The sequence below is a fragment of the Chionomys nivalis genome, chromosome 14 (genome assembly GCF_950005125.1).
Source record: "Chionomys nivalis chromosome 14, mChiNiv1.1, whole genome shotgun sequence".
NCBI lineage: Eukaryota > Metazoa > Chordata > Mammalia > Rodentia > Cricetidae > Chionomys > Chionomys nivalis.
Genome location: NC_080099.1, coordinates 40,352,908 through 40,474,803, shown reverse-complemented (window position 1 = coordinate 40,474,803; position 121,896 = coordinate 40,352,908). Strand labels below are relative to the sequence as shown.

The 121,896-nt window shown below is 41.0% G+C and overlaps 1 protein-coding gene across 2 annotated transcripts; it reads left to right on the top strand.

Annotated features, from left to right (window-relative positions):
• The first annotated feature begins 627 nt into the window (after positions 1-627).
• Rbm27 (RNA binding motif protein 27) lies at positions 628-74,311 on the top strand. Of its 2 annotated transcripts, XM_057788705.1 has the most exons (21): positions 628-848; positions 21,206-21,324; positions 25,491-25,615; positions 33,170-33,261; positions 33,827-34,020; positions 34,628-34,888; positions 35,872-36,165; positions 40,599-40,733; positions 47,726-47,890; positions 51,797-51,946; positions 54,483-54,627; positions 54,927-55,080; positions 56,150-56,446; positions 58,193-58,333; positions 60,215-60,334; positions 62,032-62,106; positions 62,235-62,399; positions 63,477-63,581; positions 63,676-63,864; positions 69,600-69,710; positions 71,141-74,311. In XM_057788705.1, exons 1-21 carry the CDS (start codon positions 790-792, stop codon positions 71,222-71,224), a joined length of 3,180 nt encoding a protein of 1,059 aa, XP_057644688.1. In that variant the 5' UTR covers positions 628-789; the 3' UTR covers positions 71,225-74,311. The 2 variants fall into 2 exon arrangements, with proteins under 2 accessions (XP_057644688.1, XP_057644690.1); XM_057788707.1 differs by lacking the exon at positions 47,726-47,890.
• The last annotated feature ends 47,585 nt before the right edge of the window (positions 74,312-121,896 follow it).

Here is a 121,896-nt window from a genome sequence, read left to right as displayed (position 1 = left end):
GAGGGAGATTTTTTCTGTGTAACTGAAGCTTAGCAGAAAAAAAAAACCCACAAACCAAAAAAACAAACCAAAAACCAAAACACACAACAACAACAACAAAAACAGAAGCATGAGCGCCGGTCATCAAAATGAGTGTGAAAGGAAGAAAAAAATTAGCAAGATCTTGCTTCTTTGCAATGTGTCCAACGTGAACGCATTGCACGTTGTGCTGCAGATTTACTACAGCTGAGTCATTTCGGGACACCGGAGTGAGTTTCCAGGAAAAAAAAAAAGACGAGCGGAAGGAAGCTGGAATAGGGGCTCTCCGGGTTCCCCCAGGCACTGCTAGCAGCAGACACCGGTATTCCGGGCGTGGATGGCGGCGTGGTCAAAAAAAGGCGCCGCGGACCCTTTAAGAGGCACAGCACCTTCTCCAAGATACCATCTTGCACCGGGAGTTCACTGAACTCTCCACCTACCTTGCTAGGTCCCTCCGCCCTCACTGGATACGGCCGGCGGGCGGGGCGGGAGAGTCTTACAATTGGCCGGCCGCGCGCGGCCCTCTCTCGCCTATTGGTGCGTACACCCGTCACTCCACATTATCTCCCGCCTACTGGAGCCTCCTGGCTAGGTTGACTGGGGCTCTTGGGTTAGTTCCTGTTAGGCCCCGGCCCAGGGAGTAGGTGAAGTCTCTAAGATGCCCGGTGGGTCAGGGCACCCGGAGCTGTGAGGGAACGTGAGGCGGCGGCGAGCGGAGACCCGCGGCGGGCCTTGGGAGGAGCGGCGGCCCGAGCCCGCCTTCCCTGCACCATGCTCATAGAGGATGTGGATGCCCTCAAGTCCTGGCTGGCCAAGTTACTGGAGCCGATGTGAGTGCGCCGGGCCGCGCCGGGCCGGCGGCATGGGCGTTGGGGACCCGCGGGGGCGTGGGGGAGGGGAGGCGGGAGTCCGGGCCGCCCGCCTGGTACTCGTCCACGGTGTTGTGAGGTGAGGAGGGAAGGGGCCGGGCACGGGCGGCGGGGGTTCCCCGAGTACCCGGGGAGCCGGCCCGGGCTGCAGGCCGGCGGGAGACTGAAGGACGCCGACCTGGGAGCAGGGGCGGGTGGCGCGGCTGTCGAGGGATTTTTAAATGTGTGAGCTGAGGTGCGGGACGGCAGAGCCGGCTGCAGGACTTTGCAAACAGTGTCCGGGAGCCCGGTGTCGAGGGCCTTCTCGGGGTGCCGGGGGTCCTGAAGCTTAGCCGTCGTTAGGGGTGAGCGCCTAGGGGTGAGAACAGGGAAGGGGCTGAACGACCGAGGGCTGAAGTGAATGTGCGGGCATGGAGGGGTTTTGTTAAATTACTGGGAAGCTCGTGAGGATGAGAGCAAGGATACTGAGGGATTTTAAGGTGTTCCTGAGGAGTTGATGGCAGAATTGATTATTTTTTAGATACCGCAGGATGTTGGGGGAAGAGTCGAGATTTTTATGTCTGATTGAGGGTTGAAGGACTGATTAGTTAATAGTATGGATGATGAGGTTGAAGTGGGTAGAGTTGAAGCTTCTTCTTCTTCTTCTTCTTTTTTTTTTAAAAGATCCAGGTATTAGGAAAATAAAAGGGGCCCACGAATAAATAAGGATCTTGTAAACATTTCGGAAAGATGACAGGGCCGCTGTAATTGGGGCATAGGGTGACGGGTGAGGGACCAGGGGAATGAGAGACCTGTCCTCTCAAGACGTTTTGAGGAGTGTCAATTGTGGACATACCACTGAGAGGCTTGACAGGGACAGCAGGGACATCATCAACTTCTCGTTTTTTAACTTTTAAGAAAGTAAAGGTTGTGTTTAGAGTTTGGGGATCCTCGGGTGTAGCTAGTCTCTGCCTCCCTCGGCCTTCTGGGGAGGAAAGGATGGAAGGCAGGAGAGAGTCTTTGAAGAGAGCATGGGAAACCGAATGGGAGGGAACAAGAGCATTTCCTGCTCTCTCTCTCTCTCTCTCTCTCTCTCTCTCTCTCTCTCGCTCTCGCTCTCTCGCTCTCTCTCCCTCTCTCTCCCCCTCTCGCTCTCGCTCTCTCTCTTTCTCTTTCTCTCTCTCTCCCTCCTTCCCTCCCTCCCTCTTCCCCATTACTGTTTTTGCCTACCCCCCCCCCCCCAGGATGGTTCGAGGAGGAAAAAGGCGGGCCTTGAATCATGAAATCAGATTACCCTAGTTAAAAAGAAAAGAAAAGAAAAGAAAGAAAAAAGGTTTTCAGGGGCTGGAACTGGGAAGTAGCCCCACAGGTGTGGAGGTACCGTAAAGTTGAGGCTGTTGGGGACATTGTCAGCTTGCTCTCCTCATCTGTTATTTCCTCACCATCACCCTCTTCCCCCCAAGAAACTTGGTAAACTAACTTTTTGTTTTTGTTTTGCTACTTTGTTTTTGGGGGCGGGGTGGGGGTGAGAAGGCACCTCAGGAGGGAGGGTCATCTATGGAGGCAGGATGGTAAAGGGGTGTTTGGATGTCTAGTTTGTTATTTGCCTTCTGGGAGTGAATGAATAGAGCATAGGGACAAATGAATGAGTAAATAATTGTGCTGTAAGGGCTTCTCAGGTTTAGATGAACGGTCGTCCAGTTAGAATGAAAATGACTTCTGGGCATACTCGGAAGTTTGGTAGAATATTTGCATCCCTTTTCTACAGTGGAAAGTTTTAGGGCACTAAGATGGAAATGGATTATGATGTGCAATTTGGGAATAAGATAGAACTATTCAATTATACTGTATGTGAAAAGAACTAAAAAAGGCGGGAAAATCTATATGTTTTTAAAAATTAGTTATATTTTTCTTTTTTGGTTTTTTGAGACAGTATTTCTCCATGGAGCCTGTCCTGAAACTGGCTCTGTAGACCAGGCTGGCCTTGAACTCACAGAGATCCACCTGCCTCTGCCCCTTGAGTGCTTGTGCTACCACCTGTTCCACCTGTTTATTTTTCTTACCAGCTCTTGAAAGGTCTGTTTTGAATGCCTTTTGTGTAGTAGCATTTCATTTGTATATTTTTTTTTGTTTTGTTTTTTTTTTTTTTGGTTTTTTCAAGACAGGGTTTCTCTTTAGCTTTTTGGTGCCTGTCCCAGAACTAGCTCTTGTAGACCAGGCTGGCCTCGAACTCCCAGAGATCCGCCTGCCTCTGCCTCCCAAGTGCTGGAATTAAAGGCATGCACCACCACCGCCTGGCTCTTTTGTATTTTAACAAATAAAGCTTTCTTGAAGATCAGAAAAGTAAAACAGCCACATTGACCAGCCTTACTGACCAGGCAGTAATGACACACACCTTTAATCCCAGTAGCCACACTAGTTTGCCATAGAAACCAGGTAGTAGTGCTGCACGCCCTTAATCCCAGAACTAGAGAGGATTATAAAACAGGAGAGACAGCTCTCAGTCTCATTCTAAGATTCCTGGAGGCAGGATTTCCATTTCAGACTGAGGTAGAGCCAGTGACTGGCTGTTTTGCTTTTCTGACCTTCAGGTTGAACCCCAATTTCTGTCACTTGAGTTTTTAATAATTGTGCTTCAATGTTGTCTTTTCTTGCATTGTAGAATTGAACCCAGGGCCAGACCAGCCCATCTTTTATTTTCTCCTCAATTTTCCCTGATAAGCTCTCATTCTCTTTGTTAGTAGAGATCTTGTTTACTGTCTTTTTAAAATTTGAAAGTATTAAATGTATGTTTTATGTCTCGGGTAGATAGTAACAACTTTTAGCATTATAGCTTCTTTTTAGTTTTGTTGTTGTTGTTGTTGTTTGTTTGTTTTTGTTTTTCGAGAGGTTTTGCTGTAGCTCTCAAGCTCTTGTAGACCAGACTGGCCTTGAACTCGCAAAGATCCACCTGTCTCTACCTCTGGTGTGCAGGGATTAAAGGCATACACCACCACAGCCTGGTTTAATTTAGTTTTTCTTTTTTTAAGCACCCTAAAAATGTATTACTGGGTAGTAATAGCCCTAGCTAGTACTTTTTTTTTTCTTCTTCAAGATAGGGTTTCTCTTCACAGCCCGTGCTGTCCTTGAACTCTGTAGACCAGGCTGGTCTCCAATTTACAGGGATCTGCCTGCTTTTGCCTCTTGAGTGCTGGGATTAAAGACCTGCACAATCACTGACTAGTTCTTTTCTTTTTTTAATATTTATTTATTTATTATGTATACAATATTCTGTCTGTGTGTATGCCTGAAGGCCAGAAGAGGGCACCAGACTTCATTGCAGATGGTTGTGAGCCACCATGTGGTTGCTGGGAATTGAACTCAGGACCTTTGGAAGAGCAGGCAATGCTCTTAACCACTGAGCCATCTCTTTAGTCCCTGACCAGTTCTTTTCTTTTTATTAAGGTAAACATTAGTGTAGGAATGTCATCTTTCTTGCTAGTGATGTTTTTGTTAGGGTTTTTTTTTTTTTTATGAACTGACAATTTTAATTATTCTGTGATCTTGATCGAAAATTATACTTTAAAATGAATGAGAGCTTGAGAGATGGCTCAGTGCTTAAGAGTATTTACTGCTCTTCCAAAGGACCTGAATTTGTTTTCCAGAACCCATGTAAAGTAGTTCAGTCTGTAACTTGGCTCCAGAGGATTCAACATCTCTGGCATCTGAAGGTATCTGCACTCACACGTACATAACAAAATACAGACATACACCTACAAATAATTAAAAATATAATAAGGATAAATCTTCAAAAAAACAAACGAATACTTGAAAGCTGGGCATGGCATTGTGCACTTGTAAGAGGCTGAGGCAAGAGATTGCCATGATTTCCAGGCTAGCTAGGACTGTGTAACGGAGACCTTGTCTCAAAAGAAGAACACCAACCAAACAAAAGATTACTTGAACTTAGTGTTAAAACTTGTTTTGTGTTGTTTTTTTCAAGTCAAATTGAAACACACATCATTCTTTTTTTTTTAAGATTTGTTTATTTATTAAGTATACAACATTCTGCCTCCCTGTATGCCTGCACACCAGAGGAGGGTGCTAGATCTCATTACAGATGGTTGTGAGCCACCATGTGGTTGCTGGGAATTGAACTCAGGACCTCAGGAAGAGCAGCCAGTGCTCTTAACTACTGAGCCAGCTCTCCAGCCTCTGTTTTTTGTTTTGAAATAGTATTTTTCTGTGTAGCTTGTAGCTCTGACTGGCCTGGCTTTTGTACCCACACTGGCCTCAAACTCCTGAAAATCCTATTGCCTTGACCTCCTTGGTACTGGGATTAAAGTTACTCATTGAAGATTAGAAAAGAAAAAGACTTAGGCTGGTGTTATATGCTAAACTTTATAGCATATACTTTTTAATGTATGTTTGTTAAGCCCTGAGTTTGGTCTCCATCATATAAACATAAGCTAAATAAGAAAAAAAGACTTAACATCACTAATTAGACTTTAAGAATGTGTCTCTCCTATGAAAGTTTTATTTTTAACTTATAGTATTGTTTTTAGAAAGAGCTGTTGATTAAAAAATAGTAAGTGCAAATGCCGTATAGATTTTCATTCTTGGTACACTGTCATGGCTGACTACTTTTTGTCTAGATAGTCTAAAAGCATAATAAGTGATATGCTAATGTGGGTTGTGTTTGTAAATTTACTTATTTCATATTCTAGACTCAAGAACACTTTTCACGGCAGATTGACGTGTTATTACAACATAGCATTTCAGAGCAGTTGTCAGGCTTTGAGATAATGTACTTGCAGGTTGGAATCAGGCTATGGCTGAGTACATGAATTCTGTTGTACTTTTTTTTAAAAAGATTTTTATTTTATGGGTGTTTTGCCTACATGCATATCTGTGCACTCTGTGTCTTGTGCAGAGTGTGTTTGTCCAAGAGGTATTAGGTCTCCTGGAATTGGAGTTAGAGATGCTTGTGAGCCATCTAGGGTCCTGTAGAAGAGCAGCCAGTGTTCTTACCTGCTGAGCTATCTTTCCCACCCTGGAAGGGATAACCCTTTACCTCCCTTAGCTTGCTGGAGAAAGACCATTGCCACCATTTTGATGGCAGTACACTAAAAGGGGAGGAAATCAGGTCAAAAAGTCACAGACAGACTAGACTAACAGATCTTATATGGGATCCTTATTTTTCTTTACTTACAAAGAATTGTAGGGTCTGGAGAAATGGCTCAGCAGTTAAGAGCACTGGCTGCTTTTCCTGAGGTCCTGAGTTCAATTCCCAGCAACTACATGGTGGCTCACAACCATCTATAATGAGATCTGGTGCCCTCTTCTGGTGCTTAGGCATACATGCAGGCAGAACACTGTATGCATAATAAATAAATAAATCCTAAAAATAAAGAATAGGAGTTGCTAGTGAAAGTAATGGACTTGGCGTGTAGTTTCTGTGAGTTCGGGCAATTTCAGAGTCTTCAAACTATAATAGGAAATATGTTATTTTGGCGTATGATGGAAAGGGTAGCAAAAGCTGCAAGAGTAGGATTATTTCATTATTTCCTATTTATTGATTCATTAGTCATGGCAGGCATGGTTTACATCCTGGAGTAGACTGGCAATTCTTAGGACATTAAACTCTGACTAGTTATCACTGTATTCCTCAAGTGAGAAGAAACATGAGCTATTGGTCACTAGGCCTGATCTTCTGGTAAATAAACTAGTAGGGTGTAATGAGTATTTGGGACACTATTCTTGGGATGGAGAAGTATTCCTAATTTTTTAAGGTACTCTAGTGGCTTCACAGAATTCTTGTGCCTATAGCATGGCATGAGACTTGTTTAAGATGATGTTCACCGGCTTAGAGAACGGGTTATTTTCCAGATGACTTGTTGACATATTTTGGTGTACCAAGTAAGAGCATACTTGATCTTATATTCTTGTTCTGCTTCCTAAATATCTCGGACTTCATTCTTCCTGGCTTAATAACTACAGGCTAGAAGCCAGAAGTTGCTTTTATAGCCCTGAGTTTCCTATCACTGTGTTCTCTCATTCTTTTGCGGTGTTGTTGCTTTCATAGTTATTGCATGTCTTTTTGTACCATATGTGATTCTGTTCTGTAATTTTTTTCATAGTCATGTGACTTGAAGAGCAAGGTCTGTCTTACTCAGAATAATCAAAGTCATCAAACAAGAGACTTGGGTGCTACTAAGTGGTGATGAGAGGCAGGCAAATCTCTGAGTTCGAGGCCAGTTTGGTCAGCAGAGCAAGATCCAGGACAGCCAGGGTTACACAGAGAAACCCTGTCTTGAAAAATCAAAAAAGAGTTGATATTTAATTAATAGTAAATGTTGAAGCAAATGAACAGCCTTATATGTATATTTCGATTGCTTAACAATTAGAAAATTAAGTTTGGACTGGGAGTGCAGCTTAGTGATAGAGTAATGCAGAGGGCCTTGGGTTTGAGTCCCAGCATTAAAAAGATTTGTTTTTTGCTAATTTAACTTTGTGGCTATATTTAACTGGTGGTAGCTAGGATCTATGTTTCAGATATCAAAATTGCATTTGGAACTGATGGATGTGTATGGTCATGCATATTATCACAAACAAAAACAAAACAAATCTGGAGGGTATCTCTTCCATATATACTTTCGTGAAAACTCCTAATTAAGAGTAAGATAAAGAAAGAAAGAAAGAAAGAAAGAAAGAAAGAAAGAAAGAAAGAAAGAAAGAAAGAAAAGGTAAGATGAAACCAGGCATAGTGGTGCCTTTAATCCCACCATTTTAGGAGACACAGGCAGGGGCATCTCTTGTAAGTTCCAGGACAGCCTGTTCTTCATAGTGAGTTCCAGGACAGTCAGGGTTACATAGTGAAACCTTTCTCAAAAACAAAAAACAACCAACAAAGACTAGGATGAGCGAGGTGTTGTGCACTCTTTTAATCCCAGCACTTGGGAGTTTAAGGCCAGCATGATGGCTGTGTGGCGAAACCCTGTCTCAAAAAAGGGTTGTGGGTAAAGTGAGAGGAAAGTATTACACTCTTGATGTTTTAATGTCACCCAGAGTTCATGTGTTGAAACTTAATCCCCAATGTGAGGGTAGTAAGAGGTGAAACCTTTATTAGTGCACTATAGAAAATAAAATTATCAGTGTTTATTTTCAGTTTCTTTTTTATGAAGGAACTTTGTAGCTGTAAGCACTCACTGTGAAATTTTCTAGCTTAATTTCTAATTGACATTACATCGGGAAAGCACTTTCATATTTATGCAATACTTTTATAGCCATCACTGTGCATGCCAATATTTCCTATATCTCTGATAGTCAGAGTGGTTTCCCTGACTATTATTACTATTTGGTTAGAAATAATGTTGTCTCTATAATAAACTGATTTTTTTAGTGTTTAAGTCTTTTCAGTGTTTACCTTTGTTTCTTCTGTCTAATTTTTAGTAAATATGATTATTGGTGACTGTTAATACACATTAGGAGTAAGCAGCCTTTTCCCTATGATTCATTAACACTTTATTTATTAGTGGTCTTATCTCTGAAACAGAGATCACACTAAGAAGCTAAAATCAGGCCCGTGTTAACAAAAATGTAGATTTTGTCCAAGTGGAAGGAGGTCTACTAGACTTTGTCTTCTTCGTGAAGCAAAAAATGTAATGACTTTTTAGTAGTATCAAAGGTAGGACCTTTACTTTTTCATCTGGGATTAGCATATGTCTGAAATTTGAAGCTGGTGCCTTAGCTGTACAGATAGTAATGTCTACAAATAGAGAATTCATCAAAAGAGAAAAGAATTGAAATTTGAGGGCTTTGTAGATGTTTGTAGGTCAGTATTTTTGTTAGCCTTTTCTAGTAAAAATTCTGATTTATTTTTTTCTCTCTTTTCTTTTATAATGCTGGGGATTTGAACTTAGGTAATCACCACTGAGCTATAGCCACAACTTTTTAGTTTTATTTTGAGATAGGGTTTCATTAAGTTGCCTAGGCTGTTAGTTCACTCTGTATTCCAGGAAGGCCTTGAAATTATAATCCCTCTGCCTCAGCATCTCAGATAGCTGGGACTTCAGGACTGCATCAACAGGTCTGTTGTGTAATTGATCTTGTTTTCTAAGATGACTTAAAGTTTATTAAAAATGTCTTATATTGTATAGGATATGAATTTTAATGAGTTCTTATATTGGTAACACAGTTTTTGAAATTTTCTTTTGTTGATTGTTATTACAGTTAAAGGTTGAGACTTGTAACATATTAATTTGTCTTGCAGATATATGTTAGAAAAGTATATGTGATATGAAATATATTTTACTTGCATGGAGTTACAGCCTAGTTTTACTTCCCAAGGAGGGTTCTCTGCCTAATCTTTTAAAATGTTTTAAAAATTAATCTTGTTCTTGTGTGTACATTGTATGTATGTGTGTTATATGTATGGGCATTGAACTCAGCTCATCAAACTTGGCAGCAAAGGCTGTTACCCACTGAGCCATCTCACTTAGCCCTTCTCTTGAGTGGAGCATTTAGTTGCCTTGCAGATTTGCATTTTAGTGTTAGTTTTTTTTTTTTTTAATCAATTTATTTGTTTGTTGTTTTTAGGCAAGTTCTTCTGTGTAACCTTAATTGGCCTGGAACTCACTATGTAGACTAGGCTGGCCTGTAACTCAGAGATCCACCTGTTTCTGCCACTTGGCCCCTCTTACTTCTCTCCGCCTCTCCTCTGCTTCTTCATCTCTCCCTCTCTCCCCACTTCTCTTTCTCCTCTGCCCCACCTCACTTTCCACTTTCTCTCCCTTTTTCCTCTGCTTCTCCTCTCTCCTCTGCCTCTTCATCTTTCTGCCTCTTCTGCTTCTGGAATGATAGTTGTTTGTTTTTGAAACAATGTTTCTTATAGCTAAACTGAATTTGACCTCTGATCTTGTATTCCTGTCCTGCCTCCACCTACAGAGCCCTGGAGCATGTGCCACCATTTCCAGTCCAATGTAATAATCTAAGATATATATTAGTAACTTTTGTAACCTTTTCAACAGAAACCCATCTTTTTCTGGGAAATATACATGTTTAATATAGTTATAGATGCAAAAAAATTTAAAATTTTTTTCTAAGCTATGCTGTATCAGTGGTCAAGCAGAATATATGCACTTGGTTCTGTAAAAGTACTAAGGCTTTGTGTACTGTTGTTGCATACTACTCATGGATACAGGAAGGGAAAATCATTTTAGTAGGAAAAGGGGATGACCTAGGGTAGGAAAAAGGGTCTTAGGCTGTTTCTGTGATACAGTTCTGGAAAGTCTCTTGGGCTACTACTAGCTTAAGTATCATACCATGCTATTGTGTTATTGTGAATCTTTGAAAATTATGTAGTAGGAGTTGCTGTGTTAAAGGGATGAGTAAGACTTCAGAAAGGTCTGAATAGTTTCAGCACAAGACCCCCAAATGTCTTTGTTTCTTTCATCTTTCATGTAGTGTAACTTAGTTTTTCAGACTGATGATTTCCTTGATAGCCCACTTTATTGGCACATATTGGGAGATAATAGGTTTGAATGCTCTTCTTATTCCTTTGAATGTAGTATGTATTTGTATTCAGTGTATGAGTCTACCATACACTGTTATTTATTTATATTAAACAGCTCTTTAAACTGTGATCACCTTTCCTAGAGTGTTCTACTTTTTAAACTATTCACCCTAATTTTTAGCATTATTACATTGAAATGTGTTTCCTGAGATCTAGAAGGAAGTATGTGGTACATGCCTATAAATCTAGTAGTGAAACAGGAGGACAGATACAAGTTTGAGGCCAGCTTGGGCTGCATTGTGAGATCCAGGCTAGCATGGGCTAGATATTGATAACTTGTTTCAATCTCCCTAAAATGTGTTTCATCAAAAACTGCTCAATTCTGTATTTGTCTTTTAGTCTGAATACTAAATTATGTCAAAGGTACTTGGGTTTGTTTAACCCAGTAACTGGATGTTTTACCTGTTTCTGACTAGAAACTTCATATTCTTTTTTGATTTGTTTTGTCTTTTGAGCAGGGTCTCTAAATAGCCCTGGCTGTCCTAGAACTCACTATGTAGACCAGGCTGGTGTTGAACTCACAGACATGTGCCGGCCCCTAGATTAAAGGTGTAGGCCACCAGACTGGGCTTCGTAGTCTCTTACTCAGAATTATGCTTGTCAAGTATTGAGACTAAAGATGCTTTGATAATACCAGAAAAAAAGGTTGCCATTTTCTGCCACATTTATTTGTTTACTTAAATATTTTATGCTTGTGAGTTTTGTGTGTACATATATGTGTGTGTGTGTGTGCGTGCGTGCGTGCACATCTTGTGGTACCTGCAGAGACCAGAAATAGGAGTTGAATACCCTGGAACTAGAGTTGCAGTGGTGATTACCATGTGGGTGTTGGGAATCAAACCCAGGTCCTCTAAAAGAGAAATACATATTCTTTTGTTTTGTTTTGTCTTTCTTTTTTGAGACAGGGTTTCTCTGTGCAACAGCCCTAGCTGTCCTGGAACTAGCTCTGTAGACCAGGCTGACCTCAAACTCACAGAGATCTGCCTGCCTCTGCTGGGGTTAAAGGGTGTACCATCACCACCCAGCTTGAGAAATATATTCTTAACCACTTAACCATTTCTTCAATCCCTTATTTATTTTTCTGTATCCTTTTTACCTGTGTTAGAGACTATCCTTATCCATGACTGGTAAGATGGCTTAGCAGGTAAAGATGCTGGCCACCAAGCACCAAGCCTCTTAACCTGAGTTCATTCAGTCCCTAGAGCCTGTGTATTGGGAGGGGCGTGTTGGGAGGGAGAGAACCGATTTCCACATGTTGTCCTCTGATCCCCACAGGTATGTATGTACACACACACACACACACACGTAAATATTTAAACAAGAAGAGTATCTGTGTTGGCTGATTTGTGTCAACTTGTTACAAACTGTAATCATCAGAGGGGAAGAAGCCTCAGTTGAGAAATCCTCCATGAGGTCCAGCAGTAAGGCATTTTCTCAATTAGTGATCAATGGTGGAGGGCCCAGCCCATGGTGGGTGGTACCATCTCTGGGCTGGTGGTCCTAGGTTCTATAAGAAAACAGGCTGAGCAAGCCACAGGGAACAAGCCAGTAAGAGTTGCTCCTCATGACTTCTGCATCAGCTCCTGCTTCCAGAGTCTTGCCCTGTTTGAGTTCCTGTTCTGACTTTATTCAATAATGAACAGAGCAATATGGAAGTGTAAACCAAATAAACCCTTTCCTCCACAACTTGCTGTTTGGATATGGTGTTTCATCACAGCAATAGAAACCCTGAGTTTACCTTCCTTCCTTTCATTTTTTTAAAAATATTTATTTATTTATTATGTATACAATATTCTGTCTATGTGTATGTCTGCAGGCCAGAAGAGGGCAATCCAGATGGTTGTGAGCCACCATGTGGTTGCCGGGAATTGAACTCAGGACCTTTGGAAGAGCAGGCAATGCTCTTAACCGCTGAGCCATCTCTCCAGCCCCTTTCATTTTTTTTTTTTTTTTTTTTTTTTTTTGAGACAGGGTTTCTCTGTGTATCCCTGGCTGTCCTGGAACTAGCTCTGTAGACCAGGTTGACCTCTGCTTTTGAAGTGCTGGGATTAAAGCTTGGCACCACCACTGCCCAGCTGACTTTCTTTTTAAATTTTGTATTATTGTAATATGCAAATAATAATACATATTCATTCTTAGTACACTTTGACCTTTGCTTCTGATTTTGTAAATTACCTCTGTGTTTTATAAAATTGATATTGACTATATTTTTTCTTTTTTAGAGTTAGGTGCATAGTCTGTTTGTCTCTGTCTCTCTCTAGAATTAGGTACTTGGTCTCTCTCTCTGAGTATGTGTATGTGGAAGCCAGAGGTCAACATCAGGTGTTCTTCCTCTTTCCCGCTCTACCTCATCTCTTACTGAAATTTGCTGATTGGCATGCTCGGATTATAGACACACCGTTACCTCCAACTTAGGTGTGTGCTAGGGATCCGAAGTCAGGTCCTCGTGCTTGTGCTGTAAGGACTTTCCCAGTCTCTAGGTGTGTGGCTTTAAAGAATCACCCTTCCTTAAGACAATATTGGCAATGAAGAGAAGTTTTGCTCTTTTACTAATATGTAGACTTTTGTTTAGTTGCTTATTTGTTTTAAGATAGTTTGCTTGGCCCAGTGTATCCCTGAACTCAATGTGATCTTTCTGCCCTGGTCTCCCAAATTCTGGAATTCTACGTTTGAACCATCATTTCTGAAATAGAGGTACTAGTTTTTCTTTTGTTGGGAAATGTGATTGACAGTCATAAGTTGAAATGTCTTAAGCTTTCTGTTTGACAAAGGAAGCCTAAGAATTTTCAAACAAGATTATATTGAATAGCATTTATACGAGTTTGATCACTTTGCTTATACAATGACTACTATCATCCTGAATGTTCATTTTACTTTAGTAAGAATAAGGCATGGTAGCACACACTTTTCATTTCTAGCAGGCAGAAGCAGGAGGAGTTGAGGCCATACATAAAATTCCAGATGAGTGAAATCCAGTCTCAGAAATGAAACAAACAAAAAACCCTTTGAGGCCACATGGGGTATGTGTTACTTAAATATGCATGTATTAGGAGATCTAGTCTATTTTTAAAATACATACATATGTAATTGATTTTATGTATATATATATCAACATGTAAACTTTTAGTTTGCTATGACATAGATCAAATATTACGTCTGATAGATTGGTGAGGAATCAGCAAGCCAGAATCATGTGATCTCTGGCATAGGAGGTGTTTTGAGTATCAAAACAAATGAAGGTTCTTTTTTTTTTTTTTTTTTTTTTTTTTTTTTTTTCTTTTATTTATTTTTTTATTCTTTTTTAATTAAAATTTCCACCTGCTCCCCGTTTCCCATTTCCCTCCCCTCCTCCCAAATATTGCCCCCTCCCCCCACTCCCCTCCCCCTATCCCCACTCCTCTTCTCCTCCCCCCACACCATTCCCCCTCCCTCTCGATACTGAAGAGCAGTCCAAATTCTCTGCCCTGCGGGAAGACGAAGGTCTTCTATCTACGTCCAGGAAGGTGAGCTTCTAAACAGGCTAAGCTCCCACAAAGCCAGTTCATGTATTAGGATTGAAACCTAGTGCCATTGTCCTTGGCTTCTCATCAGTCTTCATTGACCGCCATGCTCAGAGAGTCCGGAATCAACCCATGCTTATTCAGTCCCAGACCAGCTGGCCTTGGTGGGCTCCTAATAAATCAGTTCCACTGTCACAGTGGGTGGGTGCATCCCTCGTGGTCCTGATTTTTTGCTCTTGTTCTCCCTCCTTCTGCTCCTCATTTGGACCTTAAGAGCTCAGACCGTTGCTCCAAATTGAGAATATGTCTCTACCTCGATCCATCGCCAGATGAAGGTTCTAAGGTGATATGCAAGAAATTCATCAGTATAGGATAGGGTCATTTCAGGTTCCCTCTCCTTAGTTGCCCAAGGTACCAGCTGGGGACATATTCCTGGACACCTGCGAACCCCTCTAGAGTCAAGTCTCTTGCCAGCCCTAAGATGGCTCCCTTAGATAGGATATATACTTCGCTGCTCCCGTATCCATCCTTCCTATATCCCAACCATCCCAATCCCCCGAGCTCCTCCCATCCTCCCCTTCTCATATTTCTCATCCCATTTCCCCTTTGCCCCATGCCACCTCACCCGCAAGTTCCCAGTTTTTGCCCTGCAATCTTGTCTACTTCCCCCTCTCCATGCGGATGACTATATGATTTTCTTTGGGTTCACTTTCTTATTTAACTTCTATAGGATCACACATTATATGCTTAATGTCTTTTATTTATGGCTAGAAACCGATTATGAGTGAGTACATCCCATGTTCCTCTTTTTGGGTCTGGGATACCTCACTCAGGATAGTGTTTTCTATTTCCATCCATTTGCACGCAAAATTCGAGAAGTCATTGTTTTTTACTGCTGAGTAGTACTCTAATATGTATATATTCCACACTTTCTTTATCCATTCCTCCATTGAAGGGCATCTAGGTTGTTTCCAGGTTTTGGCTATTACAAACAATGCTGCTATGAACATAGTTGAACAGATACTTTTGTCATTTGATGTGGCATCTCTTGGGTATATTCCCAATAGTGGTATTACTGGATCTTGGGGTAGGTTGATCCCAAATTTCCTGAGAAATCGCCACACTGATTTCCAAAGTGGTTGCACAAGTTTGCATTCCCACCAGCAATGAATGAGTGTGCCTCGTTCTCCACAACCTCTCCAGCAAAGGCTATCATTGGTGTTCTTGATTTTAGCCATTCTGACAGGTGTAAGATGGTATCTCAAAGTTGTTTTAATTTGCATTTCCCTTATCGCTAAGGAGGTTGAGCATGACCTTAGGTGTCTTTTGGCCATTTGAATTTCTTCTGTTGAGAATTCTCTGTTCAGATCAGTGCCCCATTTTTTTATTGGGTTCATTAGCATTTTAAAGTTTAGTTTCTTGAGTTCTTTATATATTTTGGTGATCAGACCTTTGTCTGTTGCAGGGTTGGTGAAGATCTTCTCCCAGTCAGTGGGTTGCCTTTTTTGTCTTAGTGACAGTGTCCTTTGCTTTACAGAAGCTACTCAGTTTCAGGAGGTCCCATTTATTCAATGTTGCCCTTAATGTCTGTGCTGCTGGGGATAAACGTAGGAAGTGATCTCCTGTACCCATATGTTGTAGAGTACTTCCAACTTTTTCTTCTATCAGGTTCAGTGTGTTCAGACTAATATTGAGGTCTTTAATCCATTTGGACTTGAGTTTTGTGCATGGTGATAGATATGGATCTATTTTCATTCTTCTACACGTTGACAACCAGTTCTGCCAGCACCATTTGTTGAAGATGCTCTCTTTTTTCCATTGAATACTTTTAGCTCCTTTATCAAAAATTAGGTGTTCATAAGTTTGTGGGTTGAAATCAGGGTCTTCTACTCGGTTCCATTGATCAACTTCTCTGTTTTTATACCAATACCAAGCTGTTTTCAATACTGAGGCTCTGTAATAGAGTTTGAGGTCAGGGATGGTAATGCCTCCAGACGATCCTTTATTATATAAGATTGTTTTGGCTATCCTGGGTTTTTTGTTTCTCCATATAAAGTTGATTATTGTCCTCTCAAGATCTGTGAAGAATTTTGATGGGATTTTAATGGGGATTGCATTGAATCTATAAATTGCCCTTGGTAGAATTGCCATTTTTACTATGTTGATCCTCCCTATCCAAGAGCAAGGGAGATCCTTCCATTTTCTGGTATCCTCCTCAATTTCTTTCTTCATTGACTTAAAGTTCTTGTCAAATAGATCCTTTACTTCCTTGGTTAGGGTTACCCCAAGATATTTTATGCTATTTGTGGCTATCGTGAAGGGTGATGCTTCTCTGATTTCCATCTCTGCTTCCTTATCCTTTGTGTATAGGAGGGCAACTGATTTTTTGGAATTGATCTTGTATCCTGCAACGCTACTAAAGGTGTTTATCAGCTGAAGGAGTTCTTTGCTGGAGTTTTTGGGGTCGCTTATGTACACTATCATATCGTCTGCAAATAATGAAAGTTTAACTTCTTCCTTTCCGATTTGAATCCCTTTGATCCCCTTATGTTGTCTTATTGCTATTGCTAGAATTTCAAGCACTATATTAAAGAGGTATGGAGAGAGTGGACAACCTTGTCGTGTTCCTGATTTTAGTGGAATAGCTTTGAGTTTCTCTCCATTTAATTTGATGTTAGCTGACGGCTTGCTATAAATTGCTTTTATTATATTTAGGAACGACCCTTGTATTCCTAATCTCTCTAAGACCTTTATCATAAAGGGATGTTGAATTTTGTCAAATGCTTTTTCCGCATCTAATGAAATGATCATATGGTTTTTTTCTTTCAGATTATTTATATGATGGATTACATTGATAGATTTTCGTATGTTGAACCAGCCCTGCATCTCTGGGATGAAGCCTACTTGATCATAATGGATAATTTTTCTAATGTGTTCTTGGATTCGGTTTGCCAGTATTTTATTGAGTATTTTTGCGTCGATGTTCATGAGTGAGATTGGCCTGTAGTTCTCTTTCTTGGTTGTGTCTTTGTGTGGTTTTGGTATCAGAGTAACTTCAGCTTCATAAAAGGAATTTGGCAATGACTTCTCTGTTTCAATATTGTGAAATACATTAAGGAGTATAGGTATTAGGTCTTCTTGGAAGTTCTGGTAGAATTCTGCATTAAAGCCGTCTGGACCTGGGCTTTTTTTGGTGGGAAGGTTTTTTATAACAACTTCTAATTCTTCGCGACTAACAGGTCTATTTAGATTGTTCACCTGGTCCTGGTTTAACTTTGGTATATGGTACTTATCTAAAAAAGTGTCCATTTCTTTTACATTTTCCAATTTTGTGGCATACAGGTTTTTGTAGTAAGATCTAATGATTCTCTGAATTTCGTCTGTGTCTGTGGTTATGTCTCCCTTTTCGTTTCTGATTTTGTTAATTTGCGTATTCTCTCTCCGCCGTTTGATTAGTTTGGATAGGGGTTTATCAATCTTATTGATTTTCTCCAAGAACCAGCTTTTTGTTTCATTGATTCTTTGGATTGTTTTCTGTGTTTCTATTTTGTTGATTTCAGCCCTCAATTTGATTATTTCCAGTCTTCTACTTCTCCTAGGTGAGTCTGCTTCTTTTCTTTCTAAAGCTTTAAGGTGGGCTATTAGGTCTCCAATGTGTGCTTTCTCCGTTTTCTTTATGTGGGCACTTAATGCTATGAACTTTCCTCTTAGCACTGCTTTCATAGTGTCCCATAGGTTTGAGTATGTTGAGTCTTCGTTTTCATTGAATTCAAGAAAGACTTTAATTTCTTTCTTTATTTCTTCCTTGATCCAGGTGTGGTTCAGTAGTTGACTGTCCAATTTCCATGAGTTCATAGGCTTTCTGGGGATAGCATTGTTGTTGAATTCTAACTTTAATCCATGGTGATCTGATAAGACACAGGTGGTTACCGATATTTTTTTGTAACTGTGTAAGTTTGCTTTGTTACCGAGTATGTGGTCTATTTTCGAGAAGGTTCCATGAGCTGCAGAGAAGAAGGTATATTCTTTCTTATTTGAGTGGAATGTTCTATAGATGTCTGTTAAGTCCATTTGATTCATTACCTCCCTTAATCCTCTTATTTCTCTGTTAGGTTTCTGTCTGATTGACCTGTCCATTGGTGAGAGAGGAGTGTTGAAATCTCCTACTATTAGTGTGTGTGGTTTGATGACTGCCTTGAGTTTTAGTAACGTTTCTTTTACATAAGTGGGTGCTTTTATATTAGGGGCATAGATATTCAGGATTGAGACTTCATCCTGGTGAATTGTTCCTGTTATGAGTAAAAAATGTCCATCTCCATCTCTTTTGATTGATTTTAGTTTGAAGTCAACTTTCTTAGAAATTAGTATGGCCACACCTGCTTGTTTCTTAGGTCCATTTGCTTGATAAACCTTTTCCCAGCCCTTTACTTTGAGTAGATGTCTGTCTTTGTGGTTGAGGTGTGTTTCTTGTAAGCAACAGAATGTTGGATCCTGTTTTCGTATCCAATCTCTTAGCCTGTGCCTCTTTATAGGTGAGTTGAGTCCATTGATATTAAGTGATATTAATGACCAGTGGTTGTTAACTCCGGTCATTTTTCCTTTCTTTCTTTCTTTCCTTCTTTTGGTAGTAGAGTTTGTGTGTTTCCCTTCTTCAAGTTGTGCTGGTGAAGGGTCATTAGATGTCTGAGTTATTGTGGGCATTGTTGGACTCCTTGGTTTGTGATTTTCCTTCAATTACTTTCTGAAGGGCTGGATTTGTGGCTACGTATTGTTTAAATTTGTTTTTATCCTGGAAAATTTTGTTTTCTCCATTTATAGTGAATGAAAGCTTGGCTGGGTATAGTAGTCTGGGCTTGCATCCATGGTCTCGTAGTTTCTGCAGTATATCTATCCAGGACCTTCTGGCTTTCATGGTTTCCATAGAGAAATCAGGTGTAAGTCTGATAGGTTTACCTTTATAGGTAACTTGACCTTTTTCCTTTGCAGCTCTTAATATTCTTTCTTTATTCTGTATGTTTTGTGTTTTGATTATTATATGACGAGGAGATGTTTTTTTTTGATCCAGTCGATTTGGTGTTCTGTATGCTTCTTGGACCTTCAAAGGAATATCTTTCTTAAGGTTGGGAAAGTTTTCTTCTATAATTTTATTAAATATATTTTCTGGACCATTGAGCTGTACTTCTTCTCCTTCTTCTATCCCTATTATTCTTAGGTTTGGTCTTTTTATTGTGTCCCAGATTTCCTGAATGTTTTGTGATGAGAATTTGTTGGTTATGCTGTTTTCTTTGATGAGAGTGTTTATTTTCTCTATGGTATCTTCAGTGTCTGAGATTCTTTCTTCTATCTCTTGTAATCTGTTGGTGGTACTTGTCTCTGTAGTTCCTGTTCGTTTATTCAAATTTTCCATCTCCATCCTTCCCTCGGTTTGTGTTTTCTTTATTCCACTTCATTCTTCAAGTCTTGAACCGTTTCCCTTACCTGTTTGATTACTTTTTCTTGTTTCTCTTGGTTTTCTTGGGTATCTTTGAGAGATTTATTCATTTCCTCTACCTTTTTGTTTGTAATCTCTAATTGGTTGTGGCAGTTTTTCACCTCCTGTTTAAGGTCCTCTATTATTTTCATAAAATTCACTTTTGAGTCGAATTCTTCTAATTCTTCTGGATTAGGGTGTACACTTCTCATTTCGGTATTCCTGGATCCTGGTGATGTCACGTTGCCTTTCAAGTTGTTGGGGGAATTCTTGCATTGGCGCCTGCCCATCTTTTCCTTCAAATGGAGCCAGGAGAGGCCTGATGTCTTGGACCAGTCTTTGCTGTGACTAACTCTCTAGGTGTATCTCCTCAGTGTAGGGGCAGGAACCGTTCCCTTCCAGATGAACTCCTCAACACCAAAACATGGATGCGTGGTATTCCAATGACCCGCGTAAAGAAGGCCGAATGCAAGGGGTCGGGCGGGGTCGAGTAGAACACAGGCGACACTGCAGTACAAGCTGGAGGTGCCTGCACTCCCTTTCGGGGGTTGCTGAGGCCTGCCCGCTAGGCAGGCACTCACTGCTCTGGTTGGGTAGCCTTAGTGTAGGGGCGTTTGTGCTCTCTACCGGGACCGTCCGCCCCAGGATAGTACACACTCACCCGTCCCGATGAAACTTCTCGGCACCTACACAGGAACTCCTGGATGCCACAATGAGCCAGGGACAAAGGGAAGTAGGGTGCAGGCAGAGCAGGTCCAGGAGATCACAGCAGAGACTGCAACCCCAGCAGCAGGGGCCCGCTTTCCCTGGCGGGGACCTTGAGGCCTGCCCTCTAGTCAGGCACTCACTGCTCTGGGCTGGTAGCCTTAGTGAAAGGGCAGGAAACTGTTCCACAGCTAAGGACCTTGCAGACAAGGCAGGCTTGGGGGTGGGGGTGGGGGGCGGGTGTGTAGGAAAGAAAGCCTTGCAGCAGGAGCTGGGGGGGGGGGCGTTTGTGCTCTCTACCGGGACAGTGCGCCCCAGGATAGCACACACTCACCCATCCAGATGGGACTTCTCAGCACCTATGCAGGGATTCCTGGTGGCCCCAATGAGCCCGGGACCAAGGGAAATAGGGGGCAGGGAGAGCAGGTCCAGGAGATCACAAGCAGAGACTGCAACCCCAGCAGCAGGGGCCTGCTTCCCCTGGTGGGGACCTTGAGGCCTGCCCTCTAGTCAGGCACTCACTGGTCTGGGCTGGTAGCCTTAGTGAAAGGCCAAATGAAGGTTCTTTCTACCACCTTTCAAGTATTTGTATACATGTTTTTAGCTCTTGGAGCTTTCTTTTGCTTGCAGCTGTGAAGCAAACTAACCAGTAATGACTAAAGAACAGGCTGTGAGGTTAATAGTAGGTTGAAAAGCTGATTTGGGATGTTGGTCCCTGTGGCTCTAGGGTAAGATACTCTGAGAAGAGAAATAATCTGTCCATCACTTTCCCTTCCTTGTTTTTTTTCCACTGGTCACATGAAACTGGGGGTGTTATTGGTGCCAGCAGTTTAGGGGTTACCCTTTCCCTGTTGCTTCCGAGAAAGCAAATAAATGTCCTGATTCAATGTTCGTGTTCTTACTAGAACCTTGGAAACAGTAGGCAAAGTAATTATTAAATAAACAGAAAAGGAAAATCTCACTTGGAGTACATATGTGCTGCTTGTTACAATAGCTGCCTGTGTTTGAAGTCACTTTAAATCTTTGATTTTCTAAAATGGGTAATTTCATTAATAACATCACTGTTTACAACCAGCGTTTTACAATTTTAATTTTCTCTTTGTCTAATTAGATGTGATGCTGACCCTTCAGCCCTAGCCAACTATGTTGTAGCACTGGTCAAGAAGGACAAACCTGAGAAGGAATTGAAAGCCTTTTGTGCTGATCAACTTGACGTCTTTTTACAAAAAGGTAATTTTTGTGGGCCTTTAAGCATTTTAGGTAAATATTTCTAATTTAAAACTTCCTGAAAGCAGCCAGGATTGCTGACACATGGCTGTAATCCCAACAGTTGGGAGACTGAGGCAGGAGAATTGTGGGTTTGAGGCCAACCTGGGCTTATCTACAGAATTTCAGGTCACTTGTACAGAGCAAGACCCTGTCTGAAACAAAACAGAAGCAACACAACCAAACTTCATGAAGGCATGAACTTAGGGGGGAAAACACTTGGGAATTTGTGTGTAGTCCTTCCTTGCATACTGCCTTGTTAATCTCTGTATCATTCTAATTTTACTGTATGTGTCTATGAAGTGAGACACTTTACAGTAAAATAGTAAGGGTCCTTTCAGTACTTTAATATGCCCATTCAGAATGCTTACTTATTTGTTATGTGTTTAGGAAGGACAGGTTCTTCCCATCCTTCTTTGTTTCTTTCCTATATTGAGACAGTGGCTCTAATACTTGTTAGATTCCTTGCAGCTTTTGGCAATATTTAGTTGATGATTGAGGGCTATTTAATGCTACTGAAGTTGCTTTCTAGTGCTTTTGTATGTGTGTGCACACACCCATGTATATATATTTATTATATTTATAATCACGCATGTGTAGTGGGTACACATAAGTACTTTTGGTGAAAAAGAGGTCAACTCTGGTGTCATTTCTCAGGAACCTTCCATCTTGTTTTTTTGAGTTTGTATCATTGGTCTGAAACTTGCAAAGTAGGCTAGGTTGGCTGACCAGCAAGCCACCAGAAATCTTCCTTCTCCAGTACTGTGGCTGCAAATAAGTGTCACTATGGCATGGATTCTGGGTTCAAATTCAGGTTCTTACACTTGTATAAGAACTATCTCCCCTGGGGCTGGAGAGATGGCTCAGAGGTTAAGAGTACTGGCTGCTCTTTCAGAGGTCCTGAGTTCAATTCCCACAACCACATGGTGGCTCACAACCATCCGTAATGGGATCTGGTGCCCTCTTCTGGCCTGAAGGCATGCTGGCAGAACATTGTATACATAATAAATAAATAAACAAGCAAATAAATAAATAAGTAAAATCTTAAAAAAAAAAAAAAAAGAACTATCTCCCCATTCCGGAAACTATGTACTCTTGCTGTTAATACAGAGAACCCAATGTTCTTTCTCTCTTGGCTGCGGTATCTTGAGGTCCAAGAAGAATGAGAATGATTCTCTTCTTTTTGTACCTTTAACTTCCCATCTTCAGTTGGACATGAGGTGCTTGCCTATGACTCAACACTTGGGAGTTGGAAGCAGGAGGATCAGAAGACCAGTTGCCCTTTACTTCATAGCCTGGGCTGCATGAGACTCTTTAGTGTCCTATCTTTTTACCAGCATCCTCCAACCAAACAGAAATGGCAGGAAGTTTTCTTGCTGTTTCCTTGATAGTTCCTGCCCTATCCCACCCTTACCCAGTCTTCCCCTACACCACACTGCCCACCTCTCTGTCTTTGAATGTCAGTGAGTGTGTCCTTACTCAGAGCCCTTGGCCGTGTTTTTTGTTTGCCTGGAAGATTCTTTCTCATGTCCTTTTGATTTCTTCAAATGTCATCTTGACAGTTTTCCCCAGTGTAGTTTGTATAATGTGGTTGTCCCATATTCCAGTTACCCTTTCCTCCTCTCAGTGATGCTTTATTCCTTTTTTTTTTTTTAGATTTTATTTATTGTATATAGTGTTCTGTCTGCATGTACACCTGCATGCAAAAAGAGAGTAGCAGATCTCATAATGGTTGTGAGCCACTGTGTGGTTGCTGGGAATTGAACTCAGGACCTCTCGAAGAGCAGCCAGTGTTCTTAACATCTGAGCCATCTGTCCATCTCCAGCCTACTTCATTCCCTTTTTGTTTTGTTTTGTTTTTTTGTTTTTTGTTTTTCGAGACAGGGTTTCTCTGTGGCTTTGGAGCCTGTCCTGGAACTAGCTCTGTAGACCAGGCTGGTCTCGAACTCACAGAGATCCTCCTGCCTCTGCCTCCTGAGTGCTGGGATTAAAGGCGTGCGCCACCATCGCCCGGCTACTTTATTCCCTTTTTAAGAAAGACTCTCACTATATATTCCTGGCTGACTTTAAACTCATAACATCTGCTTGCCTTGTGTCTCCCGAGTACTGGGATTAAAGGCAAGTACCACCATGCCCAAGTGCCTTATTTTTTTCATGGCACTTGTAACACCCTATATATTTGCCAGTTTGTTTGCTTTTTCTTTTCTTGAAACCAACAACATTTGGTATATAGATTTTGAAAACTTGCATTCATTTATTTATTTTGTGTGTGTATATGTGCCATAGCATGCATTTGGAGGTCAGAGGACAACTTTCAGGAGTGGTTTCTCTCCTACAATGTGGGTCATGGAGATTGGAGTTAGGCCAGCAGCTTTAAACCCACTCATTAGCCCTATTTTTTGTTTTCATCCATCTATCCATCCATCCATCCATCCATCCATCCATCCATCCATCCATATTGAACTGTCTTTCAAATTACAAAAGAGGTATGTGTAAAAATACAAGAGTATGAAGAAAGTTGTTTATAAAATGTTTTGAAGAGTCTTAATTTATTACCTTAAAGTTATATGTTACAGTCAACAAGAGTTAACAGTTTAATTTTTTCTTATGTGTTTCTTTCTTTGCTGATAGGGACTCATATAGCACAGGGTATTCGTGTATTAGAAAATGACCTTAGACTTTTGTGAACTCCTGTTCTTGCCTCTACCTCTGAAATACTGGGATTACAGGCATGAATCACTAAGCTTGGCTTACTGTTGATTAAACCTGGGATTTTCTACATAGTGAGCACTCAACTACATCTCCAACTATATTTTTTAGTTTTTTAAAAGTTATTTTTATTTTATACGAATGAGTGTTTTGCTTGCACATATGTCAGTGTTTTGTGTGCCTGCCTGGTGCCTGTAGAGGCCACTACAGGTTTCCAGGTCCTTTGGAACTCAGTTATGGGTGGTTATGAGCAGCTATGGGGTTTCTGGAACCAAACCTGACTCTTCTGTAAGAGCAGCAAACAAGCTCCCTTAATTGCTGAACCATCTGTCTAGCCCCTGGGTTGTGTTATTTATTTATCCTTTTGTGGGGATATCACTCTAGTACAGGCTACCCTGGAACTCATCAAGTAGTCTAGGCAGGTGATTCTTTCACCCAGCCTCCTGATTATAGTATTAAAAGTATGAACCATGTTCTATCTATTTCAGCTAAAAGTTTTGCCATTTTGAAAAAAAAAAGTTCGCTTATAAAGTTAGTATTGTAAAGGAGTTTGTCTGAAGATGCTTTTCTGAGATAAAAGTAGTTGGCATTTTAGAAATGTAGAATACATAATAATTGTGGTATCAGCAGAACCCATGTGATGCCTTCGAAATACCCAACACTCCCTTGAATTGGGAATTGAACCATCAGGGCAAGCCCTCTGCCACTGAGCAGTACCCCTTTAGGTGTTCATTAGGGGAACCTAAGGGTAACCAATGAAAGTTACATTTAATTAGAGTAAAACTAGAAATATTTTTACATTTGTGTTTTCAGCAAAACTACCTGTTTCTCTCATTTTGTTTGTCTGAGGAAGTTTCAAATAGACCAGAACATGGAGTTGAGTCAAACACAGATACTGATTTCAACCCATTCAAACCTACCTAATTCGGTCTTTGAATAGGTAGTGCAATCTATCCAACACATAAGGTTATACTATGAGATTACTTCTTCCTATTCTACATCGGCTTCTTTTCCACCTACAGTACACAGTTTGTCATTTTGGTTTCTTTGAACAGATAAACACACTAAGTATTAGTTTATATCTTTAGATCTGATATTCTTAATAGGTCAAGAGAAATTTTGTAATCTCTTATTTGATAATTTGTTAGTCTCTTGCTTATAGAAACTTTGTTTCTAATCTTTTGTTCTTAAGCAACAAAATCTTACACTTATTTCATTTGCACACATGCAATTATGTTTGAAGGATTTAAAAAGAAACAAAACCTCTACAAGTGGGGATGCCTGTTCCTTTAAGGTAAGTCTTGGTTTTAAAAGCCTGACAGCAGCTTTGAAGATACCTTGTTCATCTAAAAGCATTGACAACAGTGTTTAAACTTTGCATTTTTGTTTGTATAACATTTAAATATTTTTTTTCTCTTTAGAGACTTCAGGTTTTGTGGACAAGCTATTTGAAAGTCTTTATACTAAAAACTACCTTCCACCATTGGAACCAGTTAAACCTGAGCCAAAACCACTAGTCCAAGAAAAAGAAGAAATTAAAGAAGAGGTAATACATACACACACTTCTTAGATTTTGTTACCAGGATTCTCAAGTTTAAATTATTTTTATTTTTGTTTCTTTGTGTTGTGGTGTTTTGTTTTTTTAGACAGGGTCTGGTCTTACTATGTAGCCTGGCTGTCCTTGAACTTATAGAGACCATGCCCATCCTGAAATTTTTTTTTCAGGCATGGTTTCTCCCTACACCTAGAGGTGGATTTTCTTAGCTAGGCTACAAACCAGCAAGCCCTAATAATTTGCTTTTCAGTGTTGGGTTTCAGATGTGAACAGAATGCCACATTCATGTGGGTGCCGGATCTCAGGTCCTTGTGATCAAACAGCAAGTACTATTAACTGTAGAGCTATTTCTTCAGCCTTCAGAGAAACCCAGTGGTTTCTAAAAGAGGAAAATTTGGTTACATACAGAGGCTTAAATGAAAGTATTAGTGAAACTTCCAAGATAAATCATTAGACAATATACTGTCACATATGCAGAGAAATGATTCACTCTTTTAACTACACTGTCAACATCAGAGAAATAAACAGAAATATTGTTAAAGTATACAAACATGATTAAAGATACCGAGCTAATGGGCTAGAAATATGGCTCAGTAGTTAAGAAGTTGACAGAGCATATTGCTCTTGCAGAGGTCGTGAGTTTGGTTCCAAGCACGTTCATCTGGTGATGCCTTATAACCATGTAACTCCAGCCCCAGGGCATGTAATGCCTTTGGCCTCTGTGGGCACTGCACACATGTGCACGTACTCACTCCCACAACATAATTTTAAAAAGATACCAACCTAATTGCTTGCTTGAACCAATAAAGAAACATCATAGCTTTCATTTATAGTTCCTTTTCTATATAAAGCAAACAATATTTGATAAGAATGTGGAAAAGAGGTTTGTTTGTTTATTTTTTGAGATAGGGTTTTTCTGTGTAGTTCTGTTTGTCCTGGAACTTGCTATGGAGACCAGACTGGCCTTGACCTCAGAGATCCAGTGTTGGGACTAAGGGTGTGTGCCACTACCACCTGGTTGTAGGATAAGTTTAAAAAATATTTTATTTTTTGAGATAGGGTCTCATATATCACAAGCTGGTCTCAAACTCACTGAGTGGCCTAAGATAACTTTGAGCTTTGCTCTTTCTGCATCCACCTCCAGAGTGATATCATTTATATATGTTACCATGCCCTGTGCTGGGAACTGAACTAGGGCCTTAGATATGCCAGGAAAACACACTCTGAACTACACTCCCAGCACATACATCTTTATTTAAACTAAAATTTTAGTCATCTGTGTTGAAGGTGACCTCAGAGATCCTCTTGCCTTTACCTCTAGAGTGCTGGGATTAAAAGCATGCATTACTACCACCCAAATGGAAAAGAGATTTTTATGTACAAATATAGGTAGTCTTTAGTCCAGTACCAGGAACAGAAATATCTTCCAACTTATTAAAGAAATATTTTTTATTTTTATCAGCTATAAAGTTGGCTTAGTGGTTAAAAGCACTTTCTTGTAGAGAACCTGGATTTGATTCCCACCACAAACATAGCAGTTCACAGTCATCTAGAACTCCAGTTTCAGGACATACATGATACACAGATATATATGCAATCAAAACATTCGTACACATAAAATAAATCTAAAAATGATTTTTATTTTATGTATCTGTCTGCACCATGTGCATGATTGGTGACTACGAAAGCTAACGGGATGTTGGATTCTGAGCTAGCTAGTTTATTGTCAGCCTGACACAGGCTAGAGTCCCTGGTGAAATGGGTACCTCAATTGAAAAATGGCTCTATGCTAGTTCCAGGACAGGCACCAAAAACCACAGAGAAACCCTGCCTCGAAAATCAAAAACAAACAAATAAACATAAAATAAAAAATAAATAAAAGAAATATGGCTCTATAAAATCCAGTTGTAGATACGCCACTGAGAGGGCATTGGTGGTACACACCTCTAAGCCTAGCATTTGGCAGATAGATCTCTGTGAGTTTGAGGCCAGACTGGTCTACAGAGCGTGTGCCAGAACAGGCTCCAAAGCTACACAGAGAGAACCCCTGTCTTAAAAAAAATAATAATAATTCAGCTGTAGACAAGCCTGTAGGACATTTTCATAATTAGCGATGGTTGGGGAGGACCCAGCCCATTGTGGATTGGTACCACCCCTGGGATGGTGGTCCTAAGTTCTATAAGAAAGCAGACTGAGCAATCCATGTTGAACAAGATAGTAAACAGCACTCCACCATAGCCTCTGCATCCATTTTTATCTCTAGGTTTCTACCCTGTCTTTCTTCATTGATATATTATGATGTGGAAGTGTAAGCCAAGTAAACCTTTTCCTTCCCCAAGTTGCTTTTGGTCATGGTGTTTCATTACAGCATAGTAACCGTAACTAAGATGGATCTCTTGGAACTAGAATTATAGTAGTTATAAGCTGCCATATGAGTTCAGGGAACTGAACCTGGGTCCTATGCAAGAGCAACTCTTAATTGCTGAACTATGTCTCTGACTCCTGTTTTTCAACTTTTGTTTTTTTTTTTTTTTTTGTTTTTTTTTTTGTTTTTTGTTTTTTTTTTTTTGGTTTTTCGGGACAGGGTTTCTCTGTGGTTTTGGAGCCTGTCCTGGAACTAGCTCTTGTAGACCAGGCTGGTCTCGAACTCACAGAGATCCACCTGCCTCTGCCTCCCGAGTGCTGGGATTAAAGGCGTGCGCCACCACCGCCCGGCCTGTTTTTCAACTTTTAAATTTTACTTTATTCTACAAACGGAATGACTTAAAAATCTTTTATTTATAAATAATTGTAAATTTACATCAGAATTATCCAGGTAGCACCCACAGCATTCATGATGCCTGCCTAAATGTGTTATTGAGGATTTGCCCCATATGCTTTCATTATATGACCACACCACATTTTTTTTTTTTAAAGTCATTGCTCTCATAAACCATGGCCCTTTATCTCTTTGCAATTTCTAGGAATAAGAATTTTTTTTAAGGAGCTGGAGATTAAGCTTAGTTTGTAGAGTGCTGGTCAAACACCTGTAAACAGAGACTATTCATTTGTTTCCTGGCTGCCCAGACCCGAATAATCACACAAAAACTTTATTAATTACAACACTAGGCATGTTCCTAGCTAGCTCTTACATCTTGAATTAACCCATTTCTATTCATCTGTGTATCGCCACAAGGTGGCCTACTGGTGACGTTTCTGGTATCTGTCTCCGCAAGCTATGGGAGCGTATCCTTGACTTTGCCTACTCTCTATATATCTCTGTTTGGATTTCCCGCCTGGCTTTACTCTGCTAAGCTATTGGCTGAAACAGCTTCTTACCCGCCTCAAATAACTACAAAGATTTGTGTTTGAACACTAGTAACATATTAAATCATATGTGATGGTGTACATGCTTGTAATCCCAGCATTTGCGTGGCAGGGGCAGGGGAATCAGAAGTTCATTTGTCATCCTTGGCTATATAGTGAATTCAAGGACAATAAATAGGATGAAACAAGGGATACATGACATCATGTCTCAATAAAAAGCTGGAGAGATTGTTCAGTTGGTAAAGTGCTTGCTCTGTAAACATGGGGGCCATTTAGATTCTGCCCCCCCCCCAACCCTTATACAAAACGCTAGCTGTTATGCCTGTAACACCAGTAACCTGGAGGATGCCTGGAGCTTGCTGGATACCAGTCTGGTGGTACCAGTGAGCTCCAGGTTTAGAGAGAGCCTGTATCAAAGAATAAGGTGGGGAGTCATAGAGGAAGATACCAGACATAGACTTTTAGCCTCTACATTTATACACTCATGTGGTATCCCCACCTGTGTACACACACCCAGACACCCAGAGACACACACAAACACACACACATACACACACATGCTTTAGGATAACTATAGCACCATTATCAGTTTCAATATATTTAATTTTGATGTCATGTACTATTTCAGTTTTATTAGTTTACCCAGCAGTGTTCCTTACTTATAGTCTGTTCTTTTCCTTTTGTATGGAATCATTCTGGGATTTGTGTGTTGTTTAGTTGTCATTTCTGATTCACTTTAAACATTTTTTGAGATTTATTTTTGTTTTGTGTATGGGTATTTTGCTTCCATGTATGTTTGTACCATGTGTATGCAGTGCCTGAAGAGAGCATTGGAGCCCTTGAAACTTGAGTTAAAGACAGTTAGCCATCATGTGGGTACTGAGAATCAAACTCAGGTCCTCTGGAAGAGCAGCCAGTGCTATTAATCAAATACTATATAACTGAACTGATCTGACAAAATGTGACTTTTAAATTAAGATCAGCTGAGACCATATCACTTACTTTGTTCTTACATGGTGCTCCATAATTTTTTTTATGTATACTTTTTTAAATTATTATTTTATGTGTTTGGGTATTCTGCCTACATGTGTGTCTGTACACCATGTGAATATAGTGAATATATTCCCTCAGAGGCAAGAAGAGGGTGTTGGTCCTCTGGGACTGGAGTTACAGGCGGTTTGAGTTGCCATGTGGGTGCTCTGAATTGAACCCAAGTTCTCTGGAAGAATAACCAGTGCTTTTAACCACTGAGCAATCTCTCCAGTCCCCAACGTACATTTTTTTAAGGCAGGGTTTCATCCAGGCCTTGAACTCCTGATTTGTCTGCCTCCATTTTTCAAATGCTAGGCCTCATGGTGTATACTGCTGAACCTGGCTCATAAAGTCTTTAAAAAGTAGGCTAGTGAGGTTTTTAGTGTGTTTTTTCAAGCAGGAAAAATGGAGATCTTCCTTGCATATAGTACAAAAATTTTTCTTTGGTGCTTTATGGTATATAATTTATGATATTTGGTATAGGTTAAATGTTTTTTTTTTTTTTTTTTGGTTTTTCGAGACAGGGTTTCTCTGTGGTTTTGGAGCCTGTCCTGGAACTAGCTCTGTAGACCAGGCTGGTCTCGAACTCACAGAGATCCGCCTGCCTCTGCCTCCCAAGTGCTGGGATTAAAGGCGTGCGCCACCACCGCCCGGCTAGGTTAAATGTTTTATAACATTTTTTTTAATGACAGCCTTTTTCTATAATCAGAGCAGGTATTCACTGACTTAGGAGAATCTGTTTCAATGACAATTGATTTGAATATTAACAAAAGTGATACTCACTTGGAGTTGAAGAGATGAGGGCTCAGTTGATAGAGCATTGCCATTCTTCATAAGCTTCCCAACTCCCACATTAGATGGTACACCTGCAACTCCAGCTCTAGGGAACCTTCTAGCCTCTCCAGGTACCATCCACTCATATGGGACATATTCATATATGCAGGAACTCACACAAAAATAAATCTTCTTTAAAAATTCTATTTTGTCTTAAAAGAAGAGTTTAAAAAAATCATTACAAAGTTCCATTTGGAGTATCTTTGTAATAAATCCTAATTTTGAAAACTGAAAAGTGGGTAATATGAGCTTATATCTGGAACTCTCCTGATTGGCAGTTGTCTGGTATTTCTTTTTCCTAAGATTTGTGATTACTGCCACACGTAAATGTAAAGGTTTAATTCCGCATCTGCTCAGTTGCTGCTTTTACAGTGAATGACTTGGTCAGAAACAAATCTCAGGATTAGTCATCTTAACTTCTTGAGCCTCAGCTGCATTGTACTGCCAGTTGTATTTATAATTAGATTATTGGCCACAGGGGAAACAGGCAAGAGAATTTGGACCATTGACACAGCTCATCCTGGTGCTGAAAAACAATAGAAGATGTGTGCTGTAGTTTATGCTGCACACAGCATTTGTTCCTTTTTACCAAACTTCCCAAGATTTTAATTTGTGAAGACACCCTATTCTGTGGGTTCAGCTTTTTGCTTCTTGGTGGATTAATGTATCATTATGTTCCTTGTAAATTGCTAGAGGAAATGGACTTTTGGAACCAGCTGGATGAGTGTGTATAGTCTTTTCTATCATATTGTGGCTGCCATCACTATGCTGTTTGCATTTTCTTAAATTGTTTCCTTCTGGTCCATTCACTCATTTTCTGATTTTGATATTAATAAGTAAAAAGCTTATATATTATCTGGAAATTAGTTTAGTTCTTAAAAATTTGATTCATTTGTATGTGGTGCTGAGAATCACAAACCCAAAGCCTTGTGCTTGCTATGCAGGCATTCTGCTACTGAGCTAGGCCCCGGGCTCCCACCCCCTTTTTTTGTTTTGTTTGTTTGTTTTAATTTTGAGGGTCTTATGATATCCAAGGTTGCCTTGAATTCATGACTCTTCTGTCTTAGTCTCCAAAATGCTCAATAGGATTGCTTTTGCATGTTTACCATACCTGGCCCAAACTAACTTACTTATTCTGATTTTGAGACAGGCTCTTGCTAGATAGACTGGGCTGGCTTCAAGCTCAAAGAGTTCTGTCTGCCTCTGCTTCCCAAATGCTGGGGTTAAGGCTTGCACAGCCACCACAGCCCAAACTTTGTTAAGTTTTGTTTATTTTATATTTTTGGTTTTTTGAGGCAGGGTCTCTTTTATTCCTGGCTGTTCTGAATCTTGATATGTAAACCAGGCCAGCCTCAAATCACAGAGATCCGCCTGCCTTTCTCCAGTGCTGGGATTAAAGGGTGTGCAACACAATTCCCAGTTTTATTGTTGTTTGAAATTAAGAAGATATAAACTATTGTATTGTATGGTCCTTAATGATTGCTAGTTATCCTGTTTTGGTTTAGAGAATGACATGCTTATTTTCTTCTTGTAATACAGTTATCTATTCTAAGTCAACATCAAAGTTGGCATGCTGCTTTTAAAAAAATACATATTACTATATTTTTTAAAAAAATTAAAATGTAAAAGCCTTGTTGTTTAGCTCTGGGGGGGGGCGGGAACTCATTATATTGATAGGCTAACTTTAACATTATTGGCAGTCCTTCTGCCTCAGCCCTGTCAAATGTAGAGGTGACAAGTATGAGCTACCAGACCTGACTTTTTTTTTTTTTTTTTTTAAAGACAGGGCTTTGCTATAGGCCAGGTTAAACATAATAATCTTTTTGTCTCAGTCATGTGATTGTACCACCAAAGCCAGGCAACATACCCTGTTTTGAATTAATGTGAGCCTGCTTTTTACTTTTTTTTGTTTTGGAAATGGCTTAAAACAGAATGTTAAGTACATATCTAATGATCTGTCAATAAATGATATAACTTGAGTGTTTATCTTTGTTTTTGAGGGGAGGGGTGGGTTTTCTTTCGTTTGTTTTGAGACAGGGTCTTGGGATGCCCCACCTTTACCTCTCAGTTGTTGGAATTACAAGTGTGTGGGGCCAGAGTCAGGCCACAGCATTCAGTATATTTATGCCCTCTCTTATACTAGAAAGAGTTATCGTTTATCTGAGTTTTGTAATTTATAGAGAAACTGATCTCTTTTGGGACGGGGTTTTTAAGACAAGGTTTCTCTGCATATCTCTGGCTGTCCTGGAACTCACTCTGTATAACAGGCTGGCTTAGAACTCACAAGTATCTGCCTGCCTCTGCCTTCTGATTAAAGGTGTATGCAACCATTGCCCAGCAAGGAGCTGATCTTATTTTTAACAAATCTCACAGGTATTTCAAGAGCCAGCAGAAGAAGAACGAGATGGTAGAAAGAAGAAATATCCTAGTCCCCAGAAGAGTCGTTCAGAATCCAGTGAGCAAAGGTTTGTATTTGTCTCAATGTCCTCTAAAGCAACGAGAGTAGGAGTGTTGCCTTCTTTCCATTCTGTCTTTTGCTGTTGTCTTAGCTTCTGTGTCTGAAAAACAGTCATTATTTGCTTTCCCCAAGAGCACAGGGGTGGGAGCAGTCTCCTCAGAGAATTATAATGAAATGTTCCATTTGTTTAGGGGTGCTCCATGTTAAAATTGTTCATGCTAGCATATGCCAAAAGAGGTATCGTTTGGCAAATGTTCACCTTTGCTCACAAGGTGGTCTTTGTTTAGGAAGACTTGTTTTTCCTCTTTGTCTTTCTGATTTCTGTCTTCTCCCCCACTTTTCCTCATAACTTGGTTCACCTCTTCTTTTTCGTTTCTCCCTACCCTGTGTTCTCGAAGTGGAAAGCCCTTCCCCCTTTTAATAATGGTTAGAAGAATTAGTGGTAGTGTTGAGGCATTCTAAAATAGACATTATGAATTGTGGTGATTTAAAGAGAGTATTTTATTCTCTGCACTTGCGCACAGATCTCATTTCTAGAGTCTACGTATGGCTTTTATATCTGTGTATTATAGGACTCGTGAGAAGAAAAGAGAAGATGGCAAGTGGAGAGACTATGAGCGGTACTACGAGCGGAATGAGCTGTATCGTGAGAAGTATGACTGGAGAAGGGGCAGGAGCAAGAGCCGGAGTAAGAGCCGAGGCTTGAGTCGGAGTAGGAGCCGCAGCAGGGGCCGCAGCAAAGACCGAGATCCAAACAGGAGTGTTGGTGAGTAGGCAACAGCCCCAAAAACTTACTTGACAGAGGTGGGAGAAGTGGGAAAACTGGAATTGTCTCCAAAAGCTGGATATTGATCTCTTACAAAGACAGTGCTAATCTTGTATAGCCTTGGAATTAAGGCAGTTTTTAAAAGTTATTCCTAAATTATTATAGTATATGTATGTATATATATCAAGATTTAAATCATTTTTATAATTGATACAAATGTCTTTTTAATTAGTGACAGCAGCACTTGAGTATAAAAAGGTTGTCTTTTGTTTTGTTGGTTTTCCCTGAAAGTAATTGAATTGACTTGCTATGAGGTTGCCCAGTGTTTATAAAAAGAAAAATACTAAAATGCCAGTGGGAAAACTGACCTATCTCTGTCAGTGCCCTTGTTGGTGATAGTGTAAAACCTGTTTTCACAAGTCTGTTGAGATACGCTGAGGTGGCGATGTTCCTGCTTTTAGAATATGTTACTAGTGAATGTGCTTAGGGTGTGGATCTTTCAGTAAGTGTAGGCTAATGTTTTCAGCATTGTTGATCTGAGAGAAGAAGTGTAGTTTAAATATATAAATATGTGACCTCTCTTGTTTTCTTTCTCTCTCTAAAACAGAGCACAGGGAAAGATCAAAGTTTAAGAGTGAAAGAAATGACCTGGAGAGCTCCTATGTGCCTGTGTCTGCTCCTCCTGCAAACTCCTCTGAGCAGTACTCCTCTGGGGCACAGTCTGTTCCCAGCACTGTCACTGTGATCGCACCTGCTCACCATTCTGAAAACACAACCGAGAGCTGGTCTAATTACTATAACAATCATAGCTCTTCCAATTCTTTTGGTCGAAACCCACCACCAAAGAGGCGCTGCAGAGATTATGATGGTAAAGATTGCCTTCTCTTTTGTATGTGCTGTTCCCAGCTAGGAAAGCAAGTGTTGCAGATATGGCATGGGTGCTCCTCAGCAATTTGCCTTACTTTATTTATGTGAATACTGGTGTTTTCTTCATACACCATGTAATGTGTTTTCACTTACAGTTTCTTGAAAATAACTCCATACTGACATGTAAAAAACTTCCTTCGTTGTTTTTGAGGCTCTTATATAGTATTCTATATGTATGAAAATATGTTTAACCCATTTATCATAAATATGCACTTAGGTCCTTTCCAGCATTTTCAGTTATAAGCAGTTCTACAATAAATAGCCTTGTTTACCTTGCTTATAGAAATTTAATGTTAAAATCTTGTTTAAATTGATGAATACTATACATAGTTATAGCATACAACAAGATTTCAGCACATGTATACTGTATATAGTAATCAAATCAGGGTAACTAGCATGTTTATAACCTCAAATTTATTTGTTGATGTTGGGAACGCTCATGATCTTCTCTATCAACTATTTGAAAACAGTTGCCAACTATAATTATTTTGTTGTATCTAGAACATTATAATTCATTTCTTCTATCTACTTGAGTATTTTTAATTTAAGCCATATATATATATTTTAAAGTGACCATTCTGGACAACTTAGCCTCTAGAGTGCTAGGACTACAGGAGTCACTACCACACTTGTTTTTTTTATAAAAATTTAGCAGCTTGGTTAATCTATAGTAGCTACTTAGTAGCCTGTGTGTTGTAAAATTCCAATACGTCATAATCTCAGAGAACACAAACTGTGCTTGCCTCTCCCTCAAGGTTGTATGGTCACTAACAGGCGAGCCCTAAGATGATTGTTCCACGTCTTAGAAAAAAACTACAATGTAAATTAGGATGTTGAGTTTTCTGGAATTTGTTTTATTCTTTGAACTCTAAGTAGATCGTAATAAGGTTTTTGTTTTTGTTTCTTTAATTTTAATTCTTACAGAAAGAGGATTTTGTGTACTTGGTGACCTTTGTCAGTTTGATCATGGAAATGATCCTCTAGTTGTTGATGAAGTTGCTCTGCCAAGTATGATTCCTTTCCCACCCCCTCCTCCTGGGCTTCCTCCTCCACCACCTCCCGGAATGTTAATGCCTCCAATGCCAGGTCCAGGCCCAGGCCCTGGTCCTGGCCCTGGTCCTGGTCCCGGCCCAGGCCCAGGCCCTGGCCATAGTATGAGACTTCCTGTTCCTCAAGGACATGGTCAGCCTCCACCTTCTGTTGTGCTTCCCATACCAAGTAAGTATGTGTTGGTTGAATCTTGTTTTTTTTGTTTTGTTTTGTTTTTTTGATGAGTTATATTTAGAAGACCCTCATCCCTTTTGCTAACTATTAAAATGCTTGAAAAACAGTAATGGAATGTGAAATAGACTTCCATAGCTAAGATGTTCTTACTTTCTGCCATTCTTTTTGTACCTGCAGTGTGCCCATTGTCTGTAGTAGCCTACCTTGTGTTGACCTGGAGACAAAACCTTGTTAGTATATTAAGATGTTAGCAAAGAAACATGCTGGGAGGTTTATGGATTTTTCTTAGTATTTAAAGAAAAGCTCTTCAAGAATATTAAAATAATGAGATTTTTTTAAAATTATAGACTCTTTAGAGGATGAATATTAATTTAGGCAGTATTTGTCTAATTGCCCTCAGTGATTACCTATTCAGTCAACTTTGATTAATTCTCATTATAGTGTTTTGGGTTGATTTGGGTTTTTTGTTTGTTTGTTTTCATTTTTTTGAGACAGGGTTCTCTGTGTAACAGTCCTGGCTGTCCTGGAACTCACTTTGTGGACCAGGATGACTCTGGACTCACTTGAGATCCACCTGTCTCTGTCTACCAAGTGCTGGGATTACAGGCATGTACCACCATCACTAGATTTGAGTTGATTTGTTTTTGTGGGAGTAAATTCTAAATGCCGTGCCATCTTAACTGTGTATTTCCATGTGGATTTTTTTTTTACTGAAAAAGACTTTGTGTTTTGTTTTTTTTAAATAGGTATTTATTGTATCCACCCAAATCAAGAGTAAGAAATGTTTAAAAATGGCCATTTAAGTGCCTGGGAAGATGGCTTAGTCAGTAAGAGTACTTGTTGTATAAGCATGAGGATCTGAGTTCAAAATCCCCTTTTAATGTGTTGACATTAAAAGCTAGATGTGGCTCTGTACCTGTAACTCATCTCTGAGGGTGTACAGTAGAGACAGGAGGATTGCTGGGGTTGTTGTCTGCCAGCCTAGCTGTGGGTTTAGTGAGAGAATTTAGAGGGAATAAGGTAGTCTGATACTATTCTCTGACCTCTGTATCCATGCATGGTGGTGTGTATACCTTAATGCCTCCCACACAAACATAAGAAGTATTAGTGGTTGCTAAGGGCGTGTTTACCCAGCACTCTGGAATCTGAGCAGATAATGAAGGTAAGGTTATGACTATAGCAAGAATAGGGATAAGACTGAATTTTTAAATTCAATCGGAAAAACTTACAGAATGAGTTATTTATGTACATGTAAAGGTCTAAAAAAATCTACTTACAGATATTTAACATTGCATTATTAAAGAGTAGCAAATTATTACCTTAAAAATTATTATCATTGGGAGGCAGAGGCAGGCGGATCTCTGTGAGTTCGAGACCAGCCTGGTCTACAAGAGCTAGTTCCAGGACAGGCTCCAAAACCACAGAGAAACCCTGTCTTGAAAAACCAAAAAAAAAAAAAAAAAAAAAAAAAACTTATTATCATTTAATTTAAGGAGTATTTCTCTATTTCTCTGTTCCTGGTACTAGGAATAGAACTTAGGGCTTCACTTATGCCTAGGTAAGCACTCCACACTCAGGTTTAGCCTCAGCCCCTTTCAATTTACTTTCATCAGGGTCTCACTAAGTTGTCCAGACTGGCTTTGAAGTAGTTGTAGTCCAGGCAGGCTTTGAACTTGAGATCTTCTTGTTGTATATAACCTTCTATGTAACTGAGATTCCAGGCCTGCATCATCTGGTTCTCTCTTTTTCTTCTCCCAGTTCTTGGGATTGAACCCAGAACTTCATGCATTATGGGCAAATTGTCAGCCTCTGAACTTTATCCCCAGCACTATTTTCTTTTCTTTTCTTTTCTTTTCTTTTCTTTTCTTTTCTTTTCTTTTCTTTTCTTTTCTTTCCTTTCCTTTCCTTTCCTTTCCTTTCCTTTCTTTTCTTTTTTAAAGCACTTTATTTAGGGCTGTGGTATAGCTCAGTACTATAGTGCTTGACTATGTGAGGACCTGATTTTTGTCCCCAGCATCAAAGCTATAACCAAAACAGTTAGGAAAAATAATTTAGCACAATCCTAACATGTGCCCATCACTAAGCTTCCCTGTAGTAAAGTATACAACACATTAAAGTTGGTAACAAAGGATTGGCAGGATGACTCAGCAGGTAAGGTACTTGCTGTGTAAACCTGGATATCCAAGTTCAATCCTTAGAACACACATAAAAATAGGAAGAACTGACTACATAGATTTGTCTTCTGACCACCTCATGCATGCTTTGGCTAACCTACCCTTCAATAATAATAATAATAATAATAATAATAATAATAATAATAAACAACGGTAATAACAACAACAGTAATCATAAAATGTGCCATGAAGTGGCTCAGCAAATCAAGGAGCTTGCCACCTTGATGACCTGAATTTCATCAATGGTATCCATGTGGTCAAAGGAGAGAACCAACTCCCTTAGCTTGTCCTCTGACCTCCACTTGTATTCTGTGAGCTTACATACGTGGGTACACACACACACACACAATAAAAATTTAAAAGTTGCTAATAATATAAAAGGATTTAGTAGAGTTTTTTTTTTTTTTTTTTCCAAGGTTTGCTTTTTGGGAGTGGTGGTGCTGGGGATTGCACCTCACAGGGCTCTTCATGTGCTTTGTGCCCTAGTTTTCTTTTTGTTGTTTTAATAAAATAGTGACTGAAACTGGGGTTTGGGAGTAAAAAGGGTTTGTTTCAGTATAGAGCTTACAATCAGTCCATCAGTGAGGAGAGCCAAGGCAGAACTGTAACAGAGACAAAGATGGAATGCTCCATACTGGCCTGTTTCACTACATTTCTTATACATCCCAAGACCAACAGTGGGTGGGGCCCTCCTACTCAATGAACAATCAGGAAACTTTCCATAGACATGCCCACAGACCAGTCTAGTGGAGGCAGTTCTCCATTTAAGGGTCTCTCTTCCTAGGTCATTAGCTTGTTGTGAAGTTGAAAGAACTAACCACTACACTAGGCAAACACTTTACCATTGATCTCCAACCCGTAACTTAGCAACTGTGAATACTAAATATTGATTGAAGGGGATCAAGAGATAGCTTAGCAGTTAAGAGTAGTTGTTGCTCTTCTTGAGGACCTGCGTTCCATTCCCAGCACTCACATGGTAGCTCACAACCATTCATAACTAGTTCCAGGGGATCTGATGCCCTCTCCTACCTCTACAAGCACCAGGTACAATTTCATATGATGTACATACATGGACAAAAAATTCATACATGTAAGTTAATTAAGTCAATGTTAAAAAAGCTTAGAAAGAAAACACATTACTTCTACAATACGTGTTGAAGTGATTTTATTCTCTTCTTAAGCTTTTCTCTTTATTTACCTATTTTAAATTTAATTTGTTATTGGGATACTGGCAGTTGACCTCAGGATCTTGCAAATGCCAGGCAAACACCAGACATGGCTGTTGACTGAGTTTTCTGTTGTGTGGATCTCGCAGTCGTTAAGTTCCAAAGAAATTACACAGAGGTCTACATTAATTATAAACTGATTGGCCTAGTATCTCAGGCTTCTATTAACTCTTATAATTTATATTAGCCCATAATTCTTGTCTGTGTTAGCAACATGGCTTGGTACCTTATTCGGCGAGGCAGTCACATCTTGCTTCTTCTGCGTCTGGGTCATGACTGCAGACTGCACTCCCTCCTCTCAGCATTCTCGTTGCCCTGTCTCTACTTCCTGTCTGGCTACTGGCCAATCAAAATTGAGAGGATAAAAGACCATTGTCCCATTGCACATTGCCACTGAGCTACATACATCCTTACAATCCTTAATCCCCTATTTTAGAAATGGGGATCTTAAACTTCTGATCTGCCTCCACTTGCAATTACAGACACATGTCATTATGCTGGGCTTCAAATCAAAGTTTTGTTCTTGTTAAGCAAGCACTCCATCATCTGAACTATATCTTCAACCTAACCCTTCACTTAAAATTTTTTTTTTTTTAATTTTTATTTCTTTTGGTGACAGAATCTCTGTATAATTCTGGCTGGCCTGGAACTCCTATGTAGACCAGACTGGCCTTGAACTCACAGAGGTCTGCTTGTCTCTGCCTCTCAAATGCTGGAATTAAAGGCGCAAGCAACCATGGCCCAGCCTCACTGTATCTTTTTCTATTGTATTCACAACTGCAAATTCATAAGTATGTTTATTGCTTACTTAACTTACACTTAAGCCATCTACTGTTCCTTACGTCCTTTCTGCCATCCTCATGTCTGCCTGCAGTGACACCTACTCCCGCTTTCCTTCATTTGTGATAAGCCTTGCCTGTTGGAGACTGTCATCAGGATTGTTAAGTTTGAATAAATTAGTATTAGTATCATGCTCTTACTAGTAATTATTTATCATGTACTTGTTACTTTTTTTGGTATTCTATAGGACCTCCCATTTCACAGTCAAGCTTAATAAACAGCCGTGACCAGCCTGGGACAAGTGCAGTGCCCAATCTTGCACCAGTGGGAGCAAGACTACCTCCTCCTTTACCCCAGAACCTCCTTTATACAGTATCAGAAAGTAAGTAAATGTCACTTCAAGAAATTCTTAGTTTTTTTTTTTTTAATTAAACACATCAGTTTTTCATACACATGAAGATGATGGACAGTAAGTGGAGTGTCACCTGCAGTTATGGCTTTTGGGCCTAGTAGGACAGGGGCAGGGTATCTTTCTGTGTTTTGATGAAGACTCTTGTGTGTAGCTTCTAGGAATGCAGCCTATAAAGGATGGCAGTCCAGATTGGGCCATGTACAATTCCAGAACCTTACCGTGAGCTGCTTTGAGTGTAGCTTCCATCCAGTCATACAATTCTGGTTCAAGGCTAGGGTCTTGTGGTTTTGGCTGCAGCTCTGTGGTGTCATTTCTACCTGACCTGGTGTCCACATGATGTCTAGGGCAGTCTGGGGACTTGGAAGGAGATAAACTGAACCAAAATGTGTTTTTGATGGGTTGTCAAGATGGTGGATAAAAGGCAGTTGCCATCAAACCTCAGAACCTGAGTTTGATCCCTGGGTCCTACATGGTGGAAGGAGAAAAGGGACTCTTTTCAAGTTGTCCTCTGATCTTCACACATGCATTGTGGCACTGTGATACACCAAAATTGCTATTCTTGCTGGGTGGCACACATCTTTAATCCCAGCACTTGGGGAGGCAGAGGCAGGTGGATCTCTGAGTTCAAGGCCAGTCCAGTCTATGCAGGAGTTCTAAGACAGTCAGAGCTGTTACACAGAGAAACCCTGCCTCAAGGTGGTGGGGGAGAAGAAAGCTTATTATTGTGGGATGCATAGCAAGCACAAAGCGACTATGTCATGGCTGTATTTTAATTTTGTGTGCTGGGTGGGGAGAAGCAAGGAGCCCTCTGCTGCTGTACACTGGCAGTATAGAGTCTCTTCATAATGACTGCTTCAGTCACAGCATTGTACTTTTGCTAATGTCTAAAATATGTCGCCTGTCTTCTAAGAAGTGTACAAGAATCAGGTAAAATATGTCTAATAGTTGAAGTGAAGATAGAAAACATATAAATTAGTGTTTTAGCACATTTTAAATATTTGTGTTTAATTATAAATTGTTTCCTTTGATTTATACCTTTTAAAAAACCAAGTGCCTGGTTGATTTTGTTTATTTTTTGAAGACAAAATTTCTCTGTGTAGTCCTGGCTGTCTTAGAACTGGTCCTCTAGACCAGACTGGCCTCGAACTCAGAGATTCTCCTGCCCTTGTCTCCTGAGTGCTGGGATTACCCAACCTGCCTTGATATATATATCACATACATATATATACACACACACACACACATACATACATAAATATATGTAATTTTTAAAGGTGTTTTTTAGAAATATATTTTAAAAGTTAATTAAGCCAGGCATGATGGAGTACTCCTATAAATCCCAGCACTTGGGAGGTAGAGGCAGGAGGATCAAGAGTTCATGGCCAATCTCAGCCACATAGCAAGTATGAGGCTGCCATGGGCGACTCGAGCCACTGTCTCAAAAAACCAAAAGCAATCAAAAAAGTGGTTGTTTTACATTGTCAGATTATGAGCTTTCCTTTACAGAAGTGATGGTATGTTTGTTTTTTGTATATCCATACTTATAAATTTGCTTTACCTTGGAAATGTTTCCTCATTTCTTCCATGTTGCAGAGGCAAGCACATAAAGTAGTTGGGCCTAGTTTAAGATCCTGGTGCTTTTCTCTTTTTCTCTCATCTTCTCTCTTCTTCATGTAGGCCAAGTTAATTCACTTTTGTACTTCAGTTTCCTTTTCCAAAGTGAAACTAATGTTACTTCATTTCTTCTTCTGAAGAAACATGAATTTATATTCCTGTAAGGCATATAACATGTCTTTGGCATCTAGTAACCTGTAAAGGATTAATTATATTCTATGTAGTTACTATTTTCTTGTCAGATTTCAACCTCTCAGAATAAAGCCTACACTTAAATCTTGGCCTTTACTCTTGTCTTTGTCGTTGGGTACAATATCCAGCCACTCATGTTGACATTGTCGTATGACTGACACATTGCTACCCCACCCCTCATAAATGATAGTAGGCTTGAACATGGGTCTCTAGCATGTAAGGAAGCCCCAACCTTGCTTTGCTTTTTAAAAAACCTAATTCATCAAGATCCTTTTTCCTTTGAAGTTTTTCGTTCACTATATTTCCACCAGAACCTCTCCTTTTATTCACATTTGGCTTGCTGCGCATTTGGATCCTTGGACACCATTATGCTTGTTTAGGTCCCTTTGCCAAGGTATAGCACATAATGTTGAGTGAATACCCCTCAGGCTTCGTCATGAGAACTCTTCATTGGTTAGCTAATGAATCGTCAGAGACACCTGATTTACTTGTTCTTCCCTAATCTTTTTCCATTGTTTGCCAGCTTGAATAGTGACCATGCTCCTGCTGTGACTCAACTTGCCCTTTCTTCTTTCCTGATGCATATGTGCTTTCTCTTCTGCTTCAGGGTTCAAGTCTAAATAGTTGAGAAATACTCATCTCCAGTTTCGCATTCTTACTTAACATGTAAGCATTTGTTTCATAGTAGTGTGTACTTAAATATAGGTCTGTTTGATTTTCCATTTATGAATGTAAATCAGAAATTTATCTGACATTTTCTCCTGGTCTTCTGATTTTTCTCATGGTCTCTTGATTTTTAACTTCTTAACAGTACAGCTTTGTTTTGTCGTTGCTATCAGTGTTTTTACTTATGGGAAATAACAAATAGACATAAAAATGAAGAACAACCTCAGGTATGTGCAGTATAGCAAAGGGCCCTGTACCTTTTATCCAGCTTCAGTAGTGACCAGTGTGCTGGTTAACTCTTTAGCATTTCTGTTAGTCAGCTCTTAACAGTTAAAAGTGACTTTTGTACTTAAAACCTAAATTTATTGCAGTCTATGGCATATTTTTATATTGTTAAATTTAGTGTTGAGTCATAGTAAAAATTCTGCTTTAAAAAAACTCTGGCAGTTATTCATTTGTTGTTATACCAAACTGTACTTTATGACATATGCAGTAAATACTCTGTTTAGTGTTACTGAAACAGGGTTTTTCTACATATACCTGGCTCTTCTGGAACTCACTATGTAGACCAAACTGTCCTTGAACTCAGAGATCTACTTGCTCCTGCCTCCTAAGTTCTGGAATTAAAACACCGTATTCAGGTGCCATTAATTTTTAAAAAATTAGCAGTTGCCAGTAATCCCAGTGACCTATCTTAATTAATATTCATTAATTCATAAAATATTTGTTCAGTGTTTACATGTGCCAGGCATCGTGGTAGATGCTAGGGAGTGAAGACGTGTAAGGTAACAGATTTCAGATGACTTAGCTCATGTCTTTAAAAGAAAGAGTATAATATTTTAGAACAAAATTCCAAACATTTTTTCCAGTCCTAAGACTGTTAGGACAAATACAATTGTCAGCTTCTTTGTCAGAATAGAGGACTGCATAGGAAACTATCTAGTATCATTATAATCTTAAAAATACACTTTAAGCCAGGTGGTGATGTTGTACTCCTTTTTTAATCCCAGCACTCAGGAGACAGAGGTAGGTGGTTCTCTGAGTTTCACGCCAGCCTGGTCTACAGAGTGAGTTTCAAGAGAGCCAGGGCTACCCAGAGAAACCATGTCTCAAACAAAACAAAACACAACCCCCAAAATTTAATACGCAAAAGATAAAAATCTAAGAATAAAAGCAATCCTTTTAATAATTACTATTTTTGTTACAAAACTAGTAAATGTGATAATTTCGCATTGATATTTCTGGTTTACTACTTTATAGTCTTAGATGCTGTATCAGTGTTTATAAAGAGAATTGATTTGTTGGCAAATAAAATGTTAATATTGAGCTGGGCAGTGGTGGCACATGCCTTTAATCCCAGGACTTGGGAGGTGGAGGCAGAGGCAGGCAGATCTCTGTGAGTTTGAGGCCAGCCTGGTTTACAAGAGCTAGTTCCAGGACAGGCTCCAAAGCTCCACAGAGAAACTCTGTCTTGAAAAATCATATATATATGTTAAGTCACAACTGTGTCATTAAAGCAACTTTGTAAAATTTCTTCCTTTCTTAAAAGCCTATAATTTGATTCTTAAATATATAGGGAGGAACAGGGGAGACAGTTTAGTGAAGTAAGTATTGTGCAAGCCTGAGAATTTGGGTCCCTGATACCATGTATGAGTCAGCATAGCAGTGAGTGCCTGGAGCTCTAGTGCTGCAGGGGAGGAGATAGATGGCCATATTCCTGGAATTCATTACAGGTTCGGTGAAAGATCCTGTCTCAAAAATAAGAGGAAGGATGGGGATGTAGCTCAGTTAGTAGAATGCTTATCTACAGTGCATGAAGCCCTGATCTGCAGGCTCAGTACCACATAAAACCAGGAATAGTGGCACATGCCTGTAATCTGTGCACTTGTGAATTGTGAAGTAAAGGCATGAGCATCAGGAAATCAAGGCCATCCTCGTTTATATAGTACATTGGCAGCCAACTAGACACACAGAGAACCCATCTCATTTTTCAAAAGGAAAAAAGTAGAAAGCAAAGTAATATAGAAAGACATTGGTCTCCTTGACTTCATATATATGCCCACATGAACATATACTACACATACAGTTTATAGAAAAAAAGTAAAATGCTCAAGATATGGTGTCTGATAAGCATCTAAGCATTTAAAACAGAATTTTAGGAACCAGATGAGATGGCTCAATGGGTAAAGGTGAAGTGCCTGTCTACAAGCCTGGTGACTTAAGTTTGATTCTCAAGATCCATACATAGAATAGGAAGAGAAAGCCAATGTACGTTAACCAATACACATTTGCACATACACACACACACAAACACACAAATAAATAGCTGTGATAAATCCTGTGATCAAATCATTATTAGTACATTGATTTGCAGTGGGAATCACATGTAAAAAAGCTGAAAATTGGAGTTGCTTGGGGAGGTGGCTCAAATGAATAAAGTATTCAATGTACAACTGTGAAAACTGAACAGGTAAAGCCAGATGTGGTAGCACAGTTCAAGCAGCGTATGCTTCTGCAGTAAGAAGAGAGGCAATTCACTAGACTCTTGAGAACAGCGGGAGCATAGCATGAGACCCTGTACTAATAAACAAGGTGAAAAAGTAAGGACTGACACCCAAGGTTGTTGTCTGGATCCTCCCACAGCACACACAATGCACACATGAACATTCACAGGAATGAGTAAATATAAAACATATATAAAAATTGGAGAATATAATAATTTTAGTAATAGATTTTCAATTTCTATTTAGTTGATTTTAATGTTTGTGTATTGGAAAATTTGAGGGGCTGGAGAGATGGCTTCTTGATTAAGAACACTGATAGTCTTTGAGCACCCACATGGCAGCTCACAACTGTCCATGACTGCAGCATGACTCCAAAGTATGCAAACCTTCTTCTGGCTTCCATAGACACCAGACATGCATCTAACCAACTCACAGCCTCCTTTCGTAATGTTTGAATTGCATGGTTTTCTGTGATTTTAACAGTAGAGATTGTGCAAGCTTGCCCTTTAGTCTAGTTACTAGTTATATATACTAGGCCAATTTGTGCTGAATCATACATTTAAAGCCATCATATAGATTGGCATTACATTTCTTTTGTTTTCTCTTGAGCATTGTGCCTCTTGATTATTTGTCACAGAGAATTCTGCTGTAGGACATGATTAGGACTATTTTCAGATGATTGAGGATATATTGAATTGCTGTTGCAATGTAGTGATTCATTCTTTTAAAACAAATAAAGGTCTGGTGTTCAGTATGTAGTTCCATCATTGGCTTTACAGTGAGGTTTGTCATCTCCTTTTCTCCATGCCTGTGGACAGAGAAGATGGGAGATGTTAGCATCTTTCTTCTATGAAATCAAGTGATTGCGTTTGGGTCTGTCTTACCTGCATGTGTTAAAAATCTAAAGGAACTGTACAACTTATAAAGACTTTAATCACATATTAAAGATCTTCTAACCTTGCTTCATTATGTCTTATGTTACAGTGAATGTCTGACTTTGTGGTATAAAATATTAACTAAATCCTACAAATTTATGTTTCATATATTGCTGTCAGGGAATGATACTAAATAGAAACCAAAGGAAGGTTTTACTCTGTGATACTTTGGATTTTTCCAATCCCGTTGTATAGAATTTATGTCTGTATATGTATATACATGTGTGTGCATGCATGTGTGTTTGTGGCCCTCCATCTACTTTATTTTGAAACATGGTGCCTAAAAGCCAAAGTCATTTACTATATCTATAATTGGTCTGTTTGTATTTTTCTTCATGTTTTTTTTTTTCTTATCATCCACTCTGGTGATTAACAAATTTTCACTACCTTTTGAATTTTCTTCTAGTGAACACTTATTCTTTGTGAGGCTATGGGTATGGTAGTTTGTTTTGTATTTCTTATTATTCTTTTCCTGCTTTTAGATATGGGAGTAGTATATTTTGTGCAGATTTGCCATTTTTGTGATTAGAGGGGCATGTGCATGACAACCTTTATATCTGCACAGCTCATTAATATCACATTCTTTGCGAACTATAGATCAAGTTGCCTTTCTGTAACTTGATGGTTCATTGTTCATCTTTAGATAAAATAGCGTACATTTACTCCATTTATGATTCAAAATAATAGAAAGCCAGGTATGGTGTTGTAGACCTGCATTTCCAGAACTTGGGCTATGGAGGCAATAGGATCAGGAGTTCAATGTTAGCCTCAGCTATATAGTGACTTTGAGGCAAGCAAACCTCTTTCAAGAGACAGAGAGGAGAAAGAGAATATTCTGAAAGGCATATTATCTTTGTACCTTGAGGCATCTGAGCCAGTTGCATGTCTGTGCTTTCTTGAGTTAGAATCTCAATAATGTCTTCCTCACTACTGTTCTTGTTGTTGTAATTTCTCTCTTCTTGGCTCGCAGTGTCAGGAAGTACATCACAGCCTCAGAAAAGCAAGCTTGTAACTTTCAATCCCAGCTGCCCTCCTATTCTTTCCTCTGTAGGACAGCCCATGTATTCTCGTGAACATGGTGCTGCTGCATCTGAGCGACTTCAGTTGGGGACACCGCCTCCTCTGTTGGCAGCTCGTTTGGTGCCACCTCGAAACCTCATGGGATCCTCCATTGGGTATCATACCTCAGTCTCCAGCCCCACCCCTCTGGTCCCAGGTAAGCTTTGCTTCAGATGACCATCCACTTCACTGATCTTTCATACCTGAAACTGGTCAGCCTAACATATCAGATGACCTGGGACTCTGACCTGTCTGAAGTTCCCTTTAAGGTCTTGGGTAGAGTGTTCTCTGTTTCTCTGCTTCTGTGGTTTGTCCCTAGTGGTTGTTGATGATTAGGCCCTCTGTGTGTGTCTGTCATCTCTGTTGTCCTGTATATTTACATTCAGTGCCTTGGTAACAGTCACATCTTCCTTAAGGTAGATAGGAAGATGGTATCTGCTTGAGTATTTTCTAGTTAATTACTTATATATTACAAGAAGAGCTAGGGTAATTTTTCTTTGAAATAAAACTAAAGTTCAGGTTTCTTGCTGCTCGTGGATAAACATAGTTTTCCCCTTCTACTCCATTTGGATAGATTGATCATGATGACTGTAATATTTTTGAAAATTATTTCGCCCTATTGATATGTGTTTTGAAGATCTGTGCTATACTTTGTTGGTATCTTGTTAGTCTCTCTATTTAAATTCGATTTCTTCACTTTGCCTTTAGATTCTCACTTTTCCTTTAGTTAGTTCAGAACTAACTAAAGGGCTTTTTAAAAACAAAAGAGGGTTACTATATAGCCTAAGTTAGCCTTGAACATGGAATCAGCTGTTCTAGATTTGCAGTTGTGTGCTACCATGCCTGATCTGACTGTAGAACCATTGCATGTATTGGGGTTCTGTGTACACAGTGGTCATAGAACTAGGTAGGTCATTTAATTGTGTAAATTTCAAACATTTATGTAGCTTCAACTATGGGAGAGTTTCTGTTCATGCTAGACAATGATTGAAAACTTTGGACCATACTTTGTTGATTTGCTTAAATGTTGAAGTAGTGTTTATTTTGTTAATTTTTAAAGTTGGCATGTGTCTTAGGTAGGGTTACCATTGCTGTGATGAAACACCACGACCCAAGAAACTTGTTGAGGAAAGAAAGGGTTTATTTGGCTTATGCTTCCACATCACAGTTTATCGTCAAAGGAACAGGGCAGGAACCTGGAGGCAGGAGCTGATGTAGAGGCAATGGAGAAGCGCTGCTTACTGGTTTGCTCCTCATGGCTTGCTCAACCTGCTTGCTTATAGAAGCCAGGACCAGCAGCCCAAGGATAGTACTACCACCCACAATGGTCTGGGCCCTACCCATCAATCACTAATTTAAAAAAATGCCTTACAGCTGAATCTTAAGGAGGCATTTTTCTCAATTGAAGTTCTCTCCTTTCAGATAACTCTAGCTTGTTGACATAAAACTAGCCAGGACAGCATAACTGTGGAATTTGTTATTTTACATATCGTCCTCAAACTATTACTCAGATATTTAACATACTTAGATTTAAAAAATAGATAGGACCTGCTTTTAAGCTATACTCCATTAAAGCACATGTTTCTCTTGATAAATAATAATTCTGTCTAGTTGACTTAAATGAACAAAAAAATTAAGGGCATGGATCATTCAGCATAATCCTTGCCCCCAAATTGTGAAGAACTAAATTTGAATCTCCAGCACCCACATAAAAATCTGGGCATGATGACATATGCCCATTATTCTGGCACCAGAGGCTGAGTTGAGAGAACTTTCTGGGGTTTGTTGGCCAACCACTGTAGTTGAATATCAATGAGAAACTTTATCTCAGGAAATAAGATGGTGAGGGATTGAGGAAAACACCATGCATTGACCTCTGTCTTCACATTCATGTGTGTACATGGGAAAAAAAGGGAAGGACTCAGAGCAGGAGCTGACAAAATCAGTATGACGTCTAAGAATGCTCTGACAGAGAGAGTTTGGTTTTATTAGGTCATCATTAGGAAACTGTAGGCTGAATAGAAGCATTGAGAATGAGTATAAATCCTGTAATAGGAACATCATTATTATAATAATTTATTAACTTTCCTTAGCCATTCTATTCTAAGAAGGGACTATAGACCTCAGTGGTGACTAATTTTCAAAATCATCATTTTGTTACATAGAATCAATATTTAATCTGTTGTCACTCTATACCACGCCATGAACTGCCTTAAAAAGTGGAAGGAAAGGGGGCTGGAGAGATGGCTCAGAGGTTAAGAGCACTGGCTGCTCTTCCAGAGGTCCTGAGTTCAATTCCCAGCAACCATATGGTGGCTCACAACCATCTGTACTGAGATCTGGTGCCCTCTTCTGGCCTGCAGGGATACATGGAGGCAAAATGTTGTAAACATAATAAATAAATAAATGTTAAAAAAAAAAGTGGAAGGAAAGAAAGGGAAGAAATATGTGGATATGAAGAAGTATTGACCAGCAGTTTTAGTTTTGGTCGCCTATGTCTCAGTTGGTTGTTCCTCAGTGTCATTTAATTGTTCTAAACTTGAAGTTGGTGTTTTGTGCAGGGAGAATATGCTCATGGAACTGGAAGTTGGGGGAAATATAGTACTCAGGGCAAGCTTTGCTCTAAGAGGGTAAGAGAGATTTAACTTATTTAGACAGTGGCTAAAGATTCATACTTTTAGAAATCTGGAAATTCCTAAGGGGGATTGTTTGTTTTAAGAATTTATTTTATTTTATTTGAGACAGTCTCACTATATCAGTCTTGCTGGCTTGGAACTTAGCCATGTTGATCAGGCTGGACTCAAACTCACAAAGATCCATTTGTGCCTGCCTCCCAAGTGCAGATATTAAAGGTGTTGTTTCCACACCTCACTTATTTTACTACTTTTAACTGTGTAAGTCTGGGTGTGGGTATATGTATGTGAGTACAGGTGCCCACCCCATCCAGAAGAGGGTGTTGGATCCTGTGGATATGAGGTTGTTCACTGGTGGTTGTGAACCAAATGTGGGTTGTGAACCAGTTTGGGTCTTCTGCAAAAGTAGCATGTTCTCTTAACCACTGAGCTATCTCTCCAGCAAGTAGATCATTTGTGAGCCTACATTTTGTACCATGTAAGTGGCAACCATTAGTAAAGATCTGAATGAGATTGATCTTGTAGCTTGAACTTTATATGAATCATTAAATATATTTTCCATTATAGAAAAAAAGGGAAGAAACACAAGAGTTTCTGTTTTACTCTGATTTGATGTAGAATCTGAAGAGGTTATGTGCCATTTGGGGTTTCTGTCATTCCTTTCAGAATTGCTTTTAACACTAATAAAATAGTTACTTGGAGTTAGAATTTTCAAAGTGTTTTTTGTTTCAGAAAAAGTATGAGAAATATAAAAAAAAAATTGGTGAATAATAGGGTGGTATTAAGATAATTATAAATACCTAGTCTTTTTATTTGAAATACGCTTTGGATAGGAAACAAGTTATTATTTCTTTATCTAAAAAAATTATTTTTTGTTGATTACAGAAATATCTAGAAATTGAGACACAACTCAACAATCTGAATAATGTATTCATGTATGTGAAAATTGGTGATGAAAATATGCATTGTTATTAGATTAAGTGATTAGTATACAGGATAGACATTGCTGAATGGATTGAGGGTAAACACTGTTTGCATTTGAATGTCTGTATGCTTGTAGTAGTAGTACTGTTTACTTGTACTCCTAAAAGGAGTGTCCGATAGAACTCAAAGAGAAGCGTATGCAGATGATAGAATTATATATTTTTTAATATTTATTTATTATGTATACAATATTCTGTCTGTGTGTATGTCTGCAGGCCAGACCTCATTACAGATGGTTGTGAGCCACCATGTGATTGCCGGGAATTGAACTCAGGACCTTTGGAAGAGCAGGCAATGCTCTTAACCACTAAGCCATCTCTCCAGCCCTAGAATTATATTTTTTGAAGAACACATAACTTGAACAACTATTTTTAGTAACAAGGGAATAATTCGAGCACTCTCTGATTATCTAAGTGGTTTTTTTTTTGTTTTTTGTTTTTTTTCAGATACATATGAACCTGATGGTTATAACCCTGAAGCTCCTAGTATCACCAGTTCTGGCAGATCACAGTATAGACAGTTCTTTTCAAGAGCACAGACACAGCGTCCCAACCTGATTGGCCTTACATCTGGAGATATGGATGCAAATCCAAGAGGTAAGAATGCCTTTTTCTGGTGATACACATTATGCAGCAGTTTATCAATGTAGCTAATAATTTGTGTTTCTGGTCTCACTTGAGGAAATCAGACTCCTTATACTTTTTAAAGATGCTTTGTAATCATTTCAATAACTTTATAACAATTTCACTTCTAAATTTTAGTGGTATAGTTAGAACATATATATGTATATGTATGGTACAGGACAGTTCTGTATTCTGTCAATTATGTTTTAAATAAATGCTGATTGCTGATTGGCCAGTAGCCAGGCAGGAAGTATAGATGGGACAACCAGACAGGAAGTAGAGGCGGGGCAATGAGAACAGGAGAATTCTGGAAAGGAGGAAGCCTATTCCTCCTCAGTCCTGTTTAGACACTGAAGAAGGAAGATGTGACCTGCCCCGCTGAAAAAGGTACCAAGCCATGTGGCTAGCATATACTAGAATAATGGGCTAATATAAGTTATAAGAGTTAATAAGAAGCCTGAGCTAATGGGCCAATCAGTTTTATAACTTATGTAGACCTTCTGTGTGATTCTTTGAGACCTAACAAATGTGGGAACCGGGCAGGACAGAAACCCCAACAAGCAGACCCTCATGTTTTATATATATATATATATACATATATACATATATATTATTTATGCAATGTTCTGTCAGCATGTATGCCTTCAGGACAGAAGAGAGCACCAGGTCTCATTACAGATGATTGTGAACCATCATGTAGTTATTGGGAATTGAACTGAGGACTTCTGGAAGAGCAGCCAGTGCTCTTAACCACTGAGCCATTTCTTTTTAGACACAGAAAATAGTAATACTTTTTAGCTGCTTTTTTAGATAGGACTTCAGACCATTTTAATTGTGTGCTAGGCACAGTGTTAGAGTTTACATGCAAGAAGGTGAGATGACTGATCCCTTTCCCTCAAAGAACTGATCAAAGGTTTATTTTCTATTTTGAGAGGTCTAGCTTCAAACCATTAATGTTACAAGCCTAAACACTGTAAGTAAATTAGCATTTTATCAATTTACTTCTTAAGATTACAGCTATATACTCAGGCCCAGCGGCACATATTTTTTATCTGTGTGGAGGCAGGAGGACCAGGGCTGAAGATTATCTTTACCTACATAGCAGGTTCAAAGCCAGCCTGGGCCACATAGACCCTGTCTAAAAACAAAACCCCTAAAATTAAATCTATCAGGACCTGCTTCAAAGTTTTTAAGATATAAACCTTTGAAAAATCAAGCTATGGCAGTTGTGGTGGTACACACTTTTAATCCCAACACTCAGGAGGCAGAGACAGATAGATCTCTGTGAGTTGTAGGCCAGCCTAGTTACATAGTAAATCATGTGCCAAACAGGTCTACAAAGTCAGACCCTGTCTCAAGGTGCTGCACAAATCAAGCTAAGATTAAATAAAAACATATACTTATAATGTGGGTTCTTTCCCTTCCTCGCTAAAATGTTAAATTATCTAAGATAAAATAGGGTCCTATATAAACACATAGCTGGGCATGGTGTCTATAATCCTAGTGAGTGCCGAGCAGGCTGAGGCAGAGAATTACTTGAATTCCAGGCCAGTCTGGGCTACAGAATAAGACCAATTTCAAAACAACAAAAATGGGTTGTAGAGATGGCTCAAAGGTTAAGAACACTGGCTGCTCTTCCAGAGGACCTGGATTCAATTCCTAGCACCCACATGGCAGCCCACAACTCTTTAGGGGATCCAGCACCCTCACACAGACGTACATGTCGGCAAAACACCAGCACACGTAAAATAAAAATAAATCATTAAACAAAAAAGAAAACAAAATAATATCGTAATATTTCATATAAGAAAATCATACCGGGTGGTAGTGGCACATGCCTTTAATTCCACCACTCAGGAGGCAGAGGCAGGTGGATCTCTGTGAGTTTGAGGCCAGCTTGGTCTGCAAAGCAAGTTCCAGGACAGGCTCCATAGCTACTGAGAAACCCTGTCTCGAAAAACCAAGAGAGAAAGAAAGAAAATCATGATTCTTTATGATGTGAACATCTTGTTGGATAATGACAGGAGGTATATAACATCTCTAGTACTATTTGATCCCTTGTCAAAGACAGTAATTATTATATATTTATATTATAAAAAGTAAGTAAAATTATGGTAGCATATATAAAATAAATGTCTTGCTTTTTCCAGTAACTTTTTTCATTCTTTGATGATTTATGCTTGAGTTAATCATCACACTGGATTGCCTTTGAGGTTTTAAGCTTGCATTTTAACTTTTTGAATGTAAAAAGTAGAAGAATTTGTAGGTTTTTTTGCTGATAGATATTTCTAAGAAGGAAGTGGTAAACTAGACACAGTTGTGCATGCCCCTAAAACCAGCCTTTGGAAAACTGATGTAGGAGATCAATGATCTTTTTCTTCAAACAAAACAAAAATAGAAAATGGTAGTAAATGAATGCTGTTCACAGGACTTTTTAGTTTTAGGCTAAATAACCCAGTCATTTGATGTTTCCCTAAAATATAGTAATGGAAATTTTTGTTTTCAACAGCTGCTAATATTGTCATCCAGACTGAACCACCAGTTCCTGTTTCAATTAATAGCAACATCACCAGAGTAGTCCTGGAACCAGAGAGTCGAAAGAGAGCTATTAGTGGTTTGGAAGGACCACTTACGAAGAAGCCTTGGCTGGGAAAGTAAGATGGTTTGGCTTATTTGAAATATGTAATTGATGCTTGTATTGTTTCATTTGTTAATAAAGTAGTTAAAATTATCATTAACCTTTGCTGGGAATGGTGGTACTCATCTTTAGTCCTAGCACTTGAAAGGCAGAAACAGGCAAATCTCAGGGTTCAGGGCCAGCCTGGTGTACATAGCGAGTTCTAGGATGGCCAGAGCTATACAGAGAAACCCTGTATCAAAAAAGCCAAGGGCGGGGGGTGGGAGGGAGAGGAAGGTGGGAGAATTAACCAAGATTTATCAATGCTTGTTTCAGGCAAGGGAACAACAGTCAAAGTAAACCAGGGTTCTTGCGGAAGAATCAGTATACAAACACAAAATTAGAAGTGAAAAAAATCCCCCAGGAATTGAACAACATTACCAAGCTCAACGAACACTTCAGCAAATTTGGAACCATAGTTAATATCCAGGTAAATTGGCTTTATCAGTTACAGAATGCATGTGTGCTGTGAGTCTTAGAAAGTATTACCAGCAGTTCTTGATTAGAGTCAGTGGTAATTTTGACATCTTTGCAAAGTGATGTGTTTTGTTATATATCAGTGTATTCTATTATATATCCAGTGTATGTGTATATAATGGAATTATTTAGTTGAATTTGTTCTTGAGGATTCATTTGATTCTTTTCCATAGCTCCTTCCTGAAAACTGAACTAGTTGCTGTTGTTGTTGTTGTTGTCCAGAGGTCTTGGTCTGAACAAATGAACCACTCCGTCCCATTATAATGTTATTATCTAAGAAGCTGTGATTTTTGACATATTATCCAATATCAGATCAATTGTAGTGACAGGATAATTTTTTGGAAGTTTGACTTTATAAATTTGTGATTAGAAGTGATGATTTAATTGAGTATACTTAGATGTTAGTTTAAAATTTCATGTCCTTAAATTTGTGTCCTTTTTCTCTTAAAAGTTCTCTGTCATTATTCTTTATGGCATTTAGAAAAAGAACTGGGTGGCTATGTAAAACAGTTTTCTCAGACACTTATGTTGACTACCACAGCCTTGATAAACAAGCAATAGAAATTTGTTCTATTGTAGGAGAGACAGTTTGCAATTAAAGAGCGTGAACTGCTCTTCCAGAGGACCTGAGTTTGGTTTCCAGCATCCTGATTGGGTGGCTCACAACTGCCTGTAACTCTGGGGATTTAATGCTACTTGTACTCATTTGCTTCAGAGGGATGCCTTCTTAGCTTGTAGACACCTGGTTTCTCATTGTCTTCATATAGCATAGAAGGAGAGGAGGAGGAAGGAAAGGAGCCATGGAGACCCCTTCCTCTTCTCATAAGGCTACCTTAACTAAAATAGTTATGGTCACAAATGCAGTACTCCATGTAATCTGAATCTGTTCCTAATCCTATTCTCTGTTGAGGGCTAGGGTTTCTTCATAAGGATTTGGAGGCACATAATTTAGTTCATAGTACTGGACCACACGTATTTAACTACTATCCAAGTTTAAGTTATTCCCATTATTTTCTTTAAAGGTTGCTTTTAAGGGTGATCCAGAAGCAGCACTCATCCAATACCTTACCAATGAGGAGGCCAGAAAAGCCATTTCAAGCACAGAAGCAGTGCTGAACAATCGGTTCATTCGAGTCCTGTGGCATAGAGAGAACAATGAGCAACCAGCACTCCAGTCCCCAGCACAGCTCCTCCTGCAACAGCAGCACACCCTGAGTCACCTTTCACAGCAGCACCATAGCCTGCCACAGCATCTTCATCCGCAGCAGGTGATGGTAACCCAGTCTTCCCCCGCATCAGTCCATGGAGGTATCCAGAAGGTAATCATATTTACTAATTAACACTCCAGTCTCACTTCCCACCCACAGCCCTGCCACCTCTCCCATTAGAGTTGCTCATGGTTTAATGTATAAACTACCATCATCTGGTTTTCTGAGACCTCATTATTATAGAAATGCAGATTCTTAGATCTCACCCATCCTTACTTTTATTAACTAAGTAATTATTTGGTGTGGGCATGGGTAGGTGCGTGATGTGGGTGGGCGTAGGCCCAAACTTGACACCGTGTATCTTTGTCAATCCTTTCCACTTCATTACTGAGGCAGGGACTCACTGGATCGTGAGCTTGCCAATTTTGACCATTTTCCTGAGAATCCTCTGTTTCTTCCTAAGTACTGGGATTATAGGTGGCTTTTATGTGGCTGTGGGGATCTAAACTCTAATTGAACTTTTACCCAGCCGTCTCATCTCCTGAATCTCTAGGAAATGCCCAGGAATCGCTTCAGAGGACTTTGCAGTGTTCTAAAGCTAAGAGAGCTGCTCTGTAATAGAGCAGCGTGAGGCCGGGCGATGGTGGCGCACGCCTTTAATCCCAGCACTTGCGAGGCAGAGGCAGGCGGATCTCTGTGAGTTCGAGACCAGCCTGGTCTACAGAGCTAGTTCCAGGACAGGCTCCAAAACCACAGAGAAACCCTGTCTCGAAAAACCAAAAAAAAAAAAAAAGAAAAAAAGAAAAAAAAAAAGATAGATAGAGCAGCGTGACTCGCCTAGGTCTAACTTGTTTAGCTTTGTCTGTAGAACAGAATTGGTCTCTAGATAGGAACCTTTGAAATCTGATGCTTAAGAAGTATCTACAGCGAGGCACATGTGACATCTACCACTAAATTCTGAATCTTGAGTTGTTTTGTGTATTAGAGCCATTCAGATATTGATAGTAATAATTTTCATCTAGGTTACCATCGTTAGGGTAAATGCATTTGATGAAAAAACAAAAGCAAGCAGGCATCTGAGGCAGAAGGCTGTTGAGTTTGAGACCAGCCTATGCTACACAGCAAATTCCTATTTCATAACATTGAAAAATATATACATGTTTATTCCTTGCAGTTTATAGTCTCAACCTGCTCCTTAGCATCTAAACCGTATATTTTTGTTTGTGTTCTGTTTGGTATTCAGACCCAAATGTGAATACTTGTCCAAGATGATGGATGAATGGTGAAAAATGTAGCCAAAGATTATCTTTTTATTTCCCTGTTTATACTGTTAAAAAACCTATCTTTGCCAGGCAGTAGTGGCGCATGCCTTTTATCCCAGCACTTGGAGTCAGAGGTAGGCAGTTCTCTGTGAGTTCAAGGTCAGCCTGGTCTACAAGAGCTAGTTCCAGGACACACTCCAAAGCCACAGAGAAACCCTGTCTGGCAAAACAAAAACCTGTTTTTGAAACATTGTATACTTAAGAGAAGATTTTTTTTTTTTAAGTTACCAACAGTTTGTGTGTGTGTGTTACTGTGAAATACGTATTTTTGGAGTTAAGGATTGAATTAAGGGACTTGTGCACACTCAATACATGCTATACTATTGAGTTCCTCACAGTTGTTAGGACCTGTGTTAGATATCCAAAACAATATGGATAATAAGACCATCTGTATGTTCATAATTCCTAAAAATGTACAATCTTACAGATAATCAAAGCATTCCCTCATTTCAACTTTAACTTTTATCTTAAATTTGAATCATTCTTGGGTGTTATTTAAACTTATATCACATAGATGTTTATTTTGTACTTGCAGATGATGGGCAAACCACAGACCTCTGGTGCCTATGTTCTTAACAAAGTTCCTGTTAAACACCGTCTTGGACATGCAAGTACTAACCAGAGTGATACACCTCACTTGCTAAATCAGTCTGGTGGTTCTGGAGATGATTGCCCGGTATGCATTCCTGTGATTTCCATGTCTATTTAGTCTTTCATTCAATGGCATAAAAATTCATTACCACTAAGGGGTGGATGCTCTTTCTCAACGGGAGAAGCATGACATTTGACCTAAGTGTACTTCTGATTTCCATAGCTCAGTTAGGAATTAGCTGGTTAATGTTCTTTTATTTAGAGCTATCTAAAAATAATTTTAACTTTTAGCTGCTTATTGTTAGGTAGTTATCCTTATTAGTCTCCTCCCACCCCCATTACCACCACCCATTTTTTTAAGATCTGTACCCAGGCTGACTTCTTGTTCATGGTCCTGCTGCTTCAGGCTCCCAAATGCTGATATTAAAGACATGTACTACCACATGTGGCTCTCATTTTTCCTTTTTGATATAATTAAAAACCTAGTGAGGACTAGGGAAATGACTCTTTTTTTTTTTTTTTTGGTTTTTCGAGACAGGGTTTCTCTGTGGTTTTGGAGCCTGTCCTGGAACTAGCTCTGTAGACCAGGCTGGTCTCGAACTCACAGAGATCCGCCTGCCTCTGCCTCCCAAGTGCTGGGATTAAAGGCGTGTGCCACCACCGCCCGGCGGGAAATGACTCTTAAAGGTGACTTGAGTTGGGCTGGAGAGATGGCTCAGTGGTTAAGAGCATTGTCTGCTCTTCCAAAGGTCCTGAGTTCAATTCCCTCAACCACATGGTGGCCCACAACCATCTGTAATGAGGTCTGGTGCCCTCTTCTGGCCTGCAGACATACAGACAGAATATTATATACATAATAAATAAATAAATATATATTTTTTTAAAAAGGTGACTTGAGTTTGGTTCCTAGCGCACACCCTTAGCAGCTGATAGTTATAACTTGCTCCCGGGAACTGACACTCTCTTCTGGCTCTGTGGGCACTGCATGCATATAAACAGGCTCACACACAGAAACATGCAACACATTAAATTAAAAATAAATTATTAAAATCAAAATCTTAAATCAGTGAAGGTAATTCTGTGAAAATCAAGTGTTGAATGTCCTACTTTTACTTTTGGAATATATCTTCTGTTCAATAACTCTAGTATAGTGGTTATTATAGACAGCCAGAGGAACTCTGAAAAAGGAAAGTGATAGAGAATAGTTAAAAAAAATATTATAAGGCTTGTTACTAACAGATTGATGGTGGCACAGGAATTAACAGACCAGCAAAACAGAACAGAAAGCCTAAAATAGACTTCATTGCTAAAGGAATTTATTATATTAAATAGTATCAGATCAGTGAAGAAAATAATGGGTGTTTTGATCAATCCTATTAGTATAAGTGGATAGCCATATGGAAAAGATAAAATTGTGTTCTGTTTTTAAAAATTACATAATTAAATTCCAAGTAGACTTGAGACTTAAATGCTAATGGAAATACTAGATAATTCAACTCTCATGAAATGAAATTTGGCAATGTTAGGCAAAAATTATATATGTAATATAATCTTTTTAAGAATGTAAGTACACATGTATATACTACTACTAATTGTATGCTTTTTATAATTCTGAAAATCCCCTAAATGTCTATCAACAAGGCACTGGCTTCCTAAAATGTCATATATCCATACAGTAAAATGCATTTAACTTTACAAAGAAATGAGGAATACTTTTTTTTTTTAATGTACCATGAAGTGTACACCATGAAATGTATTTTAGGGCATAGTGAACTGAGCAAAATGAATTTTAAGACTATATAGAGGGCTGGAGAGATGGCTCTTCCAAAGGTCCTGAATTCAATTCTCAGCAACCACCTGGTGGCTCACAACCATCTGTAATGAGATCTGGTGCCCTCTTCTGGCCTGCAGGTGTACATGTACATAATAAATAATAAAGAAAACATCCTTTCCTTTTTTTTTTAAGGTATTTTCTACTCCAGGCCATACAAAACCAATTTACAGCTCCTCAAACTTAAAGACACCTTCAAAACTTTGTTCAGGGTCTAAATCTCATGATGTTCAAGAAGTTCTTAAGAAGAAACAGGTAAGGGCCTCCATTCTTCTGCCTGTTAGTTCTTTAGTGCCTGTGCATTACAATACCTTTACATTTGTGTTGCTGTAGAGCTATAGCTATGACATGCTGTACTTTCTCTTCATTTAATACACTTAAAAATGACGAACAAACTGAAAAAGGCTCGACAGTTGCCTTCAGTAGCCACATTAAATCCAAGGAATAGATTGTTCTTTTGGTTATGAGTATTAAAACAAGAGCCTTAAGTACACCGAGCTATAACCACTAATATTTTTTATATGTTATATTTCTTTTTTTGTGGGGGTAGGGTCAAATCAGGATTTCTTTTGTGGTCCATGTTATTCTGGAACTTGTTTTATAGGTCAGGCTGGCTTTGAACTCAGGTTCTCCTGCCTCTGCCTCCTGAGTGCTGGGATACCACCATTCCTGGCTAACATTTTGTTTTTTTGTTTTTTTTTTCATTCATTCAATGAAGAAAAGCAGACAGGTTTTTTTTCTGTTTTGGGGGTGGGTGGGATGAGGCTGGGAATGGAAACCCCAGGACCTGGCACATGCTGTATAAATATTCTACCACTTAGCTAGACCTGGGTTTTCTAGTTCCCTTTAAAAAAAAAAAAAAAAAAAAAAAGATTTATTTATTTATCATTATGTGTGCAATATTCTACCTGCATGCCAGAAGACGGCATCAGATCATATTATAGATGGTTGTGAGCCACCATGTGGTTGTTTGGAATTGAACTCAGGACCTCTGGAAGCCAGTGCTCTTAGCCTCTGAGCCATCTCTCCAGCCCTCCAATTCCTTTTTTAAAGTCAGATAATGTTTCTCATAAGTATAACATGCTTATGGTTCATCATATGACTCAGCTTGGAGTAACTGTTCTTTTAGGTGTAAGCTGTTTACATAGAAAATAAATTTATTTATTACTTTATATAGCCCTGGTTGTCCTGGAACTCACTCTGTAGACCAGGCTGGCCTCAAACGCACAGAGATCGCCTGCCTCTGCCAGTGCTGGAGGAAATTAAAGACGTGTGCCACCGCCACCCTGACCCCCTGGCAGAAACAGATGTTTATATGTATTGTCTCCATAGAAAGATTTAATTCTCAGGAATGTAGAAACAACATTTTCCAAGCCAAAAGAAAAAAATTGAAGCCAGGTAGTGGTGATGCACACCTTTAATCCCTGCAGAGGCAGGTGGATCTCTGTAAGTTCAAGGCCAGCCTGGTCTATAAGAGTGAGTTCCAGGACAGGCTTCAAGGCTACCCAGAGAAACCCTGTCTTGAAAAATTAAAAAAAAAAAATCCTGATTATTCGTAATTTATAGCCGTATCTCATAATTTAAAACTTTACACTTCAGAAATAAAGATTTGGCCTATTATACTGGAAAGTGAAAATAATTTGCTTTTTTTTAAAGATACAAAGTATAGATGTAAATTTTACAGTTGTACTGGAATTATTGGGAAAGTTATTCAAAGGCTTCCTTTTAGGTTTTTTGGTTTTTAGACAGGCTCTCCTTGGGTTTTCCCTTCAGTCTGGAGTCGTGGGCTTATAGCTGTGTAATAGCCGCGTCCCACCCCAGCTGCTGCGCTCATTGGATTTTGATGGAGGAGGGAACGTCCATTTCAGAGAAGAAGAAATGTGTATTGCTAGCTGATTCTTTTTTTTTTTTTTTTTAAATTCATTACTAACTTCCTTCTTTCCTTTATTCAGGAAGCAATGAAGTTACAGCAAGACATGAGGAAAAAGAAGCAAGAAATGTTGGAAAAGCAAATAGAGTGCCAGAAGGTAGAGTAAGAACTCATCCTTTGCATTCTGAAATGTCACATAGAAATGATTTACAAAGTTATAGTAGTAGGGCTTTAGGGCTTAAATTTACTTAGTTTAGACTTACTTTTTTTCTGATTATTTTGTAGATGCTAATTTCTAAGCTAGAAAAAAACAAAAACATGAAACCAGAAGAAAGAGCAAATATAATGAAGACCTTGAAAGAACTGGGAGAGAAGATCTCACAATTGAAAGATGAATTAAAAACGCCTTCTGCCGTCTCCACACCATCCAAAGTAAAGACAAAGACAGAGGTATTCAGTTGCATTCCTCCTCTAGCAAGCTTACAGAACATATGTGATGTGCTTGGCACTTTGAAAGTGGGGTGCGACCCATAGGCAGCTCCTAAACCAGCTGGTGAAGTTACTACTGGACTAGTAGGAGAGAATCAGGCCATTAGAGAATAATTTGTTTTCACTGATGCTATAAGTTTAAAGTCCTGTTTGGACAGATGCTGGTGCTCAAGTAGACCTCAGCCCAAGTGCATTTTAAACAGGTGTTGTACCAATGAATATATGTATACATATACACCAGCCCTAATGAACTGCTGGATTTGCCTTTTATATGTTTAAAGACCTAAAACTTTATTTAATTTTCAGGGAAGATGTGGTTGTTTTTTGTTCTGGGGAGGTGTCTTTGTTTATATGTGTGGTTTATTTGAAACGGGGGTCTCTCTGTATAGCCTATGCTGGCCTGTGCCTTTTGCAAATTACTTGAGGCTAGAGAAAAAGAGCTCAGTAGTTAAGAACGAATACTATTTTCCAGGGGACCCAAGTTTGGTTCCCAGCAGCCACATGAAGTGGCTTCCAGCTACCTCTTCCAGGGAATCTGACACTCTCTTCTGGACTCCTTGAGCATTATGCAAACCCCCATATAGATATGCACACAAATACATATAATAAAAAATAAAGAGCATGTGAAGGCAAATCTTCCATAGCTACCTGAAGACTAGTGATTTATCTGTTACAAAAAGGAGTGGCGATACTTAAGAGTTCAGTCTGAAAGTAATTCTGTACTGTTCTTTATACTATTTTATATTTTATTTAATTAACTAATTATTTTAAAACTGGGTTTCATTCTGTAACCTGAGATGGCTCTGATTTGAGACCTGGGATTATAGGTGTGAGCCACAGTTGTGTAAAATTGTTAAATATTGTCATTGTGCTGGCTGTGTATGCAGTATTATGTCTGTGGAAGGTTTACTTCCTCAGAGCACCCATGTCTTTTCTGTCCTGTTTTTTTCAGAAGCCTGGCGTTGTGTAGCTGTAATGCTCTGAATAAGATCTTAGTGTTTACTTGAAGTCTCAATTTTTACTGTTAACTTTTCTCAGGCCCAGAAGGAGCTACTAGACACTGAACTGGATCTCCACAAGAGGCTCTCTTCAGGAGAAGACACAACAGAATTACGAAAAAAGCTCAGTCAGTTACAAGTTGAGGTGAGATTTAACTTATATAACATCTCAAAAAATAGATTTTTGTCTTTATTTAATGAAGGTTTAATAATATAGCAATGTGCTTATTGTGATTTAGGCTGCAAGATTAGGTATTTTACCTGTGGGACGAGGAAAAACCATGTCCTCTCAAGGTCGAGGAAGAGGCCGAGGTCGAGGAAGAGGGAGGGGCTCACTAAATCACATGGTAGTGGACCACCGCCCCAAAGCACTCACAGTTGGAGGATTCATTGAGGAGGAAAAGGATGAACTGCTTCAGCATTTCTCAGTAAGTTTTTCATATAACTCTTGTTAACTCTAAAAACAATGCACTCAGCACTTTGTTTGCTACAATCTATAAATATCAAATGATTTCTAGGTTAGTAATGTTAGTTGTTGAAACTTGGACTTTACCAATTTTTTATTAATGTATTTTTCAAGGTCAGGAAGTAGGTTTTTCTCTGAAATTCCTTAATAATCTTTGTAAACACATTTGTAGTGGAATAGCATTCCAAAGACAGACTTGATTTTAGGATTATTTCAGTTTACCAGGTATTTCTAGGCAATAGATTAATCTGGAATAGAGACAAAACTCAAATTATTAGGGCAGTAAGCATATTTATTCTATATGCAGTGTTGACATTCACTACAGACAAGTAGGATTGACTACAGACAAATTTGTACAGTATATTCTCTTTCCAGCTATTTATTCATTAATTCATTTGTTAGACATTTCTGAATTAGAGTTTCATAAATGAGTTTTTGTAATGTTAAATGACTTTAAGTATGAAAAACATGTGAAATTTTATACAGTAAAGTCTCTTAAAGTTTTAGACAGGGTCTCAAGTACCCCAGGTTATCCTCAAACTTCCGTGTGTAGACAAGGATAACCTGAATTTGTGATCCTCTTGTTTCCATCTCAGTGATGCTTGGATTACAGGCATGTATACACCACCGTGCCTGGTTTTTGGTAGTGTTGGGGATTTAACTAAGGAGAATGTGCTTCCTAGGCAATCACCGTATAAGTTGAGTCTCATCTCCAGTCTCCAGTGATCATCTTTTCTTCAGATTCAACATCAAATCTTAAACTGCCCACTATGATCATACAGATGACAAGTACCAGAGCCAAGATAACCAGGTTTCCAGACCTAGGCAACTTTTTACAAATTACATTATTTATTTGGGAGTAAGGGTGATTATACCACGACATGCATGTGGAAATCAGAGAACAAATTTTGGGAGTTTCTCTCTTCTGTCTTATGGGTGCCAGGGTTCAAACTCAGGTCATCAGGCCTGGTAGCAAGCACCTTTATCTGCTGAGCCATTTCACTGAACCTCCTCCCCCAACTTCTCCACCCCCTTACTCCAGATATGTTACTTGAGAAAAATATTTCTAACCCCATTCTGTGTTAAAAGACGGTGATGCAGATCATGATAAGGAAGACCTCACTTACATGAAAATGTATGTGAGTGGTACTGGGGAGATAATTTAGTTGGTGGAAATCATAAAGAACTGAGTCTAGATCCCTATCAGATGTAAATATAGGCCAGCAGAGTACACCTATAATCTCATTGCTCGGCTAACAGACAAACCCTGAGGCTTGCTGACTAGTCAGACTAGCCTGTTGTTAAATTCAGGGCTCAGTGAGAGCTTCTGTCTGAAAAAAGTAGGAAAATGTACTGGGAAAGACACCAGTGTCAGCCTTAGACTTTCACAAGCAAATTCACACTTGAACACATACAGAGCCACAGAAACTAAACATAATATATGCAGTCCAGGTTATCTGTAACAACATAGGAACATAGATTTTTTTAGATAGAAAGAATGGATTTTATTATTTTTTATTCTATGTACATGGTCATCAAAATGTCACCAGTTTTAAAAAAATTGCTACTAAGTGGAGATACCTTTCCTTGTTTTCATGAACACTACACACTTCTTTATGACTGGTATGTGTGACTTCCTTTATTGAACAAATAATGTGTAGCAACAGTGAAGGATGTGACTGCATCATTATATTACCAAATCTATGTAAAATTTTTAATATATCCCTGACCAGACTGTTGATTTTAGCTCTGGTGAACAATCTCACACGGCAAGGAGTTGTGGCTGACCTCAGGAAGCTGATAGACTGACTATAGGACCTGATGGTGGCCTATACTCCAAAGCTAGTAAGAACAGAGAACCCTCAATTCTCTAGCTCCACAGGATTAACTTCTCAGAACTGAAATGCGCTTGGATATAGACTTTCAGTCAGTCAGGCCTCCAGATGATAACACAGCCCCAATGACATCTTGAACACTACCCGATGCTGTGAGCACGGGACTCTGCTAAGCAGAACCTAGATCCCCACCATGAAATTTAATCTGGCATACTTTCAGTATTTGTTAGGGAACATAGATCTTAATAGTGTGTACCAATAATTGGCAGACTTTGGACCTAGAGAGATGACTCAGCAATTAAGAACATTTCTTACCTCCCCGCTGGGATAGTGGTTAAGACAGGTTTCCTCTACATAGCTCTGGTTATCCTAGACTTACTGTGTTGACCAGGCTGACCTTGAACACAGAGACCCACCTTCCTCTGCCTCCCAAGTGCTGGAATTAAAGTGTGTGACACACTGCTGGCTTAAGGGCATGTTCTTGAAAAGGACTCAGTTCCCAGCACCCATGTTGGGTAGCTCACAACTGCCTAGAAGTCTAGTGCCAAAGAATTTTCTTCTCTTCCCCTCAGGCACCTGTAGACACAAGGCATACACTCACAGATCACACACATACATATGAATAAAGACTTTTTTTTAAAGTTGGTAGACTTATTCTTGTAAAGAGTCAAGTTGTAAAATACAGGCTTTCGTGGCCTACAAATGGTTTCCCTCATGTTGTACGTTCCTTTCCTCTGGTTCTCTTCTGCTCCCCTCCCCTCCCTTTTGTTCATTCTGCTTTTCCTGCTTATTTACATGCTTTCTTGAAGTTTATTGGGATCATCTCATGTGGTCCAGGCTAGCGTCTCAAGTTTTCTGTGTAGCCAAGACATAACTAGATCTCCTGTTCATCCTGTCTCCTAGTGCTAGGCTTTATGGGTACACACCACCAAACTGGCTTTGTTTGATTTCGAAGACTGGGTTTCACTTTATACTGCTTGCTAGCCCAGAACTCACAATATAGTTTAGACTTGTTTCAAGCTTATGAAATCCCTGCCTCAGCTTCTCAAATGATGAAACCTATTTTTAGTCTCCTTTTTTTCCCCTTTTAGTAACCATTTTAGTGAGGGCATGGGTACTTGGATTTTTTTCTCTTCTTTCTTAATTACAAAATAACATATACTTGCCTCAAGATGCATCTGGCTACATGTAACATAATTTGAAAATGTAAGCTATCTTTTTTTGAGTATGAGGTGTATATGTATGCGTGCATTCCTGTGTTTGCATTTGTATTTGTACGTGCCTGTGGAAGCCAGAGGTTTGTTGACATTAACTGTGTTTTCCTCTGTCACTTTCCATTTTACTTTTTGAGACATGGTCTCTCAATTGAAATTTGAAGCTTATTGTTGCAGCTTAGACTGACTGGCCAGCGTGCTCCAGGGACCTGCTTCTGTCTGCCCTTGCTTTCCTTCCCAGCACCGGAGTCACAGATGCTCTCTGCTACTCCTAGTTTTTATGTAGCTGTTAGGGATCTGAACTTAGGTCACCAGAATTGGTGACACAGCAAGTGCTTTAACCACCAAGCCTTGGCCCCTGTTTTCTTCTCTTGTCTTTCATTATAGTTTACATTTATTTGTCCTGTGTATGTGATGTGTATGGGCACACATGCTACTGTGTACTGAGCTCAGCTTTTGGGAGTTAGTTCTCCTTTTACCATGTGGACCAAACTTAGACTGTCACACTTGGCAGCGAGCACCTTTACCTGCTGAGCCATCTCACTTAGCCTCTATTTTCTTTCCATGTAAGAATTTTAGCGAAGAGTTTAGCTTTACTTAAACACACAAGCTCCTACTGTGTTTCTCTTCTGTTTTTCTGCTGTGTTGACAGATAGCCATTTTTTTCCTCATGCAACCAGAATGTCTGCAGCAACCACATACACCACAGCTTCCAACAAGAATATCCAAAGGCTAAAAAGGAGGCTGTGTTTCTTATGCCAGTTTTTAAGATACAATAGTCTTCCTAACAAACTTTTTTAACTCCCTCATCTGACTCACAGCCAGTGATGTGTTTTCATGTCAGCCATAAGTATCACACACACACATATCTGCATTGATCCTTTCTGAGGCAAACTTACTGTGATTAACTTAAACTACTCTTGAGTTGCCCTCTAAGCAAAATTGTCCTCAGATTCTGTTGAAATGGAGAAAAGTTGAAGTTGTTGATTGTGGAACAGTATCTTTCATGGTGTTCATTGAAGAAAACTTAGAAATCTGAAATATAAAAGGAAGTAAACAATACCAACCTCAGATATGTTAGAATTTTGTATGTAGGGTGGGGGGCTGCTGCTTATGACATGGCACCCATATACTAGGAGGTCAGCAGACAAAATTCAGGGGCTGGTTCTCGGGAATCAGGAGGTCATCAAACTTGTGGGAGTGAGTGCTTTAACTTGCTGAGCCATTTCACTGGTCCACCTTAGACTTTTTGTTACTAATTTAACTGCTTTCATAAAACATATATATGTACATCATTTAAGTCTAGAAATATAGTTTAGTGGTACAATGCTTGCACACAGTTGTATATAACATTCACAAGACCATGGGTCCATTCCTTTATATAAAGAAATAAGTTAATAAATAGAATGTCATCATTGACATTTGCTGAGAAGTAGAAGGCAGCAGTGAAGAAAACACTGAGGGGTTAGGATATAACTCTTAGAACATTGCCTAGTCAATGGGGATGTTCTATCGGGAACTCATCAAGGCCAGCTGGCCGGGGTCTGAAAAAGCATGGGACAAAACCGGTCTCGCTGAACATAATGGACAATGAGGACTACTGAGAACTGAAGAACAATGGCAATGGGTTCTTGATCCTATTGCACGTAATGGCTTTGTGGGAGCCCAGGTAGTTTGGATGCTCACCTTAATAGACCTGGATGGAGGTGGGTGGTCCTTGGACCTCCCACAGGGCAGAGAAACCTGCTTGCTCTTTGGGCTGAGGAGGAAGGAAGACTTGATTGGGGGAGGGAGAGGGAATGGGAGGTGGTGGCGGGGAAGAGGCAGAAATCTTTAATAATTAAATAAATTAATTAATAAAAAAATTAAAAAATAAAAATAAAAAAATAAAAAATAAAAAAAAAGAACATTGCCTAGTATGTGCAAGACCCTGAGTTCAATCCACATTGCTACCGAAAAGAAAAGAAAAGAAAAGAAAGGAAAGGAAAAGAAAAGAAAGGAAGGAAAGAAGGAAGGGAACAATGAACAAATCAAGTTGGGTTGGGACAATGTGACTTTTCTTTTAGACTGGATCTCATTCTGTAGTCCAGACCCTTTCTGGCACTCACAATATAGCCAGGCTGGTCTCAGCCTCCAGGGTGCTATAGGTGTGAGATACCAAGCCCAGCTCTAATTACCATTTGTTGAATGTATAGCTATGGAATTCTGAGCATTTGAGAAAAGAGAGTGAGCATTATGTCTCACATCTGTAACCCTAGTGCTGGGGAAAGTGAAGCAGGAGGGTTGAAAATTCATCTCTGGAAAAGAAGGTTATGGGGAGGGGCTAGGAAGAGCTTTATCAGACAGAACTGAAAAAATGCAGTGCTGTGACTGACAGGAGATGATTGTCTCAGAAATGATAGGATTTTAAGGTTTGATACGTAAATATCAAAGTTGGAGGTTGGTCATTGAATGAAGAAAGTATTTGTTATTCTCCATCCTTCCTTGCACAGTAGAGTGACTGTAACACAGCAGTGGTGAGGCACCAAACGTAGCAGTTGCCTTAACTGAAAGGCCCACCTTACATCATTTTTAAATAGCACAGTGTTTGAAGAAATCCTTAGTAAATACAAGTGCATACTTACGTATTCTTTTAAAATACACTTTAGGCTGCAAACCAAACATCAAAATTCAAAGACCGTCGGCTACAGATATCATGGCACAAGCCCAAGGTACCATCTATATCTACTGAGACTGAGGAAGAAGAAGTCAAAGAAGAGGTAAGTTCAAACATTAAAATAAAATTTGAATTACAGTACTTCCTCTCTATTTTTTATATTAAATACTATACATTTAAAAATAGGCACTTTTCTTTCATTCAGTAAGTTAAAACCACTCTAAAAGTAATAGTAAGCCACTTAAAATATGAGAAGTATTTTGTATTTTTGTATTCTAATTGGTTTATTTAAAAGAATATTGATCCCACAATGTAAATTATTTCTGATTCTGTTAATTTTGCTTTTAAAAGAATCAAGTTTTTTTTTTTTCTTTTTTTTTTTGGTTTTTTGAGACAGGGTTTCTCTGTGGCTTGGAGCCTGTCCTGGAACTAGCTCTGTAGACCAGGCTGGTCTCGAACTCACAGAGATCCGCCTGCCTCTGCCTCCCGAGTGCTGGGATTAAAGAATCAAGTTTTTCTAGTTAATGAAGTATGTTCTGACTATATGGACAGGTTTATATAACAAAAACAGGAACGTTCCCAGTTTAGAAACAAAGTAGGTTTCTCATGTTGGTGATGTTTGTAGATACTTCTACTTTGTGTCAGATTTTAGATTTTTATTAAAGATGTGGAATGTCATGTCATGCAGAAAGTTAGCATATCCGCTGCTCACAAATCAGTGATAGATATCCCAAGAAAAATTGGGAAAGTTGCTGATTTTCCTTGCTTTTGTTAATGAGATAAAGTCAGTTTTAATTATTTTTTAATTGACACTGTACATATATTACGTATATATGTACACAAATATATATATACGTATATACAACACATAAATTGATTAACACTTTCTAAACATCCACTAATACTTAGTTTTGTTCTTTTGCTTTTTGAGACAGGGTTTTGCTCTGTAGTCCAGGCTACCTTCAAACTCACAAACTGCCTCCTCAGTCTTCCAGGTGCTAAGATTATAGGCGTGTACTGAGATGGCTGACTTCCACATAGTGTTTTATTTTCTTAGTGATATTGGAATGGGAATCTCCTATTAATGTTTTCAATAAAATAGGATAAATAGTAGTATCCATTTTTAAGGTGTGTTTTGGGATATGGGGAGGAAAATGGGTTAAAAGGTACAAATCAAAGCCAGATAGAAAACAAATTCTAGTATCCTGTTAGAGAATTAACCACATTTTATGACAGATTATAGTATCGTGTTGCATAATTCAAGATCTCTATTGAGAATGCTGAGTGTTACCATTACAAAGAAACAAACATCTCTGTTGTGTCTGAGTTGATCAATACATAGTGTTAACTGTGGCAAGGTAGCACATGTTCTCCATATTAAAAGATGGGGTTGTTGACTGGTTGGTAGTTTTTGTTTTGCCCTGAAAATAAGCTACTTGTCTATTTTTGTAAACTGATAAACTAGTCTGCTTATCACGTGGCTGGTTGACCTTGAGTTTGTGCACAGCTAAACTTGTACCTTCCTTTCTTTAGGAAACAGAAACCTCGGATTTGTTTTTGCATGATGATGATGATGAAGATGAAGATGAATATGAGTCTCGTTCATGGCGAAGATGAAATTTGATGCAAGCTGTGTAATTTTTAGAAATATTGTTTAGAAGAACAACTTTTTAAAATTATTTAAAGAAGTCGATGAGCCAAAAAAATTTTTTTTATTTTTGTCTTCAACATAGTAGGTTTAAGGACAGCAAGTTGCTATTCAAACACATCTTGTAATTGTCAGTGATATCAAATCACCAAAGGCCATGACTTTATGCAGTTGTGAAGATCTGCAGGAGTGACTGGATTCTCTAGAACCTTACCTTCCACACCATTTGTTTCTGCTCTTGGTGCTGGATTACAATGTAAAGACAGGGTGTTCAGAAATTTTATTTTGGATTATAAATCTGCTGATAAAAATTTCATTAAATGTCAAAATCGCCTGGAATCTCTTAACTCTTAGCTATTATGGATGGGTCGTCAGACAGTAGGAGATATTCATAATTTAAATACCCTTTTCTTTCAAGGATGGTCTTGGAAGAAAAGTTCATTTTTTCCCCTATGGAAGAGCCCACTTTATAGTCAGTCTTTTTCAGAGTTTAATGTGCAGCAGTACCTCAGCAAAACCACCATCTCTGTTCCCAGATTCTGCAGAGCTCTGGAGCTGGCTCTGTGATACTCATCCTCTCCTCACACTGGCTCTGGGGCTTCTGCCATTGTCCTTCCTTGTTTTGATATGGGGTGAGCATTGCTTCAGTTGGTCCTCCCTTTTTTTTTTTTAATAATTCTCATTTTGCCTTTTACCCCTCATTCATTCCCTGTTATCTTCTTCATCCCTTTTGATGATAGGCCTAACTTTTTAAATAAGTGTTCAGTTGGGCAATCAAGAATCAGTCATCAGTAAAAGGTTTAAACCAGCACCATTATAAATAAGTGATGTTTTGATAAAATAAAGGCAGAGTTTCAGGAGAAAGAGTTACTGGCTTCCTCCCTCTTTAAAGCTTCAGCATAGTTATAGTTACATAAAAGGGTTAAGGATATCTGAAGTTCTTTTCCTAAACTGTAACCATGATGGTGAGGTGCTGAGGTAGGAGTTAGGAGTCTGCATATCCTAGTAATAAATGAGATTCTAACTTGACATTGATCAGATGACCTTATATTTTCATAATTTTATAGATTTCTGCTGTCCATGAACATACGCATACTTTAGTAGGCAGTTTCCTTTACCGTGTGCATTTTTACTGTACACTGTACAGAGTATCTGTTAGGTAAAATATACGTGTAAATTTATGTCCTTGTGTTCTGAATGTTAGATGGAAAAGCAGAGGAGCAACACTACACTGTACTTACCACTGGGGAAATGAAATGATTATTGTACATAGGATGTCACTTTTACATGTGTGGTGTGAAATTTGAAACTTCCTGTTGGCTGTAGAAGGTTATTGGTGATCACTAACCATGCCAGGGTTTTTGTTTCCAGAAGTAAAGACTGTTTCTTAAAATAGAAACAGTTCACTCTGAAACCCAAAACCATCAGGACTCTAGAGTTACATAGAGACAAGGCGTTAGATCCCACCTTCTGATCATCCTTTCCTCTTCATATTGTCTTGGAATGATGTGTCAAACACCAGGATCCTTTTTAAGTTCGCGTAGTTTTCCCTTAGTAGTGGGACTTCTCCAGGTCACTGTGTTTCTGTGAACACCGAGGCTGAAGTGAGCCCACTGAGAACGAACACGTAGAACAGGTACCCTACACTAAGCATCTGCTCCTTACTTCTCCATCATCTCTAATGAATTTCCTTGATGTCCGTGACTCAGTCAGTATATATTTGGAAAGATTCATTGTGGTGAATATTTTGAGTCCTGACCATTTAAACATGATAGAGGGAACAAAGGATTTATATATTTTTTGTACAAAGTTTTTTCTTAAACTGTATAATTTTGTAAATAATTTGTTTGGGTTTTTTTTCTTTTGTGTACTAAAACTACCAGCGTATAGATTTCAATAAGAATTGTTGTATTTTTGTATTTGGAAACTGAAAATTACAGTAAATTAGTGAAGCCGTAAGAAAGTCTGCGTAGACTGACATTCGACTGAATGAGATTCCTTTTCATATGATTTTTTTTAACCTTAAAATTGACATCTTTATACACTCACTGTAGAGAGAGGTGAGGATTCGTTTGACTTTTTTGTTACTGGGGCAGAGGTTGGGAAAGAAAGGTGCTAATGTGAAGACCAGATCATTTTTCACTAAGATTTTGGGTCCCTAGTACAAAACTTGGGGTTTCAGTATTCCTTAAAATTAACTAAAATTCTTTTCCAATGTGTTTCACTCAAAAATGAATGATAAAATAGAGATTAATTACACTCAAGGTTAGCATAAAATAGTTGAATATGTGTATGTGTATCTATCTCTCCCCGTTGCCCCCTCCCACCTATCCCCAACTGTTAGAATCCACACCACGACTGGTTTCTTGGCATCTTTGTGTATAGAGAAAAGATTTAGCATTTGAGGCAGATTCTGCTGCTCCTAGTGTGTAGGTGCCCATGTAGCAGAACAACAGTGACAGCTGCCAGATTTACTACCAGATTTCTGCCCAAACCTGGAAAGATAACACCAAGGAATGTGATTTTTTTTTCTCAGTTTCTTCTTGGAGCGTTGGGAAAATGTCGCCACCCACTGAGACGCTGGAAAACAGTTTTTTACAGCGAGAAAGATCCCGCTGATGGATGACTATTTCAAAAGAAAAAAAATCATGTGAAAAGGAATAGTGTTTCCTCTCAATGTATAGTATGCCTGTATTATAGTTTTTACAAGATTGTGAACTTGTGTAATAGTATATAGGAGATATTGTTGGATTTCTAACTGTTTATACATTTAAATTCATATATGTAATGTTTGTTTTATCGATTACAATCTGAATTTCTAAAACGCATGTTGACTTTTGCAATAAAGATGCAATATGGAATGGTTCACAATTGGGGGGAAAAGAAGAAAAAAAAGATGAAAATATTACAAATTTAAAAGAATCTGGAAAATTTATGAACCATTCCAAAAATTATAACAATCACTAAAAGAGCTGTAATTCTGGCTTGTTCTGGAAAGAAAGAAATATGAGTGTGAGCTTGTTTGTGAGCCTGAGTGAGTAGTGGATGCTTGTGAATGCTCTATGTGCCTGAGAGACTGTCGCTGTATATGAAGTTGATTCAGTTCCACTGGTTTAAATGTTGACAAAACTTCTTCAGCAGGGTAGTCTGGACAGCAGAGGAACATGACAGCATATGCCTGTACTCTCTGCACCTGGGCGGTTGGAACAGTAGCTTGCAAGTTGAGTCCCACCAAAGTGAGGGACACTGGGAGAAAAACATGCAAGTTCAGCTAGTAAGAAACCTTAAAAGAAAAGGAAAAGAGTGACTTATTTTATGTGTGTGGGTATTCTACCTGTAAACATGTCTGTGTGCCACATGTGTCTACAGAGGTCAGAAGAGGGTATCAGAGCTCCTGGAACTGGAGGATGGTTGTCTGCTGCCATGTGGCTCTTGAGGGTCCTCCGGAAGAGTGGCCAGTGCTCGTAAATACCGAGCCATCTCTCCAGCCCCCTAGTTAACCTTTTATAACTGTGTTTTGGGGTCGTGAATAAGTTTGTATCTCTGCCACAAAGCACAAGCAGTTTAACAAAAACATTTATTTTGGTGCTAAAGATACTCAATGTGCCTACCAACAGAAGGAGAAAGACAAGGGCCCTGCAGAAAAGATTGACTGCAGACACATCAGTGCTCAATGTGAAGGTTTGCAAGGATGCACAGGAAAAGGGAGCACCAGGATTCCGTCGTGAGAAAGAGGACAGGAAGTATGTTACTCAAACACTTGTCAGTTTTTAAATTGATACTATAAAATACCCCTCCAAGTGGCTATGACTTCTCTAAGAATGGTCTTTTTTTTTTAACTTCCTCAAGAAAATACTGAAATATGGTCAGTTCTATTCTTTTCAAAAAATTAGAGGAGTGTCTGTATAATGTGACTGGCAAAGGAGTTGCCTGTCAACATTGGTTTTAACAGACCATAGATGATGCCATGCATATTGATTGCTTTTGGACCTTGGTGGGGGCATTCCTAACACTGCTGTATGTGTCTACGAGTGACAACATTTTTTGCTAAAATGGAGTTCTGGTTAGAAGAAATTATTAATTTTATTGAAGTTTTTTCCCTGATTTTGATGTAAATTATACTAAGGCAAAAAGAAAGAGAGAGATAAATTTTAGGTCATGCAACCCAGATATGGCCTAGTCAGAGTTTAGTTTTCGTAGACATGAACCTGGTGTGTGTGGTTTAGAGTAGAGCACATTGGACCACATTAATTTGAGGGTAGGCCTACATATTTTATATTTTCTAACTTTTGGAGCTAACCATCATTGGCTCAGACTAACACTGCTATTATATGTGTTAGAAATGACTTTAACCTCTGCTAAATTGATATAACCAAGAGTTCATGTTTCAAAGGATCATCTGCCATGTGACCTCTCACCTGCTAAGCAGGCGGCCTTGAGAACCAAAACACGCCAGCATTTGAGACAGGTGGCTTGATAAAGGTGCAGTTAACTTGAGAATAATTGTGATTTTTTTTTAAGATTCTTCTTTTCTTTTTCTTTTTTTTTTTTTTTTTTGCCATGGAAGTTGTTTGGTAGTCTAAGATAAACGTGTAAAACATTTTTATGTTTATGTCAGATCCTGTTTAGGTGTTTTTTACTCAATTTTTAAAGTCAGTTTTATCTTTGCTCATATCTCATAAAGCATATTGCCACTTCTTCACTCACCCCAGACCACCACTGGGAGATGCCGATACTTTTCAGTTTTCATTAAAATAGCAAGGCCTAATCTGGACCTTGCCGTGTTAGTTTGTTCAAGGAGGAATGGGTCTGCTCGTATGCCGTTTGAGTTCCTAGACCAGATGCTGTTCATCTGTAAACATGTATTTCTAAGTTAAATTCCAGTCCCTGAACTACCTACCTACCCTCCAGCTAGAGTTACTTGCCATGGTATTTGTATGTTAACGGTTAGGGCCTGCAGGGGGCTCCAAAGGGCAAAACATAGGCTTGAAACAGTGAAAACCTTCACAAAAACCCAGACCCACGTTCTCTACTATGAGCTACTCATAGTACACATAAAACAAAAGTTCGCAAGGCAGTACTTGCTGTGCAGAGCACACTCGCTTCTATATTAGACAAGATTTTATGTCTGAACTCTAGTTGGGCTCTCCAATTATAGTTTGAAAAACTAGCTTCTTGGGCTACAGGAAGAACTGCATCTCTAAATACTTTCTCACTGTGACATCATCCAAAACATTTTAGCTACTGAATGATGTGTTTATTTTGCTTGGAAAAATTTCTGGGGCCCAAAACTGACCTTCAGCCTAAAGGTAAACGGGGTCGCAGAAGCTTCTTGGTTCTGTCACCTGAAGGGTACTTTTACTCTTAGGATTTAAAAGCAGGCTTTTGTGTAAGCCAAAGCAAATCTGCCCACCCCCCTTTTTAAAGCACCTTGTAAGGAACTCTGGGAGATTGCAGTCCTTTTGTTTGCACCCTTTCTCCTGAGTGGCATACAGTGCCGCTGTACTTGAACTGCAATTTAGGTAGTTGAAGTCACTGCAAAGATTATTTACATATATAACATGTATATGTATGTACATGAGAGCTGCTTGACACAACTATATGTTTAAATCTGATAATAAAATAATTTTTCGCTGAATTTAATTTTGTACTTAATTTAGAGTTTATCTTAGCCATCAACGACTTTTTATATCTGTGATAAAATTTATAAACATTTTGTCATTATGCAATGGAATTTTACTTCAAACAGATGCTTTTAAGTCTAAGAACTACAATAGATAAACCGATATATTAAAAATAATCACTTTCTTGGGTTTTTTTTTCCTCATTTTTAACATCTAAGTATTTCTGCTCTTTGTGTCTCTTTGCCTATCAAAGCTTAATTTTTTCCTTTAATTATCAGGTCATATTGTTCAGGATCATGAGCAAGTTGACATTTCAATTAATGCAGAGCATACTCGGTGAATGGAGCCCATTGGATCTGTGTGATAGAATATTCAGCACTAATGGTATTTGTACAACTCTCGTTTCTAAGACTCTTGTCCATTTGACAGTCAGATTCTGTAGGCACTCAGACCACACTTCTTGTGCTGCATGGTACCATGCCAATATTTTTGGCTATTTTCAAACTTTCTGGATGACTAGGTTTGAATGCAGATTATGGCAAAGGGCAGAGCAGTTGTCTGCTTTCTGTGCTCACAGCTATTGGGGAAGATGTGGAACACTCACGGCTTTGTTTAGTCTTAAAAATTCAATTTGAGGAAGGGATAAGATGCTTCCCCGTGGTCACACAGCCCGGAGTTCAGGGACTAGAATTTGAATACAGGCCTGTCACCAGAGCTCGTGGCCTCACCTTTACACTCTGCTGCTTCCAACAGTGGGACGCTGCAAGTCTATGGGATGTCATTGATCTTTATTACTGTCTGTCAAATATTGTCATCTTGGCTCCTGTCTCATGCCTCAGACTGGAACCAACATTCCCCAGGGAACACCACCACACTTTTAGATGGCGTACTTGAAACCAGGGAAAGCAGTGTTTATTCATGCTAATTCATGGAGAAACAGTTTAAAGTAATCACTTTCTGTGACCTTTGCAATGTACAGCCAGCCAATTTGATACATTTTACAATAATTTGTCTATATCGTAACCTATTTATTTTATTTTCAATCTTATCTTAATATTTTTCCTGTGGCAAACTGAGTTATGATAATCTCGCAGTATTTCTATGTTGCTTCTTTATGTTTTTCAATATTTCTGGTGCCTTCTTTTAACCTTAGCATTTAGAAAATCATGTTGTACATAAATAAGTTGACATGTTTTATTATTGTTTTCATATAGTATACTGAATTTTCTGGACAGAAAGTGCTGAGAATAGCAGTGTTCATTTATAGTTATGTTTATACCCTTTTTTGAAAGAACAAACTTACTGAATGAAACCATCATTGTTCTGTTTATATTTGCCTTTTATATACTTTATTTTAGAAGTACTATTTTAAATCTTTGAGGATTTCTACTTTTCACTATTCTGGCCACTAAACAATGTTTACTGGGAGGTAATTATTATGATATAATTGTCCACTGAAAGAAAAAAAAAGATAGAATCATCTTTGAGGAAGAGAATATTTTTCGCCTTTGACAGCACTTAAGAAAACTAAGCATGACCTAATTGGTCCAATGAAAAGTATTTTTCTTCAGAAGTGATTGTATTGTTTCTGTGTGTACATGTTTGTTTGTGCGCGTGTATTGGTGAATGCACGCATGTGTGTATGTGTGTGTGGCTGCCAGAGTAGATGGCAGGCATTGTTTTGTGTTCCATCCTTCTCATTTTTGATGTCAGGTGTCTTCCTGTATTGCATCCCATCTCATCTTTTCATGACACGATCTTTCATCGAAGCTGGAGCTCACTGATTTGGCAAGACCGGCTTCCAGCAAGCCCCAGGGATCTTCCTTCCTTCTCCTCCCTAGTGCTGGGATTATAGGTAGGGCTTTTAAGGGGTGTACCAGGGATCCAAACTCAGGTTCTCATGCTCAAGTACCTTACTGATTGAGCCCCTATTCTTAATAATTTTTATGGGCACAAGGAATGTTTCCAGTATGACACTGAAATTGCTGATGCAAAGGAGACTTGACTGTAACATCCTTACTGCTAATATAGACCTTGCTTTCTCAATGGGAATTCTTCCTAAAGTACAATCAGTTCTGTTTTAGAAACCATTTCTGTTGTTAGTGCTAACAACACAAGCCTGTTGTTACAGAGCTGTCAACAGTTAGAACTTCACACACAGACTGATTTTCTTAGTTGTAATATTTTGTCTTAAAAGTTTTTCTACCAATGACTTTAAAATACTTCCCACTCTGCGATTTACTTAAGTCCTAATAAATTATGTATTTCTATAGTTTAGCCATTCATGTAAAAAATTACTTGGAGTCACTCAGAATGGTGTGTGGTCTCTTAAGGTCCTATGTGTCAAAAAAGTTTAATTCGCTCTGTTTTACACTTTCAAGTAAATACTACTGTTGCATCAGCTAAGAACTGAAGAAAACATCTTTCAACACTGAAGTAAGTTATTAAATTTACTTAAGACTTATATAAGGGCATTTTTATGGAAAACTTCTGTTTCTGGTATTTTTGGAAGTGGCTGCATCTAAAGAGACAAAGGAGTCTGGGCTAGTCAGATCTGCACATGGAAAACTGCGCAGGGTAGAAACCACTGCACAGCTCTTGTGTATTCTATGACCAAGAGGAGTGTCCTCGCCATAGATATTTTGCTGTCATCACTGGCATCAGGTTCATGATTTCCAGACTCAGGTCGCTGGAATGGTCACAGTGGGTTCTGAGAATCCGAAGGAAAGCTGTGTGTGTGAGGAGAAAGCATGAGGAGTGTTGAGTGAGTTGTAGGGTTACCCTGCACCATTCATGCCCAGCAGCATGAAAAGAAGCGGGAGAAGGAGAGAGCGTGGGTGTGGGTCATAAATAAAATTAGAACAGATGGGAGAATGGAGCATTTTGAACCCTCCCTTTGGAAATTGTTCAGTAAATGACTCAATGAAGCCCCAAGAGCTAATAAAGAGCAACCCATCCATCTCTCCCTTTTATTCAGCTCATTCCAATCTCATTTTGACAGTCAATGACCCAAAGAGTAAATTACTGTAAAAGCTATATTATTTTATCATGAAACTTTATTGTTTTGTTTTATTGTATTGTTTTGTTTCTTTTTTATGCGGCACTTTTAATATCAGTATTGTCTCTCTGAGCGGAGTGGCAAGCTGTATTCTGAGAGCCCAGAGCAGGGCCAAGCAGATCATCCCCACACTTAAGGCACTTCCTGACTGTAGTTTTGTTGAAAATCTCCCCAAACAGATGGGCAAAGTATTGTTTATAATTACATAACTCATGTGACACACTCTGCTGAACACTTCCCAAATATTTCATGTTCAGCAACTCCGTGAGGTATACTATTCTGTTCTTTATGTCTCAAGTTTTTGTACGAGTAAAAACTAAGGCATAGAGGTTGAATAGCTCACAGTGTCACAGCAAAGCCAAGGGTAGAAACCACTTAGCTCTGCTTAATGTCAAAATAGGTCTTGGGCTATTGCCTCTGTTTACTTAGGCAAGATGAGTAGTTTTTAAATTATTTTTGTTTTTTAATTAAATTTTTAGATTATTTTTATTTTTTAAAAAATATTTGTTTATGTGTTTTGTATATATGGGTAGTTTGACTGCATGTACATATTCACACCATAAGAGGTTATCAAACAGTTGTGAGCCACCATGCGAGTGTTCGGAATTGAACTCAGGACCTTTGGAAGAGCAGTGAGAGCTCTTAGCCACTGAGCAATCTCTCCATCCTGATTTTTTTTCTTTTAAAAAAATTGAAATAGAATTATATCACTCCCTGCTCCCTTTCCTCCCTCCATCTCCTTCCTTCCTCAGATCCCTATGATGTCTTGCTTTCTCAAGCTGATAGCCTCTTTTTGATTATTTTTCACACCTACATATATCTACGTATATGCGCAAATATGCATAAATACAAGCTGCTGAGTCTTTTTGTTGCGTTGGGGACAACCATATAAATAAGTGGGCTTGTCCCTGGGAGAGGATAGTTCTCCCAGCAGGCATTAGTTGCCTGTAGTTCTTTGTCTAGGGATGGAAGCCTGTGAATTATCCCCTTCCTTGGTAGTATGTCTGTTGATATTGCCGTTGTCCTATTCCTGTTCATGTGGCCACCGCTGGGGAGGCTGTCTCACAGCAGACTTCCTGCTGCTCTGGTTCTTTCTGTCTTTCTGCCTCCTCTTCCTTGATGTTCCCTGAGCCTCAGATGTCAGAGCTGAGATGTAGAGGTGGCTATTGACGCTGGACTCCCCATGTTGATCTTGGCTTCATACTCTGTTGTGGTTTCCTGAGATTCTTTCCCATTTGCTATAAAGAGAGACTTCTCAGATGAGGGGTGGTAGCTACACTTACTATGGGTATAAGGATGAGCTTTAGAATAGAAGAGGGAATTTTGCTGATCTAGCGAAGTGATGATAGATTCTTTTCTAAGGTCCATGACTATTATACTACCCCCGCAGGCTACGTTTCCAGTTCAGAGCATGACTTTCTTCCTGTTGAGTGGCCCTTAAGTTTAATCAGATAGCTGTTGGTTGCCCCCGACATGTGAGTGCCGCTTACTGCACTTTTATGCATATCTTGCATGCTGGTGATTGCCATGGTTCGTAAGTGTTGCTCCTGGGTTCAATTACTCCCCTCTCTTGGTAGCTGGCATAGTACTTGCTGGAGCCTTAGAAGCTAGACCACACGAAAGAGGCTTTCAGGCCAGATCTAGCTTGAATCATCCGTGCACCATACCCTGTGTTTTGTGACAAGTATTTTAATATTAGTGGCCATTAAATGTTCACAGGATTTCAGTGATCATTGAATAAGTTGATAGCACTGAAAACACTTGTGAAATTACATGGCTCTTAGCAGATCCGAGTTCTTCATGTTGTCCAAATGGAGCTATTTTCAACTATAATTGAATTTCCTACCTCAGTTGTTAAACCATGTGATATTAGCTGGTGAATGTTAGTGACCTTGGAGAAAGACAAGACTTCACGCCTGAGTGTATAACTCTGTAAGACATCAGGGGAGTTAACAGTCCTCCAGGGACTGTTGTCTAATTTTCAGTTAGACTTCAACCATTGGAAGTGTACATTGCCTGTAGCCACAAAGTAAGGCAAATCCAGCAGGTTTTGACAGAGGGGGCTACCTCTCCTCACTACAGTCCCCTTTCCTGCTTTCCTTATGCTTCCTAGCAGCATCCATCTCCCATCCCAGCCCTGTTCAGAGACTTGTGCAGGCTTCTCCCCTGTGTATCCCCAGGACGTGCTCCTGATAACTCCTTCAGACAATTACTTATGTAGAATACTTTTTCCTTTGCCTCTTTGTTTTGGTGCCCAGGATGAATCTAGGCTAGGGCTCTACCCCTCAACTCTATTCCTAGGCTCTTGCCTGAGCCATTCTCTGATATGTGTATATGTTTCCATGTAAAAAGAAGCCAGTGAGTCTGGTAGTGGTGGCAGAACTTGGGAGGCTGAGGCAGGCAGATCTCTGAGTTCAAGGCCAGTCTGGTCTACAGAGAGTTCCAGGACAGCCACGGCTACACAGAGAAACCCTGTCTTGAAAACCAAATAAATAAATAAAGAGATAGATAAATAAATAGATAATATAAAAATAAGTAGACAAATATAAAAAATTAAAAATAAAAGACAGTGAATTGTGCTTTTGTGTGTGACCAGAAGACAACTCAAATTGAAAAGTTTATTTAACTATTTTCATAGAAAGTAGATCTGTTTGATAAAGCAAAGAAAACCATCCTACAAACCACAATCCAAGAACTTAGACAACAATGAGGACACTAAGGGAGACTTACATAGATCTAATCCTTATGGGAAGTAGGAAGTAGAAAAAGACAAGATCTCCTGAGTAAATTGGGAGCATGGGGACCTTGAGGGAGGATTGAAGTAGGGAGGGGAGAGGCAGGAAGGGGAGCAGAGAAAAATGTAGAGCTCAATAAAAATCAATAAAAAAATAAGAAAGTATATTGCTTGGGGGACAATAAATAAACTACTGAACAGATAGTACAAAGTCTATGAAATAGTTGCAACTCCACAACTGTCTATGACTCCTGGCAGAATCCAGTACTTCGTCCGTGCCCCGCTCCGGGAGCACCAGGTACACACATGCTGCACATGCACACATTCAGGCGGGGCACCAGAAAAAGAAATGGATAACATTTAAAAAGTAAATTGGGGGCTGGAGAGATGGCTCAGAGGTTAAGAGCACTGACTGCCTTTCCAGAGGCCCTGAGTTCAGTTCCCAGCAACCACATGGTGGCTCACAACCATCTATAATGAGATCTTCTGGCATGCATGCATACAGACAGACAGACAGAACACTATATATATAATAAATAGATAAATAAATAAAATATTTTAAAAAATAAAAAGTAAATTGGTATTTTGGTCATTTCACAACTTTTAGGAAATTATCCATGATTCTGTGAAAAGTAATCCCATTAATAAAAGTATGGAGGATTCAGGTATAGCTCAATTGAGAAAGTGTAAACATGGGAACCTGAGTTCTATCCCAAGAACTCAGACAAAAGAGAGCTGGGACTGGTGGTGTGTGCATACAGTCTCCGCTCTGGGGACACAGGCATGGGGATCCCTGGATCCTATAACCTACTCGGTGACACCCAGGTCCCCATAACCTTGTCACCCTGAGGTTGTCCTCTGATGCCCACACATATTCATATGCACATGGCCGTGCACCTGATATCCACACATAATTTATACATACATGCACCTGCACATTCAATATGCACACAACTTATATTAATAAAACAAGCATTTACAATGGGTTTAAGCGAATGATTTATTGAACATTCTATAATATGAACATGCTTTAATTATGCCAGTGGAAGATATACTACATGTTCTATCTTCAAAATGACAGGTGCTTCTCTCTCTCTCTCTCTCTCTCTCTCTCTTTCTTTCTCTCTCTCTCATCATTACCCACATACTGCACACTTGCAGGGAATAAAGACAGGTGTTTGCTCCTGTGATATTGATGGTTTTATTGGTGTGTGTTCTTAAGACATTACCTCTGTGTTCTACTGTAAGCCTTTTTTTGGTTTTGTTTTGTTTTTGTTTTTAACTCATTTCCTGTGCAAAGAATTTCCTTTAGGAAGAAAAGGAGGTTGTGACAACGTGCTTCCCTCAGGGTACCATGCTTAATTCACTGGGAGATCTTCTGTTTTCCATTTTATCTTTCTCTCTGCTGGGGTGATTAACTTAATGGACTACCCAGGAGCCCGGGGCAGAAGCTGTGTTTCGAATTTAAAATCAAAACAGAATAGCAGGTGTGAAATTTGGGATAAGTACCAGGACTAGATCTGGAATACAAGAAAGGCCTCATCCTACCAGTAATGAGCAGCAACCTGTGGCCTCCACCAAACACTACATGCAGCCCAAAGGGCTCACACCTGTAGAAAAGGGCGAGCCACCTCTGTAACTGGTGAGTGTTTTCATGAGCTACAAGCCTCAAACGACTGTGGGATTGTCCAGACTTTGAAGTTTTTACAGTATTTTCTGTTGTGGGGTCACGGACTGCATGGGAGTTTGGAGCTCTCTTTCATGTAGGAAAAGATCATTCAGCATCACCACGCGATGCATCGCAGTGCCATGAAAGGGTTGCACGGCTTATGAAGATCTTAGCACTGCTGTGCTGTGTCGGCAACAAGTGGCGCCTTCCCATTTGTTTCAGGACTGTATTAACTCCCAGGATAAGCTCAGAAGGCAACACACCCTTGCCGTCTCCCCACCCTCTCCTGTACGTGTTGATTTTAAATAATCTACTCACATTGTTATGCGAATCATGTCCTTTGGAGCAATTAGAAGTTGGCAAGGCTGAGAAACGAAGAATTCTGGAATAGCTGTTTAATTTTCTCCCTTTCTCCCACTATATGGTTTAATATTTTAAGACTGCAGATATTTCAGTAATGGATGTAATTCTAGATGTTGCTTTTTAGAGGTGATAATAATCTGTCTCAAAGTAAAAATACCAGAGCAGAAATGTATGAGGATCAGTGGTCGGAGAAGGAGTCTGGAAATCGTGATTTTGAACACATCGCATAGGCAAAAGAGAACACGGCTGCTGTGTGGCCCTGGCCCGTAAATGACATCACCATCTCTGGTGGTAATCAGAACATCCCTTTACTGTTATTACTATGTTTTTAATGGCTTAGAAAAGGAGAAAGCGTGTGTTTCTACAGGTGGTGTGGGCACTAAGCATTTCCTGGAAATAGAAATGTAACCCACACGGGAGGAAGGAACTGGACATGGTGTTGCCCTGTAGCCGACATCTCCAAAGTTGGTCGGTCCGTGCACAGGAAATTGTGCCGTTGCATGGCCTTCCTGGTCTAACAGGACACAGAGTTCTGCTCCCCGCTGGCTGCTCCCTGCTGGCTGCCCCCCGCTGGCTGCCCCCCGCTGGCTGCTGCTTTGCCAGCACAGTTACTGGTGGTTTTGCTTTCCTCAGGCCTTGGGTGTTTTCTCCAGATTTCGGACACCTGAACTAATGGGCTACCTGGTTTTAGTAACCTGGCTAATCTGGTTTAACAGATTTTCTTTTCTTCATGACATCCCTATTTTAAGTCACTGCCGAGCAGCTGCTTTGGGACTCATTTCTGCCAAAGGGTTTGTATGCACGGTAGACAGAAAGCAGAGGGTGGCTGGACACTGAAGGAATCTATTGCGCTTGCTCTGTTTTGTTTATCACCTCTAAGAGGGCCTTTGAGTCCTCAGCTCGAAGCTGATTGTGGGGAGAGGGAAGGTGGAAAGACAGTACTGGAGAACTTGCTGGAAGCCTGTAGGAGACAGTCAGGTTGTGCCTGCCCTACTCAGTGTGGCTGGCAGAGTCGTACGAGCTGCCCACTGTCGTGACCACTTTCTGAGACTGACACCTCCCCTTTTTTTCGGGTAAGCAGAGGCATATTTCAAGACCTCTGTTAACCTGCCCATGGACGGCTCTCACTCCAGAATCCTGAGCCAGCATACAAGTTAATGCAGTAGCGGCGTGCCTTCTTCTCTTTCCTTGCGAGAAAGCATTAGAAAGTACAAGCAGAGAGTGACTTCTCTGGAGGGGATAACCTCAGATCTACCCTCACGTGTGGCAGCGGGTTGTTCATTAACGACATTCCTTAGATCAAATGTGCTGTGACACGGGATGCAGAGATGCACCGCCTTTGATTGGAAACTCAGGGAGCAAACGACAACAAAGGGGCCGAGTGAGCATCTGAAGGCTCTAGCTGTCACCCCAGCACTGAAGAGTCTCAGGCAGTTGTCCTGGGTGAGATCGTTTTCTCTCTCTCTCTCTCTCTCTCTCTCTCTCTCTCTCTCTCTCTCTCTCTCTCTCTCTCTCTGCCATGTATTGATGACGTGTCATTCTGCAGGCAGGACACATGTGGTACTCCCATCACAAGATAAGCCCCCATTTATTGTGACATTTTTGTATCTAAGTTCTGACTGCCTACAGATGTACCACCCTGAACACACATAGTCTAAGCAGCTTGTGAAGGGTCAGACCTGTTCAGTACTTTGGTGGGGGAATCTTAAGATCTTCGTGCTTAAAGGTGCCATCAAGGGATCCGATTCCCAGTCTCCAAGGAGGGTTGGGAGCAAAAACCTGGGAAAAGGAAAAGGTCAGAACCTTTGGTACTTCCATCAGGTTGAGGCATTGTGTCCTTGACATGGTTGTACCTCTGCCAACAACACACATTCACTCAGAGTTTCACCCACTCCCTTCAATAATAAGTAAAAAAAAAAAAAAAACCTGAGTTCATAATCGGGATACTCTGAGAACTCATTTTGTAATGCTTTGAGGTGTATATGCCTGTGAGCCCGCATTGCCAATGAAATTGAGGAGTGGTAACGTCGCAGAGTTAGCAAGTGAAAGGAGACAAATCCAGGGAGCCTTCAAGAAGTGGCAGCCTCTACTCTTGTATGAACACGACACAGAACTACAGGGGCTGACTTGTGCCAGCTTCAAAACTCAAAGCTAAAAGGGAAGGAAGGAAGGAAGGAAGGAAGGAAGGAAGGAAGGAAGGAAGGAAGGAAGGAAGGAAGGAAGGAAGGAAGGAAAAAAAGAAGCCAACTGAATTTATGGGGGCAAAAGCGAAGGTTTAGATCATTTTGGATTCATATGAAATTATTTTAAAACCTTCAAACTTAATAAGTTTAACACCATGAAGGAGGCGCCTTTCAGATGCTTATCAAAATTTATGCTTTCTAAATGTTGTCAAAAAGAGGAGTCTAATTCTTCTCACCTCTTACCATTAGTTTTAGTCCCCATATATTCTATTCCTGATTTTATTGATTTATACATATACAGAGACTTTATTTGTTTCGTTAACTTTGTGTATGTGTTTGGGTACACATGTGGAGGTCAGAAGATAGCCCGAAGGAGTCGATTTTCCTCTACCTTGTGGGTCTGAAGGGTCAGACTCAGGTCAGCAGGCTCAGCCACAAGCACCCGCAGCTGATAAACCAGCTTCCCAGCCTTTGAGACGGGGTGTGTGTGTGTGTGTGTTTGCCTGCCAGGTGGGCCCTGAACCTGAAATCTTCCTACCTCAGCCTCCTAAGTGCTGGTATTATAGGAGCGTGTTACCAGTCCTGCCTTAATGTAGGATTTGAAATACTGAAAAGCCTGAGAACTATGTGTGCCTTATAGTTTAGAGAAAGCTGTCCCGCGTGCGGAGACACACTCGCTGGTGTTTCCCGGCACCGCTCTGTAGACACACAATTTTCCTGTTTGCGCCTCTTTTATCCCCATTCTATTCTTCACGAAGCCACATCTGCCCAGCTTTGGTGATTAGTGGAAACATTAGCAGACCTACTGTTTTAGAGCGTAAATAATTAATGGCCGCTCCTGATTAATTTCTTTGGGAGCTGGCTCTTGTTCGACTAGGGTTAGATATATTTCTTGAATTAAGAGGAGATATAAAGATAGGGGACTCTGCTTACTTTGAAAATAAGGCATTTACTTTTGAGGAACAATTGTGGCATCTGAGTCCATTAGTAGCAAGAAGAGCAAACCCCCGCCACTGAGCAGCAGCGCATGGCCGGTTTCCTAAGGTCCTTTACCACAAGGCATCTCTTTGACTCTGTTTCTCATAGATTTTTAAAGTTTAATTTATCCCCCCCCCCCCTTCTTTGAGGCAGGGTTTCTTTATGTGGCTTGGGCCGTCCTGGAATCCATCCTATAAACCAGGTTGGCCTGCAACTCAGAGAACCTTCTGCCTCTGCCTGGAGTCCTGAGATTAATGGCATGTGCCCCCACTCCCTGGCTATTTTTTATTTTACTTTTGTGACAGGGTCTTGCTGGGTACCCCAGGCGATCCTCCTGTCCTAGATTTCCGAGCACTAGGGTTACAGACACCACAGTCTGCTTGCAAGCTTTCCTGCTAATCAAATATCCAAGATCCCTCGTAGCCCAGTGCCTGTCCTCTTGGCTTAGTAAGCTGCCCTTTGTCATCACCTGCCAAGGGCCCGCGGATATGACCTTCGAAGAGACAGCACAGCCCTTCTGCTGTTTTCTTTTGAGTCCTCCCATCTGTTAATATACGTCTCGTAGAAATAAACTGTTCCAGTTAGTGAGTGGGCAATAAAAATGCAGGTTCTGCATTTTTACATGTATTGGTGTTGGAAGAATTGCCATTCCAGGCAACTATTTTTACATGTTTTTGACTTAAAATTCAACAGTGTTTTTGCGACTGTTTCGCTCATACATTTGTACTATTTTGTATCCTTTATGTCTTCAGAACTCTCTAGAACGTTCTTCCTGAAACAACATTAAGAAGCTAGTTCAAATTTTTGTTTTCTGTCTCAATTTGATAGATGTAATAAGCTGGGTGAAGCCATTGGATTCTAGTGAAGTTGATTCATTTCATAGTAACTGTCCTGAAGCAGGACAAGGCAAATTCACTAGAGTTTTATATTGACAGCTACATTGTCCTCAGAATCTTAAACAGAAGGATGTAATTACAGTGTGTTCATTTATGTTTTGATTGTACATGTCACATATGAGCCAGATGGAAAGTGTTCATTCTGCTCTCCAGCTTAGAGTGTATGTAGTCTATATTACCATGATCGTGAAGGGGACACTCTGCATTCTGTAACTTTAGACTGTTTTTATGAAATTGCCGTTGTTTTATTAGCATGTGTTTTTCTATTTTGCTTTCTCCTGGTATCAGCCTGTATGTGCTTAACTTCCAAGGGAATTTGGAGTAAGATGAAAGACGCTTGGTTCTTTGCCTGTAGTGAGAAGAATCTGAGATGGGGTAGTGTGCCAGTGTCTGGGTATCAGGTGCAAGTTGTTTTTAATTTGATGTCTGGCAAGCTTTGTAATAAAACTTTAGTTGAAAATATATATATATACACACGTTCTGGGGCAAATAGCCCAGTAAGATACTTGCTTCCGAAGCATTAGCCTGATGACTAGGCTTCTTTCTGAGATAAGAAATGTACATCAGCATTTGTTTTCTTCTGATACCCTCAGCAGACAAATCATACACACACACACACACACACACAAACACACGCGCGCGTGCACACACACACACGCACACATATACATGCACGCACACACCACACACACACCATGGTATCCTTGGTCTTTCAAGGGCCCCAGGAAACTTCAGCCTCTCTCTAAGCTGGGTTGCACTTTACTGAATGAAAGTAAACTGTGGCAGGTTTAAAAACAAACCCCCAGGCTGGTAAGTTTATTCTGCAGAAATTGGTCTTTCAATGTAGCCTAGTGTATGAGTCCCAGGGGGGCTGTGCCGAAATGCTGACTAATGAGATTTTACAGCAGAGAAAGGCTACCTGTCATGGGTGGGATGGGGTTCACGCTATCATTCCAGCTTCTAGAGTTTTCTCCCAAGCCAATAATGCCAAGTATTATTGAGAAATATTAGTGTCAGCCAGAAAGCCCAGGCCAGCCATAGCAGATCAAGTTAACAGATTCTAGAATGGGTTGGGGATGTACCTTGGTGTCGGAGCACTTGCTCAGCATTGCAAAGCTATTCAATCTTTTTTTAAAAATTTATTTATTTATTATGTATACAGTGTTCTGCCTACATGTATGTGTGCATGGCAGGAAAAGGCACCAGATCTCATTACAGATGGTCGTGAGCCACCATGTGGTTGCTGAAGTTAAATTCAGGACCTCTGGAAGAACAGCCAATGCTCTTAACCTCTGAGCCATCTCTCCAGCCCCCACATTGAATCTTTTAACCACTGCACAAAGTAAAGGATGGCACACAACCGAATAGACCCCACTTGTGATAACGAATACTCTTATCACCCAGACAGCTGTTTAAAACATGTTAAACATGGTGCTAGTTTTAAGTAATGGTTTTTAAAAATGCTTTTAAGAAAAATTTGCCATTTAGTTTTACAATAATCCTTAAGGTACAACCGAACAGATAACCAATTCTAATGAAAAGCACAGAGATTAAATAACTCAGGGAAGAAAAAAATTAACCAATTGTTCCTACATTTTATTTAGATAGATGTATGCATACGTGCACACACGTGAGTGCATGTGCCGTTGTGTGTGTCACAGCAGTGTATGGAGATGACAACTTTTAGAGTCAGATTTTACCTCCTGTCACCTGAGTCCCAGAGATCAAACCCAGGTCCTCATGTCTGAAAGCAGGCAATGCTATCCACTGAGCCATCTCATTGCACAAGTGGGCTTTTAAAGAAGAAAATGACTGCATAAAACTCATTTCCAGGAAACTCTGATTTTAATTTAAAAATATATATTCATATTTTTGTGCCTAGCTAAAGATAATCTTCCTCTTTTTTACCTGTGATCACATATCAATAGCATCTTTGTATTTTTGTGACTAGGAAAAAACACCCTTTAGTATTTGAAATAAAAATGTGTTTGTTATGTTTAAAATAAAGTGTTAGCAGTGGTAGAGAGATGGCTCAACAGTTAAGAGCACTGGCTGTTCTTCCAGAGGACCAGGGTTCAATTCTCAGCACCCACATGGCAGCTCAAAATTGTCTGCAACTTCTGTTCCAGGGAGCCTGATACCCTCACACAGACATACATGCAGGCAAAATACCAATGCACATAAAATACAAATAAATAAATAATAAATAAAACATATTCGCTATCTATAGAACTATACCCCTGTAATGTCTATTCACAGTCTACTTCGTGATGTCCTGTTGATGTTCCTTTGACATTGCTGCCTAAGTTTGAGGCAGCAGCAGCTTGTGGAGAAGCTATTTTTAATGAGAATAACGCTCCACTTTTCTGTTAAGTTTCTTTCCACTATGATTTAGAATTGATGTATGAAGAAAACTAGGCTATAAGTTATATGTCTAACCAACTGCAATGTACCCTTCGGGCTGTGGCTGGGCGTCTGCGCACCAGGAGCTAGGCGAAGTATACGGCAGAGAACGGAGAACACTCACAACTCAGTCTTAATATTGGCCCCTTTAATAAATGAAGCCATAAAGCTATATTGAAGTGAGTATACATTATGAGTATCGCTTACCATGTTTATGATCAGCTCCACATCAAAGTGACATGAAAAGCAGAGCTAGTACCAATTAATACCCAATTGCTCATCAAACTTTAATCTGTGTTTGCTTTCCCCGATTGATACATCTTTTATAACTGAAAGGCTCCATCTCTTTAGAACATAAGCTATCACTCAGGGCCACTTGTTTTAATCACTCCGCAAACCAGCGTGAAATTGTCTAATAACTCACCCAGGTTTTGTCACAAAGGCTCGAAGTTACAGCAGCGATCCTTGAAACGCCTGGAATTATTAAACTAGCACATCAGAGTCCCGGCTGGGAAGCAGTCCCGTCTGACTGATGACTAAATGATGAGTCTTCAGAGGCATAAAGTTTTATTTCCGTTCTCACCCCAGGCTCGGGTTTTGGTAGTGTAGCCGCGTAATAGGTGGATGGCTGTTGGCCCTGGTTCAGACCGGTAAAGTGGCACCTGTGTCCATGGTTTTCTGCAAGAGCCGTGCTCAGTCATTATTGGTTCAATTTGGGCATACTACAGAATGACAAAAACCACATCCTTTATGTGACATCTATCCGTTCTTCTGCAGATACGGAATTGTGGAGCACCCAGGAGTATTCATTTTGTTTGGCTGTTGTGTTCTACAAGGTATCAGAGGGATTCGTAGTATCTAGGGAAGGTTTCAGGATCCTAGGAAGGGAGGACACACACACACCACACAGATGCAGTCAAGTTTACACAAGGCTTCTTACAGGTTCAGGCTACTCCTAAAATATTATAAAATAAAACATCAAAATGCAACTAGGAAACTGTCATATTCTAATCCTTATACTGACTTCGCACAAATGCTTCTCAGTTTTTAAAACAGAAAGAACTCTGAAGAGATGGCTCAGTGGTAAAGAGCACTGGCTGCTTATCCAGAGGACCCCGGGGTTCAATTCCTAATACTGGTAACAAAAACCCACAGTTAATTTCAGGGGATCTGAACCCTCTCCTGGCTACCGTAGGCACTGCATCTACGTGGTGCATAGACAGATGTGCTGGTAAAACTTCCATACACATACAATAAAAATAAGTATTTTTAACAAAAAGAAGAGAAATAAAAGGGGAAAGAGGTAAAAAGAAGAATGGCAGTGATTTTAGACATAACCTTATTTGGAGAACAAAAATCTTGACCTAAAGGCCCTAATCCAAAGAACTTGGGTCAAACTCTGACATAGGTGATGAACCCTGGCCAGCCTTCCTCAATAGGATACTGTTGTAGAATATTTTACTCTTTTGTCTTTTGGGGGGCCCGCCACCCATCTCCCAAATAAAATCACACACACAGGCTTATTTTTAGTTATGAATGCCCAGCCTTAGCTCGGCTTGTTTCTAGCCAGCTTTTCTTAATTTAAATTATCCCGACTAAAAAAAAAAAAAATCCCGACTACCTTTTGCCTCTGGACTTTTATCTTTTTTCTGTATACCTTTCTTTACCTCTAACTCCATGACTGACTGGGTGATTGGGTAACTGACCCCTGATGTCTTCCTCTCCTTGTTCTGTTGTTGCTCTTCTTTCTCCTCCCAGATTTCTCCTTCTATTTATACTCTCTGCCTGCTAGCCCCACCTCTCTAGCTCCTGCCTCGCTATTGGGGGTTTATCGCTTTATTAGACCATCCGATGTTTTAGACAGGCAGATTCACAGATTCACAGTTAATTAAATGCAGAATAAATAAAAGTCACACGCCTGAAAATAATATTCCCCAACCAGATACAGTGGTATGGGAAGTCCTTCTGTATATGCGCTGCTTTTATTGGCTAATAAATAAAGAAACTGCTTTTGGCCAATGGCTTAGCAAAGTAGAGCTAAGCAGGAAAACTAAACTAAATGCTGGGAGAAAGAAGGCGGAGTCAGAGAAGCCATGAAATCACATCAGGAGACAGAGCCTCCATCGGAGGCCGCCAAAATGTTGCCTGAAGGCCACCCCCTCGTGGTGATGCACAGATTAATGGAGATGGGTTAGTTTAGGGTATAAGAGCTAGCTAGCAATATGCTTAAACTATTGGTCAAACAGTATTGCAAATAATACAGTTTCTGTGTGATTATTTCGGGAGTCTGGGCAGCCGGAAAATGAACGAACAGTCTCCGCTAACAATACAGTTTGTAAATACTTCCTTCAGTGGAGTGAAGGTAGATATGGAATGTGTCTGGTCCTCTGAATTATTTCAATCAGACAAAATTACTTAAAGTGTTTCCTTCAGTCGGGCAGTACTGGAGATTAGGATCCCAGTGCTCCCAGTATTGTCAGCTGAGTGAGGCAAACTGGGTGCCCACAGCAAGCTGGAGGCAGCATCCCTGCTCCCAATGATGAAGCAATGGCAGGTGTCAAGAACACACATCCTGGAGGCACACTTGCCAATTCTGGCTCTGCATCTTCTAGTCATGGGATGCTGGCCACATCGTCCAGTTGCTGAGCCTGTTTGCTAACTATAAATGCAAGATAATAATGGTGCTCTCCTCCTCCAGGACTGTTATGAGGATTAAATGAGACTCTCAGGCCCTGGGCACAGTGCCTGGCATTGTATAAGGTTCAATAAATACAAGTAGCTATTATTATAAAACTATTGCCTGCTATGCTTCAGAGCCAAGAGGCCAGGAAGGTGCAGACATAGGGTGCACTGCTCTACTGTCTCCCAGGACAGCAAATGTGGCTGCAAGAAACATCGTGATATTTAGGGAAATACAAAGGACAGCATCTGTTTTATTTTTTTAAAACTATAGATTATTTTAGACTTCCCATAGAGTTCAGAAAAGAACACAGCAGTCACCGGGACACTCATAATTCAGCTTAAGAAATATGTCACTGTGAACAACACAGTGCTACACAGCCATTAAAGCCAATGAATCAAGTAGAGTCCTGTGTGGATACATCTCAAAAACAAATAATCAAGTGGCGACCAGATGGGAACAATATGAAGCAATTCATATCAAATTCATGAACTTCCAGGAGGTTGGCCCGCGTGAACTCCTGAGGGATGTAAGTGTTATAGTAAAGGTATCAAGATATGCAGGGAGCATGAGCAATGCTTTGAAGGATGGGCCCTTTTAATTCTCAGGTGTCTTGTCTTTGTTCTTAGCAGGGCCTGGGTCAAGGGTTCCTCTCTTACTTGTCTTTACACAGATGGTAGCCTCTGCAGAGCCAGAACTCTGGTCAAGCAGTGTTAAATACACTGAGAGCAAAATTCTTCCTTTGAATGTGGCCAGCTCCCATTAAAGTCCAGGGGCGCTCTCTCTGCAGGCCTCCATCTCTTGTTGGACTCTCTGATGCCTCCTACACATCACGACATGACATATCCAGCCTGAATCCTGAAGGTTGGATATAACATAAAAGCACCCAGCATAAATGTATATGAAATGAAATCAATAGCAAGTGTGTTTCCCCTCTATTGAAGGTAGTCCTGGGAGGGATCATCACAGGAGGCAGGACAGTGCCCAGGGGACAGGAACAAGAAGACTGGAGGGGGGAGAGGGAGGGCACAAGCAGGAATCAGCAAGCAGGGAGTGGGGGGCAGGCAGTGAGAGGTAGCATTCTCTGTGTGAGCCGGGGTTTAGTGCTTAAAAAAAAGAAAAGAAAAGAAAAGAAAAGAAAGAAAAAATCAGTTATTGATGCTTATGTGATAGAATAGGAACTCTGTTTTTTTTATTACACTTTATCCTAAAAGGTCATTGTAATAAAGAATTTTTCCTGAGAGCACATGAATTTTTGTGATGAAAGGTTGGTATAAGATTCTATTCTGGGGCTGAGATGATGACTCTTCCAGAGGACCCAAATTTGGTTCTCAGGGCCCATGCTGGACAGCTAACAGGGGCCTATGGCTCCAGCTCCAAGAGATTCATCCCGGCACCCTCCTGGGGCTTCTACAGGCACCTGCACACATGGGGCACACATAAACATCAGCACAAATACATATACCAGGACACAGATAAATAATTATAACAAGAGTGAATCTTAAAAAATATGATTGTGGTTTATGATAGGATTAGAAACTGGGGCTGGGCATGGTAGCATACATTCTTAGCCTGAGCACTCAGGAGGAAGCTGGTGTATTTCTGAGTTCCAGGCCAGTCGGGGCTACATAGTGAGGGTTTATTTTTAAAAAATTGTAAAACAAGAGATTAAAAACTGAAATCAGGCAGAGAGAGAGAGAGGGAGAGGGAGAGAGAAAGAGAGAGAGAGAGAGAGAGAGAGAGAGAGAGAGAGAGAAATAGATTTGTTAATACACTCCCCCCCCCCCCCCCCCGCAGAAACCATGGAGGAAAAGGCTGTCATATCCCAACGGTGGGGCAGGACTTCTCGATGAGTGCTTCTAGGTAGTAATTTTACACAGTGGGACTCGGGGTGTGAGAGAGAGCAGTGGTACTCTCTTAGCCAAGGTAGAACTCAGGGAGGCTGACACCCGGACCTACCTAGACCTGTGCTCTGAACTTGTCCTCCACATGGCATGCTGAGGATAAATGCTATGTTCACAACCAGGTTATCCCCAGACTTGAACTTTGTACCATATTCTGTTGCTAGCAAGGCTTTGGGAACTGTTCTGTCCCTCTCTGCCCCAAAGACTACACAATACAGTCTAATAGGGGAGCTTTAGCCTGAAACTGGGCCTCTTCTCTAACCTCATCCTCATAGCTGGCTGCAGTATCCATCTGTTTGATCTTTCTCTTGTCACTGTCCCCCCACTTTCCCTGAGCCAGGCCCCTTTTTTATTGCATATCTGTCTGCAGCTTCAGGTGACTGACCCATGGGGAACGTCTGACTTTGAGAAATCATCCAAACATGGTGTGTTCCCCAGAAGTTCAGCGTTATCTGTCTGATAATAGTTTTGTTTTAGACAGAGGCTCCTGTAGTGCAGGCTGGCCTGGAACTCTCTATGGAGGACAGTGACCTTGAACTCCAGACCTTCCTGCCTCACCCTCCTGGTGCAATAGTTATCAATTATTTGAATGCTTCAGAATGCCTTTTGTTTGCAGCAGGTGGTAGATTTCCCTCACAAGGCACATATGTTTGTTTGCACTCATTTTCAGGGAACAATTGAGACTTTCATAGCTCTGGCCATCAGACTCCAGACACACATTTCCCAAGGAATGGTAGTGACTGATGTCTTGTGATGTCAAGGGGTCGGAGGAGTGAATTGGGTCACTTGATGATTGGGGTCTTTGGTGTGTTGGTTGTGAGCAATAAAGATCAATTCTGACCAACAAGAATTGGGGGTGGGTGGCTAGACAGATGGTCAGTACTTATGAGCTCTGGTTGCTCTTCCGGAGGTCCTGAGCTCAATTCCCAGCACCCACATGGTGTCACAGCCATTTGTATTGAGATCTGGTGCTCTCTTCTGGCTTGTAGGCATACATGTAGGTAGAACACTGTATACATAATAAATAAATAAAAATCTTTTTAAAAAAACAAAAGAATTTAGGAGCAATGTGAAAGTAGCTCACACAATTGAGACTGCGAAGCTCACGGAATGACAGGAAGCTGTAGTGATATTTCATTTGTATTTTAATAAATAAAGCTTGCCTGAAGTTCAGAGAGTAAAACAGTCACACTGATTAACCTTACAGACCAGGTAGTGGTGACACACACCTTTAATCCCAGTAGTCACACTAATTTGTCATAGAAACCAGGCGGTAGTGGTGCATGTCTTTAATCCCAGCCCTAGAGAGGTATATAAAATGAAAGGAGACAGCTCTCAGAAAGTCTCATTCTGAGATTCCTGGAGGTGGGATCGCCATTTCAGACTGAGATAGAGGTAAGAGCCAGTGGTTGGCTGTTTTGCTTTTCCACCCTTCAGAGTGAACCCCAATTTCCCTCTGGGTTTTTATTGATCGTGCTACAGGAAGCAGATTAGAGGGTCTAGAAACAAATCACTCCACTGTCTTTGTTTGCAGAGAATAAAGTCCCCAGCTCTGACAGGCTACTCAAGATTCTGTTCCATGGGGAGAACACAGTCTGTCATCCGGAGAAACACAGGCCTTCTGTGTGAGAGCACAGCTGTGTTAGGTCCTTCTTTGCTGCTGTGATAAAATGCCACGGCCAAAAGTAAGTGAAGGAAGGAGTGGTTTATTTCAGCTTATGGTTCCTGAAGTATACCATGGTGAGGGGCACACAGCAACAGGAGGTAGGAACCGGAAGCTGGATAACATTTTTATGCACATACAGGAAGCAGAGTGAGAACAAGAGCAAGAACGGGAAGCAAGACAAAAAGACTACGAATCCTCAGAGCTCACCCCAGAAATGAACGTCCTTCAGCAAGGCTCCTCCTCTTTCCATAGCCTTTCCAAATAGGACCTACAACAGTGGTTCTCAACCTGTGGGTCTCAACCCTTTGGGGTCAAAGGACCTTTCACAGGGATCGCTAAGACTATCAGAAAACATGGGAGGCAGAGGCAGGCGGATCTCTGTGAGTTCGAGACCAGCCTGGTCTACAGAGCTAGTTCCAGGACAGGCTCCAAAGCCACAGAGAAACCCTGTCTCGAAAAACCAAAAAAAAAAAAAAAAAAAAAAAAGAAAACATAGGTATTTATATATGATTCATAACAGTAGCAAAATTGCTGCTATTAAGGAACAACAAAAATAACTGCATGGTTGGGGCCACTACAGCACGAGGAGCTGCATTAAAAGGTCTCAGTGTTAGGACGGTTGAGAGCCACTGACCTATGAGAAGGGACCAAGTGTTCAAATTCATGAGCCATCGAGGGACATTTCTCATTGAAACCGCCACACTGCCAACATCATTTGAACTAACAAAGGGCTGGTTCTCCAGAGCACAGCTGGGGTGTGCACATCAGCAGAAGAGGACATGGGTGATGATTGGAGTAAAACTAAATGTCCATTCTTTTCTCTGAGGATTGCCTGTGACTTCTCAAGAGTAGTAAGAGAAAGGCCTTTCTGGGAAGAGCCAAACCAGGGGGGGTGATGGCCAACACCTGTAATCCCAGCTTTCAGTTAGCGGAGGCAGCCAGGAGGATTCAGAGTCTGAGGCCAACACAAGTGAGATTTTGTCTAAACACACCCATCGCATGTAGGCTTGTTATTGCTGTGCCTATTGATCATGATGGGCTTGTCCTCGGCGTGTACAGACAAGGGTGCTGCGGCCTGAGTCCCCTGGCTTCCAGAAGGCTCCAAGGTACTAGGTGTTGAGTTGCTGACTGCTTTTGAAAATGAGGAAGCAAACAGCCAGGTGGTGGCGGTGGCACAGGCCTTTAATCCCAGAGACTGAGGCAGAGGAGACAGAAGCAGGTGAATCTCTGAGTTTGAGGCCACCTTGGTCTACAGAGCGAGTTCTAGAACAACCAGGGATACACAGAGAAACCCTATTTCAAAAACCAAAAGGAAACAATGTGTGTTCAGATAGATACCCTCCTTCTCTGTAATCAGCTTTCTGAGTAGAACTCAGATCTATCCCATCTTTAGGAAAAGAACCTGACCTATGACACAGAGACGGAGTTTCTAACTTTGAAAGTCGATAACCAGTCCCAGTCAAGTCCCCAACTATGTCTCCTGCTTGTCAGGAGCTGCCAGCTGCCTTTGATTTACCGCCTCCTTCCCAGTGAAAACAGATACTTTGTATTACTCAATTTTGGATGCTGTCCATACCAATGTAATAGCTTCCCGGTTGACTATTTAGATTCACAGAGATCATTGTCTTCTGAAATATTCATCACTTACTTTAAAATAATTTTTAGCACTCAAGTAATTTATGTTTATTGTAGAAAAATCAGAAAACAGAGATAGACTAGAAAGAAAGAAAAAAAGAAAGAATAAGGGCTGGAGAGTTGGCTCAGTGGTGAAGGGCACTTGTTGCTGCTGAAGACCTGGGTCAATTCCCAGCACCCACATGGAGGCTCACCACCGGCTCAGGGACCAAGCACACGTGTGGTACATAGAAGCACCACTCATGCACATAAAATAATATAAATAAATCTAAAAAACAAATTTAAAAAACAGAATGAAAGAAGTAGAAAGAAATCCATAGATGACTCACTTTTCATGTTGTCGGTGTGGACCCGTGCTTCTTTTCTATGTGTAAGGTGTTACATATATGTGCCAACAATTTCCAAAACCAACTCTCCCGTCTTGTTTTTCTACTTCCAATGAGCTTCAGGACTTTGTTTTGTTTTAGACAAAGTCTTCCTCTGTAGATCAGGCTGGAACTCACTCCAAGATAGCTTTAAATTCATGGTGATTCTCCTGCCTAAGCTTCCCAAATGCTAGGATTCCAGATATGAGTCACCACACCTGTCTGGGCATCAGATCTTAATATCGTTTTTTGCTTCCTTGTTCATTCTGGAGATAAAGCAAAAAGCATGTACTACTTTTCTCCTGTGGAGACTCCTTTTGATCATTGACTCACTGAATGATGATCAGAGTAAAACTAAATGTTCATTCTCTTCTCTGAAGATTGCATTTGATTTCTCAAGAGTAGCAAAAGAAAGGCCTTTCTTTCTTTCTTTCTTTCTTTCTTTCTTTCTTTCTTTTTTTAAAAAAATATTTATTTATTATGGATACAATGCTCTGTTTGCATATATGCCTGCAGGCTAGAAGAGGACACCAGATCTCATTACAGATGGTTGTGAGCCACCATGTGGTTGCTGGGAATCGAACTCAGGTCCTTTGGAAGAGCATGCAATGCTCTTAACCGCTGAGCCATGCCATCTCTCCAGCCCCCAAGAAAGGCCTTTCTAAGAAGAGTCAAGCCAGGGGTATTTCTCTTTTTTGATTTTTTTTTCGGGGGGGGGTTTCTCTGTGTAGTCCTGGCTGTCCTGGAACTTGTACTGTAGACCAGGCTGGCCTTGAACTCTCAGAGCTCCACCTGCCTCTGCCTCCTGAGTGCTGGGGTTAAAGGTGTGCACCAACTTCCTGTCCCTTACCCCCAACTGATTCATCTCTATGGAACCAGTAAATACAGATTTCTTTTGATGAAGTGACCTAGCAAACCACTGACACAATAGTGGTTTTCAAAATCTTAACTGATCAGGGCAACCGGCTTTTCTTTATGAATACCTAGAATTGTTAAAGGTCCCCCAAATACTTAGGGGGTATTCTTTATAAGGAAGAGCTAACACAGCTGTCTGCATCTTACTGCTAAAAAGAGGAGACAGACAGTACCAAGGCCATCAGAGAAGTCAGTGGTGGAGCCCAAAAGAGAAATTGAAGTTCTAATGGCCCAGTCCTCTGATGAAACCACAAAGCCACAAGGCTTCCCTTTCCGCCACTTCAGGGCTGGGCTCAGGAGGGAAAGCGCTGCCTCCCACCACGGCCTGAATGGCGATGTGCCATTCACAATCCTGGTTGCTCAGTCAGGAGAGCTGACTCCCCAGCTCTCAATTGTGGGTGAAGCTTCTTATGTGCAGGACCCATTGATCGCTTTCAACAGTGACTCCTGAGTTATATGGCCCCTAAATGTTTGCAGCTAGAGAGATCTATACTGTGGATACAGAGATGGGCACTTACTGGAACTCTCGGTTGATGTATGAGTTTTGCTGTTTTGTCTCAATGAAATATCCCTGTGCACTTGGAGACTGCCTTCTTCCAACCTCACTCCCTTGTCTCTGCTACGCCAGAAAACAGTGAAATCATGTGACCTTCCTATATCATCCTCTTGAAACCGTGTACTGTGAGAGTGCAGGATCTCTGTCCCCCCCCCCCCCCCGTCCCCCTATTTGTGAGACAGAGTCTCACTATGCAGTCTGGAGTGCCCAGTGTAGCCCACGCTACCCTCCAACTTTCACCTGTCCTCTCGCTCTGCCTCCCAAGCACTGTGAGTACGGATGTGCACCTCCACACTGAGCCCAGCAGTCGCTTTCTGGTAATGATTTTTCAATTCATAAGAAAGAGCAAGCAAACTTCTAAAATGTTCATACCCATAGGCTGAGAAATTGTGAATGAGTAATTTCTGGAAATCAAATGATGCTGAAGAGCTCAGGGACTGAATGACAAACATTTTCTCCTTAGTTTTTTTTCCTCAGTAATTTTGTTCTCTGTACAACAGCCCTGGCCGTCCTGGAACTCACTCTGTGACCAGGGTGGCCTTGAACTTAGAGAGATCCGCCTGCCTCTGCCTCCTGGATGCTGGGAGGTGTGTGTCACCACGGCCTAGCTTCTATTCAGTGGTTTTTTTTTTTACTATGATGAAGACACTCAGTGTGGGAAAGGAAGAGACTCCCTGAATGAGGTTTACTGGGCTTGTATCTTGCTGTTGTATGCATCCATTGAAACTTTGCTAGAGCCTGTGCCCCCCAAAAAAGTTAGTTATGTGAAAATATTAAGCGTTTGGAAGTCAACCACCAGGTGGCTTTTGTGCTGCTTTGGGAAAATAGTGCACACTCAGAACCCCTGGTATTTGGGGGGGCAGGGCTAGAAGTTCGAGACAGGGTTCCTTCTCTAGCTTTGGAGTCTGTCCTGGAACCCGCTCTGTGACCAGGTTGGCCTTGAAATCACAGAGATCTGCCTGCCTCTGCCTCCTGGGTGCTGGGATTAAAGGTCTGCGCCACCACCACCCAACCTTCCCTGGTATCCTAACCTCAGCTGTTCTCACCCTTAATTCTTACCATGCCCCCATCACTGTTCCATCAAGTGGTGGAAGTCCTCTCTACCTGAACTATTTTCCTGACACACCCTTCGGCTATCAGCCCCAGCATTCCTTTCTCAGCAAAGCTTTCCTTGATCCTTAAGTAGGCTTTGGATCCCTTTTCTGTTCTGATTCACCAATCTGAGACAGATATTTTTATATACAGTGTTTTTAAAATCCCATGCACAACAAGATATGATGATGTAACAAACTGTCACACTGGTAAACTATTGGCTCTGTTTTCAAGTTTTATGGATACCCTGATGCTTAAAAATAATAGAAATTAAATAACAATATGAAATTATTGATAAATATTTTAACATGGTAAGTTTTGTGATTTTTTGACAAGCCGTTATCTTTGGAGAGAGGTGCATTCTGAAATAATTATGGAGGTAATCTAATGGATATTTGCTTTGAAATAATACAGGAGGCACGAAGAGATGGCTGAACAGTGAAGACAACTCAGTGTTCTTGCAGAAGATCCAGGCTGGCTTCCTAGCACCTATAAGGGGGCTAACAACTATCTACAACTCTAGTTCCTAACCCTAACCTTCTTGTGGCCTCCTCAGGCACTATGATCACATGGCACACTCAGGCAAAACACCCATGCACATAAAATAACAAACAAGCAAGCAACCTAAATAACACAGGAGACACGTTTTGGATCTTAGTGGCCAGAACTGCTGCTGTGTTCTGCATATGATCGGAATGCTTAGTACTGGGTCTGTGAGGTTCATTGTACTCTATAGACTTCTGGGTGTGATCGAAATGTTTTTTTAGTTCAAAAGCACAAAGTAGAATTTGGCAAGGTCCGGCTTCCCCCTCCCTCCTTTCTTTTTCCAGCCCAGGAATACTACATACTCAGGAAGGGTTGAGGACTCCGTAATTGGGGAGCCATCCCCACTCTCCAGTACCCTACAGAACTTCCCAAGCAAGGCAGAAGAGGCAAGGCAGGTTCTGTGACACAGACTCTGACCCACAGTGAGTAGCTCAGGTCCTCAGGGCTCAAGGCCTTGCCACCCTTGAGTATCCGGAGGACAATTCCCGGACTGGGGCAGTTTGGTGTGCCTAGAAGCCATATCTAATCTTTCTTATTTTTGTGTTTAATGCCACTTGACTGATACCCACCCTAGGTCTTTTTTTTTTCCTCCACAGGTACCCATACATACATACCCCCATACACCCAGAATTAAAGCAAAAATAAACCTAAAGAAAGAGAAATATTTTTACGGCGGACTGTGTGAGGCCACTAAAAGAGTAAGGAAGAGCCTATGTACTGAGATGGCAAGAGGCCCAGGATGTCGTCACTGCAGGGGTGGCAGCTATCGCTAAAACTCTGCAGACACCTATCCACATTCCCCCTAAGCAACCTTACGATTTGCTGCTAAGCATTGTATCACAAATGCAGACTAGCCCGTCTCTGTAACTCCGCTTTAGTCGAACTGGACACCGGACACCTGTGCTGCTCACCTGTAAGTCCCCATAATCCCTTTGGAGGTGAGGTGGACAGTCCAAGAGAGGCAGTTACAAAACAGGGTACAGATGAACACTTCTGCTCAGGAAGTAGAAGCAGGGCTATCAGAAGTTCAAGGTCACCCTTAGCTACACGAAGAATTCAAAGCCAGTCTGGACCACAAGAGGCTCTGTCCTCGCCCCAAAAGTCAAGTTACAACGTGATATTTTGAAACCATGGGTGTAATGGGGCTGTCAATTCAACTCTCCCCCTCCTCTGTGTTCTTTGGCAGATCAGTTCCTTTTGGTGGTCTAGACAAGCCCAAGCGTTCGCTCTATTTATAGACTTCAGCTGGTTCTTAAGAAGCATATGATGGGAACTTCTTTAAATTAATGTTATTTACCTGCTAGGATATAAACGCTGAAAGGATGTGGTCTGCATTACGGACGAGGGCTCTGTAGAATGTGATCACAGAAAATGGAAATTTTACGAGTTCTGGGAAGAGAAGTAGGTGACGAGAGTGAAATGGGAGAAAGTTCTTATTTTTTGCTGCTTCGTTGGAACTTCGTGATTCAAAAATATATGTATTTTTTTTAATCGTGAATAGCAGAACAAGTAACTTGCTTAACATAACTGTCCTTCGTGTTGGAACTGAGGAATTAGTCACTGAATTCCAAGTCACGGAGGCACTGGAAGCTCTCACACCCTTTCTAGATGGGATGTGAGCCATTCTTTCTTGGCTTGATCACTCACCTTACTTGGGGACTTTGAGGAGCATGGTAAAGAGCTCTTGAGACCTCACTGGACCTGGATCCTGGATAGTCCTGACTAGCACTGATACTGTGGCCTCTTCAGACTTGGTTCACTGGGCAGTGGTGGCACCCTCCTTTAATCCCAGCACTTGGAGGCAGAGACAGGCAGATCTCTGTGAGTTCGAGGCCAGCCTGGTCTACAGAGCAAGTTCCAGGACAGCGAAGGCTGCTACACAGAGAAACCCTGCCTTGAAAACAACAACAACAAAAAGACTTGGTTCAATTTATCTCTAAAATAGTTCCTATTGGACTGCTGGAGGGAATAAAGGGACACTATCAGCAATGTCTGCGGTGCTTTCATCATTGTTATCGTCATTAGCATCCAGGCGAGTAGAGCATAAGAGAGACGAAATGATGGGAGGGACAAAAGAGGTTCTGTGCCAAAGAAGAGATAAGACTCACCCACCTCAAGACTACATTTGGTCAAAAGGTACCCATCTTATCTTTTGCTTACTTGTTTTGTTTTATGTTTTTGCTTTTAGACAGGGTTTTTCTACTTGAGTTCTGATTGGCCTGGTATGTGGCACAGGCTGGTCCTGAATTTTGTAACTTCACTATGTAGCCCAGGCTGGTCCTGAACTCTCAGCAATCCTCGTGTCTCAACCTCCTGAATGCTGTGATTACAGGCATGTTCCATCATGCCCAGCTTCGTTCTGTTATTTTGAACTGGAGTCTTGCGTGAATTCTGTTCCTCACTTCTGAGGAATGCTTATGATAGCCTTCTATTTTGAATGTCCCCGACATTTTTAAAGAGTCCGCATTAGGCCATCAAGAAGACTGGGTAGGCGCTTCTTAGCAATACTGATGATTTGAGCCCAATATCTGGGCCCACATTTGACAAGGTAAGAACCAGTTCCCACATGTTGTCTTTTGGACATTTCTGCTTACTTTCTCTACCACACACAAAATAAATAAAAATAAATAGAACAGTTTTAAAGCCTGTCTTATGTAAATGCTCTCATTAAGATGGACAAAATAAGGGAGAAGGTCTAAATAAAGGAAGATAAACTGACTGATCTCACCATCCTTAGATTAGCTAGTCCAATGCTAACTTCCAATATAATGATAAAATTCTTTTTTTTTTTTTTTTTTTTTTTTTGGTTTTTTTTTTTTTTTTTGGTTTTTCGAGACAAGGTTTTGCTGTAGCTTTGGAACCTGTCCTGAAACTTGCTTTGTAGACCAGGCTGACCTCGCTTGCCTCTGCCTCCTGAGTGCTGGAATTAAAGGTGTGCGCCACACTGCCTGGCTGATAAAATTCTCTTTTAAGCAGTTCGATTTACAGTTTGCCAATACTGTCTTCTACTCTTATCTCACTGAACACTGGCAAAGTTGGGAGGAAAGCAGTGTAGAGCATGCATTATTGTTTTTCTGTTGTGAGGGGAGCCAAGGGATACATATGTACACACACACACACACACACACACACACACACACAGCCAGGGGGTGGCGGTATATGCCTTCCTTTAATCCCAGCACTTGGGAGGCAGAAACAGATGGATCTCAGTGAGTTCAAGGCCAACCTGGTCTACAAAGCAAGTTCCAGGATAGCCAAAGTGGTTACACAGAAAAACCCTGTCTCAAAAACAAAACAAAACAAACAAAAAACAACATACACACACACACTTTTTTTTTTAAAGTATTTATTTAAAAGGATAGGGTGTATTCATACCATACCCATGCGGAGGTCAGAAGACAGATCTCGGGGATCAGTTTTCCCCTTCCACCACGTGGGCTCCTGATCACCAAACAAATCATCCGGCTTGGTGGCAGGCACCTTTGCCTGCAGCACCATCTCACCAGCCCCCATAGTTACCTTTAACAGAAGCAAAGTCAGTGCGTCTGTGGATATGTTGTTAGCCTGCCATCTTTTCACCACCCCAGAGAAAGCAAATGCATAAAGCCACTCACTGCTTCTTTAGCTATAATACACATCACTAATCAATTATATTTTTTGGTGCTACTTAAATGCATGCTCAGGATCAGTCCCTTTCACAATGCCCCAGATGGTCTTTACCAACTGGACACAAGTCGCACAGGAATTACAATAACTTACTGGCCATTTGGGGACAAGACTGCCTAGCCTTTCCATGTGGTCTTTCCAGCTAGTTAACTTGGCACACCAAAACTAGAGGGAGAGTCTTTTCCTTAGAAATATTATGCCCAGCTGGGCAGTGGTGGTACGCGCCTTTAATCCCAGCAGTTGGGAGGCAGAGACAGGCGGATCTCTGGGAGTTTGAGGCCAGACTGGTCTACAAGAGCTAGTTCCAGGACAGAATCCAAAGCCACAGAGAAACCCTGTCTCGAAAAACAAACAAATAAAAAAAAAAAAAAAGAAAGAAAGAAAGAAAGAAAGAAAGAAAGAAAGAAAGAAAAAGAAATGTTATGCCCAAATACTATTTCTAGTTGGCTACATGGTCAACATTAATTGTGTGCTTCTCCAGGGAAAATCCTGGTCATTTTCATATTCCACATCCTAGAATGGAACCTGACACAGACAGATTCTGAGCTGTGCTCTGATTGATGGATAGGTGGGTAGGTAGGTGGTCAGATGGATAGAGTTAGCAATTGGGTAGGCCCATAGCAAAGGCCTCCACTTCAGCTGATGGCTTGACGCCTTTCCGTCTCCTAGGATGGGGCTGTCAATCTAGAAAGCACTGCCTGCCTTCCACATACCATTTATCTCCATTTATCAGAGAATATTATTAGACATTGTGATGCTGAGGTAGCAAATTAGTTAGGGCTTTTAGTTCTGGGACTGTGATAAGGGTTTAGGGAAATGAGTTCTGCTGGGGAGGGGGAGGCATGGGCTCTCTTGCTCTGAGCTGATGACAGTTGCTCGCCCTCTGTTGAGAGATCAATACCTGGCTGCCAGTCCAGTTATTCCGCATTGGCTATTTTAACAATCTCCACAGAGACCTACTGGACTCAAGAGAAAGACTTCTGAAGCAATGGAACCCATTGCTTCTCCTCTGTCACAGGGCGTAGCTTTAGTTTTGCTTCTGAGCTAGGGTGTGTAGGAAAATCCAGAGTTCTCCTGGAGGGTGCTATCAAACCACTTTTGAGGGGCAAATATCATCCACCTCCCTGAACTTCACTGACACCCAGATGTTGATGGTATTGCTGAGAATTTGAGGTTCCAGCTACTTCTGCCTTGCCTAGATTGCTTTGTATCTGAGTTGTGTCTTTCCTAGAATAAAAAACCTACAGGACCAGGGGATGTTTTTAATCCACAATCTTTATGCACTTAGGGTTTGTTATGCCTGTGATGGGTTTGTATAGTCCCATTTCCTTACTCTTGAGAAGAGGTATCAGCATCCCTTTTATGGTACTAATGACGAATAAAAATAGTCATTACAGTTTTCATGTTGTTTGAAACAGGATCTCTACATAGCCCCTGCTGGTCTAGAACTCACTATTGTAGACCAGGCTGTTCTCAAATTTACAGAGATCCACTTGCTTCTGCTTCCTGAGTGCTGAGATTAAAGGCATGTGCCACTGTGCCTGGCACTACAGAGTTTTAAAAAATAAAATACAGCCGGGCGGTGGTGGCATACGCTTTTAATCCCAGCACTCGGGAGGCAGAGGCAGGCGGATCTCTGTGAGTTCGAGACCAGTCTGGTCTACAAGAGCTAGTTCCAGGACAGGCTCCAAAGCCACAGAGAAACCCTGTCTCAAAAACACAAAACAAAACAAAAACCAAAAAAAGTAAAATACGTTCAGTATAGAAAATACTAAGACTAAATTCATTTATCTATTCCCAGTTTAGAAATAAAACAGGGCCAGGCATACTGGTGTATGACTTTAATTGCAGCATTCAGGAGGCAGAGGCAGGCAGATCTCTGTAAGTTTATGCCCAGCCTGGTCTACAGTGTGAGTTTCAGGACAGCCATGGCTACAGAGAGAAACCCTATCTTGGAAAAACAAAAAACAAAATAAATAAAACAAGATCTTCTCTGGCAATAGTTTTTTCTCCTACCTCTCCTACCAAGGGAGCTCTAGTACTTCCCAAGGTGCCCACCGTTCTTCTGCTTGTCCTCACATCTACAGATACAATAGCATTTTGCAGGCTTTAAAACGTTACATAAATGTCAGCAAGCCTCATAGGTTTTTCTTAGAAGGGATACTAAAGTCAGCATGTATGTGAGATTTTTTTTCCTCTGTTGGTATTTGTGGTTTAAGGTAATGTTCTGCACCAGGGGATGGGATTTTCCAAGCTCAAGTTTGTGAGTGCAAGGTAGGGTCTGTAACGCTAGATCTGGTCAGGCCTCCCTTCTAGAGCCTCTCTCCACGTCTTGCTCTTCTGTGATGCTTAATCACAGTGCCTTTGGTTACTGCTGTTTCATGCTTAGCTACTACGTAACTGTGTATTTATTTCAGGTCTGCCCTCTCAGATAAAAAGAAAACAGATCCCCCAAGGGCAAAGGTTGTTTATCTTGCTAACACTATGTACATCTTACACTTAGTTCATGCTTGGCCAAAGACAGGCTAGTGAATGGAGTATGCCTTCTTGAATACAGTATAGAATTTAGATCCCTTAGGAATAAATACCACGTATTTGTGATGGGATTCCTGCTTCTGTCCTTTGCGCTATCCCTTGCTCCTTGGTTCTGCCACCTTTGCACTTCCTGTTGCATGGACGCACTCTGTCCCCTCAGTGTGAAACATCCCCGCCATGCTTGCCTCTCAAGGTCCCTTTCCTCCTCCTCCTCCTCCTCCTCCTCCTCCTCCTCCTCCTCCTCCTCCTCCTCCTCCTCCTCCTCCTCCTTCTCCTCCTCCTCCTCCTTCTTCTGCATGTACTGAGACAACCACATGATTTTTTTTCCTCTTTGGGTTTCCTTCTTTTAGTTTAACATTTATTCATTTATTTGATTTATATGCATTGGTGTTTTGGCTGCATGTATGTCTGTATGAGGGTGCCAGATCGCCTGGAACTGGAGTTACAGACAGTTGTGATCTGCCATATGGGTGCTGGAAACTGAACCCAGGTCCTGGAAGAGCAGCCAGTGCCCTTAACCGCTGAGCCATCTCTCTAGTCCCCTCTCTCCTTCTTTTTGTTTGTTTGTTTGTTTTTGTTTTTTTCGAGACAGGGTTTCTCTATGTAACAGTGCTGGCTGTGCTGGAACTCGCTTTGTAGACTACACTGGCCTAGAACTCACAGAGATGTGCCTGAGTCTGCCTCCCAAATACTGGGATTAAAGGAGTGCACCACCGCCGCCTGGCTCTCTCTTATCCCTTAAGGATCATCTGACATGGCATCTCCTCTAAAAAGATACCTCCATTTGTAACCCTGTCAATCAGGATAAGGAGGTAGTCCCCTGTGCTCCCTGAGCATCACCAAGTATCTCTGGTATTTTACTCACTAACTTCTTGAAGGAGACTTAGTGCACTGCTCCTACAGGCCATGCCTTACTCTTCATTCCAGGTTTACAGAGATGAGCAAGATGAGGTCATGTCATATGCAAACACAACAAGAGGACGGGGCGATGGGACTGTAACTGGTCAGTATTCCTTAGGAAGGGAATTGTGGAAGACCTGTCTAAGGGTCCATTTGTAAGGAGAACTAAAAGAATATGGATAAGCCGGTCCTGGGATGGGATGGTGGCCGTATTTTCCAGAATGCACATCCCATGCCCTCTTCCTCACCCTGGGAACTGTATGAATTGATCTGATTCTTGATGCCTGATGGAGTGCATAGCATCTAGTGTGTGCACACTAAATGATCATCAACATGTTTCATGAGTAAATGAATGAACGAGCCACATTGTGTCAGCTGGGAACAGGCCTAAACAAACTTGCAACAGCCTTACCTCACACGCAACAGTCACATCACCTCAAATCAGGCCTTCTCCAGTGCCAATAGATAGGGAAAGAAAGGGGTTCCACTGACCATCAAGACTCTGATATTGAGTTGTGGAGGGAAGGGCATTTACTCTGTATTGGCGTGGTCTCATGTTGGAATTCATACGCTTCCATTACAACTGTCCCCCTGCAGATGCTCAGCTCCTGGTTTGGAGCTATTTAGCTCTTGAGTCACAGACACTCACACACTGTTAGCATGTGGCACGCATGACCATGGTCTCACTGAAGCTGTGTAAGACTCTGTTACTTTCTCCATTTCACACATAGGAACTGGGAGACACCTGGAGGCCAGATAGCCAGGAAGAGTGAAGCTGGGGCTTAAACCTGACTCTGTCTCCGGGGGAAAGCCTGTGCTTCTTGAGACCCAGGGCCAGGACCAGCAGAGACCCTGAGACTGCCCAGGCTGTACGTTTGTGTAGAAGGGTCCTGCCCTTGGTTATTGGTCTGATTTCACTACTTGGAAATTCTCACTACATTTTGACACGACGATCCACATTTTGCACTTCTACCTAGTGCTGTGTTAAATGCCGTGTAACACCAATGCTCCAAACACAAACTTTCTTTTTCAAGATTTCATGTAAAAATCAAAATATACACACAGACCCCCTTGTCCCCTCTTCCCGCTGCACCTGATGATAAAAGGAACACAGGCAGCAGAGTTCCTGGAGATTACAGACATATCTGTAATCCAAGCACTTGGAAGGCTGAGGTAGGTGATCATCCTGGTGACAGAGTGAGTTCTAGGCCAGCCTGGGCTACAGAGTGAGATCTTGTCTCAAAGCAATATAACACAAACACAGGAAAGCATCGAAGATGGTAGCTGAGAGAGCTATGCATAGTTTTCTAGACAGCAGAGCAAGTTTTATGAAAAGAAATAGGCTGGCCCACGAGGCACTGTATTCTCTGTATGAACCCCAGGGTCCTGTTTACACATTTCCTCTAGAGACATTTTTAGACTTAGTTTCAGAAAGATGCCTCCAAAAAGAAAATCCATGAATCTGTATTTCCCAGGGAAATCTTGACATTTGTATTTGGCTTTTGTTCAATGGCATGCTGCATAAGCATCTTTGACACTTATTTAAAATATTAATGTCTTGTGAAATAATGTTATACCTCTTGATAGATACTTACCTTGTTAAGATAGGGTGATTTGGTTGGGACTAGGGGTGTAGGTCAATGGCAGAGCCCTTTCCTAGCCTATGAAAGGCTCTGGGCTTGATCCCCAATACTAGTGTGTTAGCTTTTATTTTGCTCATTCCTTCTGTACACCACAATCCACTCCACTCTGCCCACTTCCTTTCCTCTGCCAAGGCTGAAATCAGCCCCGATGCTGGGTGCTGTTCACCACCTGATCTCCACGCTGGTGATCCCCAGGCCCTCTGCTGCCATGAAAGGACTCACATTGTGGAGGCCTGCAGCGCTGAGCTGGTCAGGTAACTTCTGTTACTTAGCAACTTCCTCCAGCTTTGTTAAGTTGGGCTGTTCAATCTCCTTAATGAATAAGAGCATCAAGACAGGTAATTGATGCCTGGACGTTTAGCTCATGAATAATTGACTGTCTGGGTAATCCTAGATACATTTCCTCGATCAGATTGTACAATGGAACAGTCATGTCATAGCCAGTGTCGAGTTTTTACATTATTTTCCCTCTTTATCTTAATCAGTTTTATGATGTCAGAAATCTGCTTTCTTGACCCAGAGGCTCCGGTGCACAATGGGAGCGGCGATGTTCCCGAGCCCAGGCACGTTTCCTCTTCCCTCCACAAGAGCTCAGCATTTCCCCTCTGGTCTGGGCTTAGAAAACTCGCAGTCCCTCTGTGTTATCTTTCCCCCACATACATCAGGAAGGCAGCGTGGTTCTACAGGGGTGGAAGGGCAGTGCCAATCACTCACTCTGCAGTTCCAGCCAATCTAGTTTACCTCAATCATTTAGCCCTTTGTTTTTAAGTCAGTTTTAATCTATTTTTATTACTACATATACGTACACAATATATCTGACAGGTGGCGGGGGGGGGCGGGCTACAGCACACATGCAGAGGTCAGAGCACAACTTTGTGGACCCGGTTCTTTCTTTCTACATGTTAACTCAGAATCTACCTTGCTGTTTCTGCTGCAGCACGTGTCCCAGGCTACCTAGCCTTAGAGTTTTTTTCTGTCCCTGCCCACTTGTCTCATTGTAAGAGTTTGTGATTACAGATACGGGTCACTATAGCTATCTGTTTTTTTTTTTTTTTTTTTTTGGTTTTTTGAGACAGGGTTTCTCTGTGGCTTTGGAGCCTGTCCTGGAACTAGCTCTTGTAGACCAGGCTGGTCTCAAACTCACAGAGATCCGCCTACCTCTGCCTCCCAAGTGCTGGGATTAAAGGCGTGCGCCACCACCGCCCGGCAGCTATCTGTTTTTATATATATTTATTGGGTTTGTTTCAAGACAGGGTTTCTCTGTGTAGCCCTGTGGTTTCTCTGTGTAGCCCTGGCTGTCGTGGAACTTGCTCTGTAGAATAGGCTGGCCTCGAACTCAGAGATCCACCCGCCTGTTTCCCAAGTGCTGGGATAAAAGTGTGAGGCACCAAGTCTGGTCATACATGTTTTTGTTTGTTTGTTTTGTTTTAACAAAAAACTAAAATAGCATAGGTTCCGGGAATTGAACTCGGGGCATGAGACTTGTGCATTAGGTTCCTCCACCTGGTGAATCATCTCCCTGATTCTGTTCTCTTATTTGTTCCTCCAGGTCACACATTGAGCACCTCTTACGGATCAGGCTAAAGATTCCAGAACAGATCATGTTGCCCTCATCTGTCTGCCTTTATGAAGTCTCTATGCTATTTAAAGCATCTAAGTAAACGAGGAAAGTAAGTTATTTTTCCTTTGGGTAGTGAAAAATATTCATGGGGCTGTGGGACACACATGACTGATGAGGAGATGTAAACAAAGACTGCTCATTGTTCCCGGCCACCCAGATCCAAATAATCACACAGAGAACATATTAATTACAACATTGTTTGGCCTACTAGCTCAGGCTTCTTACTAACTAACTCTTACATCTTAAATTAATCCATTTCTATTAATCTGTGTATCACTATGAGGTTGTGGCCTACTGGTAAGGTTCCAGCATGTCCTTCTTCAGCAGCTACAAGGCGCCTCTTTAATTCTACATATTTTCTCTCTCTATTCTTCCAACCTGGCTATATTCTGCCCTGCCATAGGCCGAAGCAACTTCTTTATTAACCGATGTTAATAAACCATATTCATAGTATACAGAGGGGAATCCCACATCAAAGATATGCGTTCACTATGGCTTCAGGCTGGTCTTGAACTTGTGATCATCCTGTCAGTGCCTTCCAAGTCCTGGGATTGTTCCTCCAAGCCTGCCTTAAGGTTTATATAGTAAGGAGTATCATGGGCCCATCAGGAACCATGGTATGAATTGATTTTAAGGCACACAAATTGGATGTCTGTTTTTGATACCTTTTATGAACACAAGAATCTGGTAGCTATGGGGAGTTATGGATGGGACTAAACTTTTCAAAATACATGCTTCATGGGCAGTACCAACCATGATCCTCTGAATACATGAGATGGATGTTGTCAAAATTCAGGGAAGGGGCTGAGGTGTTAGCCCACTGGGGAGAGCACTTGTGTAGGATACTAAGAACCTTTGGTTCGGTTTCCAGCACTGCATAAAATGGCATTTTGGTAAATGAATCCAAATTTCAAGATCACCCTCAGAAAGTTTGAAGTTATCCTTGTCTACATGTAGCCCAGGTTAATCCATTTTCTCAGTACCTATTTCCCAAGTTTTTGTGTTAGTAGCAGAAGGCATGCAGAACCCACTAAAGTTAGTTCCCTAGGCTCAGCAAATTTACATTTTATTAGGAAGATAAAACATAGCCCAATATGCAGGTAAAGGATAGTTACAGGGCATATAGAATGTTAATAATGAGAATATCAACCAGGAAAGGGGTTTCAGAAGAGACCTGTGGGAAGGGTAGATACAGTTTACATAGGGTGGTTCCAGGGAGCCATCGGTGTGGACGTGACATTTAAGTGAATTGGAAGAAAATATGAAAGTGAGCATTGTGTTTAGCTGGGGGGGGAGACATTTTAGACAGAGGGAACAGCAGGAGAGCCTTTTTTCCTCTTGCTTCTGTGTTACACGCCCCTATGAGAGACTATTAAAATAATTATTTCAATAATGTTTAGAATAAAACATTCACTGCTTGCCATGACTTGCAAGTCATACTAAATCTCTCTATCTCTCTACATGGCTGTTTTGAAACTCCCTATTCCATCAGCTGTGGCTATAGTAGCCTTCTTCCTGGGCCTTGGAGAGACAAACCCATGCTTGTCTGGGGCCCGGCACTCGCTAGCCTCTCTGCCTAGAGATGATCCTATGCTAAAACTCCTTCTTCCCATAAAAGTCTGGCTGGCACTGAAACTCTTTGGCTGCTCTCCACCTCAACCCCCCCACCCCCTGTAATCATCAAAGCGTCTCTGATTAGGCCCACTTACCACTCACAAATGATGCAGTCATTTCCTTCTGCAATGAAACCGGCCCGTTATGTGTAATGTGCTCTTTGGAGAAAATGAGGTTATAAATGTGAAATGTAACGGAGTGCCCCCTATCATACTGGGCAACGTACAGCCCATCAGAATGCAGCATCCCTTTCCAGGTCCTTCTGTTTGCCACCAGATCTGGATTTGAATTTTGAATCGTTCTGTTCTGAATGGCTGACAATCGTGATGTCTATGTCAAAACAGTAGAGGATTTCAAATATACTCAGTATAGAGAAATGATATTAAGTATGCCAATTTGTCATCATATGTATGTACATATGCATGCATGTATGTATATATAGTATATATGTGTTGAAAAACCCTGCTCCCCATAATATGTACATCTAGTGTGGGTCAGTTAAAAACAGTTTTAAAAGGCTCTTGGGTATGCACTCCGAAGTTTCCACACTGCTCAGAAAGTGAGATCCAAGAGCAGGAGAAATGAATGAGGTGCCATTCTCACAGAAGGGAAAATCGCAGAAACACTGGCATTTCTCCTCAGGAAAGGCCTGCCTGTGCTTGGTGACCCCAGGAAGAGAGAGGATTGGATTGGCTGGAGGAAAATCTCCAGGCCTTGTATCATCCTGCTGGCCAGGCTGCTCAGCTGGCCCAGCTGGAGGAACCCAATGGGAGAAGTGGGGGAGGTGTTTCTTCTTTATCTCCTCCTCCAGCCCAGCTTGGGAACACATCTTCCTCCCGTTACCAAGGCTTAACCACGAATGAATCACCGTTGGTATTTCCAATTTGGTGCATCTTTTCCTTTTCGAACTCAGGACTCTATCAATTAATGAGACCTGAGTGCTGCTCCCTCGGGCAGCGACACCTGGTCCCCCCCCCCCGTCGGTCTGTGTGGCTTTCTGAAGGGAAACCACCTGCCCCCACCCCACCTGTTCATCCTGGCCTTCTCTCGGAGCTCCTAAGGTGTGGCGGCCGAGAACCGCGCCAAAACCATCAATATTTCACAGCCGTAATTAAAGTAAGCAGAGAGACTTGAGTGTGGGTCTCTTGTAACTGGCTCACTTTTCCAAAACAAGCTCCAGGCACCTTGGGGGAGGGGATGGGGGTTATAAGACCGGAAACGGGCCTCTGGTGAATGTTGTGGTAGGGGGCAGGGGTCTAGGATTTCATTTTAACGGGCCTCAGGGAATTGGAAGGCCGCTGGAGTCCTCTGGTGCGAGTCCAGGACCCTCTTTTGGAGATTCCTTCAGGGGATTAGAAATTAGGCGGCGGGAGCTGCAGACCGGTGGCTTCCACTCCTCTAACACCTACCCACAAATAAACCTAGGGGCTTAACAAAGGCTTCCCTTTGTTGGGATTGGTGATCTGCAGTGCAAGGTGAACTGCCATGAACATCTCTAGCTCCTGTTGCCCCTTCTTGCGCACAGTCGCCGGGTGCCAACGCACAAGGCAGCCTGGTGGGAGGGAGAGGCGGGAGCCCCGCGTTTATACATCTATTAATTACCTCCAGCATGGAAGAACTGCCTATAAATACAGTGGCACTTTAGATAAAACTTTCATGCAGCTATTTAGATCCTTTAAAATATAAATGATTTCCTCTAAATTTTTTATCATAAATCAGGGCATGGAGCTAGGCGACGAGACGCCGACTTCCCCCCTGATGGGAGCAAAGCCTTCTCTTGATTTCTTTTTCTCTCCCTTATCTACCTCTCCTTTTCTTGCTTTTATGCTTTTTCTTTTAATTTAGGAAGAGGACTTAATAGGTCTTTTTTATTGAGTTCAGGACTTAGGAGGAAGCAAAAAAAAAAAAAAATTCACCACTGCCAACCATAGGCCATGGATGGGGACGGAGGTGGTGGAGGTTGCTGAGGGGTAGGGTCACCCTAACCTGAGTTCAAATTCCATCTCTACCACTTGTCTATGTGATGTTAACACATTTAGCTTCTCTGGTCCCCAGTTCTTGCCTCCACACAAAAAAGAAGTACTATCTGTCCTTGCTTCATAGGGAAGTTTAACTGACATTGCAAAGCCTGGCTGGCTCCAAGGGAGAGCGCTGCCCAGGTGGACAGGTTGCTGCATCTCTCTAAGACTATGCATAAAGAACACAGGAGGTGCTGCCTGTTGCCAGGGAGCACCCTGAAAACTGAATGGATAGCTGAAGGGCTCTAGGCTTTGTAACTGTAGGTTGTGGGGGGGTCCCCCACCCAACATGTGTTGAGCACAGTGGTTCTCTCAGTATGCATTTGTGACTACAGCAAACAATGAGCCCTCAGGCAGAGAACCCTGAAAGCCCAGCAGATCTCAATTCCCATTTATGTGATAGACTTGGCCTCTACCATCTTTCTGAGCTCACATTTTGAACCTTGACCTACTGAAAGAGCCTATGCAACCAGTCTCCCCAGATCCCTAGCAATGATTAGAAAACAGGCCCTGACCTCACAGGTTACAGGACCAGGGTCATGTAGCCAGCCAGTTACTTGTACACACTGGAGCCCACACTTTCTGGGCCCAGTCCCCTACTCTTCACTACTTCTGCATGTCCAAGCTGCCTGGATACAATAAATGGCTTAAGTCTTTGGCCATAAAAAAGAAAATTGAATAGGTCCCAAGGGGAAGCAGCTTAGGAAATTGAACTCTTTTTTCAAGAAAGAGTTTCCCTGAATAACAGCCCTAATTGTCCTGCAGCTAGCTCTTGGAGAACAGGCTGGACTTGAACTCACAGAGATCTGCCTGCCTCTGCCTCCCAAGTGCTGGGATTAAAGTGATGCACCACTACCGCCCAGCAGAAATTAAACTCTTAAGGGGGCTATGAACTGAAAGAGAAGAAGGTGAACCTAGACCCTGTGGGCCAGAGGTAGCCATGCTGCTCATAGCTGTTCTCAAAGTCTGGAGAGGACAGAATTTAAAAGAAAGAAAGGCAGGAAGGAGGGAGGGAGGGAGAGAGAGAGAGAGGGATGCAGGTAGAGACTGGGAAGTCTCTCAGGTTCTAGCATATATCAGATCCTAACTGTTGACTCAGATTATCTGAGAAGCAGTAGATAGATTAAGCCAGGGCACGTGGGTACGATTTTCTGTCCTCCAGCCCTCCTCAGCTGCACAGACATAGCGAAGATTGCCTGGAAGCAGACCTCAGATCCCAACACAATCCTGCTTGATACCCACCCTCCATAGGTTTCCCAACTCCTCTAAGGATCCCTCCCCCTCCAGGACCTAGCTATTAGCCAGCCTCACTGCTTACTCAGTCCAGTTCACCTCTCCAGTCACCCAGGTCCTCCGACTTGTCAAGCTTGCTGTCCCCTCCGGCCCTTTATGAAGTGTTTACTTCTCATTGTATCTGTCCTGCAGGCCTTACTTAGCTCATAGGCCACTCCTTTCTTCTTTGCCCATGTATTCTCTATACCTCGACTTCAGTTTATTTCTCTGCAGCAGCCGTGTATCTTTCTAAAACCCGCAGGAAGCTGCGGGAGCTTCCATTCTACAGGGCCTGGAGGTGAATGCAGGTGAAAGGCTGCCTGACTTGACTGCATAGAGACAACAGTAGTAGGTTCTCAACAGGGGTTTTCTGTTAATTTAAGAGCTTTTAGAGCCCTCTTGGCTCCCGTCCACTTAACACTCCTTTCTCCCTTTGTTTTCTCGAGACATCTATGTGGTCCAAGCTAGCCTCGAACTCTTGATTCTCTTACTTCAGGCTTCCCAAGAACACGCATCGGGTGGGGGTAGGAGGAATATTTCCAGGCATCTGAGATCCTGGACCTTCCCACCTCTCAGTGATCCTGGGGTGGAAATGAGAGCCTCCCACCAGTCAGGTAAACGCTATCAGTGAACTCCAATTGGCTTCCCAAATGGAGAAACTGAGGCTGGTACAAGGCAAGGGCCTGCCGCGGCACGGGGGCAGGGGCCTCGCGGCGCGTGCCTCGCAGTTGGGATGCTTGGCCTCTGGTTCCCCGGTCCCTCTGGGCATCTCGGATCCTCGGGGGGCCTGGTAGACAAAGAGAGGCAGCGGCCGACAGGCGAGTCCCGCAGCAGCTGCACAGGCGGCGAGTACACGTGAGAAGTTTGTGAAAGAAGCCGAGAGAAAGGGAGAGGAAGGCTCGCGGCAGGCGGCAGCGGACACCTGGCACGGGGCGGCCTTGCCAGCTGCCTGCCTGCGATGGCATCTTGAGTTCGGGCTGATCCTATTGAAGCCATCTTGCCTGGCATCCTCCCTGCCCCCTCTCTAGGGTGCCGAGGTGAGGTTGCACGAATATGAATGAAGGTGGCTGGGATTAGCTGCGGCTCCAAACAATTGTCCCCGTGCCAGAAGGGGGAGCCGGTTTAGTTCAGAACCTAGCAAACCAAACACTCTATAGGGGATCCCTGTCTTCATGTTCACATTGGGCCAGAATCTTGGAGAGGATTTATTCCTACGTCCATCCATTCAACACTAATTACATAAACTTGCAGGCGTTTGTCCTGGAGCCACAGGGACAGATGAGACTCACCCACTTAAAAAGTCCTAGAGTCTTTCCTGGAGAAGAGGTTCAAGGTCATATTCTTTTCAAGAAATCACAGAGCAGGGCTGGAGCAATGGCTCTGTGGTTAAGAGCACTTCCAGAGGACCTAGTTAGACTGCCAGTCTTCTGTAATTCCAGTTCCAGAGGTTCTGATGCCTTCTGGCCAGTGCCAACATCAGAAACAAATGTGGTATATAAACATATACATACAGTTTTTAAAAATATGTATAAGTGTTTGCCTGCACACATGTCTGTGTTCACCAAGAGTGCACCCGGTGCCTGCAGAGGCCCAAGAGGGTGCTGGAATTAGACAGTTTTGAGTCACCATGTAGGTTATGGGAATTGAACCTGGGTCCTCCGGAAGAGAAGCAGGAGAGATGGCTCAGCAGTTAAGAGCACTGCTTGCTCTTCCAAAGGTCCCGAGTTCAATTCCCAACAACCACATGGTGACTCACAACCATCTGTAATGAGATGTGGTGCCCTCTTGAGGAAGAGACCTGGTCAGTTGTCCTCATCAGTTTAGACCATGCAACTCAATATGGACACGTTCAACAGAACCGCCATATGTGGGCTGCCCATGCATGCTTCACCATTGCCAGGGCATACATTTCAGTTTCATTCATTTTTCTTCTGGAAGAACAGCAAGTGCTCTTAATCACTGAACCATTGCTCCAGCTTCTCACATGCATTCGTTGTGCAGGCTGTGAGGGAGGTTGAGGCAGGAAGGTCTCAAGACCAAGGCCAGGCTTCATTATACAGAGAGAACTTGTTTCAAAATAAGAGTGAAGGGGCTGGAAAGACGGTAAGGGCACTATTTTTCCTACAGAGGCTCGCAACCGTCTGTAACCCCAATTCCAAGGGCTCTAAGCCCCTTTTCTGTCCTCTGAGGGCACCAGACACTTGTGTGGTAGACATACATACATATAAGATGAACATTTATACACATAAGATAATCTGAAAAAAAATTAATGAATGAGTGGAGGGGGGTGTAACTCAATGGTAGACCTCTTGCCTTGAAGGCACTAGGCCCTAGGTTCAGCTCATCATATGGTGCTGAGGGTATAAAGTAGGTCACATTGCGTCAGACCAGAAGCAGGGAATTGGGGTCCTGATGCTGCCCTGCCCTTCTTCTCTCCTCCATCTCTTCCCTTGAGTATATCAGCCCTCGGCATGGTGACACTTGCATTCAGGATGGGCTGTCTCTCTTCCATCATCCTTACAGACACACCAAAGGTGTGCTTCCTACATGACTCTAATGAGGATTAGCCACCTCAGCTACTCTTTGTCTACTTAACACTCAAATACATCACTTTAAACTGCAGCATTCTAGCCTTTCCCCAAAACACTCCCGTCTACCGGATCTCATAAGGCGAAACGTTCTGTCCAACTTCAAGGGTTCCCACAGTCTTAAAATTTCAACATTATTCGAAAGTCCAAGTTCAAAACAATCTCTGGATCTCGAAGTAAGTCTGTAACTGCAAGATCTGCTAAAAATCAGGAAACAATTTACATCCAGTATACGACATCCAGGGAATGTCACATTCCAAAAGAGAGAAAGGCATAGAACACAAATCAAGACTGAAACCCAGCAGGACTAGCATTAAACCTTGCAGCTCTACTTCTAACATCAAGGGCACATCATATTCTAAAGTGAAGTCAGGCTGGCTTGGGCTTTGTTGTTGATAGCCCACATGACCTCTTTTGGGGACTGGCTCGAGATTTTGCCTGTATCTTCCTGTCACCTTTACTGTCAGCCTCATATGCCTGAAAGACTTGCTAGGCAGTAAGTCAGGAATCAGAAACAATGGCCAGTTCCTTTATTACACCGTTCCTTTGCATATGAGCATTGGGGTTCTGCCTGCATTTTAAGTTTGTATGAGGATGTCAAGTCACTTGGAGCTGGATTAAAGACAGTTATGAGCCACCATGTAGGTGCTGGGAATCGAACCCAGGTCCTCTGGAAGAGCAGCCAGTGCCCTTAACTCCTGGGCCATCTCTTCAAACCACTAATTTAATTATCAAAAGTGTGCCCCTATTCCTGAGGTCCCTCATTTTTCCTCCAAATATGTATTCATTTGTTTTTCTCAAATACTTACTTGTTTTTGTCTTATTCAGGCAGGGTCTCCCCATAGCCCAGATTGACCTTGAACTTTCCATGTAACTGAAGATGACCTTGAGCTCCTGATCCTCCTGCTTCCACCACCCCAATAAATTTTTCATTGAGAACACTAATTTTGATAGTCTGACCTTCCTACAGCCTATCACCCCCTCAGGGATTACTGCAAAGAAACTAACATCTCCATACAGTACCAAGTTTCCTACAACTTTTCCCCAAATCTGGGTGGAATCTTCCACGACACTGTAACTCTTGTCTTTTGTCTGCAAAACCAGCACCGAGTGGATGACACTAAGTTCTGCCACCAGCTTGAGAAGGGTCTGGTCCCCTTTTGTGGTAGTTTGAATGTAATTGGCTCCCATAGGCTCATAGGAAGCAGCACTATTATGAGATGTGACTTTGTTGAAGTAAGTGTGGCCTTGTTGGAGGAAGTGTGTCACTGTGGGGGTGGGCTTTGAGGTCTCCTTGGCTCAAGCTATGCTCAGTGTGGCACACAGTTCACTTCCTGCTGCCTGCAGGTCAAGATGTAGGACTCTCAGCTCCTTCTCCAGCACCATGTCTGCCTGTATGCTGCAATATCCCACCATGATGATAATGGACTAAACCTCTGAAACTGTAAGGCGCCCTAATGAAATGTTTTCCTTTATAAGAGTTACCATCATTGGGCTGGAGAGATGGCTCAGAGGTT

Coding starts and splice junctions, on each gene's coding strand:
- Rbm27 (XM_057788705.1), top strand. CDS start 790: ATGCTCATAGAGGATGTGGATGCCCTCAAGTCCTGGCTGGCCAAGTTA. Junction 58,334..60,214: donor GTTCTGGAGATGATTGCCCG/GTATGCATTCCT, acceptor TTTTTTTTTAAG/GTATTTTCTACTCCAGGCCA. Junction 69,711..71,140: donor AAGAAGAAGTCAAAGAAGAG/GTAAGTTCAAAC, acceptor TCCTTTCTTTAG/GAAACAGAAACCTCGGATTT.